The sequence below is a fragment of the Sorex araneus genome, chromosome X, assembly GCF_027595985.1.
Source record: "Sorex araneus isolate mSorAra2 chromosome X, mSorAra2.pri, whole genome shotgun sequence".
NCBI lineage: Eukaryota > Metazoa > Chordata > Mammalia > Eulipotyphla > Soricidae > Sorex > Sorex araneus.
The window spans coordinates 311,570,786-311,680,477 of NC_073313.1; the positions used below are offsets into that span (position 1 = coordinate 311,570,786).

Here is a 109,692-nt window from a genome sequence, read left to right on the forward strand (position 1 = left end):
AAACTCATCTAATTCACCCCTTTGATGAATACAGGTCAGTGATTTATAGCATAGTTACAGTTGGGTAACCCTCACTGCTATCTCATTTTAGAGCATTCATATCACCCTCCAAAGCCCCTGCACACCCATAGTTTATTCTCCATTTTCCTTTTCTCCCAGCCCCTGACAACCACGAGTTGACATTCTGTCTCTGTTTTACTGTCTGTACATTTCCTACAAATGGGTCAATCAGTGTGGGGTTTTAGGAACTGGCATCTCTCTTCAGCTTGGTGCTGTCATGTTTCCTCCACATTGTAAGATGTGGCGATTTCATTATCACACAATGCTGCTTTATCATCTAGAAATACCAGTCTGTTCATCCATCCAACAGCTGATGGCCATTTGGATCGTTTCTACTTTAGGCTCCTAGACTAAGGCTGTAGTGAGCATTCATGTACATGTTTCCTGTGGGCCAGTGTTTTCACTTTTCTGGGTTGTATACAGAAGACTGTCACATTTGTTCTCATTTCTGATGTTATTTTGGTTTGGGAGCCATACCAGCAGGGCTTACCCCTGGCCCTGTGCTCAAGGATCACTTCTGGCTCGAGGGACCATATGTAGTGTTAGGGATTGACCCCTGGTGAGTCCCATGCAAGGCAAGACTCTTAACTCTTGTACTATCTGTAATGTCTGTACTCTAATATGTTCTCAAGTCTCTTCCAACAGCTGAATATTTTCTGAAAATCCATTTCTGGTTGTAGATGAGTATAGAGCCTGCAATTGTTAAACAGAAGTTATTTTATTTGGGGGGTGGGGGCAGGGGCCCCTAAGCAGTGAGTTGGCCTCAGGAGGCATGCTAAGAAATGAGGATGTGGGGCTGTTTGTGCCCCCTGGTTCTGGGGATCACTTGGGCTACTCTAGTGGTGCTTGGAGACCTCCAGGGATAAGCCTGGTGCTGCTGAGGAGGAAGCTATGTGGTGCTCGGGATTTAGCTGGGGTCAGCCGCATGGAACCCTAACCTTGATGCTGTCTTTGGCCCTAAACACAGAGTTTACTGAAGATTGTCAGGCAATTAGAAGATACATATGTCAACCACCAGATTGTGTGTGTGTGTATGTGTGTATGTGTGTGTATGTATATGTAGGGGAGCAGGGGTTGATAATGGAGGAGGCCATACCCTTGTGGGAGTGGCAAATATGAGCAATCTCTCAAATTTTCACCTATTTCCACTATGGATCCAAAACTGCTATGTAAAATAAAGTCCCTCCAGAAGCCATTCAGAGACTACAGCAGTTGTGTGTATTCTAAAAGGGAGTGTTTCCGATAAATCTGAAAAGAGAACAGCAAGCTGCAGAGGTGCCTCCAGACCTCGTCCCAGGCTGAATTTCAGATCCAAGGTACGCCGGTGTGTGTGGGGGAGGCAAGGGGGGGAGGTGAGTTCCTCCACCTTCCCCAGCAGAGCCCTGGCAACTGAAAATCTCCAGAACCCAATCAGAGCCATGCTCATGGCCAGACCCACAGGCTTGGGCCAGCCTCCTGCATGAATGCATCTGTTGAAAAACTCAATCATGTGGCTTTTGTGACTGAAATCTTCAGGCTTACGTCGAGTCGAGGATGGGTGACCTCCCCCATTCCCGTTCTCCTGGGAGCTTGAACTATCTCCAGTGCTTACCAAATAAGCTCATTAATCCACAATGATCCGGAGACTCATAAATAAATTTCAAAAGAGATCAGTGAACTGCAGAGATGCTTCTAGAGTCCAAAATTACCAGCCAGTTAATAATTCAACCACATTTGTATTACCTCATCAAAATTTTAGATTTCCTAGAGTGACAACTCCTACTTCACATCACTGACATACCAGCAGTCGTACAGCACATTGGATGGGGTGTAAAGGAGAAGGCAACCACAAGGCTTAACTTGTTAACATCACGTTAGTAACCTTTTAAACAAGAGCTTAATGGCTCCAGGTTGAGATACAACAGTCTAGACACTTTCTCTTCAGGAAATATGCTTTGATCACTTTTAGCGAATTAATCATACAAGCAATACAAAATAAATCATTTAGGGCCTGCTACTGGGGCAGGCCTGGGTGGTGTTTGGGAAAATAGGAAATAATGGTGGTGGGAAGGTGTAAGGGTGGTGGGATTGGTGTTGGAATACGGGACATAATAAATCAATGTGAACAATTTTATAAAGATAAAATTTTGAAAAGTAACAAAGGAGAGTATTTCCCCTGTCTTGTGTAAAGGTGAAGACGGCACTCACACAGCTGCCTGCTTTCCAGGACACTTGGTTCACCCTGCTTCCCACCCACTAGGTGACCCTACAACCTTGGTTGTGGCTGTCCAGTCATAAGTCTTCTTGTCTTCGTGTCAGAGGGGAGGGAGTCAGCCTGCCTATTCCTCTGTACCCCAAACTGACCTGGTAGGCACAGGCCTGTTGGTTAATGTCTGATTTGGGGGGACCACAGATGGCAGATGTTCCCAGAGTGCTGCTGAGCTGTGGATGAGGTGGGCTGTCGCTTCCAGGCTTGTATGAGGCTCAATATGGTGTCAGCAACAAAGAGAGCCCCTGGACACATCTAGGGTGGTGTGACAAGTGGGGTCCTCTGAAGGATTTTGGAACCATGAGAACCCATGAAAAAAATTTCCCCTGAAACTTCAGCTCCTGTCAGTGATTCTTCTGAGAGAGGTGGCAGAGCCTTCGCCTCCATCCCCAGAAAACCTCCAAAACCCCAATGATGACACCAATCCTGGACCATTCATGGCCTTTTTGAATAGCTTCTCTCTGGCCCTCCCACCCCCTGTGACTGCACCAAGCCCACTGGGCTTGTGTGACACCACAAGGACCCTAGAGTGGCTGACAGAGGTCAGGGCTTGGGCTTCATCGGCCTTAGGATTCACATTGGCTGGGGGTGGCCCTGTCAAATGCATCTCTGCCATCTTCTCTCTTCCAGGCAGGACAGTGATGATATACCTTCACCCCAAGGCTGTATCACCAGAAGAGTTTCAAGGTCAAGTTGTTGCGGGTGAATGACAGCCTCTTGGGAAGGGCCTGACCTGCAAGGAAGAAAGTTCTTGTAGCGAAACAACTTTGGCTGCACGTCAGTAGTGGACCCCTGTTCACAGAGGTTACTTACGTGCTGACAGCACAAGGGATTCTGTTCTTGTAGTATTTAAACCACAGGTAGAGGTACTGAGACCCCATTCTATTCTCACTAGAAACAGGTTTTCCCCTTTTTTATTATTTAATGTAGGAGTAATACTCTTCAGCCATTGACTAAGCTGATTGAATTGGACATGAACTTCACATTACTTTTTAAAATTTTTTTAATTGAATATCCATGAGATAGACCATTACAAAGCTGTTCATAATTGGGTTTCAGTGATCCAGTCATACAGTAATCCAGCACCCATGCCTCCACCAGTGTACTTTTACCATCACCAATGTCCTGTTTCTCTACCACCATCCCCCAACACCTCACCTCCCACCTCCATCCAGCCTCCCTCCATGGGAGGCTCTTTTCTTCTTGCTCTCTCTCTCTCTCTCCTTTTCCTTTTGTCCATTATGGTTTGCAGTACAGGTGCTAAGAGGTCATGGTGTTTGTTCAGGGCATTTGGTATTTTTATCGGACAGTAAGGCTGGAGTAGCTTTTCAATTAGGTGGCTGCTTTGGGGTGTGGATGTGACTGCTGAAGCTTCCAGAAATACAGGGGGGGGAGGTAGCCCATCCTGACTCTGAGAAAGCCTAGAGATTTCAGTCACAAAACCTACATACATGAATTTTCAGCAGATTATATCTTGGTGAGGTCCGTCCTGAGATGGTGGAGTCAGGCCAAGGGTATGGTGGTGATTTTTGGATTGTGGAAGCAAGCGGCTACTGGGGGCTCTGCTTGGGTGGGAACCAGGCTGACCCACCCCCCCTCCAATTTATGCCAGTCTATTTAGCCATGCATGGGTCCAGGATTAACTGCAGCTTTTTTTTTTTTTTTTTTGCTTTTTGGGTCACACCCAGCTATGCTCAGGGGTTACTCCTGGCTCTGCACTCAGGAATTACTCCTGGCGGTGCTTGGGGGACCATATGGGATGCTGGGGATCGAACCCGGGTCGGCCGCATGCAAGGCAAACGCCCTACCCGCTGTGCTATCGCTCCGGCCCCATAACTGCAGCTTTTGATCTCTTTCAAGATTTATTTATGGGTTTCTGAAATGAGCTAGAGGTGGTTTGTGGGCATGACTTCCACAGACCTAACTTTTGGCCTTTTTAATTTCTTGGTAAACTTGGTTCCAAGTTTTTGAGGCCTAACCAAAGGCACAGTGGCAATTTTGGGATATCAAGAAGCCGGAAGTCACCATCGGACTGCTGATGCAGTCAGGTTTTTCCCTTTTGTGATGGACATCATACAATGCAATTCACTGTCTATACTAGTTTGAATTTAATTCCAAGGATTTTACTCTCAAATATAAAATAACAATTGCACTTTAAAACTTGTTTGGAGGGGTGAGGGTATTATGCCTGATTGTGTTCAGGGACTGCTCCTGGCTGTGCTCAGGAGTGACCCCTGGCAGCACTTACGGGACTATATGTGGTATTGGGGATTTGAACCGGGGTGGAGGCCACTGTAGATGCATGTAAGGCAGATGTACCGTCTTTCTGGCCTCAACAGATCTACTTTTTGCTTGTTTTTTGGGTCACACAGGCAGTGCTCAGGGCTTAGTCCTGACTCCCTACTCAGGGATCACTCCTGGCAGGCTTGGGGGACGATATGGGATGCCAGGTATCAAACCAGATCAGCCGTGTGCAAGGAAGGTACCCTACCTGCTGTACTATCACTCTGGCCCCAGAGTGATAGTTGTATTTTTAAGGTAAAATATTTTTTCCTGCAGCTCTGGGCATCTCACAGCTGGCAATCATTCCATTTTTTAAAAAAATCATTATTAATTAGAACAGGATTAGCCTAAAGACTTCAGCCCTAAGGTGGCTCTCAGGGCTGTGTAATCCTAAATTAATTAAAGATACGTTTTTTATGGGAAAAAAAAAGAGAGAAGGGGCAGATGCAGGAGCTTGGCTGGGTGCTTAATAGGGATAAAGAACAAAAAGGAAGAAATAGAAGATTCAATCAGGCTCAGCGTATTTCCCTCAGGAATCGGGCTCAATGCCTTAACTCTGTCCCAGGCTAGATTTGCCAGATGTAGACACTGAGATGGCCCTTGAAATGAAAAATATTTCTGAGAGAATCTTAGGTGCTGAATTGTGTTTCCTAATCCCCAAATTCATATCTTCAAGCACTAATCCCCAGGTATCTCAGAATATGACTACTTGGAAATTGGGTCTACAAACAAATGATTCACTCAAATGAGGCAAGTGGGATGAAACCTGATCCTCTCTGATTCAGTGTCTTTATAAACAAAGGAGATCAGGGCACAGATAGAGACAGGCAGACAGAAGAGCATAGGAGGACCAAGGAGCCGCAGAGAGGCTCCTCAGCAGAATCAAACACTGTCAGCACTTAAACCTTGACCTTCTAGATTCCAGCAGTGTGAGGATGGATGTGTCGTTTGGGCCACTCAATGGGTGGTACTTTGTTATGGCAGTTTGGACAGACTAATAGTGCAATTGACATCTTTGCAGGGAAGGTTAAAGGATTAGGCAAAGAAAGAAGTTAAGTTGCAATGTAAGGAACTGGAAAGAGAGTACAATGGTCAGGGGGCTTGCCTTGCACATAGCCAACCCGGGTTTGATCCCCAACATCCAATATGGGCCCCTGCACACCACTAGGAGTAATTCTTGCATGCAGAGCCAGGAGTAACTCCTGAGCACTGCTGAGTGTGATGCCTCCCTACAAAATTGCAGTATATCTCCCTTGCAGCCTTAGAGCACTCCAGAGGTGGCGCAGTTCACCACAATCACAAAATAGCCTTGCACTCAGTCACCTTCCTTTGCTTTCTCTGACCTAGGCAAGGTGCCTCTTACTAGCTGAGGTGGATCCGAAGGGAGCTGTCTGTGTCCCAGATCCCCACGTTTGGTGCTGATGCTGCCAGGAGGGAAATGGCCCATCTGCCTGTCAGTCAGAGTTCACCCCTTGTCCTGTTGGAATATAAGTTCTCCATGTATATTCAGGGAACAGCTCTCCTAAGTGTCCTTGGACATCTATTCCTGAGAGGAAACTGAGAACTAGGAAGTTTATGAGAATAAACTATACGATTTCATCTGATCTTAGAGATCACCTGTATCACCTGTCTCCTGTTGCTCTTCGATTTGCTTGAGTAACATCAAGAGCACCGGTAACATCTCCATTCGTCCCTGTCACATGCTAGTGTAGCCCAATGGCATCTGCTCGCTCCAGGAATATGATGCATCCACCTTGCAGCATGGCAGTGGTTGTTTCTCCTATTAACTTAAAAACCATTCATCTGTTTTCCTTCTGTTGTTGTTAGGATAGCCTGGAAACACATATGGCTATTGTGCTTGCACCCACTAGTCTGGTGCTTGCCAGGGCTCACATGCCCTAGTTGCAGTGATGAATGCAGTTGAATGTGGTGCACTGTAAGCTGCAGACCTTGTTATGGTGCTCGGGATCCCAAATGGCAATGCCATACCACGAGGGTTATATTAAGACATGTGAGGTGACACTGGGGATTGAACTCAAGGAAGGCAGGCACTCCACCACTGAGGCATCCCCAAGCTACGCAAAGATGCACAAAGATTGTCAAAAGCTGAGTAATTCTTCACTGTTGAGAGCATGGCCTTGCTGCAGAACCTCAGGGGCTTTCTCTGTGAGTCCTCAATGGTGGCTTGTCACAAAAAGCATCTAGCACTAGGAATGGTTCCAGGCCTGGAGGGAGCTGATGGCAAGGATGCTTGCACAGAAAGCAAAGCATACCATAGAGCCTTTCTTATTCTAGGCCCTGCTCAAAGCTGGGGGAAGTTTATGTAGTTTATAATATACACCATGCTAGACCTTAACAGATTCTTAAACAAATGGCAAATAAGCATCCAAAAAGATGCCTTGCTTGTTATGAGAATGCAAAGTAAAATAACAATAAGATATCACTAGTTACTTAGTAGAATGTAAGCTCCAGAACACTGGGCACACCCAAATTCCATGTGACTGTGAAGGAAGAGGAAGATTCATTCATTACTGGTGAGAACACAAAATGATAAAGATACATTCTAACTGCCATGCCCTAACGAACAGACAACTTATGCCTATATAAAAACTTGCACACAGACAAGGTGTAGCTTTATTCATAATTGTCAAAACTCAGAAGCAACCAGGATGTCCTTTAGTAGCTTTCTACAGAGGTCCTTTTTGTATCCTTATTTTACAGGTGGGCACACGATGGGAATAGAGGTAGCAGCTTTCTCAAGATCAGACAGCAAGCAAGGGAGTGTACAGCTTGGAATTCAGTGAGTCCATTACTGATCCTTGATCCTTACTGAACCCTTTGATCCTTGATCCCTTACTAATGATCCTGTAATAACAAATAAGAAGCTGTATGTAATGAGGATTATGAAACTGTGATGAAAATTAAGAAAATGTAATGGGGACTGGGAAACTGTGTCCACCAGATTTATGGGTGGCTGATGACCACCAGCCTATCAGATTTATGGAAGCACACTGGTCCTAATAGATTTATGGGAGTACATAAATATATGCATCATTACCACATGGCACGACCTTCAGGTGTTCAAAAAAAATAGTCAGGGTCAGTATATCTTGCCTATTTTTTTTTTTTTTTTTTTTGCTTTTTGGGTCACACATGGCGATGCATAGGAGTTAATCCTGGCTTTGCACTCAGGAAATACTCCTGGCGGTGCTCAGGGGACCATATGGGATGCTGGGGATTGAAGCTGGCTTGGCTGCGTGCAAGGCAAACACCCTACCTGCTGTGCTATTGCTCCAGCCCCATATCTTGCCTATTTTTGACTGGAGCAATAGCACAGTGGGTAGGGCATTTGCCTTGCATGCAGCCAACCTGGGTTCAATTCTTCCCTCCCTCTCGGAGAGCCCCACAAGCTACCAAGAGTATCCCGCCCGCACAGTAGAGCCTGGCAAGCTACTCGTGGCATATTGGATATACCAAAAACAGTAACAACAAGTCTCACAATGGACACCTTACTGGTTCCCGCTCGAGCAAATCAATGAACAATGGCACGACAGTGCTTCAGGCAGTGCTACTTTTTACCTCTGTCTCCCTTGTTTATAAGAATATACATAGATTGTAAGCCCACTGTTAGAGGATAAAAGAGAGACCCTCTCAGCAAACAGGGCTCCAAGTCTCTTTCTCTTCTGACTTGGGGGTCCTCAGCAAGGAGCTTCTAATAAACTCACTATCCTATTTTGAGCTATCTTCCTCTCTGTTCATTCACAGATCACAGCAGCACAGCAATCCTTGATACTTACCGAATCCTCTGATCCTTGCTAAGATTGCAATTTTTGGGTCCATAGAGGTAGTACAATGGTGACTAGTGTTCAATCACAATCTTCCACACTCCATATGGTCCCCTCAGTCCCCCAGAACCAGGAATAAGCCCTGAGTACCACCAGGTGTGATGATCTTTTTGAAGACAAACTGCTTCACCAGGGCCAGAGCTATAATATAGTGGGTAGGGCATTTGCCTTGCACACGGTCAACCCCAGGTTTGATCTCCAGCATCCCATATGGTCTCCCAAGCACCGCCAGGAGTAACCCCTGAGCATCACAGGGTGTGACCCCAAAAGAAAAAAATAATCTGCTTCACCTTTTCTAGCATGTTGGCTTTTTTTTAATATTTGGTATTCATGTTAGCTATTTCTACAGAATAACTACCAGACATAGCAACATTAAAGTCATTTTCTCATGTTTATAGATTTTTGAGGATTAGCAGTTTGCACAAGTCACAGAAGGGATCGCTAGACTCTTGTCCACACATCTGAAGGCTTGGCTGGAAAGTCTCAAACAGCTAAAGGTGTCTTGAAGGCTGTATGCCAGGATTATCTTCACTCACACACCTGGAGCACGGACTCGGGAGCCTGAAAAGCTGGAAATGCTGACCTGAATCCTTCTCAATGATGTTTCCGTGTGCACTCTCCCAGCCTGGGGGAGAGCAAGTGTTTTATCAAATCAGGTCTTTTATGCTCTAGCCTATACGTCATGTATCAACTCTCCTGTCATTCTCTGTTGACTTAGGTGGTCCTATGCCCCTCTAGGTTTGTGGGGAAGGGACACAGACCCCTTACTCTCTCTATAAAGGCAAACCATATGGCCTCAATGTTCATTTCCAACCAGTCTCTGAAAGCTTTTCCTCTCACCCAGAAAAACTGGATTCCTTGACTGTGGTAAAGTGAGTGGCTCAAATTTTTTATGATGTATGGGGCACTTGTGGTTAATAATCTGCTGTTCATGATCATGATCTGTAGTCTCTATAATAGTAAATGGGCTGGAACCACAGAAATATTTACTACCTTCATTTAGTTGCTATCATTTGGCTTATTTTAAAGCATTTCCTCTTCATTTGGATTGAAAGTTTCTATCCAGGCTTATTTTCAATGTCGATAAGTTCAGTATTCTTCAACAGCTGGAATCCCAAATATTATACATCTGCCTTTTTATTGATCTTCATAAGTTAGTCTTTTTTTTTTTTTTGCTTTTTTTTTTGGGTCACACCCGGCGATTCTCAGGGGTTACTCCTGGCTCTGCACTCAGGAATTACCCCTGGCGATGCTCAGGGGACCATATGGGATGCTGGGAATCGAACCCGGGTCGGCCGTGTGCAAGGCAAACGTCCTACCCGCTGTGCTATCACTCCAGCCCCTCATAAGTTAGTCTTTATAGGCACTGTGGCCATTCATCACAACTAGCTATCCTTTCAAGTTTGGATGGTGTTTCATTTTGCTAAGCCAAACTCTGTTTCTTTATTATGACCAAAGTTCTTTGTCATTTTAATATTGTCTAGCATCCCTCTTTAGAGCTGGAATTGAGGGCAAGATTATCCACAAAGAACAATTGAAGACCAATAGTTCTTTATTGTGTTTCATCTTAACCCTTGGGCTCTTTGGTACATATATTCCCAAGAAAATTCATTAAGCCTGAATATCTCTAAATAGTCTACTTTTTAAGAGAACACCTAGAATTTGCCAGTTCTCCAATGAGTAGAACTAGACACTAGTTTTCTTTTGTTCATTTTGTCCTAAAAATCTTTAGTCTTGATTTTGTTCACTGCATCATCCATAACTATAGAGATGAAGTTCATCAAAAGCTTTAAACTACCAGTGTGGCCCATAGCCCCACAAAGAACAGGAAGGGCAAGAATTGAAAGAAGAAATACAGATGCCCAGAAGGTATATGAAGAAATGATCTGCATCATTTCTTATCATAGAAATGCAAATACAAACAGCAATTATATGTCACATTATACCAGTGAGACTGGCACTCATCAGAAAAGAACAAAAACAACCACTGTTAGCATGGGTGTGGGCAAAAAGGGACTCTCATTGACTGCTGGTGAGCATGTCTACTGGTCAGGCTGTTTCGGAAAATAATATGGGCACCTCTGAATAAGTGTCCTAAAACATATCTTAAAAAATGAGGACATTTCTGAAAAAACTAGAAATATGACCCATCAATTTTTCTTCTTGGCATTTTTCCCAAATTTTATTGCTGAAAAATTCTTCAGAAAAGACATTTGCACTCCTGTGTTAATTGCACCACTATTTACATTAGCCCAAATCTGGAAACAATCCAAATGTCCAGGAACAGATAACTGGATAAAGAAACTACAGTATGGGGCTGGAGCGATAGCACAGCGGGTAGGGCGTTTGCCTTGCACGCGGCTGACCCGGGTTCCAATCCCAGCATCCCATATGGTCCCCTGAGCACCGCCAGGGGTGATTCCTGAGTGCATGAGCCAGGAGTGACCCCTGTGCATCGCCGGGTGTGACCCAAAAAGAAAAGAAAAGAAACTACAGTACATGCATGCAATGAAAACTGCTGGGCTATAAGAAAAGGTGAGGGCCTGAGTGATAGCACAGCAGGTAGGGCATTTGCCTTGCACATGGCCAACCCGGGTTCGATTCCCAGCATCAATATGGTTCCCTGAGCACCTCCAGGAGTGATTCCTGAGTGCAGAGCCAGGAGTAACCTCTGAGCATCACTGAGTGTGACCCAAAAAGCAATAAGGAAGGAAGGAAGGAAGGAAGGAAGGAAGGAAGGAAGGAAGGAAGGAAGGAAGGAAGGAAGGAAGGAAGGAAGGAAGGAAGGAAGGAAGGAAGGAAGGAAGGAAGGAAGGAAGAGAAGGTGAAATATTGCAAATTGTTACTACATATTCTGGATCTTGAGAGCATCATGTTAAGTGAAATTAGTCAGAAGGAGAGGGACAGACACAGAATGAACTCTCTCAATGTGGGAAAAGTAGTAGGTGAATAACAAATGCCCATAGGCAACAGAAGTTGAGAGTTGGTCTTCAGTAGGAAGCTTACCATGAGGGTACGGGGAGGGACACGTGTACACATGCAAGCACACAGGCACACAGTGAACGCATAGGCTTGTACTCGTGCACACACTTGGACGCAGGTACACACAGGGACCCGCACACAAATACACAAGTGCGCGCACGTACGCACATACACACGCCTGTGAGCACACAGACGGAGAATCCGTGCACACACATGCACACAGACGCGCGCGCACACATCTCCCCTCCATCTCTCCTCCGCCCCCAGGGGCAGACCGCGAAGGTGGAGGCTTATTTTGGGGGGGAGGCGGACGGGGCCGCAGGGGCCGCGGGGCAGGCGCGGGGCCGCGGGGACGCCGAGGACGCGGAGACGCGGGGACGCGGGGACGGGGTCTGGGCGCGCCGGCCCCGCCCCGCCCGCCAGCCCCGCCCCCACTCGGCCCCGCAGCGCGGCGGGAGCGGCGGTCGCGCAGCCTTTGTCTCTCCCGGCCGAGCGCAGCGTAAGTGCAGCGGGGCAGACCCGGCCCGGCCGGGCGCGGCGGAGACGCGGGGCCGCAGGGGCGCGGGACTGCGGGGCCTGTTGCGGCGCGCGGCGGGAGGCGGCGGAGCCGGGCCCGGGGAGGAGCGGGGAGAGGAGCGGGCCACCGCCCGCGTCCCGGACCGCGTCGCCCGCCTCCCCCATCCCCGCCTGGCCTGGCCCGGGAGGGGCGTCCCCGAGGAGGACCCCGCGGGGGCCCCTGCGCTGCCCTGCGTGGCCTGCGCGCCGTTGCTGTCCCCATCGGTGGCAGGGGTACCGCTGTCGTGGTGAGGCCCATGTGATGCGGGCGGAACCTGTCAGGGTCTGATGTGCCGATGCGGCGGGGGTGGGCGGGTGGCGGGTAGGGTGAGGGTCTTAGCTACCCCAGAGGTGTCGGTGGTGGTGGTGGTGCTGGTGGGGATGGTGGTGGTGGTGCTGGTGGTGATGGTGGTGATGGTGATGGTGGTGGTGGTGGTGGTGGTGATGGCGATGGTGACGGGAAAGGCGGTGTCCCCGCTAGGTGAGATCATGACGGGAGCGTCTGCGTGTTCTCTGTGGGTTTGGGGGTGGGTTTGCAGTCCCAGCATCAAGTAGGGACGTAAGGCGGGTGAAACTTTCCACCCAGACACAACCCAGGCTGGAGCCTGAGACAGCTCGAAGGCTGGAGCTCACGCCCTGTGTGGCGGGGACCCTAGTCTCACCCTCCCCACCCCCGGTACTTCCCAGTGGGTCCCCCACCCAGCAGCAAGCTGAGCCTGGATATGCTCCCCATTCACCCCCGCCCCCACCCCCGCCTTCCACAGCACCTCCAGGTGTGGCTCAAAAAACCCAAATCATAACAAGCAACCTCAACAACAATAATACCAAAATAGCAAAAGGGAGTATCAGTGGGCAACCAGGCCCCGCAGGGATAAAGGCGTGAAGGTACCTGTAGCATCTCTTTATGGGGTGTGCTATGGTGTCAGAAGGCCTCTGCCACCCTGCCTAAAGAATATTTCAATTGGGTTCAATCTTTTAGGGTTTTGTTGTGTGTGTGTGTGTGTGTGTGTGTGTGTGTGTGTGTGTGTGTTTGTTTTTGTGGGTTTTTTTTTTTTTTTGGTTTTTTAGTTTTGGGGCCACACCCAGTGGTGTTCAAGGCTCACTCCTGGCTCTGTGCTCCTGAAACACTCCTGGCTGGCTCAGCAGGCCATGTGTGCCAGGGATCGAACCTAGACTGGCCAGATACAAGGCAGATGCCCTACCCACTATACTATTGTCCAGGACCCTGGTTCTGTCTTGAACTTCTAGACATAGGAATAGAAACAGACAAGGCGGGTGGAGAGATAGTAGGTAGGGCACCTGTCTTGCACACAACCAAGCCAGGTTTAATCCCTGGTGCCCTCTTTGGTCTCCTGAGTACCACCAGGAGTAATTGTTGAGCACAGAGCCAGGAGTAAGTCCTGGACATTGCAAAGTGTGGCCGTCCCAAACAAAACAACAACAAAAAGACAACTAGACAATCCTAAATTTCATGATACTTTTGGTACCTGAAAGGTTTTGTGCACCTGAAACCAGTACAGTGGGACTCCATTTCATTTCGTTTCATTTTAGTGGGAGATGGGGCCACACCCAGGGATACTCAGAGGATACTCCCTGCTTACTGTTGGGGTAGGGGGTGGGAGTCCAAAGAGGTGCTGGGCGCAGGGCGGTGTTGGCTGTTAAACCTGGCAAGCACGTGCTCCACACTGCTGGGCTATCTCTCTGGCCCAGGGTTCCTTTGAAGACCTCTGCGGCCCCTCTCTTCCTCCATAGTTCACTCCAAGCCCTGTCACTGCACCCGGAGGGCTAAGATGGTAGAGCACATGCTTTGTGTACAGGTGCAAGTCACGTGTCGAACATGTAGATGCGAGCCCAATAGCAATTCAGAAAAGGAGATGGGGGGAAAAGAGTAGTCACGATATTAAGTACCGTGAATCCTGATCAAGAGCACGGGGAATTGCTTTGCCTGTAGCTGACCCAGGTTTGCTATCTGGCACCACATATCCTGAGTACCACCGGAACGATCCTTGAATGCAGAGCCAGGAGTTAGCTCAGCCTAGCTGGCTGTTTCCAAAAGAAACAAATCCCCTCTATCTGATTGGCCTCTGTCTTCAGCAAATATGGTGGAGTCCAGGCCCTAAGACACAAAGTCTTTCCTGGTGAGGAAAAAAAAAAAAACAAAAAGCAGAGTCCAGCCAGCAGAGGGTCTGCCCTATAGGGGCAGAGGCTTCTGGGAGTGTATGATCTTTCAACTGGGAACTGAAAAGGTGAGGCGAGGTGGTCAGCTAAAACTTGCTGCCTGTGGGAAGGAAAGGACTCAGAAATAAGAGACACTGGAGGGTTTGAGGAACAAAAATAAGCAGGGTATGGTGGGAGTGGAGAGCTTTGGAGAGTGTGGAATGTAGCTGCAGGGATGTAACTCGGAAGTCTGGAACTGAGCAAGGAGGGCAGCTTTGCTCAAAGTGTTGGGGGGTCCCTGGCCAGCTTCAGTCCTGGGCTTGACTGATGCTGTCCCATTTCTGAACTGACTGCTCTGTGGCAGGAAGAGGAGAGATTGCAGAGAGGCTGCTTGGGCATTCGAGAGAGATGAAGGGGCTGAAGCCGTAGTAGAGCGGGTAGGGCGTTTGCCTTGCACGCCCTGACCCGGGTTTGATTCCCAGCATCCCATATGGTCCCATATGGGCACTTCCAGGAGTAATTCCTGAATGCAAAGCCAGGAGTAACCCCTGAGCATCGCCGGGTGTGACCGAAAAAAAAAAAAAAAATATATATATATATATATATATATATATATATATAGAGAGAGAGAGAGAGAGAGAGAGAGAGAGAGAGAGAGAGATGGAGCTACCTAGTCTGGGCAGTGGTGATGGGATCTGAATGTGTTTTAGAAAGTCAAGTCAACATGATTTGGTTTGACAAGCAAAGGTTCCAGGATGGCTGTAAATAAACCACAAAGGGTGGATTTTAGTACTATTGGAAATATGGGGGATGGACATTGCTTGTGTTATATGCTTTGATAGATGTCTTTCTGGATTCAGTACATTCATTTAAGTTGCCAGGTAGCTTGTGAAGTCAGTGTGGCTGAGAGCGCCTGTTGAACATTTGAGCAAATTTAATGTTTTTAATAGGACTGGGAAAGTTTTCTGTTCCCACTTTTTTTAGTTTAAAAATTCAAATGCTTCATTTTGCATGTTTGAGGGTCCCACTTTCATGCACTAATTGATAAGATTCATAATTTGTTTCACTCTGTTCCATGTGATTTCTGATGTTTTGCTCTAATCTACTCTGCAACACATCTGTTAATGGAGTCTTTATTAGGCCACCTGTATTATGGATAATTCATTCACTACCCTCAATTCTGAAATGGTGGAATTAAATTTCAAATCTGAATTGCAGCCTGAAAAGATACCTAGATGGTTGGATGAGCTTTTCCAAACACCTCCAAGACGCTTTCAAGCATCTTTTTTCTAATGATTTGAACTTCTAAAGTGATCCAACAACATAATCATAATTATTGTATTTCTAATATGTTCATGAGAAGACTCTTATTAACCAGAGTGAATGCTTTTCTATTTTCATTCTTTTGTTGTCATACTACCAGTATTTTATTTCATTTAATAGGAAGAATTAGCGCATTTCCTGATGTTTTGCTATCTTCAGGGGAAATCTGTGGCAAATGAGAAGAAATGATGCCGATACTGTTCTTAGTGTCATTTTGCTCAAATTACACAATTTTCCTTTTTATAGGGATAAAAACTAGTACGTGGTGTTCTGTACAGTGACAAGCAAAAAACAGGTCCTCAGATATTGAGTGGATGCAAGGAAGAAGGTACGTGGAAAGGTACATGAAAAGAAGAGCAGGTCCAGGAATGGATAAGTAGATAGATGAAGGATTAGCGCAGAGGTTCCCAAACTCATTGGCCTACCTCCCCCTTCTCAGAAGCAAGCTAACAGAAAGCACCCCTAATTTCACCCAAGGCTGGCATCACCTTACCATCACCTGCATCATTCGAATAACCTCTCTGAGAGGATTATATCACTCCTTTGGGGAAACACTGGCTTAGTGGAGACATGGGCAGTGAATTCATGGATGTGTACGTGACAACTGAATGGTGAGTCGGTAGAATAATGGATGGCTAAAGATGATGTAGAGAGTTCTACAGTCTAAGGAGAGTTAAAATCTCTAAACAAAATATTGTATCCTGAAATGAATGTTGCTTTTCCTATTTCTAATATCATCTTGTACAAATCCACCTCTCCAAACCCTTTGTGTGAAAAGCTAGTATTTGACACTACTCTATCTGCTGCCAGATATGGTCAAGACTACACTGAGTAATGACCACAAGTATGTGGTTAAAGTCAAGTACTATTCGAATATAAACAATTCTTGTTATATATTGCTAGATAATGGATTGCCATTTGAGATCACATTGAAATATATTAGAAATGTGCTTCTGCTCTTGCTTTAGGGTCATTCAAGTCCTTCCTTGACCAGCCCACACAAAGCTTTGGGTGACTTCCTTCTCTGAGTACAGGGATTTCTCCACTTCAGATGAGACAATGCAGTGATGTTTAATACAGCATTTCACTACATAGCATGCTATGTAGAAGCACATAGTACCAGAATATCAAACCTATAATTTATTGAATAAAACAAGAATAAAACATACATAAATAAAACTAATGTAAATTTAATGTAAGGGGTAATGTTATATAAAATTATGACCGGCCAGATTCAGCCTGCACTTTGGGCATCTCTAGCTTAATATGCAGGAGGGAGCAGTGAATGCATAAAAGGAATGTGGAATTATTGGCATTGAGACTGTTTCATGAGCTGTTTTTCTCCAAGCCAGGGACAATCCAAAGGCACAGATTTAAGTTATTTCTCCTGCCTTCTATCTGCTTAGGTATTCCAGCTGATCTCTTTGTTATTTGCCAAGTGCTCATACAAACATCTTGCACCTGGGGCCAGCTCAGGAATCAGGGGCATCTGCCTTGCATTTTAAGGTCTTGAGTTTAATCCCTGGCACTGCATGCCACTCTGAGCACTGCTTCTGTAGCCTGGTGGCCCCCAGCAATGCTGGATCACTGCATTCCTGGGCCTTGGCATCCAATCACCTGGCCTGGCTTGCCAAGCATCACTGAGAATAACTCCAGGTCTCCTGAGCATAGGTCCCCGAAAAAAATTAAACATGTTTGGAGGCAGTGGGCTACACCAGCTTTGTTCACGGATTACTCCTAACTCAGTGCTCAGGGATAGGACACCCCTGCCAGTGTTCGGGGAGCAATATACAATGTCAGGGATGAAACCCAGGTCAGCTGTGTGCCAGACAAGCATTTTCTCTGCTGTACTATATTTCCAGCCCTACACTAACATCTACAAATTCCATTTAATAGAAATTTCTCAGAGCAAAGATAACTATTCTCTACTCAGACCAAGGAACTTAGAAGATTATCTTTGGAATCCTCACTGCATGCAGGAACCATAGAAATAGGGAAGATGTTTTCAGTTACTCTGTGAGTATGCTGAACCTTTCACTATAAAAAAGACTATATCAGAAATTATGTAATGAAGAAAAAGAAATGTCATGATGCACCCCAGAAATATAAATTTGCTTCAACAAAGAAGTTAAGATTTATTTTTATTATTGTCTAATCGCAAATAAAATATTCTTCTGACTTTTATGTTAATTATTAGCCTCAGATACTTGACACCACATCAAGACTATTTTTGCAACTCTGATGGCTGGGATGAGAACTTAGTGTCATAAAAATCTTCATGTAACTTGGCATTTGAGTTTTGCTTGGATGATGGAACATTGTTCTGTGCTTTCTGTGTTTCCTGAGACAGAAGTCTTCAGGTTTGCTGGTTACACCAGGACATGCTGTCTTCAGTGACTGTCTTGTATTGGGGTGAATGGGTCAAGGACCATGACCAGAACTTGGGTTCTGGGAAGATCATGTTTTTAAGTTTAAAGAGAGAGTACAGCCCAGTTTCAGAATCATTCTCATCTGGTTGACCTGCAATCTGGTTGACCAAAGAAGCCATTTTACTTTCTGCTCTTCAACTTCCTTATCTGTAAGACAGATAGTAATTGCCTTTTATAAGGGCAATTTTAAGAAGCAACTTACATTTTCACCACCAACTTCCCAGGTGCCTCTGAGCCTTTGCCTGAGTTATTTCATCAATCCTTATAACATCCTTGATGAAGGCACCTTTACTAGCCATGTTTTACAGACAAGGAAACTGAATAGGTAAAATGTTGCCAGGTATTGGAACTGTGGACCTTCTGTAAATTTAGTACAGTGTTTTTTCTGTACTGGCAGCTTAACTTGCTTGACTTCCGTTCTTTACGAGTCAATGAAGACGATAGAGTCTTCCCTGCCACTGTGCAGTAGCATGATGGGACTGTTCAGGTAAAACTTTGTTGGGTATAGTGATTGCTTCTGACTTGGCCAACCTGGATTCAATCCTCAGAACCACATAAGATCCCTTGAGCCCAGCCAGGAATGATCCTTGAGTGCAAACCAGGAATAAGCCCCTAAGCACAGCTGGGTGTGGTCACAAACAAACAAACAGAAATAAAATCCTGTTGAAAATGAACAAATGACCTTATCAAATGAATAGTAAATCAAAGGTTTTAATTTGTACACTTCTGTTTCTGCTCTGCTGTATCAAAGGAACAAAATGGATAAAACAGCACATGTTTTTAAAAGTTTCAAATGTTTAACGCTGATTGCTGTGACCAGGACATTTAGAATCCACAACAATAATTTTAAGGCTAACCAATAGCTTGAGTCATAGGAACATTCATTTCCTTAGCAAGTTTTATTGATAAGAGCTATTTGCCACGCAGAAAGATTTCTAGAATATTCTACTTTATGCAGTTTTCCAGTGACAATATGTGGGTTGACAAGAATATTGAGTAAGAAACTTGGGTTTTTAGGTCTGACTCCATCTCTTTCTGATATGTGAACATTATCTTATCCCTTTGGGCCTGTTCCCTCTTTTAAAAGTGGGGGTTTGAGGCACACATTTGTTGTGATTCCTCTTAACTCTGCAGTGCTGTGATTCTGTTCTTTTCATATGCCTTTCGCCATCTCTTTTCTTTTACATTATGAAATCAACATCCATTAACTGTATGCTGTTACCATAATTACCCAATCACTGAACACCACACGATGGAGAATCAAGTCACTACTATTTATGTTAAACTGTTTCATTATTTTGGAGGGAGGGCGGAAGAGAGCTCCACGCATGAAGCTCTAATTACAGTATTATAGTACATTAGATTACAACTCTCTTTTGCCCAATTTTATTGATGAACATAGCCCAGGAAATCCAAGCTAAGATTTTTATTCCCATGCTAACATTGCTCATATCCACTCATCCAGCAAGATACCAATTCCCTTGAAGGTGAAAAGATAGACTGAGACTTTACACCTCAGTTTAGGAAGGCATGGCTGAATGAAGGCAGGGGCTCTGCCTGTGCCGTCACTCTCTGTCAGCTGTGGCAGACATTCTAGTAACAGCCTAGATCCTGGTCCTCTAGGACTTTGGAGGAAGAAGGAAGGAAATGATAAAGATTTCATCAGAAATCAATTCGAAAGCAGAAAAAGAGAAAAATCAATGAAACAGAGAGCAGAGATAAGAATTTATGGGAAGTCATGTCGAACAGTCTGATGGTGACACTGTGAGTCAGCTCTGAGTCACTGAGGGCCATGGCCAGGGTCACAGTCACAGTACTATGAGCCCCAGGGTGGCAGGTATCACCACTCTTGTCTCATTTCCCACAGCACCTCATTAATTCACTGCTGGACCCTGGGTTTCCTGTTTGGGAACTGTCTGGCTCAAGAGTGCCAGCTGTATTTCTTCTGCTCACAAAAGGGTTTTTAAGTATCATGAGTTATAAAACAGGATGCCCAACTAAAATCTCAATTTTAGACTAACATCAATTTTTTTCACACTTTGTATATCCAGTTTTCCTATTAGATGTATTAATTCTTAAGAATCATGGTATTTATCTTCAGATTTGGGGGGTATACCCGGTGGCACTTAGTGGCTACTCCCAACCCCCACCTCCCCCCCCTCCAGTGCTCAAGGGGCCCCTGTGGTGCCAGGGATCAAACCCAGACTTCCGGCATGCAATGAATATACATAAGCCCATTTGAGTTATCTCCCCAGTCTGAATTCAGATTTAACTGGATATTCAATTGGCGCCTCCCAGCATGCTGTACCAGGGCTATCATTCCTAAAAATACTTGGCCAGAGATGTAGGCCTGATTGTTTTAGTGCTGTTTTGTGCTGTTTTAGTGTCTTCATCTGTGAAATGGGGAGAAGACGTAGGTCGACGTGAATCCCTCTACCTGAAAACCCATTGCCTTTGCAAAATGTTAGCCTCTAGCTAGCAGAAAGGGGATGTTGGATTATGCTTCAACCTGGAACACCTGGGTTAATGCTGACTTTCTTGGTCAAGAAAATTGAGAGTGTTCTTCTATTACTAATGTCAGTGAGCTATTAGTACAATCAAGTTTATTCAGGGGATCAAGTCAGGAACTACAGCTGCTTAGGAATTGTGTCTCGAGGCAGAGTTCCAAGTGTTTCAGGCCTCTGCTCATCTCTGCTAGCATGACTTTGTAAAACGTGACAGGTGACACATTGAGCATGGAAGGGTGCCCCTCCCACTTTGGACAGAATCAGGAAGTGAGGTTTGCTGGATGTAGTCTAGCCTGGATGTGATTTAGTCTTTGAGTTAGGACAAACTTTGATTCCAAAATCTTTTAACAATGTCACCTACCCGCTCAGATTAACACTCAAACTCCCTGGTCTCTTCCATCAAATCCCAGTTTGTAGAGCTGAGTCTCGGGGAGCTTGAGTTGACAGATTCCCAGATTCCCAGGGCATTGTCAGCATCCTAAGCAGAGGCTCTCGATGGCCACCGATGTGGAGCTATTCAAGGTGTGGGACATATTTTGCCTGACCCTTGGGATTCCTCTCCCCATTTTCTTTCTTGTTTGTTTCTTTCTCCTAACTTGTTTGGACTCTGTGACAAAGGGCTATTTTTGCATTCTTATACCTGGGGATGAGAATGAGGTTGGGTGTTTGGTTCCTGTGGCTTAACTTTAGAGTGTCTGGGGTATCTTTGGACTGACTATGGAATAGCCTTGGCCTGGCAGTGGGAACGTTGTGACTCACAAGTGGGATAGTTTTTAGGGGGCTGTGTCCTTCCATTGAATTCACCACTCTTCTTTTTTTTAAATCAATGAATAAATCTTTATTTTTTATATTTAAAAAAGCATAGTAATATTTCATTTACTTTTTTATTTTATTTTTTAATTTTTATTAGTAAATCACTGTGAGGTACAGTTACAAACTTATGAACATTCATATTTGTATTTGGTTTACATCCCTCCACCAGTGCCCATTCTCCTCCACCAATGTTCCCAGTATCCCTCCCACCACCCCCACCCCAACCCCCACCACCCCACCCTGCCTCTGTGGCAGGGCATTGCCTTTTGTTCTCTCTCCTGTTGGATGTTGTAGTTCGCAATAGAGGTATTGAGTGGCCATCATGGTTGGTCTATAGTCCACTTTTGGTACTCGGCTTTCAACCCAAGTGGGTCCTCCCAATATTCTCTACTAGGTGTTCCCTTCTCTGTCCCTGCTGCCTTTTCACCCAGCATGTGAGGCCAGTTTCCAGTTTGTGGGGAGACCTCCTGGTTCTAATCTCTACTACTCTTGGGTGTTAGTGTCTCATTCTGCTACTTAATATTCCACATATGAGTGCGATCTCTCTATGTCTGTCTTTTTCTTTCTGACTCATTCACTTAATTTTTAATAGTCTATAATTCTCTTTATTTTTTATTTTATTTTATTATTTTTAAAAATTAAGTTTTATTGGATCACTGTGGGGCTGGAGCGATAGCACAATAGGTAGGGCATTTGCCTTGCATGTGGCTGACCCGGGTTTGATTCCTCTACCCCTCTCGGAGAGCCTGGCGAGCTACCAAGAGTATCCCGTCTGCACAGCAGAGCCTGACAAGCTCCCCGTGGCATATTTGATATGCCAAAAGCAGTAACAACAAGTCTCACAATGGAGACATTATTGGTGTCCGCTCAAGCAAATTGATGAGCAACAGGATGACAGGGTCAGTGTCAGAGATTGGATCACAGTAAGATACAGTTACAAACTTATGATTACATTTCAGTCATACGATGTTCAAGCATCTGTCCCTCCAGCAGTGCACATTGTCTACCACCATTGTTCCCAGTGTCCCGCTTGCCACCCCTCACCACTCTTCTAACTGTAGTCTTTCTACCATTTCCCCTCCTGAGCTCCTGTATCCAGCCCCTTCAGACAATGAATGTGTAGCTTGAAATAACTATAATATTCTCACCTGGGCTTCTGGACTGCCACTCCTTTCTCTGTGTTGAGCCTTGCTTTGCAAATGGTTTCTTTGTCAACTCCTCAAATTAATTTGAGTAATGCCATCCCCTTCTAGCTCGGATCCGGTGTGATAGCCCTGTGGACTTCACATTGACCAACAGTGCAGGCATTTCTGTTGTTGTTTGTTCCCCCCAGTACCATAACCCCAGTGCCAAGGGGCTGGGGGGAAGGTTTACTGTGGTTCTTGGGGTGGAATATGTGCACTGGTGAAGGGATGGGTGTCAGAGCATTGTGTAATTGAGACTTAAGCCTGAAAGTTTTGTAACTTTCCACATGGTGATTCAATAAAAAAAAGAAAGAAAAGAAAAAAATATTCAGCACGCTGGAGCGGTTCATCAAAATTTTTAATGATTGGAATAAATTCAGATAAATATACCCTATTTCTCATAGGTACCATGTTTGCTTTTGTTTACTTGAGTGAGAAAAGAATGTTTTTTATTGTGGGAAAGATTTAAATTGTGCCCTGAAGGGGTACAATTTATACTTGTTTTTAATTGTCAAATATACATAATTGTCACAATGAATTTAGCTCAGCTTTCAAGTCCTTGTGGGCAGCAAGTAAGAGCTACACACTGACCAACAGGACGTGTTCAGTGTTAGAACTCTGAACGTTGAAGTTATTCTTTATTTTACGACTCACGTCCATATGTCTCTATGGGCTGCAGCAACCTCAGAAGTAGGATCCTCTGCCTCCAGGACAGGAACCCCAATTGTCGCTGCTTGCAGCCTACTGCTCAACTCCTTTTTTGATGGTCTTACCTCTTTCCACTGTTCTCCACAGTTCTCCGTGCTTATCTCCACTGGGCAGTGCTGTCCATTCATCTGTGCTATCTCCATTGTCTCCAGTTCTTCTTGCTATCAGTCCACACCATCTGCCTGCCTGATCAGTCACTAATGCACTGACTCATGTTTATACATTCATACATACATATGTGTATTTATATATAATAGGATATATAATATATTGCATAATGTTTTATATATATTATATACACATATGTAGATGTATGTGTGTATCTATGTTATATATAACATGTGGCATGTGATCCTCTCTGGAACATGTGCCATGCCTTTTTATGCTGCTAATGTGCTGTGCACGCTTTCTTGTGGATTGTTGAGGGCACAGATTTCACAAGTCCAATGCACTTGGTCAAAAAATCTTACCTAGGGGCTGGAGCAATAGCCTTGCACGCAGCCAACCCGGGTTCGATTCCCAGCATCCCATATGATCCCCTGAGTACCGCCAGGGGTAATTCCTGAGTGCAGAGCCAGGAGTGACTCCTGTGCATCATCAAGTGTGACCCAAAAAGAAAAAAAAAACCCAAAATCTTAGCCTGTCATTTCCCACTTGAAAACAGAATGGCTAAGAACATGGAGTTTATCCTCCCTAAATGATTTGATGGCCACTACCACTTGGAGTGGTTGGGTAAGTGCCGAGTGTTACCTTTCCAAAGCCATCTTCCCCCTCTTCACATCCTCTTGTCAGTCACCAAGGTTTGTCTCCTTCCATAAAGGAGTGGCAGGTGTCTCCAAGAGAAGAGACAGTTAAGAGACTAAGGCCACGATTACCAATCGTCCTGTCATCTGGGATGCCTTTTTGACCGCCTGATCTGCCCTTTAGTTCCCAAGGTCACCTCATCGCTGTCTCCTTGATGACCCCAGATTTTATAACTTTGATCTTCATGGGCAGATGCACAGCTTTTAGTAATTTAAATTTGGGGGAGGTGTACTTAATGGGGCTTTCTTTGGACATCAAAACCCCCCTTTTCTTCCAAATGGGACCATGTGTGTGCAAGATCAGGAAAGTGTACTTGGACTCTACAGATATTGACCAGTTTTCCTTTCTTTGGTTCCAGAGCTCTGCATAGGGCTATGAATTCAGCTAACTGGACTCAAGGTCCTGTGGGTGGAGCACCACTTTCCACTACAAAGTGCGGTGACTATTGTACATTTAGTGCTACTGGTGTTTTGTCCTACAAAGGAACTGCCCTCTCTAGACAAATGGAGCTTGCATTTCCCAAAGAATTATTGAACAGGTCTGCTGACATAAATATGTTAGAGGGTTTGGATTCAAGTGTATTTCAATTAGGAGTTATGTCAAGATTCTGTTAAAGATGAGCCTGGTATCCAAGTAGGTGGCTGTCAGCCATCCAGGTCACCTCAAGGTTTAGTACTGGCTTTCATGGTAAGGGGTGTAGATGATCAAATCCCCCTCCCAAGCTTAATTTGAAGGCCTCTTGTGGCAGCTACTGCTATCAGAGAATTAGACCATCCTGCAGAGACCAGTTCTAACTTTTGCTCAAATAACCCACGAGTCTCCTTTTTGTGCATCATGACTGAGCCAAGAGGTCTCCTACAACCATGCCCGACCTTTCAGAGACTTCCAGACAGACGGACTGGTCAAGTTAGGACAAAGTTGAAGCTGGGTCTTGTAGTAAAGCTTGTTTAAACCTGTCAAGGCAGGGCCAGAGAGTATAGGCACTTGCCTTGTACGTGAGCTGTTTCTTGGGTTCCATCCCCAGCACCACATACCAGCACCCCACCAGGAGTGAGCCTGAGCACCCCTGAGTGTGACTCAAATCTCCCCCTCTACCCTCAGACAAAAATGAGGGAATTTAATGGACAACTAAATCTAAAAACAACAACACTGTAGTAGCACTGTCGTCCCATTATTCACCGATTTGCTCGAGCGGGCACCAGTAACATCTCCACCGTGAGGCTTGTTGTTACTGTTTCTGGCATAACGAATACGCCATGGGTAGCTAGCCAGGCTCTGCCGTGTGGGCGAGATACTCTCGGTAGCTTGCCGGCTCTCCGAGAGGGTTCAAGTAATCGAACCCAGGTCAGCTGCATGCAAGGCAAATGCCCTACCCGCTGTGCTATCGCTCCACTCCAAATAATTAATTAATTAATTAATTAATAAAGATTAATAGAAGGAAAGCTAGCAATTTGATTAAAATATAAGTCAATAAATTCATATATGCAGTTGAATACAATAGACATATAAATACACATATACACATCTAAGTCACATCTGATTATTTGTTCAGAAAAACAACAACAATAAAAACTAAACAAGCAAAAATAAAACCCACCAATAAAGCCAGAAAGACAGTTTTTTGTTCTTGTCCCCAAAGGAGCAGATGTTATCTGTATCCTTCAGGTTCTTGTGTAGGGGCTTATCTCTTTTCACCACCGGAGTTTCTTACTAAAACACACAGCGAGCACCCCCTCTCACCAAGCCTGAGATTTGTTGATGCTGAGAGGATGAAAATCCATGGACGTGGTGTCCCTGTTCCCATGGGCCAGCGAGCTACCACCAAATGGGGGTGAAAACCACAGGCAATGCAGTAGACAGCCACTACCACATGAATAACAACCCACTGGTGTGATGCAGAGACCTGCCCCCCAGCAGGTAAAAATCCACAGGCCTGTAGAGACCCCCCACCCTGTAGAAAATCCCAGTGTTGCCCAGAGTGAGCCCCCAGAGAATGACCCCGGAGATGAAGCCCAGCATTGGGGGAGTGGTCTCCTACACCGGGCCTGCCTGGGGGAGACTCAGGTCAGTAGAGACCCTCTAAGACACTCTCTGCTGAGACTGCAGAGAGAAGAGGTGTCCTGTAGGATGTCTTTAAGACCACGAGCTTTGGACTAAATACCCTAGGATGAGGCTGAAAACTATTGCCGTTTATGTCCCTGAAGCCCTACCACAGGGCTGAGAACTACAGTATTACCTGGGGTTGTACAGGGCAAGGAAATGCCCCTTTGGGTCTCCAGGGATGGAGCAAAGGAGCAGCTGGATTCCCTAGGATAGACCTGCTACCCTGGAGCACAGCCGAGAGCCGCCCTCTTAGGCATCAGCATGGCAGAAGCTGCTATTTAGTGTATCCCCAGGGACAGTGCCTAAAGCATATTCTTGGACTGGTGAGCAGCCTCTGAATTAAAAATCACTGGGCTAAGTAATAGCATAAGCCATGTGCCAATTCATAAAATAGCGGACAAGGTGGAAAGGTCCCAGGAGCTGAGTTCTGTAAGGCTCCTGGGTCTGCTCAAGCACATTATTAACGTGTGACAGGACCGACCTGGACAGATGTTACTGTCCTTGGAGAAGGATAGTCAGGTTCCACCCTCTGACATAAAAGCAGCCTTCTCAGCCACATTTCTTCTCTGGGGCAGCAGGGAGAAATCCTTGGAGGGGCCTGGCAGACGGTAAGAAGAAATGTGCATGAGGACGAGGAAGTCCTTGATCCCCAAGGTCTGGTCATATTTTTACACTGGACTTGAGGAGGGACTTCCTTAGCCTCGTGTTCACGTGCAGCATGGGACTGGGTGTGGGCCCCGGAAACTCTGGTGCCACCAGCAGAGCCAGCCCCTGCAGGGTCATCAGTAGAGCTTTGGGACAGGACCTACCATACTGCTTGCCTTTGATGTCGGCTGCATTCTATAAACTTGGCCGCTATGACTCCCCATAGTGGTGTTTGGTTGCCCTACCTTGAAGTGACAAATATGTCACAGGGGATCCCTGCTCACTTCAGGGTTCGTGTGGACAGTGTGGAAGATTTGCATGCCAGTCACCAGATGTCTTAGTGACACAGCTCTTTATTTTACATAAAGACATCACTGCAGGCAGCACCTACAGAGTCAGGGGCCTCTGCGTCCAGGACAGCAACCCCAGTTGTTGCTGCTTGTGGCTCCACTTTGCTGCTTGCTGCTCTTGTCAGTCTCCACCACTCTCTGCTCCTATTTGTGCTGGCATCCACAAGTCTTGCCCAGTCTTCATTGTCTGTATTGTCTGTGTTATCATATTCACACTGTTGGTCCACACCTTCTCCCTGCCTCATCTCCTATGCAGGGATCGATGCTTATATCACGTCTCCCCACTTGTAGCTGTTTCTACTGTCTGATTGGCTATACCCTATCTTAGCAAGGTTTAGAATCACCAAACGGAGCATTGATGATTCTCCCTCCTTCCTTTCTTTCTCTGTAACAGAACCATCTTTAAGTCTACAGGTCAGTAGCCATAGGTATGTTCACTTTCTTCTTTGACCATCACATCAGCTTCTCTTTTGAGGAGAGAGGAGTTTTCATCTTCTCAAATGAAAACACTGTGCCCATTATACACTCAATCCTCTCCTTTTCCCTGGAAACCACTTCCTTGTGTTTTGTCTGACTGATTCTGAGGACAGTCAGTCCTTTTCAAAAATAGAACAAATAATATTTGTCTTAACGTGAAGGACTTACTTCACTTAGCATAACATCCTCAAGGTTTATCTATGTTGAAGATGTGTCAGACTTTTCATCCCTTTGAAATATCAATAAAGTTCTATTGTATATCTGTGTCACATTTTATTTATCCGTTTATCCATTGATGGCTAGTAGGGGTTGCTTCCACTTTTTAGCTATTGTGAATAAAGCTGCTATGAACATGGTATATAAGTATATTTTATTTTCTGCTTTCCACCTAGTGGACTATATATACCCAGGAGTGGAATTGCTAGATCAAATGATAATTCATTGTGAGGCTAGGGTTATCGCTTATACTTGCCTTGCATATGTAAAGCCCTTAGGCCCAATCCCTGGCACTGCACATTAAAATCAACACAACTCCAGTTGGTAATTCTTCGTTGAATTCTCTGGGGACTCACCATACTTCTTTCCACAGCAGCGATACCGATTGGAAATTCCACTAGCAATGCACAAGGGTTTTGACTTCTCCTGATCCTCCTCTGTACTTTTTGCTTTCTGCTTGTGGCATGGAGCCATCCTCACAGGAATTTGGCTATGATGTCTCCATTTGGTGTTGATTTGGATTTCCCTTGTAGTGATTCGTGAGGCTGGGCCTGTTTTCATATGCTTCTTGCCCATCCATCCATCGTAAGAGATGTTTATGTGTCCATTTTGGAATCAGATTTTTTTTTTTTTGCTTTTTGGGCCACACCCAGATATGCACAGGGGTCACTCCTGGCTCATGCACTCAGGAATTACTTCTGTCCTTGCTCGGGGGACCATATGGGATGCTGGGAATCGAACCCGGGTCAGCCACGTGCAAGGCAAATGCCCTACCCACTGTGCTATCGCTCCAGCCCCAGGAATCAGATTTTTATGCTTGTTGGTTTTATTCTTGAGATGCAGAGACACTCCATTTTGGTGGGGGGGACATATATGCTTTGAAAATATTTTCCAACCAGTGGCCTTTCATGCATTCCTTGATGCACAAAAGTTTTTCATCTGGATAAAGCCCCGCTGGTTCTTTCTTTAGCTGACTGTGTCAAATCTGGAGATCTGGTGGAGCGTCTATGCAATGTGGAAACACAATATTTTTTTTTTCCCAGAGACCCACACTGCTCTTTGGCTGCCACCTGAAACCTTACCCTTCTAGCAAAATCTCTGGGATACAGAGCAGTGCACCTCTCTCTCCTTTTTTTTTTTTTTTTATCATTCTTGTCTCCCACCAGACTACATGTGTTCAGTTCATCCAGGGACCTTGCACACAGCTGCACAGCACAGACTGGTGGATGAGGGGGAAAGGCGGGTAAGTAAATAAAAGGGTAGCTGAATAGCTCCTGGAAGGAAAACTGGCCTCTGAGCAGGGCTACAGAGGCTCAGGCCTGGCTGTTTTCAAAAGCTCTTTATTTCTTCCTCTCCTTTTTTTTTGTCCAGGGAGGTCGCTTCTGAGTGCCACCTTGCTTTTATATCATTGTTTGCAGCAGAACAATACTTCCCTATAGCTCTAAGGCAGTGGCCTAATGTCCTTTCTTCCTTATGAAAGGGACATGTGACCTGTAGGAAATCCATGACTTATTGAGAGATCAGGGACTGTTTCTGTTCCTAATAGAAACCGGCAGTGGTGAACCACTTGTGAGGGTGCGGAAAGAACATTGCTCTACTCCTTCTGAATTGAAAATTAATTTTGTTGCCTCAGTGTGTCCTTGCTGGCTTAGAGCTTGGGTTGTCCTGATGCTCTGTCCCCCAGAGACAGCTCTCCTTAGGACATCTAGTCTAGTCAAAATGCTGTTCTAAAGGACTTTGTATATCTACCACTCCTTTGAGAAAGCCCCCAAGGTTCCTGGAACACAAATTCATTCTAAAATCAAAGTGCAGCACATTCATTTCACGGCGAAAGGAAAAATTGAATGGATCCATGGGTAGTTGTTACTTCTAAAAAAAAATTACTACTGTTAGGACTTTTGATGTCACAATCAGGTAAGAAGTCACAGTTTAGGGAAAATGGTGAGAAAAAATCATAATGAAACTCAGTAGTGAATCCTGGAAGACAGCAACTCACCGGAGATTTCTCCGGCCCCTGTGCCCAGCAAATTTCACCGGGCACCTCAGATGGAGCAGGTGTCCCCTCTCTGCCTACCCCAGATGAACCCCTGGAGGCCACAAACTCCCAGAAGAAAAACCCAAGTTCTCGGGAGCAGGGACTGAAGACTCCAGGCCACAAGGCAGTGGAGTGGACGATCCATCCCTTCCCCTCTCCCTGCCTCCTCAGGATCCCAGCTGTCACGCCCACAAACTGCCTCCAGGCCATATTTAAGTGTGTCACCGCCTTGATCCAGAGACTCACGAATGAATCTCAAAATGAATTAGCTCCCTCCAGAGATGTCTCCCGAAACCAATCATTTACAATTTTAGAATTCCAGCACCACACAACCTCTCATGATATTCAAAATAAGCAATAAAAAATGATCTAGCATCATCTGCCTGTGGCAGGCAGGCTTGAACAGTGGTGGGAAAATTCGAAATAATGGTGGTGGGAAGGTGTAATGGTGGTGGGGTTGGTGTTGAAATATTGAATGTAATCAATATGAACAACCATATGAAAACAAAATTTAAAAAATGTTTTAAAAGAAAAAGGAAAATATCATGAAATTAAGCAACCTCTCAAATAACTTTATTTTTTTTAGCAAATTGGAAAAGGCCACCATTTTTCAGTATTCTTTATTTTAGCAGTGGACTTGCCCAGTCAAGCTTATAAATCTTCAGACTTGTTGGAATAAATTTGAAAAATCATAACCTTCTACAAAGAACCAGGCTTTAATTCAGACAAACCTAGAATTGATTCTCATCATGCCTCTGGTCTTTGGTATGACTTTGATCAACTTAGGTAACCAGTTTTTTTTTTTTTTTTTTTTTTTTTTTTTTTTTTGCTTTTTGGGTCACACCCGGCGATGCACAGGGGTTACTCCTGGCTCTGCACTCAGGAATTACCCCTGGCCGTGCTCAGGGGACCATATGGGATGCTGGGATTTGAACCCGGGTCGGCCGCGTGCAAGGCAAACGCCCTACCCGCTGTGCTATCTCTCCAGCCCCTAGGTAACCAGTTTTAACTTCTATTTGCATGTCTGTACAGTAGAAACAATGAAAAAAATGTCCTGCGGAGCTGCTATAAGATTAAATAAAAGGCCAGAGTGATGGTACAGTAGGTAGGGTACTTCCCTTATATACAGCTGACAAATATGGTCCTGCAAGCCCCACCAGGAGTGATCTCTGAACCAGCCCAGAACCAGAAGTAAGCCCTAAGAATCACCAGGTCTGGTCTTAAATACCAGCATTTATAAAGCATAAAGTAAATGCTCAATCAGTAACCCCTAACCTTTCCCTCCCAGTGTAATCAACATCAGCAAATTAATAGGAGAAAAGTACCAATATTGGAGAATCTACGTGGATGTGACTCTAAAGTAAAAGGGATAAAATAATATTTACTTGAAGTTAAGGAATGAGATAGGGCCTGGAGCTTCATGGAAGAAGGGAGAAGCAGTCAAATGAAGAGGAGAAGGGGCCTCCTATGGCGAAGACCAGATGAACTGTAATTAGATGGTTGCCCTGCCAAGAGGAAGATTTTGCCAATAGAGAAAAGTTTTTTCTATTAAAGATCCCAACTCTGGGCCCAGAGTCAGGGACACAGGCCTCGCAAGCACAGGGGCCAGAGCTCAGTCTTTGGTACCACATGGCCAGGGGAACCCAGCCCAAACAGTACCACCCTTGCCTTGTACTCTCTGCCCCAGCTGGCCATGTATGGCCAAGAGTAGCTGAACTCTACTTAAGAGGCCCCTTAAACCCTAATTCTGAATGATACTCTCATTTTTTTTAGGGGGGAGCAGCTTGGGGGCCACACCCAGCAATGCTCAAAACTCCTGGCTCTGTGCTCAGGAAGTACTCCTGGTGGTGCTTAGGGAACCATATGGGATGCTGGAGATTGAACCCAGGTCACCCACATGCAAGGCAAATGCCTTACCCACTGTACTATCAGTCCACCCCCTCCTTTGGGATTCTTCTAGACAGTTAAAAGGATAATTCTGGTTTCTTGTGAGTCTGCAATGTCTCAGCTATAGTCAGAATGACATAGTCCAAAATGGTTCATCTTGGGCAAACTGAGCCTTAAAGTCAGGCCTTGAAAAAGGAGCCAATAGTAGCAAAAGATTCAAAACTAAGTTTGTACCTGGAAGGTTGACCTCAATCTTTGCGTGCTTTTTCTTCCCTGACTTATTTCCACAATCTCCCCGAACAAGTATTGCCCCTGATACTTATTGGATTGGGTGAGCTCTTGGGGCTGCATCTATCAATATCTAAGTTTTCCCCCACCCTCCAGTTTTGAAGCTCCCAGAATAAGGTCACTGAGTTTCATTCACAAATACACTCCAGTACCCCCACTTGCCAAGAAATGCAATATCCGTCAAAACTGACCACTGACCCACATCCAGCAGCTAACACGTCACCTTGTCTGATCCCATAAAATTCCCTTTCTCACATCCCAGATGCTGAAGAGAAGGGATAAGCCCGGGATGTTTATTCTCTCCCACTGCACCAGAGCAAATGGGATATTTCCCCCTAAGTACTACTTATTCCCACCTCTGTGCAAGAGTGAAGGTGGCAGGGCACAGAGCATCTGGAAAGAAATTTGCCATGTGAAGGGATTTATAAGAAACTGTAAATAGGGCAGCCCAAAGGCAAGTGAGGATAATTGGAATTCTGTCCATGGAAGAGCTGTGAGGTACTTCCTTATTTTTTATCACAAATTCCTCCAGTTTTATTCCCTATGGAGAAATCTGTCTCCACACATATTTATAGTTTAGACTCTCAGAGATGAGAGTCTCCCGTCTCTTCCACTGGGAAAAGTTCTCTTGCTGATGGAACAGAAGGGAGGCCCAGGCCTGTCCAGAGATCTCAGGAAATTGTGGCTAACAAGCCCCACTTCCCTCCCCCCCACACCTCTATTGGGTGCCTCAATTCCCAGCACTCCTGGGAGGAAAGACGGTTTCCACTGTTCATTCTGGAAACACAAATCCTCAGCAGAGACATGCCCAGGGTCCTTTCCTCATTTCTCAGAAAGGCAGGACCAGTGTGGAAGAACGTTGCTCTTGGGTCCAAAGCTCTCTACCCTGCTTTGTGACTCCTTGAGGTGACTTCCAGAGGCCCTTCTGGGCTTTGTTGTCCTGCGTGTCTCCAGAGTGACTGATAGGTACCAAGCAGCGGAGCTGTGGCCGCTCAGACATGAAAGAGGGACTGTTGCCACAGGCAGGCTCCTTCCTGCGCTGCTCTGTGTGTCAGATTCCCAAAGCAGACTGAGGTTTTGTAGCTGTCTGGGTCAAGGTTCCAAGATCCTGACAACCGTCTCCAAGGAGCTCAAGCTCGAGGGGGGGTGACAGAGGAAAGCAAGTGGACTCGAGACCGTGTAAAGGAAGGTTCCCTGAGGTATGGAGGGAGACAGATGGAGTTAGGGTCTGAGCCCAAAGTAGCGGTGGAGCATGGGAGAAAGTGTGGGCAGAGGAAGGCTATTCTGGGGGGTCTGAGCACCTCGGCCATGCCCAGGACCGGGATCAACATTTGCTTCAGAGACACAGTGGCTGCAGAGCAGGAGCCGAAGTGACAAGTTCATATGGGTGGGGTCGGGGTGAGGCTTGTGTGACATCCGGACTGTCTGAGCACGTAGGCAATAGGGTCTGGAGGCGAGGACATTCCACTGACCTCTCCAAAAGAACAGACTTCCTTTTGTGTCATCTTGGCTGGTGAGTTGAATTCATTTGTGACCCACTGGCTTCAGGAGAAACTGTTGCTATTGCATCGATACCCAGAAGAATGAAGATGACCAGCTTTGGGGGTGATCCCCAGAAATAGCATTTAGGAGCCAGAGCCATAGCACAGTGAGTAGGGCGTTTGCCTTGCATGCGGCCGACTGGGGCTCGATCCCGGCACCCGGTTCGATCCCCAGAACCCCATATGGTCCCCCAGGCACCACCACGTGGAATTCCTGAGTGCAGAGCCAAGAGTTACCCCTGAGCATCTCTGGGTGTAACCCAAAAAGCAAAAAAAAAAAAATAGCATTTTGATCGGAGAGGCCTGATTAATTGATTGATTGATTGATTGGTATGTGAGCCACACCTGCCAATGCTCAAGACTTACTTCTGGCTCAGGGATCACTTTTAACAGCGTTCGGGGCATCATATGGGGTGCTGAGGACCAAACCAGGGTTAACCACATGCAAGGGAAGTGCCCTGCTCACTGACTATCTTTCCAGCCAGGAGAGATCTGTGTTAAAGCAGGGTAGACATCGATAGAGTCTGGTTTTGTCACTGCACTCACACTCACCTCACAGAGTGAGACCCCTTCCTCTCTCTTTGACAGCCCAGCCATTGGCTCAATAATAAAAACTCTCTGTGCAGTTTACTCCAGGATTTCCAGGCTCATCAAATTCCCCATATGTAATAAAATCTGTTCTTTTTCTCTCCTATAAATCAATCTGTTGATCTGTTTCTCTGATAAGTCCAAGAAGTATTTAGTAAGGTGGGGAAAAAATATCCACTTTCTTCCCCTATCAGTTCTGCCAGGTTCATTGCACACAGATTTTCCTTATTTTTTGCTATTCAAAAAAATATATTTGGATGTGGAAAAATGGCCAATTAACAATCTTCTTCATAGTCAGTGTCGACGTTTCATAGTAGCAGACATGCAGTCTTGTGCCAGACGGAGCTTGAGGATGGGCAGAAGATGAAAGGTGAAGCTCACCAGAGAAATGGCAGATTTGCTGCAGTGGTGAGGAAGTAATGTGGGCGATGGTTTGAGTTGAGCAAATGGAAGATCAGGTTTGCTGCTGTTCTTTTGCTTTTGAGTAGAGAAGGATTTGGAACTGAGAGAACATCTTTGAATAAGCCTCTTCCATACCCACCTGGGGCTGTCAGGTGGTAGGAAGTTGAGTGGACCTGTGTGGAGTTTCAGGAAACAGTTGGGATTGGCGGTGTCATTGACTAAACTGGGTTTGAGCCAAGAAATGGGTGTTTTCTCTAAGGGAGGGCATGAGGGATTTGGGAAGAAGGGGTATCTCATGATTGATTAGATTTCTATATCATTTCAGCTGCTTAACATGACTTTACTCCTCCACTGTTCTTGCTCACATTCTCCCTCACGTTCTTGCTTCACACCCCTGCCCAACCAAAGTACCTCCCAGAGCTGGACCAGCAGGAGTCCTTGAGGTGTTTGCTTTGGCACAGAATTTTGTTTTGTTTTGTTTTGTTTTTAAATTTTATTGAATTACCGTGAGATAGTAACAAGCTTTCATGTTTGGGCTACAATCACACAATGATCAAACACCCATCCCTCCACCAGTGCATATTCCCCACCACCAATATCCCCTGTATACCCCCTCTTTCCCACCCTTTCCCTGCCTCCATGGCAGAAAATATTCCCCATACTCCCTCTCTACTTTAGGGCATCATGGCTTGCAATACAGACACTGAGAGGTCATCATGTTTGTTTTGTTATCTACTTTCGGCACACATCTCCCATCCCGACTGATTCCTCCAGCCATCATTTTCTTAGTGATCCCTTCTCTAATCCATCTGCTTTCTCCCCTTCCCTCATGAAGCAGTATTCCAGCTATGGAAGAGCAATCTCCCTGGCCCTTGTATCTACTGTCCTTGGATGTCAGCCTCATGTGATGCTATTCTGTACTCCACAAATGAGTGCAGTCCTTGTATGTCTGTCCCTCTCTTTCTGACTAATTTCACTTAGCATGATATTCTCCATGTCTATCCATTTACAAGCACATTTCATGACTTCATCTCTCCTAACAGCTGCATAGTATTCCATTGTGTAGATGTACCAAAGTTTCTTTAACCAGTCATCTTTTCTAAGGCATTTGGGTTGTTTCCAGATTTTGGCTATTGTGAACAGTGCTGCAATGAATATATAGGTACATATGTCATTTCAACTGTGCTTTTTTACATCCTCGAGTTATATTCTTAGAAGTGGTATTGCAGGGTCATATGGAAGCTCAATTTCTAGTTTTTGAAGGACTGTCCATATTGTTTTCCAGAAAGGCTGGACCAGTCGGCATTCCCACCAACAGTGAAAGAGCGTCCCTTTTCCCCACATCCACACCAGCACTGGTTGCTTTTGTTCTTTTGAATGTGTGCCAGTCTCTGTGGTATGAGATGATATCTCATTGTTGTTTTGATTTGCATCTCCCTGATGACTAGCGATGTGGAACATTTTTTCATGTTGGCACAGAATTTAAGCACTATTAAAAAAAATCCTACAAACAATATTTTAAATTCATTTTTAAAGAAAACTCATTTGTGGAGTATAGAATAACATCACATGAGGTTGACATCCAAGGACAGTAGATACAAGGGCCAGGAGGATTTCCCCATAGCTGGAAGCCTGCTTCATGAGTGAAGGGGAGAAGGCAGATGGAATAGAGGCAGGGGAAGGGTGGGAAAGGGGGGGGGTATACCGGGGATATCGGTGATGGGGAATGTGCACTGGTGGAGGAATGGGTGTATGATCATTGTGTAATTGTAAACCAAACATAAAAGGTTGTAACTATCTCATGGTGATTCAATAAAATTTAAAAAATAAATAAAAAAGAAAATAAAGATTAAAGCAAAAGAATCCAAAATGTAAAATACAAAAATAAATTGGTATAGATAGTACTATTCACAGGCCCATGAAAATCTGAGACACAAAAAATTATTTATTTGGAGGGATTTTTACTTAGAAAATGAGGCTCCTCTTTCTCCCCCAGTCGTCTGAAATCCCTCTGTCCTCTCTCGGGTTCCCATGGGTTCCTAGTGCCCATGCTTATTGGAAACAACCTAGAAAAGACTGAAGATGCTTGGAGCACCCCACAGGCCAGTGCCGTAGTGTCAGGGATGCGGAGTGAGATGTATTTTTTTACAGTTCCCGAAAGGATTCTACTCTCTGGGCTCTGCTCTCTAGAATATTCTTTGGGGGCTCTAGTCTCCAGAGTTTGGTGGATTCTCAAGAATTCTGGTGGGAATGGGGAGCGGAATGGCAATAAGGGGAATGAACAGAGAGGAGCAAGACAGTAATGATACCTTTATCTTTTCTGTGCAGAAATTGGAAAAAAGCAAAGGGCAAGGTATTAGCTGCCAGTGTGAGGTTTTGCGATTCCTTCAGGGCCTCCTGCAGGGCCTTCTTTTTTTTTTTTTTTTTTTTTTTTGCTTTTTGGATCACACCCGACGATGCTCAGGGGTCACTCCTAGCTCTGCACTCAGGAATCACTCCTGACGGTGCTCAGGGAACCATATGGGATGCTGGGAATCGAACCCGGGTTTGCTGCGTGCAAGGCACGCCCTACCCGCTGTGCTATTGTTCCAGACCCCTGCTGCTGCTTCTTAACAGGCCACTGAGCATGCTTAAGTCATGCATAGCACCACCTCAGTAAGATTTGATGAAGAGACAGTGATAGGAGAGCAGTCAGGGTGCTTGCCTTGCATACAGCCAACCTGAGTTCAATCCCCACGTATGACCTCCTGAGCCTGCCAGGAGTGATCCCTGAGCTCAGAGGCAGGAATAAACACACCACCGGGTATGGTCCAAAAGCAAATTAAAAAATGTGACCATTAAGGAGTTGGGTTGGAGGTTCGGGAGGTGGGGGAGGGTGTCTGGGGCCTTGAGAGATGAAGTCACATGATGGTGAGACTGGAGGTGGGAATAGTGGATGCCTGAAACCCTAGTGCAACAACTTTGTAAATTGTTGTGTCTAGGTAAAAATTAAAAAATAAATAGATACATTTCTAAATCTTTTTTTTTAATGGAAGAAAGAAAGGAGAATGATGCGAATAGGCCAGAGGTGTTGGAAGTAGATTCTCTGAACCTTCGATGGATTATTGGGGGCAGGGAGGCAGTCAGCGTGCAAAGTCTTTGCTCCTGGGTAGGGCATATGGACCTCCTGTCAGGAACAACCCTCTTTCTTCTTGGTGGTTCAGCTGTTTGAACACAGGCTCAGTTGATGATGGGGTTTGCTGTGACCCAAAATACCAACAATTCCCTTCTGCTCTTATTGATTTATTGATTGATTAATTGATTGGTTTTAGGGCCATATACCCAGTGTTGCTCAACTTTTTCCAGGCAGCTCAGTGCTCAGGAATCACTCCTGACAGTGCTCAGAGGACCATATGAGATGCCAGGGATGCAACTAGTATCGACCATGAGCAAGGCGAGTGAGTGCCTTACCCACTGTACTGTCTCTCTAGTCCCGCTGGCCCCAGCAGCATTGTACCTGGAAACAGCCTGGTTGGAAAGCTCCAGGCTGGCCCCACAAGAGGCCAGGGAATGGACGCTTCATGGGTAGGTGTGGGAGATGTCTGGAGTACTGAGCAGAGCAGAGGGTTTGTGTCCCACAGATGGCAGCTGTTAGGGACCAAATGTGCGTATGCCTCCAGTTTCAAGCACAGAAAGCTTTACGCTTGAATGTGGTCAGATCAGAGGGGTGTGCGCCAAGGCTACTCTCTGTTTTTCCATCATGTGAGAATCCAGGTGTGTGTACACAAGAAAAGGGGTTTCCCTGCCAGTGCTCCTCATCTCCAACTTCCAGCCTGAGAAATTGGCATCACTCATATGTAAGCTGTTGTCCCTGTAACTTTGCTGTAGCAGCTCAAGGAGCTCAAGGATATAAAACATGCAGATCATTTGTGTACCACATTCACCCAGGTGCCCAGGTCCACACAGCAGAGGTTTCTGTCTTTGGGATATACCCAACTGAGCCCATGACCCTTCCTTCCCAAGTAAAGGTTCTGAGACCCAAGGAGATAGTATAGTGAGAAGTGTGCTTGCCTGGTACACAGCTGGCCTTACACAGTAACCCTATATGGTTACTGAGCTCCACCAGGAGTGACTCCTGAGCACAGAACCAGGAGTAAGCCCTGAGCACCACCGAGTGCCCCTACCCTTCAAACAATGAATTTAGGCTGGAGGGATAGTGCAGGGGTTAAGGCACTTACCTTGCACATAGCTGACCCCCGCTTAATCTTTAACATCGCATCTGGTCCCCTGAGCCCTGCCAGGAGTGATTCTGAGCACATCCTGATCCCTGAAGTAAGCCCTGATTACACATTGCTGAGTGTGACCCCAAAACCAACCAAAAAAAAGATTTGTCTCTAAAGGGCCAGTGTTGGGCATTTGCTTTCCACATGGCTAACCCAGGTTTGATCCCTGGCATCCCACGTGGTCTGCCATCAAGAGTGCTCACTGAAAACAGAGCTAGGAGTAAGCCTTGAGCACCACTGGGTATAGTCCAAAAGAAAAATAAAGACTGGCTTTTAAAAATTATTATTATTATTATTATTATTTCATGATGCACATAGATGATGAGATTTTTTTTTCCTTTTTTGGGTCACACCAGGTGATGACCATTTGGGATGCTGGGAATCGAATCCAGATCGGCCGCATGCAAGGCCTCATGCTCCAGCTCCTTAAAAATATTTTTATTGAATCACTGTGAGATACACAGTTAGAAGGCTTTTAGTGAAGATGCCGCAGTCACTTTGGGTAGGAAATTGTGCTGCAACCTCCCTGTGGTACAATTGCCCCTCTTTAGCCCTGCTGTGGATACATTGCCAGATCCTTTTTGCAGGCCACTGGCGTGTGCAGCTGCTCATTTGATTTTTTTTAATGTCCTTTTCTTTATAAAGTTTTTTCCCTGACTTACTGAAGTGAGCTGAATGCTTTCCTTACTTTAAAGGACTGGGAAAGCCACATGCCCTCTGTAGAAACTGTAGCATAGAGCATCCAACAAAAGACATGAGCTGGTCAGCAGTATTTTTTGGACTAAAAGAGGCTCAGGGGCTGGAGCCATAGCACAGCGGATAGGGTGTCTGCCTTGCCGACAGGCAACCTGGGTTCAACCCCCAGCATCCCATATGGTCCCCTGAGCACAGCCAGGAATATTCCTGAGTGCATGAACCAGGAGTAAGCCCTGTGCATTGTCGGGCGTGACTCCCCCCCAAAAAAAATTTCTTGGGGCTGGAGTGATAGCACAATGGGTAGGGCGTTTGGGCGTTTGCCTTGCATGTGGCCGACCCAGGTTCAATCTCCAGCATCCCATATGGTCCCCCAGGAGTAATTCCTGAGTGCAGAGCCAGGAGTAACCCCTGAGCATCGCTGGGTGTGACCCAAGAATTAAAAAAAAGAAGCTTAGGCTGGGGATTTTGCCCAAATATGGGTTAATGTTTAAGAGTTCTAATTCTGCTTAAGGTAGATGAAGCAAAACTGCTATTCTCAATAGGTCAGGTACTTCCAGTACAGTGTTGATTTCATAGCCCTTTCTAGACCCTGGATTGATTGGGAAATAACCAACCTCATCAAAAGTGAAGGGAGAGTCTGTTTTTTATCTTTTTTTAATTGAATCACCATGAATTACAAAGTTACAAAGATATTTATGATTGAGTTTCAGGCCTATATTGTTCCAACACCTGTCCCTTCACCTGTGCCCACTACCCTACACCAATGTCCCCAGTTTCCCTCCTCCCCCCGGCCTGCTCAGTGGCTGGCACTTTTCCCTCTCCCACCGTCCTAGTATTCCCTTCTTTACCTTACCCCCTCACCCCTGCCTCGGTGCCAAACTTCCTACCAAAGACCAGTTTTCCTGCTCTTGGTTTCTATTGCTGTTGGGGATGTGATATTCCCCTGTGAGGTTTCTTTATATCCCACATGAGAGAGATCATCTCAGTCTGTACTGACGGAGAGTCTAACAAATGCAAATTTTTGTTGGATTTTCTGACTCTGTAAAAGCCACATGCATACATACAAACCCAGAGTTTGTCTTTGTGCCTCTTTGAATGGCTTCTCTTACTCAAATCTAACATTCTGAAGCTCCGCGCAGAACTGGGAACTGGGTTAGGCTCCCCACTGAACACACTCTCATCTCTCCTCAGGTGCCTCAGCCCAGGTTTGTGCTGAGTCTGCAGTGAATGCAATGATATGGTGGATACTTTGCTTTAGGGTCTTCCCTCAAGGGACCTATTCACCAATGTGTCAGGTCCTTGTGTAGGGACCAAACCTTTAAACCTTTGTCACATGCCCTTCCCCAAACATCTCCTAAAAGTCAGTTTTCTGCTAGTAATTTACTCATATAAACAGAATTTGACACCTTGTTTGTCTGTTCATGTAAACTCACCTCTTCTGAAAAGCAACCCTTTGCCTTTTCAAAGCACAGTATTCTCTTTTTCCTATATCACATGTATGTTTTGCCTCATTTATTCCAGCCTTTCCTATTTGACTACAAATCTTCTGATTATTGGGGAAATCAATTGCTTCTGAAAACCTTTCTCATTCTGGCTGATTCAACTATTAGTGGACGTTTTTATTTCTTCCTAGACTATTCAGATTTTATTGCATGATTTTTTTCTGCCTTTCACTCAAGTATGCTTAATTATGTGGTATTTAATCTGTCTCGAGTTTATTACTAGGCTTTTCATTGCCCCTGCTAGTTGCAAATTGCAGAGAATTTGTATTTTTCGGACTCTTTCCATTCATGTTGTCATTCATTACTTGAGGAAAGTGAGGTAATTCAATATTTCTATCTCTGAACATAGAATTCTGCTTATTAAATTTAAGCTGGTTGAGTCTGTTGACAATCACTGAGCCTTGATTCAGTCAAGGCAACTCTATACTAAAGTTTCTCTTTGCAGTGATTGACAGAAATACCTGGTGAGTAGGCATGTTGCAATGGCATTTCATTGGTAGCTTTGGTACTGTGGGTGTGGTTCCTTTGAAGTTTCACTCTGAAGATAGTAGAATAGAAGTAGTCAATATGCCTAAACTGCTAGCTGCTCAAAACCCATGTGTCCACTACCCCTCTATGGTTTTCTGGTGAGAAATTTACCAATTTACCAATTACCCTCTCCCACCTCTATCCTCTATGGTTTCCTGGTGATAAATTTACCAATTTACCAATAACCAAGAGGCAATTGGTAAAATCTATGCTTGACCCTTCCTTTTAATCAAGAAAGACCCTGCCTCTTGACCCTCTTTTTGGGTATTTCACAGTTGTAGCATAAAATGGTAAGTGGTGTGACCAGTATTGCTACTTCTCCTACCAGACTCCTTTGCTCAATCATGAAAACATCCAGGAGACATACAGCAAACTACTGGAAGAAAAACTACACCCAGAGCCACCAATGCCTAACCTACCTGCCTGCGTCACTCATACAGTCTGTGGGGTAGGTATTGCTATTATCAGTTTTTAAAATAAAGAAATATCTTGCTGGGCTCTCCAAGAGGAACGGAGGAATTGGGCCCAGATCAGCTGCATGCAAGGCAAATGCCCTACCCGCTGTGCTACCGCTCCAGTGATGGGTATAACCCAATAAATCTAAGCTCCTTGTGGCAGTGGAGAAAGCGAAAACCGATGTTATCCTGCATAGGATAACTCAGAGTCTGCTATGCCTTCATGAAGCTACAGGTCTGGCTGGAATATTGCTGTTTGGAACAAGCAGGATTATTTATGGAGGCTGTGGGCGCACTCAAGCATTTAATAAATAAGGAGCGGCAAAAAAACATTGTGTTTTAAAAATAAAAAAAGTTTCCCATACTCTGGAGGTGATCCTACCCATCCAGATAACAAAAGTATCTGGCGTAACGAAAGACAAATATTTTCTTCAGGAAATGGAAAGAGTGAATTATATTTCAGTTGGATTCACAATGCATGCATTCACCACTTGTAATTATCTCTGAATTTATGGAATAAAGGACATGGCTCCCAAGAAAATTGCCCCTCCCTCAAATTTCAGCTACAATAGGAGAAGCCCCAGTGCTTCTCATTGACTGTCTATGGATTCCAATGGTCTCTTAGGTTCAAGAATCTGCCAGAACATTTCACTGAACTCAAAAAAGGATTACACTTATAGTCACAATTTATTAGAAAAGATGCCAGTGAGGTGAGCCAGACAAACGTTTCTACTGACTTACATCACCAACACTGAGATGCTGGTCGGGATATGTCCCTTTAGGCACATCAATGCTTTCATCTCCTAGGAAGCCTTGGTGTCCTGAGGTTTTATTGTGTCTCATTAGGTAGTTCTGATGGATTCCTCCTTAGACTGAAATTCCTGACTTTTTAATTCTTTGGATGCTCTTTTTATCCTGAAGCTGTGGGATGGTCCACTTGGAGTTGCATCACTTAGCATAATAAATGATGCTCAGGTCCTATCAGGGACCTGAGCACTATTAAGTTGGGTCAGGCTTTCACCTTGCACATGGCCAATCTGAGTTCATCCCCCAGTACTGTATATGGTCCTCCAGCACCACCAGGGCGAATTGCAGAGCCAGAAGTAACCCCTGAACACCACTGGATGTGCCCCCCTCCCCCTTAAAAAAAAAGGCTATCCGCAATTTCAGGGGCTTTTTAATGGATTTTTCATGTGCCAGAAACTTGTGACTAAACAAATGTAATAATTAGGGGCCAAAGAGATAGTACAAAAGATAGGATGCTGGTCTTGCATGTGGTATACCCAGGTCTTATCCCTGGCACCCTATATGATCCTCCAAGCCTACCAGAAGTGATCCCCTGAATGAAAAGCTAGGAATAAGCCCTAAGCACCACTGGGTATGCCCTGCCCCTCCCAAAGCAAAGCAAAACAGAACAAAACAAAAACATAATATATGAAACACCAAACTGATCAAAGAGACTCAGCAAAAGAAAAACTAAACATCTGGAAAAAATCTGAATGTGTTTCCCAGAGTCACTAAACAACAATGAAATAGAAGAAAATAAGAGAGTTTAAAAGAGCACAAACTGAGAACTGACCTTAAATATCTAATTCAGATACAGAAGGAAGAAAATGGATGAAAGAGAGAGAGAGAGAACAAGAGAGAGAAAGAGAGATATTTGATGACATTTATGTTGAGACTTTCTTTTTTTTTTATTTATTTATTTATTTATTTATTTATTTATTTTTCATTTATTTTATTTTTTTTTAATTTTATCACCATGTGGAAAGTTACAGAGTTCTCAGGTTTATGTCTCATTTATACCGTATTCAAACACCATCCCTTCACCAGTGCCCATATTCCACCACCAAAATCCCCGGTATACCCCCCGCCCTCCACCCCAACTGTATAACTGATGAACCTCACTTTATTTTCTCTTCACCTTGATTAAGTTCCATATTTCAACACAAAACTCACTATTGTTGTGGAAGTTATATCCCCAAAAAAGATAACCCTAATAAGGAGGCATTTGATAATTAGTTTTCCATTCAAAGATTGTATGTTCTCAGGTGTTAGAAAAGGTCGCGCAGCCGCGTTAGCGGCCGCGCGGCTCGGATCTGTCCCAGTCCCGAATCCTGGAGCCGTGTTAGTTGCTGCTCAGTGGCGCCAGGGTTCCATCTGGAGAAGGTGTGCTGGCGGCACCTCCTCCTTCCGGCCCCCCGGTGTTGCTGGCCCCGACTCGGGTCCGGAGCATTTTCCAGGCCGCGTTGCTCACCAGAATGCCTGCCGCTTCTCTGTGGATTGTGGCATGAAGATGGCGCCGAGGGTGGGTCGAGGGCGTGACTTCCAGCGGCCGGGACCACTTGGAGTTTTGGGCTGGCGCTGCCCCACTCCAGTGGCCCCCGCGGCTCGGATCTGTCCCAGTCCCGAATCCTGGAGCCGTGTTAGTTGCTGCTCAGTGGCGCCAGGGTTCCATCTATGTTGAGACTTTCAAGACAGAGTGGGAAAACTTAAGCATCCTCAGTTTCAAAAGCTTTGTGTCAGATATTTAAGGAGACAGCTGAATCTGAGCATACCATGGAAAACTTGTGAAATATCAAAGATGAAAGACCTTAAAATCATCCAGGGTAGGTGGAGACATAAACACATACCAGGGAAAAAAATCACAGAAAGGAATAGCAGACCAATAGCTGATTTCTCCAGTGATAAAACAGGAGACTGAGTGGAAGTCTACCTTGGAAGTGCTGTTATTATTGATATTGAAAGATATAGAATGAGTAAGAGACTGGTGGTTGTTTATTAAGATGAAATGGTAATAATAATGAAAATAAAGTAATTTCAGGAAATGTTTGGTAGTTCCATAAACTTAGGTTAAAGACTATATAGCTTTCCAATAGACCTAAGATTTTTTAGTTGATTTTCTTTACTGCAGTATTTCTGTTGTTGGAATTTGAAAGTCAGAGAATACAGATTTGGAGGAAAAGAGAATGAATTTACAAGTGCTTTTGTTATAAGTATTGTTACTTCTGATTATGAATGTGAAACAAGAGCTGGATAATGGACACAAGTGCTCATTTTGATCATCTCTGCCTTTTCCTCTAGGCTGAAATATTTTACAATGTATTTATTTTTAATTGGCATTGCCAATGGAAGAAAATTAAATTACCAAAACACACCAAAAGAATATTCTAGCCACTCATGTGGAGGGTTAATTGCTATTAAAATCTTGTGATTTGGAATTTTAAATGTCTCTGTGTTTTGATGCCAATAGAACATAGAACACCCAGGTTGCATTTAGAAGCAGGGCCCAGTGTAGATGCTGATTTGTGATGGTTGGCTGAACATATATTTTATCTGCTCTTGAGACATTTCCATTTGAAGCAGAAGTGGGGGAAGGTCATGAAACCACATTCTCAGACCTTTTGCCCCCAGCTCTATGCCTATTACAGTGAACTGGGAATTCTCCAGGAGAACATTAGCCATCACTGTACCCTCTGTTTCCTTGGGAACTGACAAGTGAAAGGAGTTGGTCACATGGTGCAGCCTGAGACCTGTAAGGCAGTTAGCTTCAGGATCTGTCGGATGATAGTTCTATTTTAGTGCACCTTCTTATCAATTAGGAGATAAATATCTGATATGCAGAGATTTCTCAGCAGTTTGGGTTGGGAGTTGGTTTCTCAACTACAGGGAAGCAAGTTCAAACCACCTCCTATAAAGAGTGCTCCTCAGGGGTTGGAGAGATAGCACAGTGGGTAGGGTATTTGCCTTGCATAGAGCCGACCTGGGTTCGATTCCTCCGTCCCTCTCGGAGAGCCCGGCAAGCTACCAAGGGTATCCCGTCCCAGCGGCAGAACCTGACAAGCTACCCATGGCATATTCTGTATGCCAAAAACAGTAACAACAAGTCTCACAATGGAGACATTCCTGGTGCCCGCTCGAGCAAATCAATAAATGATGACAGTACGACAATGCTACAGTACTGTCTTATAATGTGTTGACACCTTTGAAAACCTTCCTGGGGCCAGAAAGATAGTACAACAGGGCAGGTGCTTGCTTTACCTGCTGCTGAGTTTGAATTCAATCACCAGGACCGCCAATGGTCCACCAGGAATGATCTCGAAGTGCAGAGCCAGTAGTGAACCCTGTGCACCTTCAGATATAACCCAAAAATTGAACAAAATATGAACCCGGGTTTGACCCTACAGATAAAAATTCCACCAAGCCCGTTTTAGGCTATCCTAGTTTTCCCCTGAGAATTCCCAGAGTCCACCAACCCAACTTTTCTCCTTTGCTCTGTCTCCTGCCTCCTAAATACACTGGTGTCAGCATCCTGCATCCCATGTCCCACCTCTAGGGCCTGTATGTATAATAAACATGGTGTTCCTATGATTCTCCTCCATCTCCACTAATAGCTAACCCTGACAGACCATGTCACAGGAAAACACAACATCGCCAACATAATACCCACCGTCCATAAACTTACCATGTTCGATTGAGGAAAGAAGCTCAAATCGAGGCTGCTCTGTTAGGGAAGTGCAGAATGTGAGCCAGGGCATCTGTCTGCAAATCACACGCAGTCTGCTCCCCACCCTCCACCCCTCCCCACTCCTCAGAGCCCAGGCGAGGCTGACTGCAGCTCATCTGGAAGCATGGCCGCTGTGCTCAGACTCCTGGACTGGATTTGATTTTGCTTGTACATAGACCTCAGGTGGTCCCAACCAAAGCTTGAGTGCTCCTTGCCCACCAGCAAGGCCCCTGCTTTCCTTTTTCCTCAGAACTCTGAGACCCCTCCACCTGCTGCTTTCAGATCTATTTGTCTGACTCTTTCCCTTGTCTCTCCCTGCTCACACTTTGAATGCAGAATTGTTAATGAATTTGTTCACAGAATTCCAAGCAGAGCAGATGGCCTTTCTAGCACCACCAACCGTGGGCGAACACCTAAGTGGGTAAATTCAGTATCTGGAAACCTGAATGAACCTGTTCAAAACCTCTGGCGAGGATCAGGAGTGGCTCAGGTGGAAGAGCACATGCCTCGGGTATGCCAAGCCCTTGGGCTCAGTCCCTAGCATGTGGCCTTGGAGCACTGCTGTGTAAGCCTCTTATGAAACAAATCTCCAAATGAGTGAGTATGGCTGGCGTTGGGAGTCCAAACTCCATGTGGTGTATAGAAGAATTTGGTGGTGATCAGAACACAGCCCTGTCCTGGGGTTGGAGGGTTTCTTATTGACATGCCCCCACAAGGAGAATCAGTCTGGCCAGAGGGAAAATACAGTAGGAATAGGATAGGTGTGCAGTGAGAAAAAAAAAAAAGAAAATACCCAGTTCACCCTATTGGGTGTAACTCCCTGTGTCCAAGTTCCTGCACTTCAAATACTGTAAAAGCAACATCAGTAAATTAATGATATAAAAGCCAAAAACTCCCCCCCAAAAAAACGCCCCCAAATTTAACAGATACAGCACCAAAAAAGAATGGAGAAAAGCTCATAAAAGAGGGTGTATGAAGAGCTTTCTCATATGTGAGATTAGAATAGAAACATACGGGAACAACGAATGGCCAAAGTCATAAGAACTGGTGATTTTTGGAGATTTTGTCTACAGAACTGAGCTTACACATGGGTTATTGTGACTGCAAGGGGCCCCTGGGACATTGGTTGGGAGAAGGGAGCTTTGGGGATAGGGCTGATGTTGGACTGATGTATCACTGTATCACTGTAGCACTGTCATCCCGTTGCTCATTGATTTGCTCGAGCGGGCACCAGTAACATCTCCATTGTGAGATTTGTTGTTACTGTGTTTGGCATATCGAATATGCCACGGGTAGCTTGCCAGGCTCTGCCATGCAGGCTGGATATTCTCAGTAGCTTGCTGGGCTCTCTGAGAGGGATGGAGGAATCGAACCTGGGTTGGCCGAGTGCAAGGCAAATGCCCACTGTGCTGTCGCTGTGCTATAACAACATCCAACAAGCTGATGTTGGACTGATGTGTGGAAGAAAAATATAATTAACAGTGTTAGTAAGGCCCTCAACAATAATGGTTAAAAAATAAATAAAATCTAATTTTAATATAAATAAAAGGGGTGTTTGAGCACCAAGGAGATGAACCACAGAACAACAGAAGATAAGTCAACTGTCAAACTCTGTCTGCTTTCCTTCATCTCTCATCATGTTGCATATCTCTACTTGTCCGTTTATTGCTTCTCCCTAGACTGAGCACTCTAGACAAAATGCTCCTACTTCACTCGCTCTGTTGAATCCCCTGTGCACATAAAGTACCTTAATGTCAGGGTTTAGTCCAGGAATGAGAGGAAATCACCTAGTTTGGTGGGAACACAAGAAACTTTTGCTTCTTACTCTTACTACTCAGATGTTGGCCCACCCCCATCAAGCAAATTCTCTGGCTGGTCTGCAGTGATCAGAGAACAGCACCGTCCCTCTCTTCCCCCTCAACACACACACACACACACACACACACACACACACACACACACAGAGCAGCAACCCCTTTCTCACTTGACTATCTTCATCAACCTGAGGTTGGGGGTGATATTCACCCCTGTTTGAATCATGGTCCCCCAGAGAAGAAATAATATACAGATAAGAACCAATAAGGGGGCTGGAGTACAGTGGGTATGGCGTTTGCCTTGCATACGGCCAACCTGGGTTCAGTCCCCAGCATCCTATATGGGCCCCCAAGAACTGCCAGGAATAATTCCTTTTTTTCCTTTTTATTTCTTTTTTTTTTCTTTCTCCCTCTCCCCCCTTTTATTGGTTCACCGTGAGGACAGTAACAAAGCTTTAATGTTTGAGCTTTTTGAGCTCATACATTCATCACACAATCATACAATCATCAAACACCCATCCTTCACCAGTGCACATTTTCCACACCAAAAACCCCAGTATCCCCCCCCACCCCATTCCACACCTACCCCTGCCTGTGTGGCAGAGAATTTATTGTGTAAATTCTCTACGTTGGTCTCTTTCTCTACGTTGGTCACCTTCAATATTTCAAGACCGGACCCACCACCACTCATACCTGCTGAAAAGGCAATGCTGGACAATGTGTTTTGTATTGCTTGTTATGGATATGGGCTGAAGTGAAAGCACAGCACATAAGGCATTTGCCATGCATGCAGCCGACCTGGGCTCAGCTCCTCCGCCTCTCTCAGAGAGCCCAGCAAGCTTCTGAGAGTATCTCGCCCACACGGCAGAGCCTGGCAAGCTACCCGTGGTGTATTCAATATGACAAAAACAGTAACAAGAAAGTCTCACAATGGAGACATTACTGGTGCCCACTCGAGCAAATCGATAAGCAACGGGATGACAGTGACAGTGACAGTTATGGATACAATATAAAGTCACATGGCCGCAAGTGTGGCCATGCGCTCTAGAAATTCTAAAGTTTTAATAATTAGGATCTGGAGAGATCGCTGCAACTAGTTGCTCGGGTCTGAGATTCATTTGTGTGTCTCTGGGTCATGGCTGCATGGAAGCTTAAGTAGACGGTGGCCGGATGTGGACATCATCTCAGAGTCCCATCAGGGCGGGGCGGGGGGCGTGGAGGAGAAGGGATGACTCCTCCCCTGTCCCGTGAGGCCAGGTGTTTTCCACCACTGTCACTCCGTAACTGGAGCTTTTTGCTGAGTTCTAGAAGATGGCGGCCACCGGGGTTCCTAAGGGGCAGGCAGAGGGACGACACCTGCCTCCATCTGGAATAGCCCAGTGAAAATGGCCTATTGCAAAGTCCAGAGTCATCTCTACAGCAAGTTGCTTGGGTCCAAGACTCATTCGTGTGTCCCAGGAGTAATTCTGAGTGCAGAGGTAGAATTAATCCCTGAGCATCACTGGGTGTGACCCAAAAAACAAACAAACAAACAAAAAGAACCAATAAGACAATAGTAATGAATATTTGGTATGATCATAGTCACTGTAACTGTCACTGTCACTGTCATCCCATTGCTCATCAATTTGCTCGAGCAGGCACCAGTAACGTCTCATTGTGAGACTGGTTATTACTGTTTTGGACATATTGAATACACCACGGGTAGCTTACCAGGCTCTGCCGGGTGGGCGGGATACTCTCGGTAGCTTGCTGGGCTCTCCGAGAGGGGCGGAGGAATCGAACCTGGGTCGGCCTCATGCAAGGTGAATGCCCTACCCACTGTGCTATCGCTCCAGCCCAAGGTCATAATCAATATTGTTATAATTATACTATATTTAATAATAATTAAGACAATGCTATATTAAGCAGTGGGTTTCTGTGATTGTGGACTGATCAGTCAGGAGGCCATTCAGAGTTCCAGGTAGGAACTGGCACTGCATCTCAGGTCTGAGGTCAGACTGGACCCAGAGCACCTCTTTCTGGAGATCTCAACCTGGTTCCTTGAAGGTCTTTCCACCAAGGCTGGAGCTCAGCCCCCGTTCTGGAGGGGCACCTGCTTTATTCAGAGTCTACTGATTTTGATGTCAAACTCATCTGAAAATATCTAATTGAAATGACGTTCAACTAGAACCTGGCTAGGAACCTGGCTAATGCCCAGCCACGCTGACAAGCAGTTCGCTGTGACACTCAACTTGGTCGCCCCTGAAAGAAATCTACCTATCCAACTCCTACCCCCATGCCATCCCCATACTCCTCATCACAGAGTGGAGGGACCAATGGGTCCCTTATTTTACTTGACTTCAAAAGCTCCTCCTAGCATCTGGGGCTGGAGTGATAGCACAGTGGATAGGGCGTTTGCCTTGCATGCGGCCAACCCGGGTTCGATTCCCAGCACCCCATATGCCCCCCCCCAGCACCGCCAGGAGTCATTCCTGAATGCATGAGCCAGAAGTAACCCTTGTGCAATGCTGGGAGTGACCCAAAAGCAAAATTAAATAAATAAATAAAACTCCTCCTAGAACCAGCCTAAAAGTCTGACTGTTAGACTTCCCCCGAGAAATCAACCCAGCATCCTCTCAGAGTCCGATTGTTGCTGTGCGTGTTTTATAGTACATGCTTGGAGAAAAAGCCTTCCTCATGTGGTTCACATTAGCTATCACACAGGCCATCAGGGGATTTGATTTCTCTGGGGTCAGTTGACCCAGCCCTTGCCCTCATTCCCTGTCAGGAAACAGAGCCTCTCCTGGGGGCTCCGGGCCACGTTCCTGTCAGGTGGGATATTAGCCGCACCCAGGAGCTGAGGACACATGGGAAAGGATAAAGAAAACCAAACAAGTGGGAAGAAGTGCATCATCTAGCCCAAACATTTGTGGGGTCCTCTTTAGCCCCTCAATCCCAGCCGCCTGACAGCCCATCATTTTAGTCAGTTGCTCAGATCCCCTCAGTATCCTCAGTGTTTCACAACTGTCTGTGCCTGTTCCTTATGCCTCTGGAACCCCCCCATCTGGGGAAGACTCTTGAGGGTTGTATTGGAAAATCCAGTCACCCTACCTCCTCCCCAGGGCAGAGTTCCCCTGACTGCCCCCATGGTTGCCTGTGTACATCTGTGTTGAGATGTTGCCACTGAGAGCACCAAAGAAAGCTTGATCTTCATCCTTCCAGAACATTCCATTTCCCTCTTTCCTGTAAGGAGGTGGGACCTGGGACAGTGATAAGCCATTGCCAGGGAGGCCCAGGGGGTGCAGGAGTGGGTTTGTTGACCCCATAGCCTCCATCTCCACCCACAGAGGCAGACGCATGAGCTCCTCCTAGCACCAGCTCTTCCTCTTCCTCTACTTTCTTACTCCTGGGCTTGGGCAAGTTTCCTTTAGTTTCCTCCCTGTCATCCTTGTTCCTTCCCCTTCAGCTCAGTGACTTCAGAAAAGGTTACCTAGGGGATGGGAATGGAAGTACGAGCTCACAGTGTCAGTAACTGTTCTTTTCCTTCCTCGTGTTCTTTTCCTCAGAGAGGCTCATAAGGAATTTGACACAGCTTGGCTCAGTCCTTAAAAGTGACATCACTGCAGCAGATATTAAAATTCTGAGTAAACCATGGATTTCATTTGAAATAGAAATTTAGTTTTCATATAAAAATGAGGGGGGGTGGAGCAATAGCACAGCGGGTAGGCAGTCTGCCTGCACACGGCCGACCTGGGTTCGATTCCCAGCATCCTATATGGTCCCCTGAGCACTGCCAGGAGTAATTCCTGAGTGCAGAGCCAGGAGTAACCCCTGAGCATCGGGGGATATGACCAGGAAAAAAAGATGTCACATGAGGGCCAGGAAGCTAGCTTAAAGGACTGGAGTGCAGGTTTGTCCTGTAGAGGCCTGGGTTTGGTCGTCTGGCTCTCTGTGCTCCCCTAAACACCTCGGGGACTGGGGAGAAACCTCAGGTACTGCCACGTATGGTCCCCAAAACAAAGCAACAACAATTTCACATGTCCAGTTTCCATAGTGGGAATGACACACTAAATCCAGCATAGGAGCTGGAAAAGATTAAATTGGCTTTTATCACGGGGCCTAAATGGACTTCCAGCATCCTCAAGCATCTCCCTGTAGGATGCTTTTCTCCAATGGGCCTGGTGAGCATTCTTGGGGGCAGCAACCCCACTGCAGAGTGAAGGAGTCTGTGAGCTCTGAGTCCAAGGCAATGGAGCAGCCTTGGATGTTTCCGAACACCCACAGGGTCTTGTACATTAGAACCCCTCAAGCAACCCTTGGATCCATTAATGGACTAGTTTATTTGTTCACTCAAGAAAACTGAGCACAGGGGCTGGAGCAATAGCACAGCGGGTAGGGAGTTTGCCTGCATGTGGCCGACCCGGGTTCAATTTCCAGCATCCCGTATGGCCCCCTGAGCAGGGCCAGTATTAATTCCTGAGTGCAGAGCCAGGAGTAACCTCTGTGCATCGCCAGGTGTGACCCAAAATAGCAACAACAACCAAATAAAAACTTAGTACAGGCCCGGAGTGATAGTACAGCAGATAGGGTGCTTATCTTTAATGTGAGTGAATTCAATCCCTGGGCCCACGTATGGTCCCTTAAGCCCACCAAGAGTGAACCCTGAGTGCAGAGCCAGCAGTAAGCCCTGAGCATAACCAGGTGTGTGTGTGTGTGTGTGTGTGTGTGTGTGTACGTGCGCGCGCACGTGCCCGGATTCCCCAGATAAAAAGAAAACTGAGTTTCTTGTTCTGTGTTAGACATTCTGCCAGGAGCTGGAAGTCAAAAGTAAAAAATGTAATTTCTGTCCTAATGTGGCCAACACAGGAAGCTGACAGCAGACAGCACTGTTCCCCAGGTTGCCATGTGCTGTGATGAAACAGGACCCGGTGCTGTCTCGCGTGAGGCAGCCAGTATCTGCGGCAGGGCCAGGGAGGCTTCCTGGAGGGAGGAGCTTTTAACCTGAGATCTGAGAAGAAATGACTGGCCATGTGAGGCTGGGATGGGCAGGGTTGCACCAGGTGGGGCAAAGCAGCCGACTTGAGGGGAAGTGACTACTTGTGGAAGGATGGGAGGGAACACACAGCTGAGCTTCCCTGAGGTGACTAGAGAACATTGCCGAGAGAAGGTGAAGGGTGCCCTCGAGAGCTGATCCTGGGCCAGATCATCAAAGGTCTGTCTACTGATTTTTCAAATGTGTCTTTACAGTAAGAAGGACTCTGATACCATAACTCAGTACACATGTGTATGAAATAGCTGTCACAAATAACACTCGTCTATCATAAATACCTTGTACTATTTCTGTTCCTTCTTATTTTCAGTGTGGCTTATGATTCCCATCCCATTAATAATAATAATAATAATAATAATAATAATAATAATAATAATGGGCTAGAGCGATGATAGCACAGCGGGTAGGGCATTCACCTTGCACGTGGCCAACCCATGTTCAATTCCTCTGCCCCTCTCGGAGAGCCCGGCTAGCTACCGAGAGTATTGCGCCCACACGGCAGAGCCTGGCAAGCTACTGGTGGTATATTTGATATGCCAAAAACAGTAACAATAAGTCTCACAATTGGAGACGTTACTGGTGCTCACTTGAGCAAATCGATGAGCAATGGAATGACATTGACAGTGACAATAATAATAACTTCAGGGACAGAGAGATGGTTCAAAGAGCCAAGTGTGTGCTTTGCATGGGGGAGCTGGCTCCCAAGTTTGATTCTTGGCACTGTGTGGCTCGTTCTCCCAAGCATAGCTGGGAATGGGTTTTGAGCAATGCCAGGTGTTCCCTCCAAAACTGCTATGATAATAATAACTTTATAGCCTTCTGAGCTCCGTATCACTTGGAGATCATAGTGGGGAGTTTGAGTGGATAGTTTTCCTCAAGGAATCACTCTGAAGCTGCTGCAGACATATTTTTGTGGTGGGAGTGGGAGCAACCCTGGGTAGGTTGGTCACTGTGGCCTGGTTGAGAAGGGCCCCCCCCCAATGCAAACCATGATAGATAAAGAAAGGAATGAACTAGTGTTTGATATTCTTTTCTTCTCCTCTTGGTTTTGGGGTCATACCCAATGATTGTACATAGACCTCCACTGTCGGGGCTCACTCCTGGAGCTGCTCAGGGAACCACACAATGCCAGAGATCAAAGCCCAATCTCCCACATGCAAGGCATGTACTCAGCCCATTCAGTTACCTCTCCACCTGGTGTTTTAGGAGAACAATGGCTTGGAGAACTGATTAGAGAATGATTGGCTGGACGACTTGAGTAAGGAGAAAAGCAAGGGCAACTGTGGAGGGGTCACAGGAAGATGGTGCTGATGAGGGAGAGACAGAAGGGGTTGAGGCCCTCATATAGGCATTTGCATAGGAGATGCCCAAGAGTTGTTGAATGGACTTTGGAACATGTGAAAGGGCGCTGGGTTGGTTTTACTAAACTAGAACTAAGCCATAAGTTGGGGAGAGTTGGAAATGTGAGAAAAGTGAAGGCTGTCTCTGAGGCATGCACAGTTCCTTCTCCAAAACAATCTTTGTCTCCAGGTCAGTATGAATTGCCTGAGCACTTTGGATCTCTGGATAATGTTACTCAGGAGGGGTTAGCACAGAACAAGCATGTGGGCTAGGGCTGATTGTTAAATACTGTCTCCAAAAGTCTGAACTAGCCAACATTTCAGCAGACACACTTGTCGTGTCTGAATTTGGAAGAGGCCTGTGTTATCATTGCTGGACTGAGGCCTGCTGCACTTCTGTAGCTTGGCCACGTGCACAAAGTTTCCCCATCTTGACTATTTTTGAACCAAATCGGTTCCTCATGCCAAAGAAGACATGTGTTTAGTGTTAATAGAAATCTGAACAATAAAAATAAGTCAGAAATTATTAGAAATTGGAGCAGCTGGTGCTGAAAGATTTTGGCCCTGCGTTTCAATGAGAAAGTTGGCTTTCTTGATAAAGCGGTGTTAAATTCCAGCCCCTTGATTTAGCAAAGGATTTGGCTTCTACGTAGGAAATGGCTTGAAATAGCAGATTCTGCCTGTCTCTCACTTTCTCCATCTCAGTGTCTCCTGCTTCTAAGCTTCGGCATATCACACTTGCATGTCTTTAGTTCAAAACAGAAATGGTATCAAGTTGATATCTGCATAGCAAATTCTACTCTTTCTTTTTTTTTTTTAATTTGCCTTTTTCATACTAGAAAAAGTACGGTATGTGAACTACAGAAAGCTCAACAATATGAACTAGCAACACAGCAAAAGCAAAATCATCCATCCATGGGGCCAAAACAAGAGTGTAGAAGGTAGACCATTTGCCTGAATGTGGCTGACCTTAGGATGATCACTGGTACCGCATATGGTCCCCCGAGTCCTCCAGAAGTGGCCCAGAAAAAAGAGAGCACCCCCAAGATCCATCTATTTAATCAGTATTTACTGAATAGCTACTATGATTCAGAAACTGTTCTGGTTGTAGAAACAGTCGTGACCCGAACAAACCACAGGTAGGCAGCTTTCTTGTGTGTTGGTGGTAAGGGGCAGGAAGGTGAGATAGTGCCATCACTCCTGGCAGGTGACTCACATCGGGATGTGAGGGACAGGGAAGAGCCAGTAAGGAGGGAACTTTTGAGGGAAGCCTTGCAAGCAAAGAGGAAATGAGGTTTCAGATAGCCTGGGAGAATATTCCCATAGGAAATGCAAATGAAAGGGCCTGTAGAGGAACAAACCCTTTTTTTTTGATTCACAGTGAGGAGATCTGTGTGCAGGAGCAGATCAAGGGACAGGGCAGTGATGGAAGCTGGTGTCCTAGAGGGAAGTTGAGGCACGGAGACAAACCGTGCTGGGCTTTCTAGGTTTTCTTGAAAACTTGGATCTCCTCTCATTTCTGAGTGAGTTTGGAGCCAGGGGAGATAGCAAAGCACAAGGAGCCAACTCACATTTATTTTATCAGGAGGTAAGAGGGAGATAAGCAGAGAGACTGTTGAAGACAAACACTGAAAATGCACACTTACTGTTTTTAATGCTTGCCTTCGTAAGTGGAGGCAAATTACTCTCTACAAAATTATTCTACAAATTATTCTCTAACATTTACTTACTGACTGTTGGGGTGACGGGCTGCCTGGGAGATACTTCACCCAAGGGTGCTGAGAGGTCACCAGGACTGTAGTACTGGCTCGGGGGGTGGCGGCGGAAGCAAGGCATGTGGTACAGGGGATGGGGATCAGGACCTCATGCATGGAAGGTCTGCACTCCCATCCTTTGAGACTATCTCCATAGCCCTAACCCTGGAAACAGATAACACCAACAGTTGTTCATTCTGAAGCAAAAAATACTCGCTCTTATTATAAATCTAAACAATAAAAAGTGCTCCCTTGGGGCTGGAGTAAATAGCACAGTGGGTAGGGCCTTGCGTGCAGCCAACCCGGGTTCATTCCAAGCATCCCATATGGTCCTCTGAGCACCGCCAGGGGTGATTCCTAAGTACAGACCCAGGAGTAACCCCTGTGCATCGCCAGGTGTGACCCCCCCAAAAAAAAGTGCTCCCTCCCTGATATCTCATGAATAGCTTTCCATGTCATTGAGTGTTTATCTGCAGTGTTATTTTTGATAACAATGCTAGCTTAAATTTTTTTTTAATTTTAGGCACTATAATTTACAATACTTATAATGGTAGCATTTTATACATAAAACGTAACCAACATCACAGTCTCCACTAGTGTCTCTTCCCTCCATCATTGTCCCAGTGTCCACCCCCCACTGCCACCCCCACCACCACCCCACCCACCCATCAGTTCTGCAGAGCAAAAGGCTCTTTTGCCTTTGGGAATTTGTTATTTCCTTACTGTGTTTCTATATACCCCACAGGAGAGAGATCATTCTGTGTCTGCTTCTCCTCCTGATTTGAATGATCATTTTAGAACATTTTATAAGGCAAAGCAAAAGTGCCTCCTGGATCCTGTGCCGGTGATCACTGTCTTCTAGAACCATGGATTTTCTAGAAGGAGGAATTTTCTAGAATCCTACCAGAGCACTGTGTGAAAGAAGAAATTTCACTAGGCCCCTTTGGATGAGGAGGTAGAAATAACTTCTCCAGGTCCACAAACAGCAGAATGAAAATGAGTATTTACATTTTGTTCATGAAGTGGGGGTGTCTGGGGTAGAATTCAAGGCCTTGTGTGTGAGACAAGACAAGTGCCCTCTGCTAAGCGATAGCGCAGTCAACAGAGAGCAAATCTAGCCCAAATCCTGCTCTCCCCTCCCCTCCCACCCCATTGTCTCTGAACTTCTGCCTATTATATGTATCACTGGGACTCTGTGCCAGGCTGTCTTCACCCTGGACACCTCAGAGGGGGTCAGGTGAGAACCCACCCTGCCCCAAGGGACCCAGCCCCAACAGCCGATCTCTACTACCCAACCACCACCACACTCCAGGCCGCTTTCGGGACACATTATAAGACACTTCCTACCCATTTTCCATAATTACCCACCATATTTGATGGAGTTCAGACAGTAGGCAACAAGTCATAGAGAGTTTTATATATATATATATATATATATACATATATATATATATATATATACACATATACCTCTCAGAGAGCCCGGCAAGCTACTAAGAGTATCCCGCCCACAAGGGCAGAGTCTGGCAAGCTACCTGTGGCATATTTGATATGCCAGAAACTGTAACAATAGGTCTCATTCCCCTGACCCTGAAAGAGCCTCCAATCGTTGGGAAAGACGAGTAAGGAGAGGCTGCTAAAATCTCAGGGCTGGGAGGAATAGAGATGGTACTGGTGCCCACTTGAGTAAATTGATGAACAATGGGATGACAGTGATAGTGACAGTGATACGTATCCTTGCCAGACCCATCTTCGCTTGATCTTTGTGTATTCATACTTGCTTACAGAGAATCCATTTTGGAGAGGGAATTTCTAAGTCCATTCTTTTTTTTATTTTTGCTTGGGGTGGGGGGTGTTGGGAGATCATACCTGGTGGTGGTCAGGGACTGTTCCCATCTCAGGGTTGCTCCCTGGGGTGTTTGGGGGAACAGTTGGTACTAGGAATAAAATCTGGGTGTCTCATATGCAGAAGACAGGCTCAGTCCCTTGAGCTCTCTTTCCAGCCCCTATGTAAATTCTTTTAAAGAGACAGTAAAGCTGTGCTGGTGCTGTAAACTGTATGTATGGATCACTGCAGCGCACTGAGCAATTCCATCAGGACTGAAAACAGCAGCTGCTAGTCCATTGGGAAGCAATAGTCACATTGGTCTGATGGGGTGCCTTTTTTTTTAATGGAATAACTGTGAGATGCACAGTTGCAAAGTTCTTAATGTCTGGATTTCAGTCATACAGTGTTCCAACACCCATCCCTTCACCAGTATATGAACAGTATACATTTCCCACCACAAATATTCCCAGTTTCCCACTCACCCACTCCACCCTGAGCCTGCCTCTCTATAGCAGAAACTTCTCTCTCTCTCTCCTCTCTCTCTCTCTCTCTCTCTCTCTCTCTCTCTCTCTCCTCTTTTGGGCATTATGTTTTGCAGTATAGGTACACAGGTACTGAAAAGTATCATGTGTATCCCTTTACCTTATTTCAGCACTCAGTTCTTGTCCAGAGTGATCATTTCAAGCTATCATATTCTAGTAGCCCTTTCTCTATCCTAAACATGTTCCCACTGCCCCCATTTGTGACAAGCTTCCTACCATGGACCAGCCTCCTGGCCCTTATTTCTGCTGTCCTTGGGTATTAGTCTTATTCAATGTGTAGTTTTATTTTATATCTGACGGGGTCTCTTTTTTTTTCTTTTTGGGTCACACCCGGCAATGCACAGGGGTTACTCCTGGCTCATGCACTCAGGAATTAGTCCTGGTAGTGCTCGGGGGACCATATGGGATGCTGAGAATCGAACCCGGGTCGGCCGCATGCAAGGCAAACGCCCTACCTGCTGTGCTATTGCTCCAGCCCCTGACGGGGTATCTTTGAAGTGTGGCTCCTTGCACAGATTTTCAGCAGAGGACCTTGGGCAGTGTTGGCAGGCACTTCTCCAGATTCAGCTGTTCATTGCCAGCACAGGTGGGTGATGATAGGATTTTCAGCAGTGTTCACATTGGAACCAATGCTAGAGATGGAGAGGAACTTCCTGAGTGGTCAGGTTCACACCAGTGGGCTCGGGGAGGTGGCAATATGTGATTAGAACCATCATGTCTTCCTTTTGTCCTCCAGTCAAGAAGCAAAAAAAGGAAGAGTGTGAAGTTAGACAGAGGGGCTTCCAACACTCACTCAGCTTCTTCAATCTGCACCACCAGGCGGGCACATTGTTTAATCTGTCTCAGTGGAAGAGATACTCCCCATTTCTGGTTTTGCAGTAAGGATCCATTTCTTCTGCCAATATCTGCCCCAACAAAATTCCAGGTAAATTTAAACTCATACTATCATTTATATCATTTACAGCTACCGTCCTGATCTTGATCTTTGTGGGATCACAAAATAAATTGTGGGTTTGGCTACCCCTCGTCTGCATTCAGTGGCCAAGAACCACCTCCCCAGGCCTCCCCAACAGAAAGACAGAGAGACGGAGACAGGGGACCACAGCCTGATGGTGAAAATGACCCCCTTAATGAAGAGCTGCTCTCATACTTATAAAACATCTGGGGGGGAGGGGAGGTTGAGGTAAGGACACAGGTGTGATTAATAATTTACACAGATAAACATTTGGTAGTGGAAATTCTCTTGTGGAGGTTAATTCAAGGAGACACTCTGTCTCCCAGGGACATCTACATTGCTTCTCTCTTTCCCTCCAGTTGTATAAGTTATCAACACTTGCAGTTGTTTGGATTAACACAGTAAGAGACAAAGATCCCAACACTTAGTTCTCTGGGCTCTGAGAGCAAACAAGGCTTTTACTGTAAATCCCAGACTAAGTCCTCAGGCCAGTTAAGCTTGTCCTTCCCCATGGGAGTCCTCTCTCTTTTTTTTTTAATTAGTGAATCACCATGAGTTACAGTTACAAACTTATGAATTTTCATGTTTGCATTTTGTTTATATCCCTCCACCAGTCTCCAGTCACCTCCACCAATGTTCCCAGTATCCCTCCACCCTCCCACGCCATTCCCCCCTACCCCACCCCACCTCTGTGGCAGGGCATTCCCTTTTGTTCTCTCTCTCCTTCTGGGTATTGTGGTTTGCAACAGAGGCACTACATGGCCACCGTGTTTGGTCTATATTCTATTTTCAGCGTGCATCTCCCATCCTGTGCAGGTCCTCAAACCACACTTTACCTGGTGTTCCCTTCTCTATGCAAGCTGCCCCTTCCTCCAGCATGTGGGGCCAGCTTCCAAGCCTTGGAGCCAACCTCCTGGTACTTATCTCTACTATTCTTGGGTGTTAGTCTCCTATTCTGTTATTTTATTTTATATTCCACAGATGAGTGCAAACTTTCTATGTCTCTCTCTCTCTTTCTGACTCATTTCACTTAGCATGATATTTTTCATATTGATTCACTTATATGCAAAGGTCATGACTTCATCTTTTCTAACAGCTGCATAGTATTCCATTGTGTATATGTACCAAAGTTTCTTTAGCCAGTCATCTCAGGCACTCGGGTTTGTTCCAGATTCTGGCTATTGTAAACTGCTGCAATGAACATTCGAGTGCAGATGTCATTTTGACTGTATTTTTTTTTCCTCTCCAGGATATATTCCCAGAAGTGGTATTGCTGGGTCAAATGGGAGCTCAATTTATAATTTTTTGAGAAGCGACCATACTGTTTTCCAAAAGGGCTGAACCAGTAGGAATTCCCACCAGCAGTGTAGGAGGGTTCCTTTCTCCCCGCATCCACACCAACAGCGGTTGCTTTTGTTCTTTTGGATGTGTGCCAGTCTCTGTGGTGTGAGGTGGTATCTCATAGTTGTTTTGATCTGCATCTCTCTGATGATTAGTGATGAAGAGCATTTTTCATGTGCCTTTTTGCCATTCGTATTTCTTCCTTGAGATAGTTTCTGTTCATTTCCATCCCCCATTTTTTGATGGGGTTGGGAGTTTTCTTCTTGCAGATTCCAACCAGTGCCTTGTAAATCCTTGATATCAGCCCCTTATATGATGGATATTGGGTGAATATTCTTTCCCATTCTGTAGATTGTCTTTGTATTTTGGTCACTGTATCTTTTGCAGTACAGAAGCTTCTTAGTTTAATATAGTCCCATTTGTTTATCTCTGTTTCCACTTGGTTGGTCAGTGGCATGTCATCTTTGAATATACCAATAGCTTCAATGTCGTGGAGAGTTTTGCCAACTTTGTCTTCAATGTACCTTATGGATTCTGGTCTGATGTTTAGGTCTTTAATCCATTTTATCTGAATTTTGTGCATGGTGATAGATCTAGATCTAAACCCATTTTTTTACAAGTCGTTGTCCAGTTATGCCAGCACCATTTGTTGAAGAGGCTTTCTTTGCTCCACTTCACATTTCTTGCTCCCTTATCAAAGATTAAATGTTCAGACAATTGGGGTTGTGTGTAGGGATATTCCACCCTTTTCCATTGGTCTGCGGATCTGCCTTTGGACCAATACCATGCTGTTTTGATTATTACCGCTTTATACTAGAGTTTGAGGTTGGGGAGGGTTATGCCTCCCATCGTCCTTTTCCCAAGAATTGAGGAGTCCTGTCTCTTAAGTCCTAACAGCTTGCACCAAGACCATGCATTTATGCTTTCTAGCCTGTCCCATTTCGGTGCCAGGGTAGCTTTGCCACTCACCCCGGATCCATTCCAGCCCCATGGTGAGACCTCCCTCTCCCTTCTGGGGTGTTAGGCACTGTAGCAACTGAAGCCTGAGTCAAGTAATTGTGACCAAGTAATTATGCCTAGGAGTAGATATATTCCAGAGTCAATCAATTCCCAAATATTAGGAGCATAGCATGAATGGTCTTTCTGTGTTTAACCAAAGAACATTGCTCTCTAGTAAACTATAAAAAGGCTATAGGGGAAATAGAGAAGCAGGTACCAATTCACAGCACTCCAAATACAAAGCACAGAATTACCAGAAAGTTTTGCTTATAAGTAATCAAGACTGACTTGGGGAACTGGGACAATGAGAGGTAAAATAAAAAGGAAAGGTAAAAGATAAACTTTAACTAAATTAAGGGGCTGGAACGATAGCACAGTGGGTAGGGAGTTTGCCTTGCATGAGGCCGACCCATCGGGTTCAATTCCCAGCATCCCATGTGGTCCCCTGAGTACTGCCAGAGGTAATTCGTGAGTGCAGAGTCAGGAGTAACCCCTGTGCATTGCCAGGTATGACCCAAAAAGCAAAATAAACAAACAAAAAAAAACTTTAACTAAATTAAGGGATACTAGCAAGAGCATGATAAGCTTCTCTGGGAGTAGGAAAGGGGGCAATTTACAGATCAGGCCTAAAGCACTCAGGGTCAATATCCAACACTCCTCCTGGGCCTTCTTGCTTCCTCCAGGTCCTATCAGCATGTGTTCCAGGGAAATAGTACAAGGTGCCTAGGACTGGAGCCATAGCACAGTGGGTGGGGCGTTTGCCTTGCACGTGGCCGACCCGGGTTTGATTCTTCCATTCCTCTCAGAGAATGCGGCAAGCTATCGAGGGTATCCCGCCCGCATGGCAGAGCCTGGCAAGCTACCATGGTGTATTCGATATGACAAAAGCAGTAACAAGTCTCACAATGGAGATGTTACTGGTGCCCGCTCGAGCAAATCGGTGAACAATGGGACGACAGTGATACAGTGCTACCTTGGACACTCATATTCAGAGAAACAGCAAGTGGAAGAGTTGTTGCCAGAGCTTGGGGACTGGGAAAATTTTTGATGAAGGCACCATGATTTATAAAGTTATTCGTAGTTGAGTTTTAGGCATACAGTATTCCAACATCAAACCCACCACCAGTGTCAGCTTATCTCCACCAGTGTACCCAGGTTCTCTCCCACCCAACACCCATTTCTCTTCTTGATAGGCTCATCTTTAAGTTTGGTTGTTGTGGTTTTGGCTCTCATGATTTTAACCCTGTGCTTTAGCTATACACATATAACTCATATTGACACCAACAGTGCCTGAAGTCCTTGCTCCCTGCCCCCTTTAACTTCCCATCAGTCTCTTCTTACTTCTTGCCTCAAATTTTTCCTTTCCTGACCTTCTTGCTCTTCTAATCCCTTAGTTTGAGAATGATCAAATACAATAAGAGAGAGGAGTGGAGAAAAGAAGAGGGGTTAAAAAAAATGAGAAAGTTGAAGTAAAAGAATTGTGTTAGGAAATAAAACAGAGGGGATATTGCTCTTAAATAATAGTGATCCCCCCCCAAATAGTGATATTCTAGATCATGGAGGTTTTGCATTCATTCTTCCATATGATTATGAGTTGTCTAACCACTGCAATGCAGAGATTGTCTCTCACCCAGTAGCCTTGTTTTATTTCATCAAATTTGAGAGCACTGTTTTTTGTTATTGATGTCTAGGACATTCCCAGAAACTGTTCTTTGCAAAGAGAAACAAATGCATACAATAACTGCAGAGACCTTTTGTCGAGATGAGTTTGCAGTCACAGTTTAGAGATTTTCAAAATGGTTTGGCTTTCTGGTTTGTCAAGACATCATCCTCCCTTCATCTGGCCGCTGTGGGGAGGGAGGACCTTCAGAGGACAAGACTAGGTGAGAATAGAACAACCAGTTCTTGCCCCTTGCTGAGAACATGATGTGCTGAACTTAATTGGCTCTGTGATGCATCAAGCAGTATCACTCCCCAAATTTGTGTCTCTCCAGAATGTGAGCTCATTTAGGAACAGAGTTGTGTCTGCTGTAATCAAGTGAAGATGAGGGTGAACCAGAAATCCTGGGGGTGGGTGGACTGTAATCCCAGTGACTGGCATGCTTGTAAGAAGAGAAGAGACACAGAGAAGCCATCTCAGACACAAGAAGACTGGAGCATCACAGACATAGCCAGGAAACACCACCTGGAGCTGGCGAGAGAGTACAGCTGGTCAGGTGCTGGCCTTGCATGCAATTGAACCTGGTTCCATTCCCAGCAGCCCATATGATTCTGAAACAAGCCCTACCAGGAGTGATCCCTGAGTACACAACCAGGAGTAAGCCCTGAGCACCATAGAGTGTGGCCCCAGACCCCAAAAAATAAATGTAAAAAACTACACTGACATAAAAAAACACCACCAGCTGGCCCCAGCCAAGGGTGTTTCCTCTCAGAACTTTCAGATAGGGCCTGACCCTAGACTTCCCACCTGCAGAATTGGAACCATGTATAATCCTGTTTTTTCAATTCACCCAAGTTTGTGACCATTTACCACAGCAGCCCCACCAACAAGCCAGTTCCAGAAAGCCAAAGAGCCTTCAAGTCAGCATAAGTAGATGTTTCCAGAGAAGAAACCCTTTCAGACTGAGAGCACCAAGTCTTTGTCCTTACCATGGGGATAAGAGAAAGCAGGCAAAGAATGACCATGGGAAGGAGGAGGAGAAAAGATACTGAATAATACTATCAATAACAGATAGTCACACCACCATGAGACAATTTGCAAGCAACAATTTAATTGAGTTAGGCGAATGAATATTGTCAGCATTTTGTTTACTGTTTGCTTATTTTATTTTAGGAGCTATTCCCAGCGCTCTCTCTCTCTCTCTCTCTCTCTCTCTCTCTCTCTCTCTCTCTCTCTCTCTCTCTCTCTCTGTCTCTCTCTCTCTCTCTCTCATCTATCTATCTCTATCTCTCTTTCTCTCTGGGATCATTCTGGTTATCAAATCCAGGCTTCCCACACGCCAAACATGAGCTTGGCCTGTTGAACTCTCTTCCGTCCATCTCTTTATCCCCTGTGGCAGTATGCTGGCAGGTTGGGAGATGGTAGACTCATGTCTTCTAAGCAACCATATTGTCTGCACATCACAAGAGGGTTTCACAAGGAAAGCAGAGGGGGAAAGGGTGGACAGCATATTAGTGGGCAGCAGAATAAACAATAAAATCCCCTCTTAGCATCTCCCTGTCTCTGGCAACTCATCAGTCACACCCATAAGCCACCTCTGGCTGGCACCAGATCATCTCGTCGTCGGCCACCACATGTCTTTCTTTCCCAGAAGGGACCATAATATGATGTTCGCCATAACCATGCTGCTGGACCCACGCCAGGCTGTTTCACTCCACGCGCCCCTGACGGGGGGCAGGTGAGACCCCTCCCTGCCCCAAGTGACCCAGCCCCGGCAGCTGAAAACCTCCAGAACCCAACTTCCGCCACGCTCATGGCTGCTCTCCACACACTTGGGCCGAGCCTCACCTGCGAGTGAACCTATTCCTGGACCACACAGCTGCATTCAAGGCTGTGTGACACTTAATACCACATACCCTACTGATACTCTAAGAGTACTGCACCACATTTGATGGAGTTCAAAGTAGCTGATAGAGTTCAAAGCAACCAATCTTAGAGGGAATTTTGTTTTACATATATATAAATATATGTAATATATGCATTTTAAAATATATATGAATATATGCTTTTACATATATATATATGGACTGGAGCAGTAGCACAGTGGGTAGGGTGTTTGCCTTGGATGCAGCGGACCCAGTTTGATTCCTCCATCCCTCTGAGAGAGCCCAGCAAGCTACCAAGAGTATCCCACCGGCAAGGCAGAGCCTGGCAAGCTCCCTGTGGCGTATTCGGTATGCCAAAAACAGTAACAACAAGTCTCACAATGGAGACGTTTCTGGTGCCTGCTCGAGCAAATCGATGAACAACGTCCCACGGGACAACAGTGCTACAGTGCTACATATAAAAGCACATAAGGCTCAACCTCTAACAAGAACAATAGTGATCTCTTATAGAAGGGCTTAATGACCCTTGGGTGAAATACAACAATCTTCAACCTCTTTCCTCAAGGATACTTTTTTTGTAGCATTTTCAGTGGTTTTTCATAACAATACAAAATATATTATTTTGGTTCTGCTTTGGGGCAGGGATTAGAGTTTGGGATATAAACATCCAAAATATGGTGGTGGGAAGGTGTAATGGTGGTGGGATTGGTGTTTGAATATTAAATGTAATGAAATACAGACAAGTGCTACTTTATAAAATTTTTAAAAATTATAAAAACAAATCCCCACTTAGGCTGGTCTCCTGAGGCTCACCACTCTCTATCTACAAACCCAAACAAAGTAAAGGGGAGTACTGGGGAGAAGGGGTAAACTGAGGATATACTTTTTATCTTTAGACTTTGGAACAGGGGCAGTTTTCCTTGTCTATGACCCAGTCTCAATCTCCACAGTCAGTTCTTTCTCCCATATCTATGCAAGTTGATGTGTGAAAAGCTATGGCAGTTTGAATTAATCCTTTACTGTCCCCTTTTCTTGGGATTCTTGCATAAAAAGTAGCTGATTTCTTTCTTTCTTTCTTTCTTTCTTTCTTTCTTTCTTTCTTTCTTTCTTTCTTTCTTTCTTTCTTTTTCTTTTTTTCTTCCTTCCTTCCTTCCTTCCTTCCTTCCTTCCTTCCTTCCTTCCTTCCTTCCTTCCTTCCTTCCTTCCTTCCTTCCTTCCTTTCTTTCTTTCTTTCTTTCTTTCTTTCTTTCTTTCTTTCTTTCTCCTCCTCCTCTTCCTCCTCCTCCTCCTCCTCCTTCTTCTCCTTTCTTCTTCTTTTCTCTTCTTTTCTCTTTTGGTTTTTGGGCCATACTTGGCAATGCTCAGGGCTTATTTCTGGCTTTGTGCTTAGTGATCACTCCTGGTGATGCTTAGGGAATTGTATGGGGATGCCAGAGATTAAGCCCAGGTCAGTCACATGCAAGGCAAGTACTTTACCTGCTTTATTATCTCTCTAGCCCCTATTTTCCATAAACTATTTCCCTTTTATGCTAGTTGTTTGAGTCTCCACTATTAGTTATTAAAAAAATAGCAACCATAGGGTTGGAGAGATAGTACAAATACTTGCCTTGAAAACTGTGGTCCTCAGTTTGATCCCAGCATTGCAGATGTTCAATATCTGAGTACTACCAGGGGTGATTCCTGAGTATAGACCTGAGTAAACCTGAGCACAGTTGGTTGTGCCCCAACCGCATCCCCCAAAGAAAGAAAATGAAATGGGGGTGCTGATTCAGATCAGACCCTCTCCTGCTAAGCAGAGTCATTATGGGGACTAGTAATGTTAACTAGAACAAACTAACCTGATGGGAAAAATATTCCTATAAAGGTTAAATTACGTTCTACCTTCAGGGTGCCTCCCATGAAAGTAACCTTTTACCCAACACCTATTTTGCGATAACAATATATTTCTCTCTTACAATCTCATCTTTGGAACTTTTAAAAAAAAATTTTATTAGGGGATCACTGTGATGCACAGTTACAAACTTATGAACTTTCATGTTTGCATTTCACTCATACAGTGATCGTTTACCCAACCCTCCACCAGTGCCCATTCTCCTACACCAATGATCCTAGTATCCCTCTCACCACCCCCACCCCATCCCCCACCACCCCACCCTACCTCTGCGGCAGGGCATTCCCCTTTGTTCTCTCTCCTGTTGGGTGTTGTAGTTTGCAATAGAGGTATTGAGTGGCCTTCATGTTCGGTCTATAGTCTACTTTCAGTTTCCATCTTCCAACCCTAGTGGGTCCTCCCAACATCCTCTACTTGGTGTTCCCTTCTCTATCTGAGCTGCCTTTCCCTCCGAGCATGTAAGGCCAGTTTCCAAGCTGTGGGGCAGACCTCCTGATCCTTATCTCTACTACCCTTGAGTGTTAGTCTCCCACTCTGTTATTTTATATTCCACAGATGAGTCCCATAATTCAGAACTTATTTTATCCATTTATTTCAGACGCCAGTCTCTTAGTCCTGAGGATAGCTCAGTACACGTAGGGAGTTACACCTAAATCCTGGGAAAAAAGAGATAATTAAAATGGAAATAAACTGGATATCCAGGGAAGAGCTTCAGGTTCCACACTCAGTGAAAGCATCTTCAGATGACAGGTCGTCCTGACTTTATGGAACCTTTGATGCCTTCCAGCATTCAGAAAAATAGCACCATCACCTTGGTAGTATCTGCAGTTGGTATCAAATTCTCCATCTCCAACTTGCATAGAGAGAACCCAGTATCTTGCAGGTATTTGAAGAGAACTGTATGAATTGTTCATCAATGTGAATCAACTAGAAACTAATGGGAACACTAGTTCAAAAAGTGACAGCTACATGTTAGGAAAAGTTAGGATTGATTCCATCTTGTAAGCACAGGCTTCAAGAAAATGAATGATGTTCGCAACAAAGCACATTTTTCTCTTCACCTTCATTGCTAATCTGTAGTTGATGATAGCAGATAAAGTTTACTTTTATTTTTTTTTTGCTTCTCAACATTATCAAATATTTAATAAATAAACAAAGGGAAAGAACAATCCGTCAACATGTTACCTTTGGTAGGGAAAAACAGATTAAGTTTACTTTTAATAAATGTGAACAGGTACTTAGCACAAACACAGTGAGAACAGACATAAGTTTACCGATTTCTTTAACCTGCAATTTTATGCTTAAATGTTCTCTCTGGACTCAGGAGTCATGTCACTTTTATTTCTCAGGATTCAGTCTCCACTGATCAGTACTATCCAGGCAGGAGTCTGAGTCTTTCTTAGCACATAATAACCAAATTACAAGTAAGTTTCTTTCATATTTTCCAAGCAACAAACCTCAAGCCAGTCTATCTTGATTTCTTTTTTTTTTCTTTTTGGGTCACACCGGCAATGAACAGGGGTTACTCCTGGCTCTGCACTCAGGAATTAACTCCTGGCGGTGCTCAGGGGACCATATGGGATGCTGGGAATCAAACCCGGTCAGCTATGTGCAAGGCAAATGCCTTACCCACTGTGCTATTGCTCCAGTCCCTGTTTCGATTTCTTAACCTCAAACCTTCCTTGTAGGTTTTAGAGGAGAGAGGAGATTGTGTGCCAAAAGAAAGGATATTTTTTAATAAGCAATATCTTTTTAGTGCCATGCTCTCTTATGCCATAACCAGAATATCATAGCAACCTGCTTTAGATCCATGTAGGCCATGGTGGGATTTTTAGATGAATGTTAAGCAGTAAGACCAAAATTTTAGGCTAACTGGAGGACTAATAAGCAAATATGGCAAATACCTAAGATGTTTTGGTGGGGAGAGGCCCACATGGTGGTTCTCAGGTGCTATTCCAGGCTTTGTGCTCAGGAATAATTTCTGGTGGTGCTCAGGGGACTGTAGCAAGGATCTGAACCATTGCCACAGTCAGTGATGTCACAAGAAAGGCTAGTGCTTTTCCTCCTGTACTGTTGCTCAAGCCCAACGCCCCAAATTTTTATAATTAAATATAATTTACCATCTAGATCCACATGAACACTTACTTGTAATTAACCCCAAATTGCTCAATCCTTGAAATCCCAAAGTATCCAAGGGGCTGTTTTTCATCCTATTAGCAGACTGGAACCCTTTAAACTTCATTTTTGTTGAAGATAATCTTAAACTCTGAAGAAATATTGCTCTGCCATTCCAGATAGAGTCTCAGGAATATGACCAGTCCTCAAATTATCTATTACAGCATCCCTGTCTGTATTTATGCAAACAACATGGTGCCATGAAGTACTTAAAGAATATACTAAGGTGTCAAAAAGAAAGAAAACCAAATAATGGTGGTGGGAAGGTGTAATTGTGGTGGGATTGGTGTTATAATATTGAATTTAATAAATTATTGTGAACAACTATATAAAGATAATTATTTTTAAAAAGTGAATGGTTTTAGTTTTGCTTCTGAAGACACAATTTTCTAGGTTTCTGTAGGTTAAACTTGTATTCATTATCAATAGTTCATTCAATCCCAGGTAGAAAACCTCCATCTCCTGCAATTTTCAAGTCTCCCATTTTTCCATAAGTGCTGTGATTTTATCTTCAGTTCAGGAATATCTATTATTGTTCTTTTTTTTTCATTCAGACTTCTGAACAAGGCATTAAAACAATTATACAAATGACAAAAGGCTTTAGAATGCTCACAATTGAAGATCTTATTATAGCACAGTTAGCAAGAAAGTTTGCTCAACTGTGACATACAATTACCTACTGTACTTGGTCCAGAGAGATAGTACAGAGGGTAGGACATTTGCCTTGCATGTGGCTGACATGGACTCAGTTCCCAGCACCCCATATGGTCCTTCAAGCTTTGCCAGTAGTGACCTCTAAACACAAAGAAAGGAGTAAGCCCTGAGCTCAGCCAAGTGTGCCCCCCATACCACTACAATTTTTTTTTTCTTTTTGGGTGACACCTGGTGACGCACAGGGGTTACTCCTAACTCTGTACTCAGGAATTACTCCTGGTGTTGCTCAGGGGACCATATGGGATGCTGGGAATCAAACCCAGGTCGGCCGCATGCAAGGCAAATGCCTTACCTACTGCGCTATCACTCCAGCCCCACCGCTACAATTTCTTGCAATACCTAGAATTAACCAGAACATAGCAGAGTCTTAATGATTTCCAAATAATTTTAGGATACACACTTTATTATTCAGATATGTGGTCAATATACCAATAAGGTTAAATTTCTCTTCTTATGTGCTGTATCCAACTGGAGCGATATCACGGTAGGTAGGGCCTTGCACGCTGCCGACCCAGGTTCAATTCCTCCATCCCTCTCGGAGAGCCCCACAAGCTACCGAGAGTAACCCACCCTCACAGAAGAGTTTGGCAAGCTACCTGTGGCACATTCAATATGCCAAAAGCAGTAACAAGTCTCACAATGGAGATGTTACAGGTGCTCCCTCGGGCAAATCGGTGAACAATGGGACAACAGTGCAGTGCAGTGTACTGTTTTCATGAACACTTAATGTGCCAAATAGGCCAAATTCATATGTATTTCTCTTTCTCAAAGGAGCAAAATAATTATTATGGAATACTTTAGATCTTCCATATATCTTTTCCTTTTACTATATCAAGTAAACTTTTTTTTGTTTTTTTGTTTTATTTTTGTTTTATGAGAAATTTGATTTCTGCAAAGTTTTGTCTTATGAGTATTTAAAAGTTTAAAACACAGATAACCTATATTCAACCATCAATTTACACAAAGTAGAAAAGGCTTCGAATAATAAAACAAAGCTGTAATAAAACAAAATTAGGTATATTTGAAACCTAATAATAATAATAATAAACCAACATGAAATAGTTTTAATAACCTAAATCTTAATTTTTTAAGGCAGAACAATTAAGCAGTCTACAGTCTGAAAAAGCCCAGCAATCTTTGAAATTTTTAGTTTTTTTTTTAGCAAAGGAAACTTAAAACCTGATTTTGTTCAAATGTACTACAGATATTAAAAGTTAACTTTTAAATTCTTATAACAATCCAGCTTGACACTGCATAGATTTCTTTCTCTTAAAACACAATCATTGAAAACTCATGCCATTCTTTTGCATTCATTTTGTCCTATAACTTACTTCCATTTAACCATTCCATTTAGCCAGTTTCACCTTGTGACAGCATTCCTTCTCTGACTTGATTAAGAAAACTCCATTATCGGGGGCTGGAGTGATAGCACAGCGGGTAGGGCGTTTGCCTTGCACGCGGCCGACCCGGGTTCGAATCCCAGCATCCCATATGGTTCCCTGAGCACTGCCAGGAGTAATTCCTGAGTGCATGAGCCAGGAATAACCCCCTGTGCATTGCCGGGTGTGACCCAAAAAGCAAAAAAAAAAAAAAAGAAAACTCCATTATCTTTCTTAATTAAATGACACAGTCATGCGCTCTAGAGTTTCGAACCCCTAGTTTTAAAAGGATCCAGTGAAATACCATAGCTGCACTTAGAACAGCTAGATTCTTCCTGGAATTGAAAAACAATTTCAGCGTTGTCCATGCTTTATACAGCAGATGAAGGAGTGGCCTGGGACTTCCTCCAGGCAAGTTCTGTACCTGCAGTGACCATTCTGCTGTGTTTCGGGGCTTTTCTGGCTTTTAATGTTTGACTTTTGTAGGGAGGTAGGTGCTCAGGGGACTGTATGGAACTGGGGATTGACCTCAGGCCTCCTGCGTTCAGAACCAGCTAATGAGATCATCATTTAGGTGACCACTTCATGAGCTAGATCACTGGGACTACCTTTAGAAGCGTCTCTGGCTGTCAGGATTAAAGAACTGCATGCTTCTGCCCTTTTCCTGGCCTGCCACCCAAGTGTCACCCCATATCCCACCTAACTCGAGGGCTTTCTCATTACTATGGTCTCTTTAAAAAGTGATCGGGTGTTGACCCGGAGTGGTAGTACAGCAGGTAGGGCATTTGTCTTGCACCGAGCACCACCAGAAATGATCCCTGAGCACAGAACCAGGAGTAAGCCCTGAGCACAGCCAGGAGTGTTCCAAACACAAAATAATAATAATAATGATAACAATAATAATACTTTAATTAGTTGATTTAAAACAAACACGAGGGATTTGGTAGGGAACTGGGGGTGTCGGGGGATATAATGAAATGTTCCAAAAGTAGACTGTGGTCGCCACTATTCAGCATTCTAAACAGAATAAAAACATTGAATGACAATAGGCAACTTTTATAGTTGATTAGAGGCAGGTTATGTCTCAATAAAGCTGTTAAAACACTGAAAGAGCATCAAATCATTTTGATGGGTTTAATAAGCTACTCTCTGTGTTCATACAAAAGAAAAGCATGTTGGGAGTGGCGAGGCTTCCTACCAGTGTTCGGGGACCCAGGAGCCACTCCCAACAGTACTCAGCCAGTCTGGTCAGAAAGTTCCAGAAGATTCGAAGCTCAGAGCTGCCCATGTGGAGCTGTTCAAGGTCCTGCCATGCTAGGAACCACCAGATGAGCCTTCGGTGCTTGGGTCCTACAAGGGGAGATGGAGGCTCGTGATAGTGAGTTCAAACTTGGGTCCCCGTGTGTGCAGAAAGTCCTTGGTGCTGAGCTGACTCACCAGTCGCAGGAGAAGCATGTATATCTCAGATGTAGCAGTTTATTTCAAAGTGGGAGCATACAGTGTTAGAAAATTATAGATGCACCCAAGCTTTCAAATTATTTATGAGAGCCCAGGAGAAGGGGTGATGGTGGGGGGGGTGCAGATGTGACTTTGGAGGAGGAAGAGCTTGGCGGCAGCCCCAGTAACTCCAAGGCGCCAGAGGGGCCAGCAGCAGAGTTTCTGCAATCTGGGCAAACTGCAGCTGTTCTGGGGACTCTGTGCAGGTTATTTGGGAGACAACATGCTCGACCTGGAGAAGCACATCCCTGGCGGGACTTGTTTTTTTAGCATCTTGAAGAAGTGCTAAGTGTCTCAGGTTTTGTTAAAACATCTAGCTCTGTTCATTTTCAATGTGCACCATATGTTTTGTGTCTCTAGCAAAATCTTCATGCATAGTTCAGGGACTTACCAACCCTAGCTGTGCAGTGCCACTGAGCTGGTTCAGAAAGGTGAGGGGAGAGGAGGAGAATCAAGCTGCTCCCCCCACCCCCCACCCCCGCCCAAGAAAAAAATCAGGAATTGAATTTCTATTAGAAACCTGAAGACCTGCTTCTGAGGGATGATGGCAAATGCTAAGAATATCCCTCGCACCCGAGCAGGCTTCCTCTTCCGCCCAGATTTCCCATTTTCCAGTAGCTAGGCGGTCACACCAAGGGACTGCCCCTGGCGCTGTGTAATCCCACCAACGGCCAACATCCAGAGACTATAAAACCAAGCTCCCAGTCATCTTATAGCCTACTTCTCCCTCTGGGAGACCCAGCAGGCTACGGAGAGTTTCCTGCCCACATGGGAGAGCTTCGCAAACTCCCCGTGTTGTATTCATATGCTAAAACCAGTAACAATGCTGGGTTTCATTCCCCTGACCCTGAAAGAGCCTCCAATGCAGCATTGCTGGGAAGGATGAGTATGGAGAGGCTTCTAAAATCTCAGGGCTAGGACAAATGGAGACGTTACTGAGACTGCTTGAGAAATTCAACGATCAACGGGATGGTAATGATGATGATGATGATAATGATGATGATGATGATGATGATGATCCCTCTCATGCACTTACATGTGCCTACAGCAGAGGAAGAGATACCTACAGCATGAGAGGGAAGACTCCTCAATCAGAAATCTCTATTGCTAGTCCCATGGGAAGCGGGCCTCAGGAGATCAACCCCTGGGTGAATTTATTTATCTCTCGGGCATCCCCTCTTCTTTAAAATGTGCTTCCTTGAGACTGGAGACATAGTATAGGGGTTAAGCCCCTCACTTTGTTTGCAGCTGACCCAAATTCTATCCCTGGAATTGTATAGGATCCCTTAAACACTGCCAGGAGTAATTCCTGAGTGCAGAGCTAGGAGTACCCTCTGAGCACTGCCCGGTGTGGCCCCAAAACAAAACTAAAAAAGAAATGTGCTTTTTTTGTTGTTGTCGTTGTTCTCTTTCCATGTAAAAAGTACTTCTTGTATGTGCCATATGCACAGACATAAAGGTGGCTGCTTCAAGGACAGGAGTCCTCAGCTGAGACTGTGCTTTGATAAAAAGTCCAGGTCTTTCCTCACCACTTACCGCTACTCATTTGATTGCCTCCAGCAGACAAGTGAAATGTCACAGACAGTTAAACTGCCTCTGAACAGTTCAATGCACAAAAAAAGACGTCAAGGATTTGCTTGGAAACCAGTGCTCCTCAATGAATTTGTGCTTCAGCCTCTACTAAAATGGGGTGGGAATATAAAGATACATTAAAGGGCATTCGGTGAGTATTGAATAAGCTCCTTTGGATTTTTTTTTTTTTGCTTTTATTGGGTCACATCCAGTGATGCTCAGGTGTTATTCCTGGCTTGCACTCAGGAATTACTCCTGGCTGTGCCTGGGGGACCATACAGGATGCCAGGGATTGAATTCAGGTCAGCCCATGCAAGACAAACGCCCTATCTGCTGTACTAACTCTCTGTCCCGTCCTTTGGTATTTTTAGAAACACCAATTGAAATGAAATACCAATTGTTCTTTCACGGGAGTAAAACAAATCTAGCAGGCATTCCAAGTCATGAAGCTGTTGAAAGGAGCAGTCATGCACGCAGAAATCCACTTGTGAGTGAGTTTGGATTCGAATGTTACCAGGAGGCAGTGCTGGGTGATGCACCTCAGCCATCACCTCCCACAAGGAAAGAATTCAGCCCAGAGACTCGGGATCAGAAAGAAAGAAATTTTATTGCAAAGACATAATACTCTTCAGAACCTTCAGAATGCCAGGCTCAGAGTTGCCTGTTGGAACCTCTCCTGCGCTTTGTTAAGAGGATTTCCCAAGGTTGCCTACGCAAAGCTCACAGCAAATGTAACGCCGCCTATTTTTTAATCAATTTTTAAAATCAAATCACCATGAGATGCAGTTACAAAGCTTTCATGACTGAGTTTCAGTCATAAAATGGTCTAACACCCATCCCTCCACCAGTGTCTCCAGTATCCTTCTCGCCACCTCCAGTACAGCCTCCTCTTGCCTTGCATGCGGGGCTGGATGTGAGTTCAATCCCCAGTTCCCCCTGGCTCCCCTGAGCACTGACAGGAGAGTTATCCCTGAGCAATGCTGGATGTGGCCCACCCCCCCCCAAAAAAAGAAATATTAATAGCTACAAATCTCATCAGTTGGGTCTTAAATATAGTTGTTGTTTTCAGCATTGACCACATTGAAGCTATACTGTGAGCCACCATTAAAAACATCAGACTTGGGGTCCGGAGTGATAGTACAAATGTACTTACAGAAGGTAAGGTGCTTGGCTTTGCACACCACCAACCTGGGTTTTATCCCTAGCATCCCATGTGGTCCCCTGAGCACTGCTAAGAGTGATATTTGAGTGCAGAGGCCCCGATCTACACAGAAGGAACCCCTGATCATCGCCAGGTGTGGTACCAAAAAATCACCATACATACTTACACTTATCCTTACAAAACCAAGTCTCATAGTAAAATATTAAAAACAAACAAACAAAAAACAGCCTGCACACTAGGATCCTTTCCTGAAGCTTACCTTCTTGAGAAGCAATTCAAGGAACAAACAAGCAATCAAGAAAGAATCTCAGGGAGTGATAAAAGACCCTGAGAAAATAAAGGGAGGCTTGCCCTCCAAAGCCCATATCTCACTTCCTTGTCTCTATGTTTCTTTTTTTAAATTTTTTTTATTTTATAAGTTGATTACATTTAATAGTCAAACACCCATCCCCCCACCATTACACCTTCCCACCACCAAATTCAGGATGTTTCCATCCCAAGCCCCAAGCCCTGTCCCAAAACACAACTGAAATAATATATTTCATATTGTCTGTTATGAAGAACTGCTGAACATGCTTACAAAAAACAGTATGAAAATTGTTCTATTTTGGTGGGAGCCATTAAGACATTCTATAGGATATCACTAACATGTAGTTAAAGTTTGGGTGATGTGAGCTTTATATATATATATATATATATATATATATATATACATATATATCTGAAAATATGTATATATGCATATATATTTCCCTCTATGATTTGTTGCCTACTGTCTGAACCCCATCAAATGTGGTGTGACAATTAAGGAGAATGGGTAGGAAGTATCTTACAATGTGTCATGTGGTCCAGGAATATGTTTACTCATGCGTGAGGATCCGCCCGAGCGTGGGGGAAGTGGCCTTGAGCATGGCAGCGGTTGGGTTGTGGAGGTTTTTTGGCTGCTGGAGCTGGGTCCCTTGGGGCAGCGAGGGCTCTCACCCGCCCCGCTCTGGGGCACCCCGTGTGAAACAGCCTGGCGCAGAGTCCAGTGGCATGGTTAGTGGGGCCTCATGTTATGCTCCCTTCCTGGAGAAGCAGCCGGGGGATCTGGCAGTGGCCAAATGCCGCCTATTTCTGTAGGATTGTTTCACCAGAGAATCCCACCCCTGGGGGTGCCCTCTGCTCACGGCCATGCCTCCCCTCTGCCTTCTCTAGCAGTAACCCGGGACTTCCTGGGCAAAGAAAGGAAACAGGAGTTCAAGAAAGGGGGAGAGACTGCATACCCCCTCTTTCTTTTGTACCATCCTAAACAAGTGAGTAATTGGATCTCTTTCTCGTAAAGACGAGAAAGACTGGGAATAACCCTATACCACCAAGTAGTTGTGAGACAGCTTTAGGAGAGCAATTTTAGAACTTTCTACATATTTGAAGGTCTTCTTCAAATACGAGGAATCATTCTTGTTTCTTTGGTCCAAGCAAAAAATTCAGCCTGCGGGGCCAGAACAACTGGAAAGACACCAGCCATCCTGGGCTCAATCCCCTGCACCACATAAGATCCTCCCAAACCTCCCCAGGAATGATCCCTGACCACAGAATCAGAAGTAAGTAACGAGGCCACATCTAAGAACCGCCAAGTATGGGACCCTAAAACAAAATCCAGCGTGCCTCAGGCTGTGCGCGTTGTGGCCTAACTGTGGGCTGTTCTAACTTTCCTGACTGAAATGCACGACCCTGGAGTAGTGACTGAACTGCTACCGTGTCCAGGACATTAACCCTCAGAGGCCCCTGAGCCTTGGGACCATAATGCCAAAACTTTCGGTATGTCTGAGGGGAATGAGATTGTCCTGGATCTACAAAGACTGCAGTTGCCAATCCCCCGGGGTAGCTTGTGTCTTCCAGGGTCCTGGCCCTGAAGCCTGCATTTTCTCTAGTCAGCAGATTGGACAGTTGAGGGAACTTAGCAGCCCCATCCACATGTGCTACAGAAGCATCGGGAGTGTTCCTCTGTCCTCTGTGGATGAAGTCAAGCTCCAGCTGCTGAGCTCTTGAGGGGGTCAAAGCCGGATCAGCTCCCACATCCTTCTTGACTCACATACGCTGCTGGACCAACAAAGTCCCAGGACCCTTCCTTCTTCTCTCTTCCCACTCAGAAACCTCATTGCTGGGGCTCCAAAGTAGAAACTCACATAGAGGTGGAAGTCAGATGTGAACTTTGCCTCACACTTGAGGGAGGACATAGACAGAGGGTGGTGGCAGAGCCCCAGAGTTTCTAAAGCAGCTGACTCTTCTACTTTCTACTGGGTTTGGGTTTTCCGGGCTCCCACCCGCAATGCTGTGGGCTGTGCCTAGCAGGGCCTGGGACCATGCTGTGCTGGGTCTTGAAGTTTCTCTTTGGCCGTGGGTCAACAGTTGCTGTGTCAGTTCCTAGAACCCAGAACGCAAAATACCCTAGAGAGCATCACTGAAAACATGGACTCTTGGAGCTGGAGTGATAGCACAGCTTAGCACAGCGGGTAGGGCATTTGCCTTGCATGAGTCCGACCCAAGTTTGATTCCCAGCATCCCATAAGGTCCCCTGAGCACTGCCAGGAGTAATTCCTGAGATGCAGAGCCAGGAGTAACCCCTGAGCATTGTTGGGTATGACCCCAAAACAAACACAGACTCTTGAGTTTCACTCCCTGGTTTCTGATTGGCTAGTCCTCATAGTTTGCATTTCTAACAAATTTTATGGTGGGGTACTAGGGACCAACAGCTGCTGACCTATAGAAAGGGCTTAGCCTGGAACCTCATAAGCACACAATAAATTTCAGGCTCTAGAAGGGAAGTTGTTGATAACTGTTTCTTTCATTGGGCCAGAAAGATAGTGCCAGGAGTAAAGTGCTGGCCTTATTTTGGCCCATATTTAATCACCATAGGGTCCCTGAGTGTACTCAGGAGTGATCCCAAAGTACAGAACCAGAACCAGGAGTAATCCCTGAGAACAGCTGGGTGTGGTCACAGATAAAGCAAAAGATTTTCTACATTAAAAAGATTCCCTCAAGAGTTTTGCTTGAGGGTGCTGCCAGCAGGTCAACCTCTACCTGTGGGGCGAGTACATCAGCAGTATGAATGTGCCTTCGGGCTTCCTGATACCCCCAAATTGCCTCTGTGCCTTTGGCTGGATCTCAACAACTTGGGGCCAAGTTTACCAAGAAATTAAATGGCCAAAAGTTAGGTATGTGGGAGCCACACCCACAAACCACCACCGGCTCAGCTCTACAAGCTCATTTATTGGCCTTATTTCAGAGACCCATAGGTAAATCTCAAAAGAGACCAAAAGCCACAGTTAATCTTAGCCCCGTGCATAGCTGAACAGACTGGGGTAAATTGGAAGGGGGAGGGGTTGACCTGGTGGCCCACCCAAGCAGAGCCCCCACAGACGCTTGCTTCCACAATCCAAAATCGCTGCCATGCCCCTGACCTAACTCCACCACCTCAGGATGGACCTCACCAAGATATAGTCTGCTGAAAGTTCTGGTATGCGGGTTTTGTGACTGAAATCTCCAGGCTTTCTTGAAGTTGGGATGGGCTACCTCCCCCCACTTCCCAAAAGTTATGGAAGCACTGGCAGTCACCCCCACAAACTCACTCCAGTGCCACCCCGTAAGGTCTACTACTGGCCTTGCTTCAGAGACCCATAAGTAAATCTCAAAAGAGATCAAAAGCCATACACACACAAAAAAAGAGTTTTGCCTGCATTGAAAAAATTTTAAAACCTGGTCTTTCTCCCTTCACTTTCCTTAGAAATTGAGACATGTGGCCTAACACCTGTTTCAAAACACAGTGACTTGATGTATTACTTTTGGCAGTGCTTCATTTTTTTTCATTGCCAATAAAGTTATTAAATTGAAATGTACCATGCTTGGGTTTATATCAAAAGGACAGGTGACACAGTTGCAGGTAATGACAGAGTCAAGCTGCTTTCACAGCAAACTTTCCCATCTGCCAAAACCATCCTCATTTATTAGACTTGGCATTTGTAGACCAATATGTTCTTTGGAGTAAGAATTAAAAACTCAATATTACAAAGATCAATTGATTTCCTGAAGCAGTACTAGTGACTTCTGTATGAGAGAACCTATCTACTTTCTTACCAGCCAGCCACATCAGGACCAGCAAAAAGCAGCACATTCTACTACCAGACGCCTGTGTGTGTGTGTGTGTGTGTGTGTGTGTGTGTGTGTGTGTAAACTTGTGAATTAAGATGTGATACTGTGTGGGGCGGAGCGATAGCACAGCAGGTAGGGTGTTTGCCTTGCATGTGGCCGACCCTGGTTTGATTCCCAGCATCCCATATGGTCCCCCAAGCACCGCCAGGAGTAATTCTTGAGATGCAGAGCCAGGAGTAACCCCTGAGCATTGCCAGGTGTGACCCCCCGCCCCACATAAAAAAAAAAGATGTGATACTGTGTATAGTATTTGACTTTAAAAAATAAAAATGTTTGTATAAAAAATAAATTACAAAAGAACTACTTACCTCTTGGTCTGGGCAGTGAGATTTTTGTTCTTTGAGCTCAGTCCTGGGATGGTCCCTCTGGGGAGCAACCCTGTCTTGGTGGGGCTGTTGTACCTACAGCCTGAAGCAAAAATCTGGCCTGGAGGGTATTTGGGATTCTTCCTAGAATTTTCATATTTAGAAGATGAAGAAAAAGATTGCTTTCTTCTCAGATTGCCAATCACCCAAGCCTTTGTTTACAGGGACTATTATTCACCTGCAGGAGAGAACAGCTTGAGTGTTCTGTACCTCTGCTTAGATGCTTTGGGGTGCACGAATTTAATCACTGGCACCATATGGTTTCCCTAAGCCTGAGTAGGAGTGCCCCTGAGGGCAGAGCCAGGATTAAGCCCTGAGCACCACCTGGTGTGGCCCTCCAAAACAACAAAACCAGATGAATGTGTTCTTTCTCAAATTATCTGATCATATATAATATTTTGGGACTGTGGTTGGCCCACAGGTAACCAATACTAGTGAAAATGAAACTGCAGATAAGGTGAGAGACAATGGTTTGTTTTTTTTTTTTTTACAGTCACAGTGGAAACTTGGTTACATTATTTCAAAATTGACAAGTCATCAGTCACTGGGAAGAGAGGAATGAGGTGAAGCAAAATGAGGTGAAGTGAGCTAAATCCTCATCTGTCATATATTGATGCTAACGAAAATGTCTCCAATGAGTAAATTTAAAAAACAAGGAATCAGTTAAATACCCAGAATAGCGGGGCATCTGCCAGCCAAGTCAACATGAGAAAATCTTTCTTTAAAAACAAAGAGGGGGGCTGAAGCGATGGCACAGCCAGTAGGGCATTTGCCTTGCATGCGGCCAACCCAGGTTCGATTCCCAGCATCCCATATCATACCCTGAGCACTGCCAAGAGTAATTCCTGAGTGCAGAGCCAGGAGTAACCCCTGTGTATTTCTGGGTGTGATCCAAAAGGCAAAGATAAATATATAAATAAAATAATTAATAAAATAAAATAAAAACAAAGATGGTGCCCCTAAGACATGAGGAAGGCTAGGGCTAGGCTAGAGATTGATGAAGAGGCCGGGAGAGTTCAGGGATTGATACCTCATGCCAGGCATGCACAAGGCTCGGGTCCCAGCTCCGGACCATGAGGCCCCTCCAAACACCTCCAGAGGTAGCGCTGGGGTGGCCCCCAGAACTGCTGGGTCTGATTCTTGATACCAGCTTGTCCAAGGATACCTGGGAGAAGCCCCAGCCTGAGTAGCACTTGGGAACTACACCACCAAGGAAAGGGATACAAAAAGAAAGATGCATTTAAAAAATTCAATCAGAAACAAAGAGACAAGTCACTGTCGATGTCACTGTCATCACGTTGCTCATAGATTTGCTCGATCGGGCACCAGTAACGTCTCCAGTGTGAGACTTGCTGTTACTGTTTTTGGCATATCGAATACCACAGGAAGCTTGCCAGGCTCTGCCGTGAGGGCAAGGAAGCACTGTAAAGATATAGAGGGAAACTCAGCCCTCCCAGAACTGGAAGATTTCCCTGTCTTTCTGTTCCTAACCTTTCTCAATCTCATGACCCCTAGTTACTATTAGTTTCTGCTTTCTGGGGGCTTCCATTTGCCTGGAATCAGTAAGGGCAAAGGTAGGAGAGAGTTTAGATAGTATCTACACCACAAGGAAGACTTCACTTCTCTCTCTTCCCACGGACTCGTGGAGGGAGCATCCAGGAGAGTCTGAGCAGTAAGTAGAGTATCCAACTCATTCTTGAGGATTTGGCTACACCTATGGATCCCTCCTTTATCCTGTCTCCAATTGCCACTTTGGTCACTGGCATTTCTCGTTCCAAATTGCTGTTGAGTGATTGAGTCTTTCAACTCCCTATTATTTGGGGAGTTCTAAATTAATCCACGCTGGGATTAGTTTCCTGGTCCAATCACTTATGCTTGAAATGATTGAAAATAAAGATGTGAAGAGGGAGCACAGCTCCCTTGAGCTAGGATGTGGTTACATGTGATTAGCCCATTGTAAATTGAAAACAGTGTAAAGCAAAACTGCATTTAATATGCCTGACCTGCTGACCATCAGAGTTTTTCCTAGCACATCTTTACAGGTGCTCACAATACTTACCTCAACCTGCAGTTGTCAAAATTTTCCAACACACATTATTATTATTTTATAATAAAACATTGGTGGTCTCAGGTTCAGATGGGTGTTTTGAGGACACATTGGACTGCAAAGACACAAAACTTGATACTATATGCAATAAACAAGGACAACACAGCATACCACTATGCATGGTTTTCCCTCATGACTGATTATGTAGCTAATAGTTGCCACATATTCCCATGTTCCACCACCATGAGAGTACTGCACTGCATGTCTGCAGCCTGTGGAGACACTCACGAGTCAAAATTTGAAATATGATTTCCACTGGATACTTCTACTATTACCATTCTACATGATCATTAAGTTGGAAAGCATTAGTCAAATGGCTGTTGAGTTGGACAGTATCTACAACACCTGCTTCTCCTGTGTGCAGATCTAACACAGAGACAGCTCTGCTGGCATAGAGCACAGACATAAAACAGTTGCCATGTAACATTATAATGGGTTTGGCTCAGGACTCAAATCATATTTTATTTGTACATTAATTGATTTGGATTGGGGGCTACACCCAGAAGTGCTCCTGGTTCTGTGATCAAGAGTGACCCCTGGAAGTGCTTAGGAGACAGATGTAGTGGTAGGGATTCTAATAGGGTAAGCAGGATGCAAGTCAAGTGCCTTAAGCCCCGTATGGTATCTGGAGCCCACAAGGGCTCATATTGTAATAGTTAAGTGTTGTCAATGGGCAGACAAGGTAAAACTTCTGTCTGGGTATTCTTCTGTCTACTATGCTCAGAATCTTGGGGCCGGAGCGATAGCACAGTGGGTAGGGCGTTTGCCTTGCACGCGGCCGACCCAGGTTCGATCCCCGGCATCCCATATGGTCCCCCAAGCACTGCCAGGAGTAATTCCTGAGTGCAAAGCCAGGAGTAACCCCTGAGCATCGCTGGGTGTGACCCAAAAAGCAAAAAAAAAAAAAAAAGAATCTGTATTTAAGTCTGATTATTCCTTTTACCTTACAGACCAGAATGTCAAACCAGCAGGAGTAAAGCAGACTGTGACCAGGATAGATAAATATGCAGGCCAGATTTCACCCAGAATCTGGATTCTGTAGCACTGTAGCAGTCATCCTGTTGTTCATCGATTTGCTCGAGCAGGCACCAGTAATGTCTCCATTGTGAGACTTGTTACTGTTTTTGGTATACTGAATACGCCGTGGGTAGCTTACCAGACTCTGCTGTGTGGGCAGGATATTCTCGGCAGCTTGCCGGGCTCTCTGAGAGAGATGGAGTAAACGAACCCAAGTCGGTCATGTGCAAGACAAACATTCTACCCTCTGTGCTATCGTTCCAGTCCAGATTCTGTATTCTGTACTTGCCATATCTGTTAGGAAAAAAAATAATTAACACAAACTTTGAAAGAGGGATAGTTTCCTCTTTTCAGTCAGCCTATCCAAAACGAATAGTACAGCAGCACTACAGTTATACAAGACCTTACCCTGCGGGAAAACTGAGGAAAGGACATATAGAATCTTTCTGGACTATTTCTGACAACTGAGCAGCTGAGGGTGTAATTCAGTGGAAGATCAAGTGCCTTGCATGCACGAGGACCTGAGTTCAATGTGTAGCACTGAAGGGCTGGAGAGATAGTACTACAGGTAAGACTTTCTTGGTCGCCTTGCACACAGCCAACCCAGGTTTGATCCTCGCCATCCCATTTGGTCCTCTGAGCAGCACCAGAAGTTATTCCCTAGTTCAGAGCCAGGAATAACTATTGAGCATCACCAGGCATGACCCCAAATCAAAAAGAAACAATTTCTAGCACTGAATAACTAAATAGTTTGGGTCAGATAGAAGGCTCTCAAGAGGGGCTGAAACAAATGCTTTACATGCATTAGGCCTAAATTTGTTCCCCAGCACCATGTGGTCTCCTGAGCACAAAGATCTAAGTATCCCCCAGCACTACCAGTATGACTCCCAAACCAATACATCAGTAGTCATATAGACATATTGATTGGGTATCTTCTGTGTGCCAGGAAGGCACTGTTCCAGGTGCTGGGATACAGCAGAGAATAACAGACAAAACTGCCCCCAGGATGTCGAGATTCAAATGGAATTTGACTTGCCCAAAACTTCATTGGGTCAGATTGCTTAAAAGTAAAGCAATCTGGAGCGATAGCACAGCGGGTAGGGCGTTTGCCTTTCATGTGGCCGACCCAGGTTCGATTCCCAGCCTCCTATATGGTCCCCTGAGCACTGCCAGGAGTAATTCCTGAGTGCTGAGCCAGGAGTAACCCCTGAACATCGCTGAGTGTGACCCAAAAAGAAAAAAAAAGGTAAATACAGGCCTAGGGCATGAATATTTATTATGATGTATTCACTTCTTTATTAGGTATAATTGAATTTGCCTGGGCTGCTGACCCAAGTTCAATTCCAACATCCCTCTCAGAGAGCCCGGCAAGCTACCGAGAGTATCCCACCCACATGGAAGAGCCTGGAAAGCTACCTGTGGCATTTTTGATATGCAAAAAAACAGTAACAACAAGTCTCACAATGGAGATGTTACTGCTGCTCACTTGAGCAAATCCATGAACAATGGGACGACAGTGCCACCATGCTACCCACTCAGGCTTGTTTTTGTGGGTACCTACCCCTGCCCCAAATGGTCACTCTAGCATTGAGAATGCTCATAAAATGGAAATCTGCTCCACTAAGTACTTACAAAATGTCTCATTTCCTTTTTTCTTTCTTTTTCTTTTCTCTTTCTTTCTTTCTCTCTTTCTCTCTCTTTCTTCTTTCTTTCTTTATTTCTTTCTCCCTTTCTTTCTTTCTTTCTTTCTCCCTTCCTTCCTTCCTTTCTTTCTTTCTTCTTTCTTTCTTTCTTTCTTTCTTTCTTTCTTTCTTTCTTTCTTTCTTTCTTTCTTTCTTTCTTTCTTTCTTTCTTTCTTTCTTCCGTTCTTTCTTTTTATGTTCTTCTTGTCTCTAGGCTACCAAGCATGATCAGGCTTGAAACTGCGGGTGCCTCTGAAGTGACGATGAGCCTGTGATGGATGAATCTGCCCATCTGGACTACAGCCCTGAGCACAGACACTTCTGGCTGTCTAGTGCCCAGGACCCAAAGTGGCCTGTGGGGGGTGTGCAGACCAGACCCCAGATACCCAGCCCCTGGGCACTGTAGGAGCCTTTTCCGGGTCTGGGTAGACTCCCTGCTTCTGTCCGAAATGGCCTGTAACGGCACAGCCCCCAACGCCTACGAGTCCCCGCTGCTGAATGGCAGCAACGTGTCAGATTCTGGGGTGGCCACCGCCTCGGCCCCCCTGAGGATCTCCCTGGCGGTGGCCATGCTGTTGATGATGGTGGTGGGACTCCTGGGCAATGCCGTGGTGTGCATCATCGTGTACCAGAGGCCGGCCATGCGCTCGGCCATCAACCTGCTGCTGGCCACGCTGGCCTTCTCAGACATCATGCTGTCCCTGTGCTGCCTGCCCTTCACGGCCGTCACCCTGCTCACCGTCCAGTGGCGCTTTGGGGACCGCTTCTGCCGGCTGTCGGCCACCCTGTACTGGTTCTTCGTGCTGGAGGGAGTGGCCGTGCTGCTCATCATCAGCGTGGACCGCTTCCTCATCATCGTGCAGCGCCAGGACAAGCTGAACCCGCGCAGGGCCAAGGCCATCATCGCCGTGTCCTGGGCTCTGTCCTTCTGCCTGTCCGCCCCCTCACTGGCCGGCTGGACGCTGGTGGAGGTGCCGGCGCGGGCGCCTCAGTGCGTGCTGGGCTACTCGGAGTCCCAGGCGGGCCGCGCCTACGTGTTGACGCTGGCGGTGGCCGTGTTCTTCGTGCCCTTCGGGATCATGCTCTACGCCTACCTGTGCATCCTGCACACGGTGCGCAGGAACGCGGTCCGCGTGCACAACCAGTCCGACACCCTGGACCTGCGGCGCCTGCCCCGGTCGGGCCTCCGGCGGCTGCAGCGGCAGCAACTGGCCAGCCTGGACCTGAGCTTCAAGACCAAGGCCTTCACCACCATCCTCATCCTCTTTGTGGGCTTCTCCCTCTGCTGGCTGCCGCACACCATCTACAGCCTCCTGTCCGTCTTCAGCCAGAGCTTCTACTGCAGCGCCTCCTTCTACACCGCCAGCTCCTGCGTTCTGTGGCTCAGCTACCTCAAGTCTGTCTTCAACCCCATCGTCTACTGTTGGAGGATCAAGAAGTTCCGCGAGGCCTGCTTCGAGCTGCTGCCTCCCACCTTCCAGATCCTCCCCAAAGTGCCTGAGCGCATCCGGAGGAGAATCCAGCCGGGCACCATCTATGTTTGCAGTGAGAACCAGTCGTCTGTGTAGGGGAGCTTCCATCCCCCTGCCCTAGAAAGGGCCACCATGTCCCTCCTCCATGGCACTGGCTGTGGCCACACGTGCACCCCATGCTCACTTGCTGGCTGCCAGGCCAGTTGCAACTCGCGGGTGTGTTCATTTAGGGCTTAGGAACCCAGCACGAGAGGGACAGGGATGTTGAGGACAGTGAGGGGAGGGTGGGATGCACCGGGGGGGGGGGGGGGCGGTCAGAAGTGGGGAAGAGTGGGGGGAGCCGAGAGGGAAGCTGGTGGGGGTTGGAGAACGAGCTGCTTGCAATGGGCTTATGAAAAACTCAACAACGCCAGGTGCATGGAGGTGGCCCAGGTTGGGTCCTCTCCTGGGGGCCGCCGTGCTACTCCTGGATGCCACCCTGTTCCTTGCTGCCAGTGCACTTCCAAGGGCTGCCAGTGGGTGGTGCAGGAGCAGGCACGGGAGGTCCTTCATGGGGTTCAGAGATGCACATTGGATCGTGCCAAATCATTCTTTCTCAATACCAAAGTTGGCTGGGAGCAGAGGGAGTCCCTGCCCTCTCAGCATCCCGTGGACATTCTGCGGGAGGCTCAGAGGCACCAAGGTCCCCCCCCAACCCCAGTGCACACACCTCCCCTGTCCATGCCCTCAATCCAACCCACTCCCTTTTAGGAGCCCCCTCCACCCTCACACCTCCCTGGCATGCCCCTTCCTGCCCTGAGACGCTTGCTCCCTCTCATGCTCACCCTATCCCACCTTCTGCAGAGTGGAGCTCGGGTGAAGAAGGCTACGGGGCCTCGTTTACATGACCCCTCGGTCACCCTGGGGCCCAGGCCTCGAGTGCCACCAGGGGCCTTCAGCGCTGTGGCTGTGGCAGGGGTGACGGTCCCCACGGATCCCTGCATTCCTCCTACCTCATTCGGATCCATGGGAATCTGATGAACCGGAGAGGCTTGTAACCTCCACGCCTGGCAGCCCTGAGCCCAGGCCAGGCTGGAATCACCCGGAAACTTCGGCTTGTGCTGTCTAGGGGTATACCCAGGAGCACCTCACACAGGATGATCCTTTCCTGCTGGGGATGCCCTAATCTCTGAAGCTTTCTTCAGTTTCTAATAGAAAAAGAAGAGAGTTTTTTATTTTTTGGAAAAATCTGGTTTCCAAGTCTAACGCTGTGAGGAAACCATTGTCTGATGTGTTTGTGTCTCCCGGGCCTCTTTCACCCTGTTTACGTGGTCAGGAGTCAGGTTGGGGAGATTCCCAGCACCCCTTCCACAGCTCCCAGACACTCTGATTCTAAAATGGGTGTCTTCTGCTCGTGCCCCAGCCCCCGTGCCAACGTGTATTCATCCATGAAGGAAAATGTATTACGTGGCCACTGCATGCATAGGTAGGTAGTGAATGGGTGGGGAGGCAGCTGTGCCCTGAGCCAGCAGCTTCTCGCAGGATGACAGTGACTCAAGCATGGCACAAAACTCAGATACTCCCCTTTTTCTCTTCCATTTCCTTTCGGAGATTTTACCAAACATTTTCTGATGCTCAAAAGCTTTCATCCTGGGGTACTGGAGCTGAATGCAGGGAAGAAAGCAGGGTCAAGGGGACATTGATATTGACATGAATCTAAGACAGAGGAATATCTGACAAAAACATAATTTAATGGACTGGTGAGAGTACAGCAAGGAGGGCACTTTGCCTTGCATACGGGCTGCTTTGGTTCATATAGGCTAGACCCTATATGGTCCCTAGAGCCCTGCTAGGTCTGATCAGAGCCAGGAATAATCCATGAACACAGCCAGGTATAGTTCAATCTCTGCCCCACTCCCCTGCAAAAGCAAGCACCGTAACACTGTTGCACTGTTGTCCAGCTGTTCATGGATTTTTTCGAGTGGGCACCAATAATGTCTCCATTGTGAGACTTGTTACTGTTTTTGGCATATCGAATATGCCATAGGTAGCTTGCCAGGTTCTGCCATGCAGGCGGGATATTCTCAGTAGCTTGCCGGGCTCTCCGAGAGGGATGGAGGAATTGAACCCAGGTCAGCCATGTGCAAGGCTAAAGTCCTACCCATTGTGCTATCGCTCCAGTCCATACAAAAACAAAAGAACTTAAAATTACAGGAGTAACCCCTGTGCAATGCCAGGTGTGATCCCCCCCAAGCCCCCCCAAAAAAAAGAACTTAAAAGTAGACCCCCTTTCTCACCTTCTCTCTTACCTAGATGCGAAAGAGTGAAGCCAAAGGGCCAGCTGCAGAGCTAGTCCTTCAAGGGAACCAGGCCAGCAGGGAGCCCTTGAACACACATTTAAGGGATTATGCTACAGGGCTCTGAGTAAAACAAAAATCACAAACACCCATGAATGAAAGAACCAAATTGCTCACCAGTCAGTGTTACATGATGTACGTCAAACAAAAATATACATTAATATACGTCTCAAAGTAATAATTTTGTATATATTTTAAATAAAGTATTATGGCTCTTTCTGTGTATAAGACTGTTCTTGCCAAAATCAGCACACAAAGGCTCTTACTTGTAAACCAATAACTTGGTGTCCATCTCTCCTAAAATACCGCTATATGAAGTGTAGAATCTGGGTCAGAGAATAATAGAGGGATTATGTCACTTGCCTTGCATGCTGCCAACTCAGGTTTGATTCCTGGTAATGCCTATAATCCTCCTAAGCACCACCAGAGTGATCCCTGGGCACAGAGAACTGAGTGCCTCTAGGAGTAGCCAAAAAAGAAGGAAGGAAGGAAGGAAGGAAGGAAGGAAGGAAGGAAGGAAGGAAGGAAGGAAGGAAGGAAGGAAGGAAGGAAGGAAGGAAGGAAGGAAGGAAGGAAGGAAGGAAGGAAGGAAGGAGGGAGGGAGGGAGGGAGGGAGGGAGGGCAGGAAGGGAAGGAAGGAAAAAAGGAAGGGCCCCTCTCCACACGTCCACACATTCGGATGAGCCTCACGCATGAAGGAACCGGCAGAGGAACCCAGGTGTGTGGGACCTGGGGCTGAGACCAGATCAGGACTAGGCCTCTTCTGCCCAGACTCCCCATTTTCCAGTAGCTAGGTGGTCACACCTAGGGACTGCCCTTGGCGCTGTGTAATCCCACCAACGGCCAACATCCAGGGACTATAAAATCAAGTGATATTATAGCCTTTGAGATATAGCCTAGTTCTCCCTCTAGGAGAACCTGGCAAGCTACAGAGAGTTTCCTGCCCACATGGGAGAGACTCTCAAGCTCCCCATGGTGTATTCATATGCCAAAACCAGTAACAATGATGGGTCTCATTCCCCTGTCCCTGATAGAGCCTCCAATGTGGCACCGTTGGGAAGGACGAGTAAAGAGAGGCTGCTAAAATCTCAGGGCTAGGATGAATGGAGACGTTACTGAGACTGCTTGAGAAATTCGACCATCAATGGGATGATGATTTGGGTGTGCTTTCTTTTCATGGCAGCATCTCCAGGGCAGCAGGGCCTCTGCCCTTTCCAAATGTTCTGACTCACAGCATGAGTTTTGTCCAGGCACAGTCACTGTGGTGATTTCTAAAAGTCCATATCAAGTTCTTCATCCTCACCATATAGAGATGGTCAGGAAATGGACCATCTCTGATGGTTGTGTAGCATTCTCAGCTGCGCTGGGGTCCCTGGTGCCAGTCAGTGGTCCTGGCCCCACAGTTTGCTGCTGAGTCCAAGGTTGCAGCACCACGGTGCTTGATCCACACAGCCAGGATGGAGCCTGGAGCCACACACACGGCAAGTGTATCAGCTCCCATCCTCTGAGCTGCAGCCTTGGCCCACTAATGACTGTTCATTGCAAACAGTGTGTTCTGCTTTGTCCAGATTGAAGTAAAAGTTTTCTTTTCTGTGTTCATTTGTGTGTGTATGTATGTGTGTTGGTAACTGACATTGTGTGTGTGTAAATCAAACGTTTTCTCATGGATATCATCAGAGATTAAAAACTATGAGGAAGTATTATTTCTCAGGACATTTTTCCCCCACAAATGCCATAAAGAAGAATTTCTCCGTATCATGCAGTTGTCTGTTATGTGGGTGGAGCTGGAAAGTATCACACTGGGTGACATCAGCCGAAAGAGGACAGACACAGAATGATCTCTCTCATATATGGGAAATAAAGAGACATAGTAGGAGAATAACAATGCCCCAAAGTAACAGAACCTGAGAACTGGTCTACAGAACTCAGCTTGCTACAGAAAAGGGGGCTGGGAAAGGGGCTAGAGGGATTACAGCCCCTTTGATGAAGGGGTGACCCTGAAATAATGATGGAAGGAAGTGGATACGCTGGTGGAGAGTGTGGGGTTGGGTCACTGTATGCATGAAGCACATTCATGAACAGTACTGTAAGTCACAGTGCCTCGGATAAAATCAAATAAAACATTTGGAAATGAAATGTGTCACCAAGGTTTTGACTGAAGTGACAGGAAACACCATGCTTCAAGAGTTGTAGAGATAAGGACCAGGAGGTCTGCCCCACAGCTTAGAAACTGGCCTCACGTGCTGAGGGAAAAGGCAGCTCAGATAGAGAAGAGAACGCCAAGTAGAGGATGTTGGGGGGTGTTGGAAGATGCTAACTAAAAGTAGACTATAGACTGAACATAAAGGCCACTCAATACCTCTATTGCAAACTACAACACCCAAAAGGAGAGAGAACATAAGGGAATGCCCTGCTGCAGAGGCAGAGTGGAGTGGTGGGGGATGGGTGGGGGTGGTGAGAGGGATACTGGGATCATTGGTGGAGGTGAATGGGCACTGGTGGAGGGATGGGTAAACGATCACTGTATGACTGAAATGCAAACACAAAAGTTCATAAGTTTGTAACTGTACATCACAGTGATTCTCTAATAAAAAAATATTTTAAAAAAAGAATCCAGACTGATCTCAGAGCCAACCAAAAGATCACAAATATTCCCCAGGAGGTCCCAGGCAGGACCGAGGAGCAGCAGAACAGCACATGCCTCCCAGGTATGAGGCCCTGGGTCCCAGAGTTGTATGAAAAAAAAAATTTTAGGAAGTTAGAAACTATAGGACATTTGGGAAAACTGAGAATAGGATCCCCAAAATAAAGGTATTAATTGCAAAGACAAAATCTCATTATGGAATTGTAGCATAGTTCTTCAGTTTAGGAGGCCATTTAGAGCTTAATTAGATATGCTTTAGGATAGGCAGAGCCATAGTTCAGCTGATAGGGCACTTGGTTTCCATGAGGCAGATCCCAGTGCCACATACGGTCCCCCAAGCACCACCAGAAATGATTCCTGAGCCCAAAGCCAGGAGTAAACCCAAAACCACTGCAGAGTGATAGGGGGCTACTAGAATACCCATATTATCACTCACCTAAATGTTTAGGTAAAAACACATTTTTTCTTTTTTTTTATGACTAGAGTTCCCCAAAAGTTTTGGCATACTAAATAGGCCTAATTTATTTTAAATCTCTTTTTATAAGGAGATAAATTCGTAAGGGGCATCTTAGAAGTTTTCTTAAGCCCTCTTTAACCTCTTTAATTTTTTTATTTAATCACCGTGAGATACAGTTATAAAGCTTTCATGTTTGAGTTTCAGTCATGTTTGGACCTTCACCTACTTTCAGCACACATCTCCCATCTCGAACAATTCCTCCAACCATCATTGTCTCAGTGATCCCTTTTCTATTTCAGCTGCATTCTCCCCCGGCTCATATGACAGGTTTCCAACTATGGGGCAATATTCCTAACCCTTGTGTCTACTGTCCTTAGGTCAGTCTCATATTATGTTATTTTATGTTCCAGAAATGAATGCAGTCCTTATATGTCTGTCCCTCTCTTCCTGACTCATTTCATTTAGCATGATACTCTCCAGGTCCATCCACTTATAAGCAAATTTCATGACTTCATCTCTCCTAACAGCTGCATAGTATTCCATTGTGTAGATGTACCAAAGTTTCTTTAACCAGTTGTCTGTTCTCAGGCACTCGGTTTGTTTCCATATTCTGGATATTGTGAACAGTGCTGCAATGAACATACAGGTACAGATGTCATTTCTACTGTGCTGTTTTGCACCCTCATGGTATATTCCCAGAAATAGTATTGCAGGGTCATATGGAAGCTCAATTTCAAGTTTTTGAAGGAATTCCCATATTGTTTTCCAAAACAGATGGACCATTCAGCATTCCCACCAATAGTGAAAGAGCGTCACTTTTTCCCCATGTCCACGCCAACACTGGTTGCTTTTGTTCTTTTGAATGTGTGCCAGTCTGTGTGGTAGATGATACTTCACTGTTGTTTTGATTGCATCTCCCTGATAATTAGTGATGTGGAGCATTTTTTCATGTGTCCTTTGGCCACTTGTATTTCTTTTTTTGAGGAAGCTTCTGTTTATTCCTTTTCCCCATTTTTTGATGGGGTTGGAGGGTTTTTTTTCAATAAACACTAATTCTACTGCTGTCTTGTATATCCTGGATATTACTCCTTTATCAGATGAGTATTGGGTAATTATTCTTTCCCATTCCGTGGGCTCTCTCTGTATTTTGGTCACTGTTTCTTTTGAGGTGCAGCAGCATATTAGTTCAATGTAGTCCCATTTGTTTATGATTGTTTCCACTTGCTTGGTCAGTGGTGTTTCATCCTTAAGGATGCTTTTAGCTTCAATGTCATGGAGGGTTCTGCCTACATTTCCCTCCATGTGGATTTGGGTCTAATAATGAGGTCCTTAACCTACTTTGATTTATCTTTTGTGCTGGCATTAGACAGAGGTCAGAGTTCATTTTTTTGCAGGTAACTGTCCAGTTTTCCCAGCACCACTTGTTGAAGAGGCTTTCCTTGTTACACTTCACATTTCTTGCTCCTTTGTCAAAGATTAAGTGATTATATATTTGAGAGTCTGTGACAGAATATTCAACTCTGTTCCATTGGTCTGCAGGTCTATTTCTAGCCCAACATCATGCTGTTTTAATTACTACTGCTTTGTAGTACAGTTTGAAGTTGGGGAAGGTGATGCCACCCATCTTCTTTTTCCCAAGGATTGCTTTAGCTATTCATGAGGGCTTATTGTTCCACATGAATTTCAGGAGTGTTTTGTCTATTCCTTTGAAAAACGTCATGGGTATCCTGATAGGGACCACATTACATCTGTATAGTACTTTGGGCAGTATTGCCATTTTGACAATGTTAGTCCTCCCTATCCATGAGCAGGGGATGTGTCTCCATTTCCTAGTGTCCTCTTTTATTTCTTGAAGTAGTGTTTTGTAATTTTCCTTGTACAGGTTCTTCACTCTTTAGTTAAGCTGATTCCAAGGTACATGATTTTCTGAGGTACTACTGTGAACGAGATTGTTTTCTTAATGTCTCTTTCTTCTCTTTAATTATTTGGATATAGGAAATCCGTGGACTTTTGGGTGTTGATTTTGTAGCCTGCCACTTTACTATACAAACCTATTGCTTCTAGAAGCTTTTCTGTAGAGTCTTTAGGATTTTCTAAATATGGTATCATATTGACTGCAAATATTGATAGCTTGACCTCTTCCTTTCCTATCTGGATGCTCTTGATATCTTTTTCTTGCCTAACTGCTATGGCCAAACTCTCAGTATTATATTGAGTAGGAATGGGAAGAGTGGACAACCTTGTCTTGTGCCTGATCTTAGAGGAAAGGCTTTTAGTTTCTCCCCATTGAGAATTATGCTTGCCGTGGGCTTGTGGTAGATAAGCCCTCTTTAATTTTTAATGAATTGAGAGATTATATTCCTTTCTAGAACTTTTGATTTTCAGAAATTTTTGTCTTTTAAATATTCTTAAAATATTTGAAACACATAGGTGAATGAAAGGATTGTGTTTTGTTTTTTCCTTGGGAGAGTCACACCCAGCAGTGCTCCAAGATTACTCCTGGCTGTGCATTCAGGAATTATTCCTGGTGGTACTCAGGGGATCATATGGGATGCCAGAGATCAAACCTAGATCTGTCACGTGCAAGGGAAGTGCCTTATCCACTTTACTGTCTCTTAGGCCCTGAATGAAAAAATTCTTAATGACCCATTTTACCAAACTGGTGAAGATTGCAAGAACAAGAAGATGCTAGTTCTTTTAAAAATCAAGACTAAATTCACTAAAAGTATTTAAGGGATCGATAGCAAAGTTGACAAGAAGTTACTATGATGACACATGGTTTATGTTTTCAAGGCAACCTAAATCTGTTATTAAATGTTGACCAGTCCTAGTAGCACATGAGAGAAACCAATTTTGTTTTCAAGCACACATACCACTATACAGTGGATATAAAAAACTGTCCTTGCCTGCTTTGTGGGCACTTTGGGGCCACTTGTCACTGGGTCTGTTTGGGATAATTCAGAGTCTGCTGGTCCACTGGATGCCCTAGGTCTGGCTGGAGGCAGTTGTGTCTTGAGGGAGGTGCAGTGTCCTTGGGGCTGTGACCTTGATCACTTCTGCCTGTGCTTGGTGTCCTGTTGATCTGGCAGTGCTCAGAGACCACCACGGTTCTACCTGGCAGGGGTGGTATTGGAGTTAGGGTTCAGGGGCTATACGAAGGTGGTCTTATATAAGCCAGGCATATCTCATGCTTTCTGAGTTCTCCCTCTACCCTCTGACTGAGTTTTTAAACATTTTTATTTAGACACCATGACTTATAAAGTTGTTTAAGGCAGAGTTTTGGGCACATACTGTTCCCGCCTCTAACCCTCCCACCAATGACTCCAGGTTCCCTCCCATCCTCTAGTCTGGCTCCTTGACAGACACATGTTAAAATTTAATGATGGTAGTTTGGGTCCCATTCTTTCTGTGGTGCTGGATCTGAGGGTTTAGAAACGTATGCAGACCCTTCCACCCCAGACAACCCTGGCTCTGATGTCACTTCCACAAGTCCTCTTTTAGGACTCGTTTCTCATTTCTCTCCTCCCTTGGTATTTTTGTTTCTGTCATCTGCAGCCAATGTCTCGTTCACCTTTGATACTTCCCAATCTCTTTCCGGGTCATTCTAAAGACTGTGGGTTAGTGTGAAGGGTCCAAAAAGGAGCTGAAAGAAATGTACAAGGTTTTGCCATCCATAGGGATGATCCCTCACCTTCAACCTAACACTGTGGCTTTTGACACGTGGGCTTCAGGCATTAAAGGCCCCTCTCTTATGGCTGCTCAACATTACTTGACTTCATTTGCCTAGGTAGTCAGCAGGCCTGGTACCCAGAGCTCAAAGGGCACAGGGACAGGAGGGATCAGAGACCAGAAGGAGAGAAGACAGGAAGGCACAGAGACATGAGGGCACAGTCATGGTGACTGATGGGTGAGGCGTTGGGGCAGGAAATGCAGGCAGGGAACGGGGAGTCTAATGGTGGCTCCCCACAGACTCTGGGTGAGGGATTCTGTGCCCGTCTTTTTCAGGTCCAGAATGGTACAATCACTGCCAGAGGGCCCCAGTTAACAACAACTGTTGGATCTGTCCATGAGAGAGACTCCACAGACAGCAATGATCAAGCAGACCAGCGTCAATGAGCTTCACAATCACTCAGAAGCTTTTTTGAAGCCAGGCAGAAATCACTCAGAATCTGGCTCCATGACCCCTTTTCTCATCCTCTTTTGGGCTGAGGGTGACAGAGTCCAGTTGACAAGAATCTATCACTGAAGCCAGGAGTGTGGTTCGACTGTTAGAGCAAAACTGGAACCAGATATAGCACAGGGTTTAAGGAGCTCCCTTTGCACATACTGACCTGGATTATACTCCTCCCTCCCCACCCCCAGCACCTCATATGTGCCGCTGAGCCCCAGAAGTCCTGAGTGCAGAACCAGAAGTAACCTTAGCATGGCCAGTATGGCCACCCACCTGGGAAAATACATAAAAATAGTGAGCAAAATTACCATGGTCTGGATGCATTTCATTTGAAAGTCTCTGGGCTCTGTATTGACTTTGCAGGGATGTCTTGGAACGGTTTGGAAAGGTTGGAGGGGTGCAGTCCCATTCCCTGTGGGCAGGACAGTCCAGGTGCTTACCCCAGTCTCTATGCTGCTCCGGGCTCTGCAATGGGCTGAAGCGCCTAAAAAATCCAGGGAGGCAAGAGGCAGGCAAGAGTGTGGTCGAGGACCAAGTGTGAAGGCTGCTATAGTACAGATCTAACAGTGACTCATAGGAAAATAAACAGAAGGTAAAGTTCTGATTATTTTAAGATTATTATAAGAAGGTAGGAAACAGAGTGAGTGCATTGGCAGCCTGATGGTGCCTTAAGACTTCCAGATACCCCAAAATTGCTGCTGTCCCTTTGGCCAGAACCCAACAAATTGTGACCAAGCTTACCAAGAAATTAAACGGCCAAAAGTTAGGTATGTGAGAGACATACCCACAAACCACCTCCAGCTCAGCTATATAAACTCATTTATTGGCCTTATTTCAGAGAGTCTCTTGCCCGCATGCCTGGCTGTCTTCCCTGGGGCCCCTTGGAGGGGATGGGCTCCAGCTTCCCTCCCCATCCCAAGCAGAGCTCCCGGCAGTCGAAGACCACCGGAACCTAGCTACAGCCATGATCGAGGCCCCTCTCCACATGTTCGGACAGGCCTCACTCATGAAGGTATGGGCAGAGGAACTCAGGTGTGTGTAATCCCATCAATGGCCAACATCCAGAGACTTAAAAGCAAGCTCCCAGAAGATATCTTGTAGTCTACTTCTCCCTCTGGGAGAAACTGGCAAGCTTCTGAGAGTTTCCTGCCTACATGGGACAGCCTTCAAAGCTTCCCATGGTGTATTCATATGATAAATTCAGTAACAAGCTGGATCCCATTCCCCTGGCCCTGAAAGAGCCTCCAGTGTGACATCATTGGGAGGGCCGAGTCAAGAGAGACTTCTAAGATCTCAGGGAAAGGACGAATGGAGAGGTTACTGAGCCTGCTTGAGAAATCAATGATTAACAGGATTTCGTAATTGTGATCGTGATTTCAGAGACCCATAAATTTCAAAAGAGATCAAAAGACACAGGGCCTGCAGGGCGAAGGTAGGCGGGAACTCATGACTGAGATCTCCAAGTTTGGATCAGGACTGGGCCTCCTTTCCCCAGCTCCCCAGTTTTCCAGAAGCTTGGCAGTCACACCCACAAACTGCCCCTGGTGCCATGTAATTTCATCAAGGGTCAAGACCCAGAGACTATAAACAAAAGCTCCCAGAAGAGAATGACACAGAATTTCCTAGACATTATATTCTGTCTATAACAAGCAATACAAAACAAATCATCTTGCATTGCCTTTTCAGCAGGTTTGAGTGGTGGTGGGACTCATGTAGAAATATCAAATGTAACCAAAGTAGAGAAAGAGTATGGGGGAAATTGTCTCCCACACAGGCAGGGGAAGGGTTGGAATGGGGGTGGGGGTGGGGAAATACTGGGGATCTTGGTGGTGGAAAATGTGCACTGGTGAAGGGATGGGAGTTTGATGATTGCATGATCGAAGGTCAAACACGAAAGCTTTGTAACTGTATCTCATGGTGAATCAAAAAAGAAGGGGGAAATAAAATAAAATAATAAAATAAAATTAACATTCTGAGCAAAAAAATAATGTAATGTGGAGTTCATGCCCAATTCAATCAGCTTAATCAATGGCTGAATAAATAGCAGTTTATTGCTATTTAGTACTATTTAGTACTGCTAGTTAGTACTGCTATTTATACATTGTAACACTGTAGCACTGTCCTCCCACTGTTTATCGATTTGCTTGAGTGGGCACCAGTAACATCTCCATTGTGAGACTTGTTGTTAACTGTTTTTGGCATATCGAATATGCCACGGGTAGCTTGCCAGGCTCTGCCGTGGGGGCGAGATACTCTCGGTAGCTTGCTGGGCTCTCCGAGAGGGACGGAGGAATCGAACCCGTGTTGGCCGCATGCAAGGCAAATGCCCTACCCACTGTGCTATCGCTCCAGTCCTACATTATTAAAAAAAAAAAGAAAGAAAGAAAAATAATCACCTTGTTCCCCTCCTGTGAGAAGCTCAGGGCTAGAATTCAGATCCCTTCCATATTTTTTCTCATTCTCTCCTAGGACATCGTTCTCATCGCTGAGGTCAGTGTTCCCTATAGCTGAACTGTGTTGTGACCCCTCAAAGAAAACATCTGGACAGGAGGAAGACAAGACCCCTTTGGTCTCCCCAGACGAAGAGCTGAATCAGGTCGGAAATGGAGTCCTGAGACCCCGGCTAGGGCCCCCGATTGTTTGGGACTAGATAGATAAAGGTGAAGGGCAGGATGGTGGTTTATGGGACCTTCAATCCAGAATCATGGCAGTGGAAGGTGAAATGCTGCCCCAGCTGGGATCCTGTAACTGCTCAATCTCCACTTGAGAAAGTTAGTTACAAAGATGTTTATCCTGATTAACTAAGACCCCTGGGAGTGTCAAAGTCTTGCCTGGATCGATTAAGATAGACACTTGGGGCTGGAGCGATAGCACAGCTGGTAAGGCATTTGCCTTGCACGCAGTCAATCCGGATTTGATTCCCAGCATTCCATATGGTCCCCTGAGCACCGCCAGGGATAATTCCTGAGTGCAAAGCCAGGAGTGACCCCTGTGCATCACCAGATGTGACCCAAAAAGCAGAAAAAAAAAAAAAGATAGGCACTTGCCCAAAGAACGTTGTTCTCGTGATAATTATTTTTTTTTGGGGGGGTCACACCCGGCAATGCACAGGGGTTACTCCTGGCTCATGCACTCAGGAACTACTCCTGGCAGTGCTCAGGGAACCATATGGATGCTGGGAATCGAACCCGGGTTGGCCACGTGCAAGGCAAACGCCCTACCTGCTGTGCCATCACTCCAGCCCCTCTCTGTCTCTTTTTTTAATCCTCCTGGCACTCCTGCTTCAGGCCTGTTCATCCGGGGCTGGTCTCCCAGCACCCTCTACGTCTGTCTGAGCATAGAAGGAAAAAAAAAAGGCATCAGCAGTGCCTGCCAAAACACTGCACAGTTTTGATAAACATGACATCCTGACACATGTACAAATTCTGGTTTTTTTTCATATAATTTTATTTTTAGCTTTATGAGCAACTCTTTTGGGGGAGTCACCTCCAGAGGTGCTTGGAAGCTCCTCTTGGCTTGGTATTCAGGGATTTCTCCCTAGTCCTCTTACGCTGGGAGCAGGCAGCGTTGGGGCTGCACCTGGGTCTCCCGCCGGCAACCCATGTGCACAGCTCAGACGTGATCTCCCCGAGCAACCCCGAGATGCCACCAGAGCTTTGCCTTCTGTAATCACCCCCCGAGGGTGCTGAGGTGCACCTTCAGCCTGCCAAGTGCTCAGTCAAGGCCAGAAGCTGCCCGAGAGGCCTGTGTGTAAAATGAAATTCCTTCTCCGGATCTGCATTATACAACGCTTCGGGGCTTTCTCCTGCTGCCTCTGGTATTCTCTGACCTTCTCAACAGCTCTTGAGGGGAAAAGTAGCCAAGGCTCTAGACAATGTTTATTTGGGTGTGTGTGTGGGTGTGTGTGTGAGAGAGAGAGAGCGAGCGAGCGAGCGAGCGAGAGAGCGAGCGAGCGAGAGAGAGAGAGAGAGAGAGAGAGAGAGAGAGAGAGCGCTGTACTTTGCAGACCTACACTTGCTCCCAGCTGTGTGCTTCTTGTATTTAATACCAGGGCTCAGCAATGCAGTGTCATTGGTCTGCCAGAGCTGGGGCCACCAGGGTAACGGCCAGAGTGCTGCCATTGGATGGGTGACAATGCTGCCATTGTCTCTCTCCGCTGTGCTGCGGGAGAGAGACAGTGTGTGTGGGTGTGTGTGGAGAGGACTCCAGCCAGGGGCCTCATACACTCCGGACCTGTCTCCAGCCCTCTGAGCTCCCTCTCCAGCCCTCGGAAGCATTATTTCAAAGCTGTTTGCTGCTCCTTATTCACTGACCACCAGTGACCCTGCTCTTCTGCCCTACCTCATTGAAATCTCTCGTCAGTACAGAATTTTAAAGTCATGTCATGGTCAGAAAGAGAGAGACAGACATAGAAAGATTGCACTCATCTGTGGAATATAAAGTAACAAGATGGGAGACTGGCACCCCAGAATAGTAGAGATTAGGACCAGGAGGTTGGCTCCAAGACTTGGAAGCTGGACTCACACGCTGGAGGAAGGGGCCGCTCAGATAGAGAAGGGAACACCAGGTAAAGTGTGGTTCGAGGACCCGCTGGGGAAGGGACATGCGTGCTGAAAATAGACTATAGACCAAACACAATGGCCACTCAGTGCCTCTATTGCAAACCACAACACCCAAAAGGAGAAAGAGAACAAAAGGGAATGCCCTGCCACAGAGGTGGGGTGGGGGAGGATGGGGTGGGGGGGTGGGAGGGATACTGGGATCATTAGTGGTGGAGAATGGACACTGGTGGAGGGATGGGAACTCTAGCATTGTATGACTGAAACACAAGCATGAAAAGTTGTAAGTCTGTTAAAAAAAGAAAAAGCAGTTCTAAAAACTAACTTTCCCCATATCACACATACCCAGTATTAAGCGACAAAATTCCAAAGAAATTGTGTACATGGAAATAGTATCATAGATTAAACTGGAAGAGACTTGAAAAAAAAAAAAGTCATGTCATGAAGACTTTGCATTTGTATTCAACTGTGAAGAGAGGGTTAAGAAGTCAACAAACAAAACAAATAAGATGGAATCGTTTTTAAACACATGTGACAAACTGGAAAGCTTAATGTGCTTTCAAAGCATGAATAAAAGAGACACGTGTGGCAAGAAATAGGAACAGTTTCACTCCCCGATGCTTCCAATCGCTGCAGAACTTTGCAGGTTACTGGAGAGGCCGAGAAGCTGAAAGCCACTCTCCAGGGGTTGCGGGCTTTGGGGAATTTCTCAGCCAGGGCAGCCTCTGGCTCTGCCCACTGTCCCAGCAGCAATTAGATCCTGAAAGATTCTGATTACCTTGAATGTGACCTTCATCTTCCCTTCCCGTGTGCCTGTGGGTCTTCTGCCTTCATTTCCTCTTTGGCCCCTTCTAACCTCATATGATAAGCAGATGCCATACCAAATCGCCAGGAGGTGGCACCATAAAGTTTAGATTTTGGTGCGGTAAAAGGATGGTATATTTTCCATCCTTCAAAGTGCTCTCTAGTCTTCAGTAAAGTTTTAGAGGGCCAGAGAGATCTACTGGGTTTATTTTTCTCCAATGCTAGAAGGAATTTTCTTCTTATAGAAAAACATTGCTCATTGGACATTCATGTCCACTGTATTTTACAATTAATTGGACATTATTGTTCCCAAATATGTATTGAGCACTTTTAGATCCAAAGGCAGGAAGTAAAAATTTTTAAAAAATTTAATTTAAAGTAATTTTTAAAAAGTTTCCATTTTTTAAAATTATATACAAAATTATATATCTCCTTTTCAAGATCACACTATCACTGTCACTATTACTGTCATCCCATTGCTCATCGATTTGCTCAAGCGGGCACCAGTAATATCTCCATTGTGAGACTTGTTGTTACTGTTTTTAGCATATTGAATACTCCACAGGTAGCTTACCAGGCTCTGCCATGCAGGAGAGATACTCTCAGTAGCTTACCAGGCTCTTTGAGAGGGGCAGAGGAATTGAACCCAGGTCAGTCACGTGCAAGGCAAACGCCCTACCCACTGTGCTATCGCTCCAGCCCAAATCACACTATATCACAATTTACTTTTAATTTGGGGTCACACCTGGTGGTGCTCAGGGCTGACTTCTGCTCTGTGTTCAGGGACCATTCCTGGCAGGGGTTGGGGGACCAAATGCAGTGGTGGGGACTGAATCTGGACTATGTGCAAGGCAAGTAACTTACCCTCTGTACCATCTCTCCACCCTCCCTTTCTTTTTCCATTATTTTTATCTGTTTTGTTGTTTTGGTGGAGCTACACCCGGCTATAATAAAACTTCTAGTCTAGTTATGATTTTTTGTTTGTTTTTGGTTTTTTTTTGCTTTTTGGGTCACACCTGGCAATGCACAAGGGTTATTCCTGGCTCTGTACTCAGGAATTACCCCTGGCGGTGCTCAGGGGACCATATGGGATGCTGGGAATCCAACCCGGATCGGTCGCGTGCAAACCAAACGCCCTACCCACTGTGCTATCACTCCAGCCCCTAGTTATGTTTATTTACAGTTTTTATTTCTGATGGCTAAAAGCCTTTTGTTGTGAAAGAAAAAAAAAGAGAGGTTGGAACTTAAAACAGCGGAACGCGTGTTGGCAGTCTCAGACCAGGGCAATATCGGTGCACACTCTGCCGAGATGCGACCCAAGTGGCCACATGTTTATTTGTGTGGCCGCTCTGCTGCTGCTGACCACCATCCGGAGGCCAGCTAAACTACTTTGGGTACCAGCAACTGCTTCCACCAGTGTCTCTAGACTGTGAACTAACCCAGAGCCCCATGTTGCCCCAGGAAGGGAAATGATGCAATTTCTAACATAAATCTCCCTGGATTTAACTACCAAAGTACTAAAATGCAGAAATCCTAAACCGCGTGGCCGCAATATCGGCCGCGCAACTTTATATCTCTTCATTCTCAGCAATGGAAAACTAACTATCAAATGCTTCCTTGTCAGCAGGGCTGGTTTTTGAGGGGAAACTCCAACAACAATAGTGAATATTGTGTTGAAATATGGAATGTAACCAAGGTAAAGAGAAAATGAAGTGAAATTTATCAGCTACGCAAGCAGGGGTGGGATGTGGGGGTGTGGGAGGTATACTGGGGGTTTTGGTGGTGAAATATGGGCACTGGTGAAGGGACAGGTGTTCGAGCAGTGTATAACCGAGATAAGCCTGAAAACTAACTTTCCACATGGTGATTTAATAAAAATAAACAAACAAACAAATAAATAAATAAATAAAAGCCTTCTGTTGTGTGGGTGACCCATAAGCGAAGTTACATAAGTACTCCGCTTTTTTTCCCCTTTTTTTCCTACTTATTACTATTTTTTAATTTGGTAGTAAACATCCTTCTTATAAATCTTTCTGCTGAAAATAAAAGTGAAATTGGTGGGGTTTGATACCAGAATGACTCACTTTCAAAACCAAAAGTTCATGGCCGACTCCAGTTCAATCCATAGTACCTCCCATGGTTGCTGAGCCCACCAGAAGTGACCCCTCAGCACACTCCAGGAGTGAGCACTGAGCACCACCGGGGGTGGTCTAACCAACAACAAAACAGGGGGGTGGTATTGGGGTCACTGAATGTTTCCAATGCACAGGCGCATGAGACTGCAGTTACAGGAACAGAGATGGTAATGCTACAAGGTGCTCACACATTCCGAGTGTCAGAACACTCACCTTCCCTCTGTGACAAGGTGCCAGTGGTTGGGGCCAAAGAGATAGAACAGGGTTTAAGGCACTCATCTTTTTTGTTTATCTTGTTTGGAGGCCACAGGTGGTGAGGCTGAGGGGTTACTCATGACTCTGTGCTCAGGAATTACTCCTGGGGTAATCAGAAGACCATATGGGATACCAGGGATCGAACCTAGGTCTGTTGTATGCAAGGCAAGAGCATTATCTTGCTGCATTATCTCATATTGCAGGCAGCTGAACCCCAATTTGATCCCCGGAACTGCACAGAGTCCTCTAAGGACCCTTGGAGTAGTCCCTGAGCACCACTGGGTATGGTCTCAAAATACAACAAAGAGACTGGGTATGGTCTCAAAATACAACAAACACCAATATACAACAAAGATTCCTTGGATTTTGGAATACCAGGATTCCAGTCTGCAGAGAATCATGTGGAAGCCAGTTAGAAATCTACGGCATCTAAATCCCTCCAACTCTTGATGAAGGAGCAGGACTAGAAGAAATGGGTTGGTTCTGGCTTGTGGTAGTATTGTTTCACCCACTCGCAGGTCTGGCATAAGCGAATGGCAATCCTTTCCACAACTGGTGGGCCCCAAGCCCACTCCCCGTGACACCTGACTGACTGGGTAGTTGAATGCTAAGTGCAGAGATGCAGAGCTCATGCACCATGTGGTGCTGGGGAGAGAGCAGAGTCTTGCGTGTAAGCATGTACTCTTACTCCTGTAAAATCTCCCCAGCCCCAACACCTGGTGTTTCTTGAGTCCATGTTCAGGGTCCCACATCAGACCAATTTTATTAGTTTTTTAACTAAATGGAGCAGATTGGTAGAATAAATGAATGATTTTTAGATGATTGATAATTATATTTTACATACTGGTAAGAATAAAGACCTTAAAACTTCCAACGCTGTTTTATGTAAAATACATATAAGCAAATAGTTAAATGGAGTACTCAAATACCATGAAGCATTAAAAAAGGAATAAATGCCACATATTACAATGGTCCCAGTTTCCCTCCTGCCCACCCCCACCCTGCCCTCCTTTCTTCTTCTCTCTCTCTTTCTCTCTCTCTCTCTCTCTCTCTCCTACTTCATCTCTCTCTTTCTACTTGAGCCTTCACTCTCCACACTCTTGTGGCAAACTTCCAACCATTTACTGTCCTCCTGGGCTCTATTTATCCTCAACTTGGATATTAATCTCATACTATATATATATAATCTCATACTATATGTACATATACGTATATATATAGTATGAGATTATAGTATGAGATATATACATATATGTGTATATATATATAGTATGAGATTTTATATATATAGTATGAGATTAATATATGTCTTTTAATATCCCACAAATGAATGCAGTCATTCTTTCTGTACCTGTCCCTCTGCTTTCTGACTCATTTCACTCAGCATGATACTCTCCAATCTATTTATAAGCAAATTTCATGACTTCATTTTTCCTAACAGCTGTGTAGTATTCCATTGTATAGATGTACCATAGTCATCTGTTCTTGGGCACTTGGATTGATTCCAGATCCTGGCTATTGTGAATTGTGCTGCAATGAACATAGGAGTGCAGATGATGTTTCTGCGGTGCATTTTTGGCCCCCCAGGGATTGCTGGGTCAAATGGGAGCTCAATTTCTAGTTTTGGGGGGAATGTCCATCTTGTTTTCCAAAAAGGCTGGGCAAGTAGTCATTCCCACCAACAATGGAGAGTCCCTTTCTCCCCACATATGTGCCAGCACTTGTTGTACTTGTTCTTTTGAATGTGTGCCAATCTCTGTGGTCACTGTCATTGTCATCCTGTTGTTCATCAATTTGCTCGATCGGGCACCAGTAACGTCTCTCATTGTGAGACCTATTCTTACTGTTTTTGGCATATAGAATACACCACAGGTAGCTTGCCAGGCTCTGCCGTGTGGGCGCAATACTCTGTGGTGTGAGATAATATCATTGTTGTTTTGATTTGCATCTCCCTGACCATTTGTGATGAAGAGCATTTTTCCATGTGTCTTTGGCCATTCAAATTTCTTTTAGGAAGTTTCTGTTCAATTCCTCTCCCCATTTTTTTTGATGGGGTTGGATATTTTTTCTCGTAAAGTTCTATCAGAGTTCTATATAAGTTTGATATCAACTCTTTATCAGATGGGTATTGGGTAAATAATTTTTCCCAGTACCCAATTCCGTCTTCACATCTTAGGTACTGTGTTTTTTGTTTTTGTTTTTGAGGTGCAGAGGCTTCTTAGACTCATGTAGTCCCAACAAATAGGATGAATTTTGAAGACATAATGCTAAGTGAACTAAGTTTGTTATAAAAGCACACATTACATGAGGGACCTAGAGTAATCAAATACAGATAACTGAATTGAAACTACTGAATTTCAGACAGAAAGTAGAATGGTAGCGGTCAAAGAGATAGTACAGTGAGTAGGACAATTGCTTTGTATTCAGCCAACCCCAGTTTAATGTCTGGCACCCGAGCCCCACTAGAAGTGATCCCTGAGCACTGCTAGGTATTACCCTATTATAATGGAAATTTATTATACATACATATCTTTGATTGATTTATAATTGGGTATAGCATACATGATTTTGCTTGTGGGTAGAAAGGTTTAAAAAGGTGCCCAACCTGTCTGCACTTGGGATGAATTTCCCTATTTCAAGCTAAGAAAATGCTGATTTTAGGAAATTCCCTATAAGCATATTAAAAAGATGGCATCAAATGCATGCATCCCCGCATTGCTTGAGCACAAAGCTAAGTAATGATGAACTTTCAATAGTGACTCATACAAAGGCTTGTGAGACTGCTGTTTGTGGCTGATGTTCAAGATACCCTCGTGTCTGGATGCAACCCACTGGTTAACCAAGCCTCCTGTCATAGATGTCTCAATGTGCTTGCTTAAGCAAACTTCCCGCAATGAAAACCCAAACCAACCAAACAAAAAGAAAGTAGAGAGGCTGAAGCAATAGCACAGCGGGTAGGGCATTTGCCTTCCACGCGGCCAACCCGAGTTCAATTCCCAGCATCCCATATGGCCATATGGTCTCCCGAGCACCGCCAGGAATAATTCCTGAGTGCATGAGCCAGGAGTAACCCCCATGCATCCCCAGGTGTGACCCCAAAAGCAAAAAAAAAGAAAGTAGAATGGCGGGGGGACAGAGAGGTACGTACAGTAGAGGTTAACATACTTACCTTGCATGCAACTGGCCCTAGTTGATCACCAGCACCACATGGTCCTCTAGTGCCTCCAGAACAGCCCTGGAGAACCTGAGGCACCAATGAGGTCACCTCACAGTCCAGGAAACTGAAGAAACAGAAACACTCCCAAACAGTTTCTATGAAGCACATATCACCTTGATACCAAAAGAGACAGAAATGTCACAAATTTTTTTTTAAAAAAAAGGAAGAAAGAAAAGAAAATTACAGGCTGATATTCTTGATGAACACAGATGCAGATATCCTCAATAAAATATTAGCAGATAGAATCCAACGACTTATCAAAAAGATCATACACCATGACCAAGTGGGATTTGTCCTGGAAATTCAAGGATGATTTAACATTCACAAGTCAACCAAAATAATTCAACATATAAAAATAAAAGATAAAAACCATGTAATCATATCAGTAGTTGCAGAGAAAGCATTTGACAATATCCAGCACCATTCATGATGAAAACTGTCAGCAAAATGGGAATTGAAGGAACTTTCCTCAATATAGTCAAGGTCATCTACCACAAGCTCATGGTGATCATTCTTCTCAATGGGGAAAAACTAAAAGCCTTCTCTCTAAGATCAGGGATAATATTAAAAAAAATCTTGCCACTTCTGTTCAATATAATACTGGAAGTACTTCTTATAGCAGTTTGGGAAGAAAAATATATTAAGGGCATCCAGATAGGAAAAGAAGAAGTCTAGTTCTCACTATTTTCAGATGACATGATACTACACTTAAAGAACCCTAAAGCCTCTACCTAAAAGCTCCTAGAAACAATAGATTTGTACAGTAAAGTGGCAGGCTACAAAATCAATATACAAAAGTCCATGGCTTTCCTACATGCAAATAGTGAAAGAGAAGTACCTTGAATCAGCTTAACTAAGGACGTAAAGAACCTGTACAGAGAAAACTACAAAGTGCTGCTTCATTAAATAAAAGGACACGAGGAAACATCCCCTTCTTGTGGATCAGGAGATTTAACATTGTCAAAATGACAATACTACTGAAAGTATTATACAGGTTCAATGTGATCCCTATAAGGATATCCATGACATCTTTCAAAGAAATTGATCAAACACTCCTGAAATTCATTTGGAACAATAACTCATCATGAACAGCTAAAGCAATTCTTGGAAAAAAGAAAATGGGAGGCATCACCTTCCTCAACTTCAAACTGTATTACAAAAGCAGTAACAATTAAAACATCTTGATATCTGAGTAAAGATAGACCTGCAGACCAATGGAACAGAGTTGAATATTCGGACATACACCCTCAAATATATGATCATTTAATCTTTGATAAGGGGGCATGAGATATGAAATGGAGCAAAGAAAATCTCTTTAACAAGTGGTTCTGGGAAAACCGGACAGCTCCATGCCAGAAAATGGACTCAGACCTCTATCTAATGCCATGCACAGTCAGAGCAAAGTAGATAAAATACCTCAACATCAGACCCAAATTCATAAGGTGCATGTAAGAAAATGCAGGCAAAACCCTTCATGATATTGAAGCTAAAGGTATCTTCAAAGATGAGGGGCTGGAGTGATAGCACAGCGGGTAGGGCGCTTGCCTTGCATGTGGCTGACCTGAGTTCGATTCCCAGCATTCCATAGGGTCCCCTGAGCACCACCAGGAGTAATTCCTGAGTGCATGAGCCAGAAGTTAACCCTGTGCATCACCAGGTGTGACCCAAAAATAAAAAAAATTTAAAAATTACACTAAACCAAGAGGCTTCTGCACCTCAAAAGAAACAGTTATCAAGATACAAAGCCAGCCTAAAGAATGGGAAAGGTTATTCACCCAATACCCTTCAGGTAGGGGTTAATATCAAAGATATACAAGGTACTGGTACTGGTAGAACTTAACAAGAAAAACTTTACAAGAAGAAAATCCTCCAACCCCATCAGAAAACAGGGAGAAGAAATGAATAAAAGAAGAAATTTGAATGGTCAAAAGGCACATGAAAAAATGCTTTACATCACTAATCATCAGGGAGATGCAAATCAAAACAACAATGAGGGTGGGCTTCAGGAGCCCAGTACAGGAGAAAAGACCAAGGCCACAGTTAGAGATGCTGCGGGCTGTGGCACTGGCAAAGTGGCACTACCAAGGGCGTGCAGCACAGCATCCCTCCGTCTGTGCAGGGCGATGCTAGTACTGGCTACCCAGGTCATCTCTACTCAGCGCTGTGAGGCACGAGATGCTGAGCATCCACCCGGCAAGAGTTTCTGTGCTGGATGCTGTCCTCGGTGGCCCAAGATTGAGCAGGAGGGCAGGCACTGGCCTTGCAAGCACCAGCCTGGTTTAGATCTCCAGCACCACACAGTCCCCTGAGCACTATCAGGCTGAGGACAGAGCCAGGGCAGGCTCCTGAGCACTGCTGATCA

At 45.3% G+C, this 109,692-nt stretch overlaps 1 protein-coding gene across 7 annotated transcripts; it reads left to right on the forward strand.

The window, feature by feature from the left end:
* The first annotated feature begins 11,798 nt into the window (after nt 1-11,798).
* GPR45 (G protein-coupled receptor 45) lies at nt 11,799-87,020 on the forward strand. 7 transcript variants are annotated; one of them, XM_055122951.1, is made up of 3 exons: nt 11,820-11,917; nt 74,748-74,907; nt 85,495-87,020. In XM_055122951.1, exon 3 carries the CDS (start codon nt 85,559-85,561, stop codon nt 86,846-86,848), a length of 1,290 nt encoding a protein of 429 aa, XP_054978926.1. In that variant the 5' UTR covers nt 11,820-11,917; nt 74,748-74,907; nt 85,495-85,558; the 3' UTR covers nt 86,849-87,020. The 7 variants fall into 7 exon arrangements, with proteins under 7 accessions (XP_054978928.1, XP_054978926.1, XP_054978925.1 ...); XM_055122950.1 differs by having other exon boundaries at nt 11,855-11,917; nt 74,745-74,907; XM_055122954.1 differs by lacking the exons at nt 11,820-11,917; nt 74,748-74,907 and adding exons at nt 11,999-12,221; nt 80,968-81,052.
* Nucleotides 87,021-109,692: the final 22,672 nt, after the last annotated feature.

Excerpts from the sequence above, each read along its gene's own strand:
- GPR45 (XM_055122953.1), top strand. The coding sequence starts at position 85,559 with ATGAATCTGCCCATCTGGACTACAGCCCTGAGCACAGACACTTCTGGC.